Source organism: Suncus etruscus, chromosome 9, assembly GCF_024139225.1.
Source record: "Suncus etruscus isolate mSunEtr1 chromosome 9, mSunEtr1.pri.cur, whole genome shotgun sequence".
Lineage (NCBI taxonomy): Eukaryota > Metazoa > Chordata > Mammalia > Eulipotyphla > Soricidae > Suncus > Suncus etruscus.
The window spans coordinates 79,482,607-79,626,785 of record NC_064856.1 but is presented as its reverse complement, the minus strand read 5'-3'; the positions used below and the strand labels follow the sequence as shown (position 1 = coordinate 79,626,785).

The 144,179-nt window shown below is 34.8% G+C and overlaps 1 non-coding gene across 1 annotated transcript; it reads left to right on the top strand.

Annotated features, from left to right (window-relative positions):
* Positions 1-42,044: 42,044 nt before the first annotated feature.
* On the top strand, positions 42,045-42,151 carry LOC126019759 (U6 spliceosomal RNA). The gene has a single exon (XR_007499383.1). It is a non-coding gene; the product is annotated as a U6 spliceosomal RNA (small nuclear RNA).
* The last annotated feature ends 102,028 nt before the right edge of the window (positions 42,152-144,179 follow it).

Genomic DNA, 144,179 nt, shown 5'->3' with positions numbered 1-144,179 from the left:
TACATTAAACATAAATAAGCAGTTCTGTCAACAGTTTTTCTTATTAATTTTTGTATTATAGTTCTAATTATATTAAATTTTTTCATGCATTTCTCAATTATTTTCATGTATAATTTGCCCTAATTTAATTGCAAATTTATCCATTCTTTGTCTTCTTAACATTTGCACATGATCTAATACATTTTTAATAATTTTAAAATATTTTTCTCCTAATGATTACATTTTGCTATTACTTATATAATGTAAAGAATAACACATATTCCAAAGTTTATGTTTTCTATTAATATTATAATTATTGGGGGGTGACATTATTTTTAGCCAAACTTAATTATGTTTGCTTTGTATAAAAAATCTGGATCCTAAAACAAAAATTTAAGGTAGAAATTTTTATCTTTACTTCTTCATTACTTGAGAAAATAGTCTGAGTATTTAAAAATACACCTGGCTCTCTGTAGGTTCTCAGAAAAGAGTTGTCAGAAGATTCAGGGCAATCTTCTGACAATAAAGTAGAAAATAAGTTATCTTTGGGTCCACAAACTATAAAAATTAAAAAAATAGAAAGTAGCTAAATATCCAGTTACTAGGGCCTGATAGTACAATGAGTGAAATGCTTGCCTTGTATGAAGCAACCTTTATTCAGGAAAGCCCTGAAAATTGACCAGAGTGTCTGTCCCCTTTACTTACCTCACTTCTACTCCCAACCTTAGCCCATATCTCACACTTACACATAAAGTTGCCTCTCCAGGCTAAGTATTTAAAAGATCGGTTTATTCAGCTAAAGGTCTAAATATCTAAATTTGTTGCTTGCTGTGTGCTTCATTTTACCATAACTTTGTCTTCTTGGAAAGAAGAGGAAATGTGAGACTATAGGTGAGTACACACTTAAGTCCTACAAATCATTGTACTGTGAATTAAAAAAAAAATCAGAACCAAACTCTCTGGAATAGAATATAAACAACCGGAAAATTTTACTTCTCTTTAAGGAAATTCCAAGAAAACCTATCTAATTTTTGTCTTAATGAAGTGGAATATATGAGCTAAAATCAGTGGTGCATATATTTGAAACAAAAAGAGTATTTTCTTTTTATATATATAAAAAAAAGACAGCCACAAACAAAAGCAACATATTTACTGTATAGTTAATCAATTTAGTAAATGAATATAATTTTAAATATTAAATAGTAAGCACTAAAATGGATAGGAAGCGTATAACAAATGTGCAAAAATTAAGAGGTCTCTAATTTAGAAGATATGTTAGTAGAAATACGATATTAGGATACATAAAGAAGTAAAGGTACTTAAATATTCTGTTTTCTTTAGGTAGATAAATTTCTTCCTCAGATCTCAAATGATTCCCTTTAAAATCTATTTTGTTCATCATATCTTTATATTTAAATAATTTTCTAATGACTTACTTTTTGCATCATAATAAATGGTGCTTCCCAAATAGGAGCCCAAGGATATTTAATAGTTGTTCTGTGTTCAAATACTTCAAGATTTGCAATTGAGCGAAAACACTTAATCCAGTTTCATTTGTTTGGGGACCACACCTCGTGATGCTGTATTTACATCTATTCTGTTCACAGAAATCTTTCCTGGTGATACTTAGGGGACCTATGGGATGCCGGAGATTGAACCTGAGACAGCTGTGTGCAAGATAAGTGCCTTAGTCACTGTACTATCTCTCCAACCTCTCCATTAATTTCTTTAAGTATCTCTTGCATGATTCCTTTAATATGCTAATATCATCGTGAATCTAAACTGAGGAATGAGGTATAAAACAGTACTGGTAGGGAGGCAGAGCAATAGCACAAGAAGTAGAGCATTTGCTTTGCAAGCTGCCAACTCAGGTTTGAACCTGAGCATCTTATAAGGTCCCCTGAACCTACCAGAAATGATTTCTGAGCTCAGAGTCAGGAGTAACCTCCTGAGCGCTGATGGGTGTGACCCTAAAACAAATAAACAAAAAGAGAGAGTAACCAAACAAACAAAAAACAGTACTCAGAACTCGATCAAGACAAGCATATATCTGCTTCCGTTTTTATCCACTATGTCACAGGGAAGTCTTGTTCCTAAATTAAACTGCTAGGAGTGCTTATTTAAGGTACTATACATCTGCAAATTTTATACAGAGATACCGGCATACAGACCTATGAGATTTTACCAGGAAGTGTTTCTTTACTATGTATTTTTTATCTAAATGGATATTGGACTACTCCCTGTTGCACATATCTCCTTGTCCCAGTTCTAATTTCCCGCTCTAAATTGCAGCACCCCTTCAATACCTTGGGCTTTAGTAAAGAACATCCTTACATGAATGCTGTGACTAAAGGATGTCACTAATAAAATATTCAAGAAGTAGCTTCTTATTTGAATGTTACAAGATTAGGTGTCTCGTACATTACTCTTTAGAGCTTATAACAACCATGAAAAAGAGTTACTATTATGTTCATTTCTGTAGGTGAGTAGATTTTGACTCAGAATCATATGTGATGGAGGAATTGAATTTCAAATCCAAACCTCTTGATACTCTTATGTGATAGTGATGGTGTTAAGTGATATTATTACTAATGATAAATCTGATAAAGATGAAAACATTTTTATAATTTCTGTTTATCAGGCTGTGATCTAAGTAAAGTATGCATATTATTTACTCGTAATGATTTTATATATACTTTATATTCAGCTTTCTGTTGTTATCATCTATAGTAAATAAAAATGAATCTTTTATTTATTTACTTATATTACATATTTTTGTTTTTGTTTCTGTTTTGGGGGCCATACCAGGCAGCATTCAGGGGATACTTTGCTCTGTGCTCAGAAATCACTCCTTGCAGGCTGGGGGCCACTTGGATTGCTGCAGAATTGAACCAGAATTAGTCAGTTCTGCTGCATTCAAGGCAAATACCCTACTGCTGCTATTGCTTTTACCCCTAATGTTTGTTTGTTTTTTTCTTCCTGGTTCTACTTTTTTTCCCCTTTCTACACATACTTTTAATTTTATATAATATTTATTCTTTAAATGAAAATGTTAAGGATTATTTAAATTGCTTTATCTTTTTAAGACTGTTTTCTAAAACGTATGGACAAGGTATATGAATTGGATTGTTAGTAATTCTGAACTTCAAACTGGACAAACTAGTTTGGAAATGTAACTTCAAAAGTTGCATAGAACAAACATTTCCCAAAATCTAGAAAAGTAGTTTCAGTTTAATATGACATCTTTTTCAGCAACATTGCCAAAGAGAAAATTTTACAAATTTCACCATTCTTAGAAAGTCCAATCTTGGTAAAAAAAAAAAAATCATTTTTTAAATTTGAGAGTCTGGGAATGGCCCTGGGTGATGGGCCTGAAACAAGAGCCCCACAATTAAGAAAATAAGATAGACATGAGGAATAAAGAATGGAGTCAGGGGCTCACAATCTCCCATACTAAGAGCTCTGAAAGTCCTTCATGCTCAATATTTATTTAGAGCCAGTAATCATAGGTAGAGGACAGGCAAACAGTTACCGACATTTGACTATCTATGTTAACCTAAACAGACTAGGCTTTAACATATCAAAAAGTCTTCAGCTGATGCAGAAGACTCTGAGATATACTTTTGTCATTGGATTCTCCTCTCTGAGAGGTAGCTAGAGCAGAGTGGCTTCAGAACCCTCAGGTGATTAAAATGACAATAAGTTACCCAATTAGTCCCTTTCCTTAAACTATTGTCTTTTTTAACTAAGAATTTCTGTTTTGTAAATGTTTGCATAGTGAACACTTGGGAAAGGTTTTGAGGCAAGATAAACAGCATATCAGAATTGATAATATGAAAACTGGTTTCTTAACTGTGTTTTGTCATTTTTTTCCTCTATATCTTTTTCTTTAATGAGGCACTTATTTATACCTGTTCTGCATATTTATTGAAAAACTATTAAGTGCCAAGCTACACAATAAAAATAAAAGAACAAAAATTGAATCAGCCTGTAACCTCAGGAGCAAGCAAAAGACATACCTATTGTATGTCTCAAATGTATGTCTCATATGTCTCAAACAGTAGAAGTTCTATATACTATATTTGGTTTATCTTCCTTCCTTGGTCTAGTAAATCCACCTTTTCCATTATTCATTGTCATTTTCTTTATCTGTGAAGTTGAAGTGAGATCATGCGAAAGCACTATGACACAGAGAGAGTAATTTCCTATATTTTTGTCTGGTTCTAAACATCAAAGATTAATTTCAGAAAACAACCAGCTGAAATCTAATAGCTAATGTGTTTGTAATGGATGTTGTTTGGCAACAAGAAAACAAGAATTCGCTCCTTTTTTATTTAATTTTCGCTTCAATGGCACAGCTTAACATTACAAATTATAAATTAAACCAATATAAAATTCAGTTTACTAGCTAACCTCAGAGGAATCTACAGTATAAAACATGAATGCAAAATGAAAAGGCCCTGAAAAAAATTAGCATAACTAATCTACCTTGCCTTGACACTTTGCAATAGTTCTGCACACAAGCTGTCCCCAGCCTTTATTTGTGGTATGAATTAACTTTCATTTTCTGTTAATAAGCAATCCTATTTAGATTGTTCTATTTCTCAGTGATAAACTTTTTACATATGAACTTTAAGAAGTTTTCTCTATCAGGCTGCACTGGAACCCAGAGTCACAATTATCCTTCCCTTGAATATGATCAGTAGCAAGCACATTCTATTAAATGCCACTTTAATCAGTTTGTAGTTGATTGCATATGTACATATATACCTAAATGAGTATTTATATATACATAGATTTTTTTTGTTTCGCTGGACATATCTTAAAGGGCTGTCATTATTTCTCTGAAAAATTAATCGCTGAAAAACTGAGGCATATTTAAATTCTGGAAACAACCTTTTTAACCTTAAAGTCATCACTTAATTTCTATAATTGAAGAGAAACATGAATTTTAATCAATGAGTGCTAAATATTTTAGTTCATAGATCTGAGAGATTTGCTAATAGACTATTACAATATCAATGAAACGATGCTAGTTGTGTAATAAAAGTATTTAAAAGTATATTAAATAAAAGTATTTTTTCTCAAATTTCCAACAATTTTGGAACTATTCAAACATTACTGCTGTTTTTCTGATTAAAGAGTTAAATTTTAAAATCTTAAATAGAAATAAATTCTTATATCTTACAGAGATCTCATTGCCACCTGAGAAAAATGCTTGTTTTTTTTGTAACTATTACACTTAAAATCATTTGATAAACTATCTTCCTAAATTGTAAGTTTATCAACACTGTTCCTTATACATCTTAGGTTGGCACTTGCTACACATTAATTGAGGGAGGGGGCTTTGAAGTAAATCCTAACTTACTCCTATCACTGTTATCGGAAATCACTCCAGGCAGTGCTTGGGGCCATATGTAGTGCTAGGAATTAAACTTGTGTTAGCCACCTGTAAGACACATGTAAGGCCTTAAGCCCTCTAACACCTTGCCAGCAGCTCTCTTTTTGAAGGACATAAACATAAAAGATTGAAGAGCCATTTCTTTAAAGTATAGAACTTAGTTCCTATAGCTCATTTGTCCTTTGACTACAGGATGTGTTCTTTCCATAATTCAGTCTCTTTCTAATTTTTATTTAATTCAGCTATAATAGTGAAATTATTAGATTTCTATTATTTGTGTTATATTTTACACCATCCTAAGTAAGCCAATAGATTTTGTTTTGTGCTTTTTTCTTTTATCCCCACCAGCATCACAGGTTATAATCTTCACTTTACCTGAACTTTTAATGATAAGTAAATTTTAGAACTTCTCATGGTTCTTGCTGTAAAATAGGAATTATGATTCATGTACTTGTTCTGAAGGGTGAGAGATGACTAAGGTGCAATTATTTTGAGATAAATGTTTTGATGAAAGACAAGGAAAAATCAGAACAAGTTCATAATAGATAACCTCATTTCCAAGAGAAGACAAAGAAATTGTGGAGCTAAGTGATCCAGAGCATCACTCTCCCAAGATATATTTCCTCATCCTCCTCTTACTTTACTGCAGAAAACATTATTTGTTTCTTCTTCCCAGTAGACAGTAACTCATCTCTCAGCATTTTCTTTCTTTCTCTCTAATAATCATTTGCTGTTCTCCCACTTTGTCATCATGTTCTTCTTCTGCATAATAAAATAATATCTCACATGTAGTCATGAAAAGAAACTTACCTGTACACAGTTATTTAAATAGGCAGAATCCATACCTATTATTCACAAATTCAGCACATTCTAATTTTCTGCCATTCTTATAGATTGCCCTTGGCTTTCATTACAAGTGTCTCTTGAGTTAAACTGACCACTTGCTTTTCCAAGTTCTATATTTCCTAAGTATCTGTCTTGTTAATCCTTTAAAGTCAGTACTATCCTTTTTTTTTATCTTTCCAGACTCAATCTATTTATTTTCAAAATAACTGATCACCTTCACTTCAGTTTCTACATAAATTACTTAGATTTCTCAAAGTAAGTTATTTTTTTCTTTTTGAATTCTAAACTCTAAAGCAATTTATCTGCAACTGTCTTATGGTAAAAAAAATACATAAAAGTATAGCTAATGTAGGTTATAATAAAATTCTAAAGAGTTTGTAATTCTGATAAAATACATAGGTGATTTGCATCTTGAACTAAATGGTCCTTTAATGGGTGCAAAAACTGAATTGTTATTATGTTTGCCTTAAAGATTGGGTCAGTACCTGCTGAATAATTAGTTTATAATTGAATGAATGATTGGATGAATGACTTGATTAGGTATTTCTAGAGTAATATGTTGGTGTCTCATTTCCTTTAATTACATAGTCAATATCATTTTATTAAAGAAGATTACTGGCATACTTAACTCTCCCAAAATAGCAAAGAATTTGAAATTAAAAAAAAATTCTTTGAGCAATAAAGAAAGTAACTTTCACAAAGTTGATTCATGATATTAAGTACCCTCAATATAGTTAATGCTTATTCCTTATTTGGTAAATAACAGATTTTTCACACGGGTTACTTATTTAATGATCTTAGTTATTTGGTTGCTATAGAAACTATTAGACATATGGTGGAGCAGTGTTATCATTAAGATGAAGGAAGAGAGAAAGCATAGCATCTCACTGAACTTAAGATAGTGGTTATTGAAATTCAGACGTTCAAATGATCAAGTACCCTTTATTTTTTTTTGTTTCATTCTTTAAATTTTTCATCAAGAATGAGAAGTTTGTTGGGCCTTGAGTTATAGTATAGTGGATAAACAATCTATGTTAAATTCCTGGCACCACATTAAGTTCTCCGAACCCCACTAGAAGTGATCCTTGACTGCAGAAAGATGAGTAAACTCTAGCATGTAGCCAATTTACCACCACAAAAGAGAATTGGAAGTTAATTATTTAAGGGGGGTCTGTCTTGATATGATGGTTCTTAAAACGTTAAGGCATTGTAGCTTTAATGCATTTTGAAATTTTTAAATGACATATACAAAAATATTCAAAGAAGCAACAAACTTGGTTAAAAATCATAAATCAATAAATGATGTAGTCAAGGCTCAACTACATATATAGGTCCAAATGATTTCTACTTCCTTCTATTATCATGTCATTTATAATGAACACTTCACCCCTTTTTATTTTGGCATGGATGGAGTGATATAAGTATCTTTTGGTTGATAAATACACAGAATAAAAATTTACTTGAAAGTACTCAGTTTTGTTATTTCAAAGGCCAATTCATTCCTTTTTAATAAGAAGTCATTTAATTAGAACTGTCTTTTGAATGTTCTTTTTAATCCCTGTTAATGTTATTAATTTCATGTGCCCATTTAATGCTCAGACATCACCGAATTAAAGTATTTTCAAAGCTTTGCTTTAGCAATTTTACCAGGATGCAACTAAGCACATTGACAAGGCCCTCAGTAAAGGTGAGAAATTAATACCTTTAACTGCTGACTAAAACATGTATAAACAACTGCTCTCTTAGTTTTCAGGAAAGAATTCCTGAATATTCCATTCAGCATTAAACTTCCTTCACAAAGGTGTGATTGCTGATGTAAATTGTAATGTCTGCCTTTCCCCCCATTTCATAAATCTATTTATCTGTAGGTAATCCTCTTGTATTTTCTAGATATACTTCTTGTGCTTAAACCTTGACTTCAGTTCACTTTGGAGGAATACACAAGAAGAAACATGTAAATGGAAAAATCATCATACTGAAACGACATTAATGCTTCTACTAACATGAAATTATAGCAAACAAAACTAGATGATGCTTTGAAGCATATAATATTTCAGTCATAATTTTAAGTGTTTTAATTTTTCCCCATTTAATAATGACAGTAAACTGAGGGCTTAGAAACATATTATTCCCATTTAACAAATAGGAAGCAAAGATTTGAAGAAGGTAAAAAGCTGCTCAAAATTTTGCAGCTTTTTGATGTAAGAATCAATGATTGAACCTAGACTTTAGGATGCCAGAGTCTATAAAATTAAATTAATTCACGTTCACATGGACTTAAATAGTATATACTCAATATGTAAATTTATTAAATCCTCTTGAATATATTTATTACACGTTTGTTTTATTGCTCTAATTGTGGATAATATTCCTCTAATTGTGGCTATATATGCAGTAGATGGAGGATTAAAACACAAATTTTTGAAATACAGTAATGTAATATTCAGGAATGATTTCACAAGAGTTGAGAACCAATTAAAAGCATTTGCTGATGGAACAGATAAATACTGATTGATCAGTGGTTTATAATCTTGTGGCATATGAAGACCGACACCTGTCTGAGTATCAGCCCAACAGAACTACAACCAGCAGTTAATAACTACTGCAGTATAGTAGTTTGTAATATATTTTTACACCAGTGGACAATTGTTTAGAGTGGTATTTGAAAACTACTAAAATAGAAGGAAGTAACTTTTTGACAACCTGGCTAGGTAGGCACACAAAGATAGGTTTCTTTTCTAAAGTTCTCATCTATACCCACTTAAACTCTCCAATACCCCAAACCCTTTTCTCTTAGAGCCCAAGACATGGCAACTGCTTTTAGTATCAATAAATGTATAAATATTTAACTGAATTGAAGAATCCTGGAAAAGCATGATTTATCCTCAGTTCTCTTTGCTGTAAGGGGATTGGTGATTAGAATAAATAATTGCTCTGAAAATAGCTCCATCCCATTTGTTCAAACAATTAAGCCTACTGAAACAGTTAATTTATAAGGGAAATGACACACACATTGGCAAATTGTTCTGTTCATTTTGGCAGCCTTCATATTTCTTGTTCTCTCGTTTTATTCCCTTTCCTTTCTGCTTCTATGGTTGTTTATGCTGTCACTTCTCAATGTTTTTGAGTGCTGTTGCTTTCTACATCTTATTTTTTTTCCATCTCTAAATTCATGCAACATTCATCTTACTTGCTTACAAGGGCATGCTTGCTATCTCCAATATAATTTTTCATAATCAACATTTGATTTATTTTAGTTTGGTTGTTTGCACTAACTATTATTAAGCCATATTCCTATATTTTTGCAATTTGCTGTAGTTATGACATGATCAGATACTGATATAGAATCAAGTAAAATAAAATAAACTTAAATATTATTGTCAACATGTAAACCACTTTGATCAAAATAAAAAAATTATATAAAAATTCAGTTGAATAAAATATATACACTATGAAAAAAAATAAAATATCTCTTGCACATGTGAAGGGAAGGAAATTGCTACTCTAAAAGGACACCAATCTTGGCTAGGTTGAAAAATTCTTTTAGGACAAGATTTATCTCTTTGTTTAAGAACAACTCCTCCCTGGTGTTGCTTGTTTATAAGAAGCAAAATCTTCCATCCTTCATCCTATCTCCTCTTTCCTTCCCCATTCCATGATAAGGGGCTTGGGGAAAACAGAGGTTTTAAGTCTGAATAAAGGACAGACTGTTAAGGAATTTGGGAAGTCTTGAGAGTTGGAATAAAAGACCCCCCCCCAAAAAAAAAGTCAGAGATGATATAGCAAAAACAAGTGGCTTTTTAGCTAAAGAGACAAACCAGTAAGAATCCTTGAAGAAATTACCTATATCACTTTCAAAGTATTAAGTCTAATGTTGAATATTCAGTTTTGCCTCTGCTCTGCTTTGCTAAAATCCCTTTGAAATCACAAAATAAGAAAATAAACTAAAAGCTTCCTGTGTTGATAGGGTTTAGAGGACTAAGGAAAGCAGGTTAATGTCTGTTATAGGGATCAAGGGATAAAAGAAAATTGTAGTCACAGGGTGGGTGGTAAAGAGTGGAATGCAAGAAGTTCACTGTGAACAAACATTTCAGACTAGAAGGTGAGCAAAATAGCTTATTTGCACTCTTCTCTACAAATGCTGTCCAGAGAATCAATTCTTCACATTTAAGTCACAATGAAGTTTTAAAAACACAAACTCCAGTATTGTCATTTCCTATTTAGAGGACGTCTGAGGCTTTCATGAAACTCTTTCATGAATTTCCATGTAAATTTATTAAACTCTTGTTCATCTCTCCACCTTCATCATGTCAAATGTGTCCTTTCTTTCATCTACATACTGTTTTAGCTGAAATTGATTCCTACTATCCTTTAGAAACTCATTATTTTTATTTTTATTTTTTGGTTTTTAGACCACACTGATGACATTTAGAGATTACTCCTGACTCTGCAATGAGAAACTTCTCCTGATAGGCTCTAGGAACCATGTGAGATACCAGTAATTGAAGCCAGGTCAATCACAAGCAAGGCAAACACCCTAGCTTCTATGCTATCACTTTGGCTCCTAGATACTCATTTTTAAGATGAGAATTCAAGTTATCCTTTTTCAGGAAAATTACCTTGCCCTTACTGATCAATCTACTCTCAAAGTCCCATGACCCTCCTTTCTGATACATATATCAAGATTGGAAGCATAAATTTAAAGATTTTATGGGGTTGCTTGATCAATGTCTATCCTCCATTAGTTCCAAAGCCCTATTCCACTGATATATGTGACTCTGAGGAGTTTTATTCATAGATATTTGTCTGGGTGTTCCCCATCATGGGTTCCCAGTAAGACTTTCTGAGGAAAAGAGGAGGAAAAAATTAGGGAAGGTACAATTTGAAAGCCAAACAATTGGAAATTTCCACTTTGCAACTCAGAAAATTTGGCAGTGTTGTTTAAGCTAAATATTTTAGCATGACTTTCTCACTTAAGGGCTATATGACCTTGGATGAGGTATTGAACCTGCTTACATCTTAGTATTTCTATCTCTAAAATAAATATACTATGCCTACATCAATAAATATATTGATTCCTAAATAAAATGATATATGAAAATCCAGCTTTTCTATAGATATTTGAATGCTCAGTCTGTTTATCCTGAGTCCTATTTTGTTTTATTAACAATTATTTTTATTTATTGATAAATATTTATTTATTTATTGGAGTCTCCCAAGCAGTACTCAGCGTATCTGTTAGCCATTTTCCTAAAAACTTTATTTTCTGGTTTTCTTCAGCACACCTCATAGTGCTCAGGACTTACTTCTGGCTCTTCACTAAGGGATAATTCCATACACTAACTCGAGAAACTATTGGGGGGATATAGATAATGAAAGGGATTCAACCTGGTACAGTCACATATAAGACATGTTCCCAGCCTATTGGCTGCCTATCTCTCAGCCCAACATTCAGAAATTCCTCACAGTCTCAACCAGGTTTTCTTTTCTTATTTTTTCTTTTTTTTTCTTTTTTTTTGTTTAGCTTTTTGGGCCACACCCTGTGATGCTCAGGGGTTACACCTGGCTATGTGCTCAGAAATCGCTCCTGGCTTGAGGGACCTCCTGGGATGCCCGGGATCAAATCTATGTCCATCCTGAATAAGCTGAGTGCAAGGAAAATGCCCTACTGCTGTGCTATTGCTCTGGCTCCTGAACCAGTTTTTCAATGAAAATGCCTGGATATAATGTGTTTCTTAGGATCTAAGTATTGGGGATCAGGCATTTATCTTAGTAGTGTTGGGGGCCACCAAGATTGTACCTATTGATAATAGACAAACCATGGGGTGCTGTAAATGTAATGAGTCAGTTGTATGTAAGGCATATACCTTAATCCACATAATATCTTTTACTTATGGAGCAATTATTAATATATTTTGGAGTAGCTTTGGGGGTGAACTGAGGGTTTCATAGATGTAAGCATGGGCTATACCAATAAATTCTATCCTTAGTGCATTGAATTCTAGTTTCTAAGCATGTTTCTATAATCTTTGCTTCAACCATAAGTGAGTTGATGTAATAATTTTGACTCCACAGAGCAGGTGGATTGCCTTTCTGTACCCACAAAAACTAGAAATAGGATAAACAAAACAAAACAAAACAAAAACAAAGCATTTGCGATTTTCAAATTTTACTCCTGATATGTATCAATTGTTAGGGATGTTTTTAATTTGAGGGGATACAGTTAGATATTAAAGTTCATATTAATATAAGAATGACAGATTGTGTCTCCTGTGCTGGTCAGAATTTTTCAAGAGAGAGCTGCATTTCTGCTGTCCCCAATTTGTTTTCCTTCTAAAGTTATTACTAGAAGATACCTATGAGCAAATTATTCTATTTGCTGTGATTTGAAATTTGCAACAGACAAAACCCACTTTGTGGTGATTTCACATATGTTTCCCTTCCTCTCATTCAGGAGCATTATAATTCCCCAAATTGAATTTTAAATGAGACACTGTTCATTGACCATGGGGACAGAGAATATAGGTCTAAATGAAATCAAATCTCTTTTTCAAGTAATTTGTCTTCACTCTAGCCTGAAATTGTCTTTTAAAGTTAGGGAATGGCCTTGATTCAGACTCCAACTAGATAGTAAATGCCTGGGGATTAAATCTCTTAATGAGCAACTAGAAGAGACAATTGTCTTGTAAAAATAAAGCTGTGAAGGAAGATGATGTCATTCTTTTACTGTCCATTAGTGGTCAGAAGAGCAATTGCCAAGGTCAGACTTGGAGTAAATAGGCAACCTTGGAGTAGATATGAGGTCTCAGAGAATTACTATCATATTTACTTTTCTTCACCAAGAATCTGCTACATTAATAGCTATTATTACAGCCATCCATTTTATAGGTGAATTGTGAATAGAATTTAGAATCTGTTTAGACTCTTAGTTACTACATCAAGTGTTACAATAAGGCAGGAATTATATACATAAAGTGAGAGCCCAAGATGCTCACCAACCTCTACCCTAGACAGTATACAAAAGACGCACCTAAAATGAAAGCTAACAAAACACAACTATTTAGTATATAAAAATGAAATAGAGAAATCTAAAATCATGGACAGTGAAGCACCTAGGGCTAGAATCTCAGCTTCAGGAGAGAAGACCTAAAGCCTGTCTTTTATTTCAATATGACAGTCTGGTGAAGGATGATGGCTTGGCAGGTTGGATCAACATTTATCCCACTAAGGATTTTATACCAGTGTCAACAGAGTTCTACTCTTATTTTTTATGCATGTATCCTTCATAGGAAAATTGCTAGGATTTTTCTTTGTGAAGAATTTTGTCTTTATTAAAGATTTTAGATGAGATATTTAAACATCAGGAAGATCAGTTGATTCTTGTTTCATTGTAATTTTTTCATTCTCTCATTCACTATTAATTCATCCAGCATCTCATTATTGATATTTTTTTAATTCTCAGGAACTGTTTAGGTGTTCACATTGTCTCATTATTATTAATACCATCTATTTTGCAATTTTATAAACATAAATTCCTGCATTATACTTAAAAAAGCAAATACTGGGGCAGGAGAGATAGCACAGTGGTAGGGCATTTGCCTTACATGCAGCTGATCCAGGAGAGATGGTGGTTCAAATCCCAGCATTCCATATAGTGCCTCAAGCCTGCCAGGAGTGATTTCTGAGAGCAGAGCCAGGAGTGGCCCCTGAATGTTGCATGTGTGACCCCCCCCACCACCACCCACAAAAAGCAGATATTATGATTTATCAATAGATCCAGGCAGGGAATAGAAGACATCTCATGGCAACAAGTATTTGGGATGTAATAAAAGTTCTTGGGACATAATAAAACTATAACATGGAATTTGAAGAAATTGAATTTTCAAGATTTTGAAGAAGTTACTCTTTTCACTAGCCCTAAGGCTACCAGGACACACTTTATGGCTACTGAAACTAAAACCAGATAATAGTAGCTCCAGTGGGATATAAAACCAGGAAAGGAACATCAAAGAAGAAAAACTGATTCAATCTCTATTCCCTGGTAAACACCCTCAACGCTGGACTCTCACCTAAGTAGAAAGGCCCAAGTGGGTAGGTCAGGAGAAACACTATTTTATCCAATAAGTACAAGGAAGTGAGCACATGTGTCCCCGGGGCCATACACATAGTGCCCCCATACACATGTCAACACATCTCTCTTCTTGAAATGCGCTCTTTCATACCTTCCTACTTTAACTCTGGGATATATACCAAGCTCTCTCCACCTTTGGAGAAGCTGGCATTTCTGCTTGCATACTTTACTGTCTCCCTTTCTTATCCTCTTTCTTATCTTTCTCAGTATCTTTGAATAAAACCTGTTTTACTTCACTGCTCTTCTCAGCCTCAATTTTTTTTAAATAATTTTTATTGTGACCAAAATTGAATAACAAATCTTTCACAGTAAGTGACAATGAATCAGGGCCATTCCCATCACCAAGGTTGTCCTCCCTCCACCTTTTTTTCCAAGCATGTGTCCCATATATCCCTCCTTTGTCCTTAGGAGTGCTAGTGTAACTGTTTCCCTTTGTGTATAGCTTTTTGTAAATAGGGTATTGATTCTGTTGTTGTTGACTTTAGGTTTGGTGTTTAAGCCTGATAATTTTTTATTTTCACTCAATGTTCATAAGGCTGTTTGGTCCTGGTACCGTTCATTTTTATTTCCCCCCTCAAATTATTTTCTGTGAGGGAGGGTAACAGACCTAAAAGACCTAGGCAAGGTTTAGGACTGAATTTTCTTTTCTGCAAAGAGCAATTTCTCACTCCAGCATAAATCCACAGTGCCTAGAGTAATCAGGTGGCAGGGATCAGCTCCCACACCAGACAGAACAAGTGGCTATCAGGTAAAGTTCTTTAGTGGGCTGGGAGGATTTGAGGCTTATGGCAGATTTTATCATTCCTTGATCTTCATTCTGTTCCCAGGTGTGGTGGTGGAGAAAAACAGAAGTCAACAGATTCCTTTTGGGGGGCTACATTCTCTCCTCCCCATTTAAAATGTCACCTAAGGATTCTACCAGCATCAATATTTATAAAGAGAAAGTCAATGTGGTTGATACTAAATAGCTTGACAGTGATCATATATTTTTATAGGCCTTAGTCTTCAATGTAATAGATTTGGTCTTAGTAATTATTTGAAAAATTTCAGAGTTTTCAATATGAGGACATCCCCCACAAGTACTAAAATGTTTGAATGCCTTTGAATATTGAACTTATTTTGTTTTATCAAACTTCTGTTTTATTTTACTTTAGTGCAATTCTTTGGAGAGAAATGAGTATCTAAGAAATTCCTACTAATTTTGATGTACGTTTTGCATGGAAGAATATAGTAACTTAAAGAAAGGACAGCTTTCAGAGTCTTCAAGTTTCTGTCTAGTCCCTGTCTTCATTGGAGAAAGAATTGAGGAAATTTAGGTGCTTGAGTTCTGGCTGCAGACAGACTAGGTTTGAATTATGACTTCTTCTCTCTGGCAAGTTTTTTAATCTCAACTTCTTTGTCATAAAATTGAGCTGATAGTAAATTGTGCTTTCTGTAAATACAGGAAGGTAGTGACAACAAAATGATATTTTAAAGTACATGAAATGAAACACAGGTCATTGTGAGCTGTATATTGCTAAGAACTATTTATTAACATCTTTTCTTTTTTGTTCTTTTTTTTCTCAGATAAAAATTACAATTTTGCATGGGGCAAACCTGGGCAGTGTGATAAATGGTTTTGGGAATAGCAGGAGGAGCGCAAAACACAGGAGAGAGATATGTTGACCTCTTTCTTTATTTCTCCTCTTTTTGCCTTCAAGCCCTTATTTTTCAAGACTGAAGAAAGGCCAAATAGGCCTGTGACTTATTGATCAGACTAGAAGAAAAATCAAGTTGGCAGAAGGCAGACTGTACCCGATCCAAATAAGCTTAAGTCTGATGTGGGAGGCCTGGAAGGGAGATGTTAATGATGAGTGCAAGCTGTAAAATAGACTTAAAATTTGGAACCAAGCTTGGGAAGGGAGATGGGTTATGCAGTAGGGCCATAATCACAGAGAAATTTTAAAATCCCAGAAAATAGATAGGGCATCTTGTTGAGGTCAGATAAATGGTGGTTTTTCTAGTCCCAAACTGAGATCCACATCTAGAGATTTCTCAGAGGTTCTCCAGTCAACAAATGCACTGGGATTTGAGGTTACTGTCTCTGCCTTTAGCTATTTGCACAGAAAAAAACACAAATCGTAGTCTCACCAACTAATCTCAAGCACTTCTTGGAATCAATACATAGCTCTGACTGTCATTAGGTGAAGCACTGCCATTGTGAATTGGGAGAAGCTATGTGACAGGGTAGTTGTAACTGCTGACAGAAACAGAAATAGGGAGAAAGCTATGATTGAACATGCCAGGCAGTATGCACATTATGTTCCTTTCTTCCTGTTTTATCCTGTTATTATCCATTCTATCTTTGATTCTGATATATCTTATATATCTGGTTATATCTGATATAACTTGACCTTCTAAGAAATAGACTCCACAGTTTGACAATTATTAGGTATATCCATGGGCGTGGTTCTGTAATTTTTCAGTTAAAGCAGGACATTTTCCAAGTAATCTCACTGCTATTTGTGCCAGTTGATGGTTTTCAGAGTACTCACCCATGCCTCTGAGCTCCTGTTTCTCTCTGTGACAGCCATAAAGGTTGTGAAAAGAACAATCCCTGATCAGCAAGATTCTGCATTTTCTTTCTTTTCTGCAGTGTTGTCATCATAAACACTATTATCTCCAACTCTGCATCGTGGGACTAGTTCTAGAATATGGCTACAATGCAAGTATTTCTGGGTTTTTTTTTCATAGATAACTATTTTGGATACCTTATCAGTTATTTTCAAGATAATTTGAGGTATTTTTTTTTCTGTAATCATTCTTCATGCCACGAGGAATCATTTGATCTATCTGCTTTGCAATCTCTATAGGCTTGGAGCTAGAGAAACACACAGCAGGCATGGCTTTTGCCTTGCACATGGCTGACCTGGGTTCTATCCCTAGCATCGCATATGGTCTCCAGAGCCTGCCAGGAGTAATTCCTCAAGGCAGAGCCAAGAGCAAGCCCTGAGCACTGCTGGGTGTAGACAAAAATAAAAAAATAAATAAATAAAAAGGAAGAAATTTCAATAGGCACATCTGGGGATATAATAGCTCAGCATTTGAACACTTACATTGGATGTCTAAGGTTTTAGATTTAATTTCTACTACTGTCTCATAAATGCACACAAAAACAAACACATTCATACAATAAAAGATCTTGCAGGAAATTATACCTGTTCCCAAGAAAAGAATGAATATCTTGTGGTGAGGAAGCATCTTAATGTTTTATCAGTTTCCTTTATGTATACTTAAGTCCTGAGATTAACAGTCCTCAATCACCCTAGCAAGAGAACTTCCCCAGTATGTTTATTTATTCCTTAATTTTTTGAATGAACTGATTCTACTTTATGCAAACAGAAGAAACTAAAATGATAACTGTGCTAGCACATTAGTGCAATGTTTTTCACATTCCCTTATTTGACATTTTATATTTCCCCCATTTCTTTAGTTAGCTGAGAAATCACTTCTGGTGAGGCTTGGGTGATAGTAGATGCTGCTGATCAAACCCCAATCAATTGTATGTGAGTCAAGTATTCTACTGAATGTACTATCCTTTTTGTCCATGAGTCACATAGTTTTATACCAAGCAGAGTTGTAGATAAATTCTTTTTCTTGAACTCTATGTTTGAGGATGTTGGTGTCCAGACCAACCCTTCTTGCTCTTTTCCCAGGAAATAATAATGTACTAAAAGCTTGATCGATTGCCCACAGAACCCTTCATTATTTTTATTCTGTAAATTAAAACATATATGAAGCCCCAGGTAGACTTGTTCCATGATTAAAAAACAGGAACTATCTTATGAATTCTAGATAAGCAAACCACATTCCATCTATTAATTTGGCAAGAGAATAGAACAATTTCAGCCAACCATGGCAATTTCTATTTTCCTTGCTGTGCTAGTTAGTATGATTTTATCAGGGTATTGTTCACTATAGGCCTTCAGTAGAATTTAAGATGATATGAAAAATCCTTTGGTGGTTTTGCATTATATAAAGCACTAATTCTACAATACTAATTGTTAGTAACAACTCTGGTAGAAACATTTACATCTTGATAAATTTCCACCCATCCTTACCCTCTCCCACCCCACTGTCATGATAAGGAGATAAAAGGTGACTGGTAATCCAAGTATGGTGGTGGAATATATGTTTAAATAATGCACATCACTATTGTTCCAAAATCTCTCTAGGATCAAGCATGTGTTGAAGAATCCTGATAACTGAGTTATTGTTGGAGTACAGCCTCTCTAAGACACAGTAACTCGGATAAGAGTTTTTAGAGAAAAACAAAAACAAAAAACATAAGATAAACTTTTGCCAATCATATGTCTGAGAGTTTAGGTCGAGTATAAAGTCTCAGTATCGCCTGGCTCACCATGATCGATGTCAAAATTTTGTCATAATACAAAATATATATACAGTTAAGTGGCTTGTGTAATTATGATGAGTTTTTCAAAGGTCTTTAGTATCCTGGCTGGAGTTTTTGTCATAATTTTGTCATAATACAAATATATATATATATATATATATATATATATATATATATATATATACATACATACATACATACAGCTAAGTGGCTTGTGTAATTAAGATGAGTTTTCCAAAGACCTTTAGTATCCTGGCTGGCATAATAGTACATCAGGTAGGATTCATGTCTTACACGTGGCCAACATGAGTTTTATTCATAGCACTTCTGAGCTATGCTAGGAGCAGAGCCTTGTATGCCCTAAGCACCCCTGTGTGTAAACCCAAAACAAGCAAATAATAATGTAGAACTGTAAACCTCTAGGCTCTCTAGAAAAAGATATAAGGGAATAATATATGGACATCTTGTGGATAATATAAAACTATTGCGTTCTCCTAGACCTCATGGCAGGAGTTTCCTTTTTGTACACTGACCTTGCCACATTCTCTGGTTCCTTTCTGTATAGTTGAAACAAAATGCAAACTTAGGAGAGATTCTTTCTGTTGATAATTCCAAACTAACTGAGTAGATGTCATGGAAAATAATGAGAATTTACAAATCTGAAATGGAAATGGAAAAATTAACAGACATATTTATTCTGAATTCTTTTTATATAGTCAATTTCAGGTCTCAAGGCCTAATTGGATACACATCAGAAACATTTCTGAGAGCTAGATATAGGCTCTATATATCCTTAGAGTTGATTAATCTGATTAATTCTAATTTTGATAAGATTTTTTTCCTTTTTTTTGTTTTAGTTTTCTTGGGGGCCACACCTGGTAATGCTCAGGGGTTACTCCTGTCTATGCACTCAGAAATCACTACTGACTTGGGGGACCATATGAGATACTGGGGGATTGAACCACAGTCCTTCCTAAGCTAGCTCCAGGCAAGGCAGACAACTTACCACTCCGTACCACTGCTCTATCCCTTGATAAGATACTTTACCCTTTTTATCTGTCCATTAGAATAATTTATCAGGTTATCTTTCTAGAACGGTTATTTACATGTTTTGAGTAGCCATTTTAGGAAGAAAAAGTGAACATTCATTTTTATTTATTAATTTTGGTTTGGGAGCCATAATGTTCAGAAATTACTCCTGCTCTGTACTTAGCAATCTCATGGCAACCTAATGGGAATCAAATAAGATGTGAAGGATTTATACTGTGTTGGGGATCATCCCCATACACATAAAGAAATCATACTTTCTGCATTCTCTCTTCTACCCACTCATGAGGTTTGGTGAGTCAAATATGTCAGCTCTTCAACATGATTCTAAAATGTGTAATAGTTTTAATCCCCTTTCACCTGGATTGATTTGTTAGAAGTGAAGTTGGTATTTACTACCAACATCTGGTCACAAAATATGCTAGTCACTTTTATTTTTATCTTATTTTTATATGTTCTCTCAGGCATAACACTAAGTAGAGTGAGAAACACTTATGGAAGGTAAAAATGAAAAAGAACTCTGGAATCTTAGGAACTTTGGTTCATAAATCCAACTCCATTATGTTCACAATGTAACTAAGAGATAATCTGTGAAAAGATGGCTGTGACTCCTAAGGCATTCCTAATGCTTTTACTTTGCACAATCAGATGAGAAATGTGTAACTGTGTATTATTGTTTATGGATTAGCGACTGAATAATCTTAAGAAGCCTAAAAGAAAGACATACATTCTGTTACATTACACAGAAGAAGTATTGCTTACAGATGTAAGTATTAATATAATAAGCAATCTCTAAACATAATAAGAGATCTAGACTTCAAACTCAGGTTTATTTGTTTCCACTTAAATTACCGTATATACTAGAGTATAAGCCAACCCCCACGCTAATTTGACCCTAAAAACTGGGAAAACTTAGTGACTTGAGTACAAGTCAAGGTGGAAAATGCCACTAGTAAAATTCAAAAATAAAATATATGTCCAAAACAATTATAATAATTGAGGAATCATAGGTTAAATGTTTTCAATATTTATTGCTAAAGAAAAATGATAAACTAGCAACAATAACTTTAAAACTTTAAAAAAATGCAGAAAATCGAAGCTTAACAGGTAATCAAGCTAAATCACAAAGGTTAAAATCCTTCAAAACTGGATTCCTCCTCCTCCTTCTCCTCCTCCTCATCTGTATGTCCAAACAGAGCTTCAGCTGTATCTGATGTGATGGTATCAGCATAGACATTGTCATCATCACTGAGTTCACAGATATCATTATCACTGCTGTTGGTATCATATAAAGCACAGAATATTGTGGGTTAAATAATTCAATGGCATACAGTTCAGTTCAGCCGCCTAACTCTTCAGCTCAGCTGTGACGTGTGAACTGAGCTGAACCACCCAAAGCACTGTCCCCTCCAGCAGACAGCAGAAACGACTGGAGACTATGTGTTTTTGATTCACTGCACGTGCACTGACCCAAATATAAGCCGAGTTCGGGTTTTCCAGCACAAATTTTGTGCCCCCAAAACTCGGCTTATTCTCAAGTATATACATTATGTTTTAATAGCAGAGTTAAATACAGACCACATAGTCTGGAAAACTACTAAAATTCCTTACAGAAAACAATCCTGGAATTACATGCATCACATGTAAAAGAGTTGGATTTCATCACCAAAGTCACGTGTTTGAGCAGCACCAGAAAAGACTGCTGAGCGGTGAGCCAGAAGTAGGCCATGAGCATCATCAATGTATCCCACTAAACACAAACGTTAGTATTCCATATTTTGACTTTAAATACAGGATATAGAGTCTTTGCATTTGGAGAAAGGACTCTGTGCTTATAAAATAAACTAGTTTATAACAGAGATATTACATTCAGTTTATGAAAGAAAAAATACTATTTTAATGGTCTCAGTTTCTACTTAGAATAAAAATAATAAAGCTATTGAAGAAGTGTTGGAGTTAATAAAGATGTTGTTTAAATGCTTATCATTTTTCTTTAAGCTATCAAGAAAGGGAACTTTATCTTAGCTTTTGATTTTATTTGTGAAAAACAGGGTGGGAATATTCCTTTACCATCTAATAAACTATGGTTGTTCTATTGTAATGCACAGGGAATAAAAACCCCATCAACTTTCAGGAAGCCTGAAAAACTCCCTTTACTTGATTGTGAAAAACTGGAACTTTCTGAGAGGATGCACTGTACTTTACACAATCTTAAAGGAGGAAAGAATCCAAGATTCCTCGTATTCATTTTAGGTAAATATAAATAAATTGATGTTATATTATAATGAGCAGTGCATTCTATATTGATTAAACAAGGTACTTTATCCGCAGCATACCACAAAGGCTTATACTTTCTCTATTCTTAATGTGTACTTAATAAAATCACACATTCAATTATTTAAAAGAGCCTAGAACCAATGGGGAATTTGTTGACCCAGTACTTAAAGCTTAGAAATTCAATTTGGCTTTTCTTCACTTCTAGCAAATCAACCCAGGTGGAAGGGGATTAAAAACAATTAGACATTTTAAAATCATGTTGAAGAGCTGAAAGTTTTGACTCACTGAACCCCATCTATACCTGAATACAATGAATTTCATTATTGATGTTATCACAATTGACATTTCTCCAGGTTTTCATCTATTCTTACTCTAGATTCATTACTTTTACTCCAATTTTTTATTCTCTAATGTATTGAGTCTGGCAATTTCCAATGTGATTTTTGCCTACAGAAAAATTCTCAGAAATGCTTTGGATTAACCTGTCATTGACTGTTAAACTAAAATGGAAGGAGAGATAGTGAAACTAGACAGAGAATTTGAAACTTATTTGAAACTTATTTAAATTTTTTTGACAAAACAACCCACTAAACTAAACTACTTTCCTGAATAAATAAAATAAATTAAATGTTTCAAGAAAAGACTAAAGAAACACTTTTTTCCAAAATAAAATTTTATTCATTATATTAAAAAGTTTAGTTTAATTTTACCACAAATTAACATTATCCTTCGTTTTTCCAGTAACAAATATAATGTGTTGCAAAATATAAGATGCTTCCAAGTTGACATTTTTATTAAGTAATTTTCCTTGGTGCCAAGGAGATAGATCAATGGATTGGAAAATAAATTTTCTATGAGAAAATTCTCATAGAAAATATTTGATCTCTGGAAATGGTCCTTAGAGTCTTGTGCAATAGAGGACCAGCTCACAATTTAAAATTTCCACAAAGAGTGGTGAACGCTTTTAGGAAAATAACTACACTAACAACTAACATGACAATGTCAAAGAATGAGAGAGGTAGAATGCCTATTGTGAATATAGGCAGGGGTGGGGGAAGACTGGGGGGGGCATTGGTGGTGGGAATGTTGTACTGGTGAAGGGGGGTATTCTGTTTATGACTGAAACCCAACTACAAACATGTTTTTAATCATGGTGCTTAAATAAAGATTTATATATATACACAACACACACACACACACACACACACACACACACACACATATATATAAAATAAACACTGAGCAAAGATTAGGCCCTAAGATCCTGCTGAATGCTGAATGTGGCCTCTATATTAAAAAGCAACAACAGTAATGGTATATTAATTTCCATGTTATGCAAGAAAATTTGTTTCATTGAGATACATTCTATAATACAAGATGGTTAAAATTACTTTATTCAAGAAAGTGATAGTGAAATGATTTGTAATTAAAGCTGAGTTCTCTATAGTTATTTTGTTTCTCACAATTATTAATATGCACAATTAAAATAAAGTGCTACGAACAGTTCTTAATCTTACCAGGCTAAATTTTAGAAGGAATATTGGATGGGAAAATTGAATTATTTACAAAGTTAGAGAAATAACAGTATGCTGGCTTTGGAGAAATGATTTATAAAGCAATTAAAATCCTTACTAGATACATGCCCATAGCATTTCTTAGTAAAATAAAATGTTTCTTTTTTTCATAATCCTGGGTTCAGGTTATTTATAAATCATTTTATTTGCAGGGCCACAACATTAATGTTCTATGCTTAATCCAAATAGAAAACATTTCAATAATTTGAAGAAAACATTTAAAAATATACTATTCAACTTGGCCTCTTTTTTTTCTTGTAATATTCTGTATATATATTTTTTAAATATAATCTTTATTTTGATCATAGTGGTTTACATGTTGTTGACAATAATATTTTAGTTAAATATTTACATAACATTAGGTGGGATTCCCATCACCAAATTGTCCTCCCTACACCTCCGTTTTTGTCCTATCTCCCGTATCCTCTTCCCTCACCCACAGGGCTGCTAGAATGTGTGGTCCCCTATGTACCTATCCTACTACATAGTAGTCTTGCATCTGATTGGTCTAGGTGACTCCCTAATTTCCCCCCTCTAACTGGGAGGCAGGCCTAGCTAGTTAAATTTACGTGGTTTGGTTTGAAGAGAAAAGTAGTAAACTGGGGTAAAAGTCTAATACTCCATAAGTGGGCAGAGTCCTTCTAGAGGCTTTTATCATCGATTTGAGGGGTGAAGGAGAAAAAAGAAAATGAAACATTCCATCAGTACAAAAAGAAAAAAAAAAGTGTCCAATATCCAGTGAGGACTTCAACAATAATGGTAAGCACCACACATGCACCAAAAAAAAAAAAAAAAAAAAAACCGCCATGGTCTTGAGATAAGAAACATAGCCCATAAAGAAAGAAAAGAAAAGAAGAGAAAAAAATAGGTATATCTGGGGACAACAGCTTCAATAACCACACCCAAACAGAGAAATCGACCAAAAATAGTTAGGTAAGTAAAAATAATAATAATAATAAATGAAAGTAAAAAATAATATATAAAAAGTAAACAATGTTTTGTGCTTTTTTTTTTTCCCTCCTGCCCTGGCACAGTAAATATTGGGGTCATTCGAAAAGGAATTCACTTGGCCTGAGAGTTATGGGTTTCTCCGTCCTTGGCGTATATTGTCATGGGGTCAGTGTTCAGGATCATTTACTCTCCCGGTGGTCTTTTGTCGTGTTTGGGAGACTTCTGTTCTGTTCTGGGTGGTACAATCAGACCTCTGTGTCTAGAGATCTCGGTGTCTGTACAGATTCAGGGTTGGGACTTATGATGACGTCAGTCTTTGTGGTACAGGAGTTCTGTTCCCTCAGTGTCATTTTAATCCATCTTCTGTGGTTGGTGGTCTTGGTCTTTGCACTGTACCTAGGATGGCACTTAGGATAGCATCTTTCTTTGTGCTTCCAGAAGCCAGATTCCATTACAATTGTCTCTGCTAGACCTTTGGAAGTGGGGTTCATTGTTGTTGTGCAGGTCGTATTGCAAACCCTAGACTAGGGCTTTTTTATTGGTCCCACGGTGTATACCGTCTGGTTGGTCTAGCAGCCAGTCATCTGTAAATTGCAATCTTGGCTTTTGGATCTACCATAGGGTGACAAGTCTTCTGATTTTGTCTTATTGTTAGCTGGTAAAGTAGGTCAAGTGGTTCCCATTTTCCTCATTTTCAGGATATCATATTGGAGCTGGGACTTGTTGGTGACCCTGCCCTATTAAGGCTGTCCTGTCTGGGATCTGTTTCTTGTAGTTGTCGTGGAGAACTGTGCCTCAACTTGGCCTTTTTACTGATTGCTATTTACACATTTCTTTATGATTATTTTGGTGGTAGTGCTAAATATTTCTGAGTGATGACAAGAATATTGGTCAAATTTTATAGAGCCTGTGCATTTCAATATTATAGATTTTGTTTTTTTTTAACCACTTTTTACATATGCTATATGTCTTTTTAAAATGATACCTACTTTTATCTTAGAAGCATGAATATCTTTAGGGACTAATTGTTTTATCAAATATGTAATGAACATATACAACAGTGAGTTCATCCCAGTTTTTATAGGCATGGATAAAGAATGATACTTACCTTGTTGGAGAATATATAGCCTTGTCCATTTATAGTACTCTTTTGCCCCTCTGTTTATTCTAGATAAACAAAATTCACTATAGAGTGGAAGACATTGTTCCCCTTTATCTACAATTCTACATTTTATGGTTTCAGTTAGCAAAAATATTTTGTATAAACAATATTTAAGAGAGGAATCAGATTTACTACTTTTATTTCAGTTTATAGCTATAATTATTTTTATTTTATTAATGTCAATGAATGCTAAGGTTCTACAGTTATAAATTATACATTAAATTTTTGACCATATATATATTTGCCTATATATGAATGAAAAGAATATGTGGTGATTTCATATTTTCACTTTGTTGTATCTTTTAGAGATTTTAGAACATATGCTCACAGGTAAAGATAGAAGCCTTTAATAAGTAAATATAGTCTACTCATCTTTGGTAATGATGGTATACATAATAAGAACAAGCATAACATAATCTAAAATAGCTAATTCTGCTTTGAGCTGTGTATCGTCCATCTGCCCACCAAAACAGCAGTTTGCATAGTCAACATCAGGTGTCAGAAAAAAATTAGTTTGATTATGTAAAGGATGTTTTATTGGAAAACTTTTCACTCATAATTTATGTACAGTGTCTATGTTATTTTTTTCAGAATATTCTGGGAGTTTTTTGTAAAGATAAAAACTTGAAAAGACTACTTTTGGGGGCCAGAACAACACCACAGCAAGTAGGGTGTTTGCCTTGCTGATCTGGGTGCTCCCCCAGCATCCCTTATGTTCCTCTGGATCTACTAGGAGAATTCTTGGCCCAGAACCATGAGTGACACCTAAGAACAGCCAGGTGTGCTTCCCCAAAAGTCCTCCAAAACAAACAAGCTAAAAAAACACTAAAAAAACCCCTACTATTTGATAAATTAAAGAAATCATATAGAGAGTATAGGGTGCTTGCTTTGACTGACCCATATTTGATGTACTGCACTCCATATGATCCTCTAAGCCCATAGAAAGGATCACTGAGCAGAACCAGAAGTGAGCCCTGAGTACTACTTTATGCACACTAATTCTACAAAATTAACAAAAAAAATATAGAGAGAGATATTCAAAGGGTAGAAGAAATGTTTTACATAAAGGTGGCTAGCTATGCTGCATGGACCCACAGTACCATGGGAAACCACCCAAAAGCACAAAGTGAAGAGTGAAGAACAACCCTTAAACTGTTGGAGATAGCCCCTGGGCAAATAAATAAGCAAAAAATGCTATTGATCTCAAAAGAAAAGCAAAAATTCAGAAGTCTCTATTACATTAATGAATTTCTTTGCCTTCCAAGTTCCAAATGAGTTGGTTATAAAGTACAAGACAGAAAAAAAGAAAGAGAAAAGACTGAGTTTTTTGCAAAACCAAGTCAAATATAAAATTCCGATGGAGGAGGCTCTTAGTTCTTATCAATGCAGCTATTTGTTTCTTACTCTATTCTTTGTCAGATAAGTCCATGCTTCATTGCTCCCTGTACAATGGTGGTAATAGTCCTGTACCCTCTCTTGTGGTTTCCCAGAGTCTCCTGCACATCTTTGCAAATTGTTCCATTATTAAGTTCTCCTCAAATTAGTCTAAACTGTGTGAGCCATATTTTTCCCGAGGGGACTTGGATGATTATTTATCAACCACTTCTTTCCCAGATCCTTGTTAAGGGCTTCATATTCATTATGTAATTTAAACATGACAAAATGACTCTGTGAGGGATATATTACTATTTTCTCTCCCTTTGCAAATGAAGGAGCCCATGTTCAATTTTCAAGGCTAGAACAAAGTTTACTGAGCTAATAAGCACCACAGACTTGAGACTTGAATTCAATACAATGGATTACACGAATTACAGGCAAATAAGCTAAACCAACATCATTTTCCTTCATCTTCTAATTTTTCTGAGAATGTATTTTTAATTGGTGCCTAATATTAAAAAAAAAGATTTATTTGTGGTTTTACATAGTCATTCTATAAGAGTGGTTCTAAATTTTCTGTCAGATTAGGTAGATAATTGGAACTCAATGTAAATTAAGTGACTTTTTAAAAGAATTTTCATGATAAAAATGTAAGAAAGTCGAGCTCTTTTTGTTTTTTATTTTGTTCCTGGGTCTATATATTAGATAATCAAGTTTTATTATATACACATCCATTTTGAATGTCTGCTATAAATAATTGTCTGCTATAAATAATTATGTATAGTATGTATTATATACATATATGTATAAGTACATGTACATATTAATGCATATCATTACTGACAAATTGTTAATAGACAGACGCCATGTGAAAATGTGACGTAGACATATATGGAAGGGGCGATGGGGTTGTGAGAGTAAATTAAGAGGGTGAAACAAAGTAATTTTCCATATGATTTGGTATGTGTTACCTTTTTCTCTGATGCTATAGAATTAGAAATTAATTGAATCATGCAAATTTTAAAAATTGGGAATCAAAGCTTTCACATCTGCTGGGTCTGGTGAGAAACAACGTTTCAGCCCAGTTGCCAACCTGTTTCTGTCTAACCTTTGGCTTCCTGCAGTTCAATTACTATCCAGCCAAGAATCTGGCCATGAGAGCTGCTCCAGATACACAGATCCTGCATTCCTTGTTAATTGGCTCTTTGAGAAAATGAACTGGTGGCAAGCCTCTCATACCCTAGCTACTTCCTTCAGTACTAAAGCAGGGTGTATCATGAATTTCAACAAGTAAAAGCTGTTCCACTTTGCATATGGAACACATTCTTCAGTTTCCTGTTGTGGGCACACATATTCCTCCTTGCCACTCTCCAAATCAAGAGAATGTGTATTTTAGGAAAGTATAATGAAAAAAATATATATACAAATTTGATCCTATTTGTTTTGTGAAGCCAAAAGAGAAGGCTATGTTTTTAAGATACGAGTTTCTCATTGAAGACCTCAGCACGGTGGTGTGTGTGTGTGTGTGTGTGTGTGTGTGTGTGTGTGTGTGTGTGTGTGTGCACGCACGACATGAACTTGCTTAAATCTCCTTTTTGATAATATTCTCCTATTAAATCTTTTTCTGGGTTTTGAGTAGTGAGGAAAACATCTTATTTGAGCTGTATTTTCAGGGACGACAGAATCTTATCCAGAAGCAGGACAATTAGTCCTTTGTCAAATGTTCCTACCTCAATCTAAAAGGAAAGGTGAATTTCTGTTTTAGTTTAATTTCTGCACTGCATCTTTTCATCACCATAGCTAGTTATAATACAGTGCCATATCTCACACATATCCCAGAATCAAGTGAATAGCTGCTGTGTCTTCTAAGAAGGCCAATAAAATTCTGTTCTAATTCCTTCCTAGAACTAACTAGATGTCTTTTATTTATTTATATTTCAATTAGACACATATTTTTTAGTTGAGCTTGCCAGGTGATTTTTGAAACATTAAGTTGCTAAACTACAAGTAGTTCAGGTTCCAGTTTCATACAGGAGGTTCAATCCCTGTCTGGAAGAAGCAGACTAAATATGTTGGACAGAACAGAACACAGATTATTTAAGAACCTGGGTTACTGTGCCTAAGTATATTTAGAATACAAATTGGCATTCTATGGATTATAATGAGATATTGGAAAATTCAAATATGGTCATGGTTGCTTTGTTTAAAAATTCCAAAGAAATAATGAAAATGACATAAATAATCATTAGTCAAAATTATATTTCCATATTTTTTCCCAAAAAAATTGATGTTTATGTATCTTACCTTCTATTCAGTGTTCACTGAAAACTATGTAAACTGATCCCATAGACAAGGGTTAATTTAAGTCTCTTGCTTTGTACAAAATTAACTCAGATCCAATCTCTGGTTCTACATGTGGTCCACTCTCAACATCATTAGGATTGATCCTATGAGAACAGCTTCAGGAGAAAGCCTGAGCATCGTTGGGTGTGAAATGCAATTTTGATCCTACCTTTCTCTGTCATTAACTATATGGTGTGAGATTTCCTTTTTAAACCCATCAAATGAACTTAGGAGAAATATGGTGGAAAGTGATTAATCCATTCTGGGATAGAGTAATCTGGAACCTTTAATTTTAATTTTGTTTTTGTTATTAGGAACACAGTTAACTATGCTCAGGGCTTATTCTTGACGGTTCGCAGAAGACTATGTATTATGAGGGATCAAAGCCAGGTTTACTATATGAAGCACAATTGCTTTAACCATTGTACTGTTACTCTAGATTTTCCAGCTCCTTTCTATGGGGAGAAACTTCTAGAAATATATCTTTAAAGATCAATAAGGTAAGGGATTGGAGAGGAAATACAGAGGATTTGGAAAGCACTTTTACTTGGATGAACCAGCTTCAAAGTCTGGTACCCTGAGCCTACCAGGAGTGATCCCTGGGTGCAAAGTCAGAAGTTAGTCCTAAGCACAGTAGTTTTGGGCCAAAATTTAACAACAAAAATATTGATAGGATCTTGATAAATAGAGGAAATGGATAATTAGCAGGAGTCAGTTATGGAATATGACTGTATATCACATATAGAAAAGATACCAAATGAGTGGAATATTTAAAGAATGGTAGTAAAGAATACATGTTTGCTTAAATTGCTATGTATAGTCTATTTGAATAATTTGGAATCTGTTCTTGTTATGGCATCTGGCTATCTGCTTTTAGACATCCATATACCAAATTAGGCCCTTTAATAGTTTTTGGTGAGTGGCTCTGGCTTAGAAACCAAAATTTAAATTTTCTTGATTAGTGCAAGCAGCAGATGTCATCTGTATGATGGCCCTAACAGTCTTCTGGGATCACACTAAGTGGTGTTGAGCCTGGAATATATTTTCCAGTCAATAATGGCAACATAGTTGACTAACTGTGCTTTCTAGAATGACAGAAGTCTGGAGGAAAAGTATGAAGACAGTACCTTCTGTCCTTCAGTATTTTCAGGACTCTCAGAAATTCTTTTTTTTTTTTTCCTTTTTTTTTTTCTTTTTTTTTTTGTGGGTCACACCCGGCAGTGCTCAGGGGTTTTTCCTGGCTCCAGGCTCAGAAATTGCTCCTGGCAGGCACGGGGGACCATATGGGAAGCCGGGATTCGAACCAATGACCTTCTGCATGAAAGGTAAATGCCTTACCTCCATGCTATCTCTCCGGCCCCTCTCAGAAATTCTTTAAATATAACAATGATCTTCAAAGGACTATCAGAGGACCCAAGTAAGTAATTGGCTTTAATTTCTTATTTGAGGATGTAGTTACTCTATCATTTTCTAATATTTGCCCATCTGACATTTAAATTTTCTTCCAAATTATCATGATGTAAGTGTTAACAAAACTCTATAACTTTCAAAAGAATAAAGTTATTGGCAACAGATGTGTTGATGAGCAAGTTAGAGAAATTAACATTGAAAACCATACATGTTTTCATGGCAAGTGCATAATTTAAATTTCTGTTATTTTCCACTATCTTTGAATTACATAACCAGTATTGTATGCAATAATAGTCATAAGAATGAAAATACCTTCTGAAAGATGTGAGTCAAAACTAGACCTCTTTCTTTCTTTCTTTCTTTCTATTTATGGAAATGTGACTGTGCAAACTTAGCTATTTTTTAAGAGCAGAAGAGTTGCAGGTTTCATAGTGTTTCCTTCACTTTGCTAGAAAAACCCTGCTCTAATTTCTGCCACAATTATTAAAGTGTACTGGCAGATATGTTGGTCTACTTATCCCATTAAGCAAGGAACATAGATTATGGATCATTTGGTTACAAAGTGAAATGTTTTTATAGATAGTAAAAAAATCTTATAATCAACAATCACATCCAGTTTTTACTTGTTTGGTACATTAGTACCAAACAAACATTAGTACATTGGTACGAGTCAATATCTTTGATTGTCTTAGTTACTTCATTATTTTCCCTCTGGATATTCTATTTACCAAAATTCTATACTCTGAAACTCTACCCTGCTAAGTATAAGATACATATAAAATGATGACAACTTGATGATAATATTTATTGGGCTCTGATTTTGTAATAGTAATTGTAGTAGATATTTTATTATACCCCCTTATTTCTTTTTAAATAAGCATTGTAATATGGGTACTAAAATATTATTTTACTTAACTTATAAATAGGGTAACTGAAGCATAAGGAAGAAAAATCAGAGGCTGTGGGACAAGTACTTTTAAAGATATGCATCAAATTAAGACGTCTACTCCTAGAGACTTTGTTAAGTTATTGTCATATGTGGCTACTTTTACAAATGAATTCCAGAAAGCAATAAATACAATAAAACAAAAAGACAAACAAAAGCACCTATATACCTATGGTCCCAATTTCATTATTAAACTATATTGCTCTTAGTGAAGATCTTTGACTTCCATGAAATACAATATAGATAATAAATAGAAAATATTTTTCTCAATATATCCTGGGTAAATCATCTAAGACTGGATGTTGAGCTTAAACTTAAAATTTATACCAAGAAGTCCTTTTTCTATGTACAAGACTGCACAAATAATCTCAGCCTTTCTTGATTCTTCCAAGTATAAGAAGTTGATCTGTTTTATTGACAGAATTTATTTCACCTTTAATTTGAACTCAAATCTTGTCTCTGTAGTCACTAATTTTCATGGACACACTTTCTACTTTGATGGTTTTTTTTTTCCCGAGAACTTTCTGGTTCTTAAGGTACAGACTAATAATCTCCCATCATCAAAGAGCAAATATATTAATTTAATCCTGGCACCTGAAATCCTCATCTAAGTCTGTGTTTCCAAGTCATTGATTGCTCACAAGGAAAATGCAGATATTATTAACAACTGCATATATTTATCATTTTCAATAATGTTGTCCATGCAAGTTTTAGAGCTCATTCACATTTGAATTTTAATATAAGTAAAATTAAAATTGATGATTTTCTTCTAGTTTCTTCTATTGCAATGCTTTAGTGTTGACATTTATCATATCTCTCCATTTACAAAAGATTGGAGTTGAATAAAGATGGAAAGCACAAGCTTCCTTCACAAGTAGTCAACCAGAATTTGAACCCTGGCACCACATATAAGCCCCTGCACTACCAGGAATAATCTCTGAACATAGAGCTAGGATGATCTCTGAAAACCACCAGGTATGTTCACTCAGATCAAAATTACACTAATTTTAAAAAGCATATGCAGGTAGCCTGAGCAGTAGCACAGTGGATAGGGCACTTGCCTTGCACATGGTCAAGTCATGCTTGACACCTGGAATGACCAAGAACTTCCAAGAATAATTTCTGAATGTAGAGCCAGGAATAACCACTGAGCTTTGATGGGTGTGGCCTAATAATAATAATAATAATAATAATAATGGAAAAATATTTGTTTTAGTATACATTTGAATTTATAACCATATTATGCCAATGAAACCTTTTTTTTTGTTTAGCAACCTAATGTCACTAAATCTAAATTTTCCTAACTAATAAAATTAAAATAATTATAAAGATAGGGGCCAGCAGGACAGTCCATGGCAGGGAATACAGTTAGGGGTAGAGAAGGGTTTACTGTAACAATGATAGTTAGACTAATCACTCTGGACAAAAGCAGGGTATTGAAAGGGAATGAAGTGATATACATGGTATTCCTTCAATAGCAATAATGCAAAGCACAGTATCAAAATGAGGGAAAAAAAAGAAGAGTAAAAGAAATGTCTGCCTAGAGGTAGGCCAGGGGGAGGATGGGAGGGAAATTAGGGATACTGGTGACAGGAATTGTGAACTAGTGAAGGGTGTTATACATTGTTTGAAAATCAATCATGAACAATTTTATAGCCACAGTGCTTAAATAAAGTAATTAAAATTTAAAAATTGAAATAATATAGTATCAACCTCAGAATTATAAAGTTAAATAAAATAATGTATATTTTATTAATCTAATGCAATGATTAAGGGGTAGTAGGTATTAGATTTGTCCCTAAAAGCTAATATTGCCATTTGACTTTTCTATTTTGACCTATTTTTAATTAGAGCAATATTTGTATAACCTAGTTGTCAGTTTGAAATAATAATTCATCAGGTGAAGGAGGTGTTTATTTTAAAAGAGCACTTGAGATTGCAATACACTGCCTACAGGACTACCTTGAGGCAATTTTGTCAACTTTGTAGGTTTAGAATATAATTTTATTAGTTTATTCCTAGGTGATCAAATATATTCATCAATTTATTTCAGGAAAATGACATGCCATAAACTTGCAAGGTAGAAATTAATGTGAATTTTTTTTATAAAATGCAAATATTATATCATTCACTTTTGGCATCTTCCATATCTATTGGTCTCAATTTTTCAGACATTGAAACTGTCTTGTAAATTTCTTTTATACAACTGTGTTGTCTATTTCTTTTTTAACTTTTTTTTTTTTTGTTTGGTTTTTGGGCCACACCCGTTTGATGCTCAGGGGTTACTCCTGGCTATGTGCTCAGAAATCGCCCCTGGCTTGGGGGGACCATATGGGACGCCGGGGGATCGAACCGCGGTCCTTCCTTGGCTAGCGCTTGCAAGGCAGACACCTTACCTCCAGCGCCACCTACCCGGCCCCTTCTTTTTTAACTTTAATCCAGTTTATCTTTTCAGATATATTGTATTAGGATTATTCAATATCTTTAAAAAAACAGTGATGAAAACACAATCCTTTTGTTCTGATGCTGAATCACTCCAAAATTCTACTAGAGGAACTCACTTATAGACTTTTTGATATTACTAAATATTTCAGAAATTTTTCTTCACTAGATTTGTTCACTCAGTGCATATAAATGGCCTTACATTGGTCCTAAAGCGGTGCTTCTGAGATTGGATTTAAAACTAGGTCACTGATCTATTCTCATTTGCTCTTTGGTGTTGCCATGTTGGTACACAAAGTACATTTATTTTTATTAATATCTTTATTTAAACACCTGTTTACAAATATGATTGTAGTTTGGTTTCAGTCATGTAAAGAACACCCCCCCTTCACCACTGCAACGTTCCTACCACCAATGTCTCAAATCTCCCTCCTCCCCTCTCCACCCCAACCTGTATTCTAGACAGGCTTTCCACTTCCCATATTCATTCACATGGTTATGATAGTTCTCAGTGTAGTTATTTCTCTAACTGCACTCACCACCCTTTGTGGTGAGCTTCATGTCATGAGCTGGAATTTCCAGCCCTCCTTTCTTTGTCTCAGAATTATTGCAAAAATGTCTTTTATTTTTCTTAAAACCCATAGATGAGGGAGACTATTCTGCATCTCTCTCTCTCTCTCTCTCTCTCTCTCTCTCTCTCGCTCGCTCGCTCTCTCTCACTCTCTCTCTTTCTCTCTCTCACTCTGACTTATTCCACTCAGCATAATAGACTCTACATACATCAACGTATAGGAATATTTCGTGACTTCATCTCTCCTGACTGCTACATAATATGCCATTGTGGATACGTACCACAGTTTCTTTAGCCATTCATATATTGAAGGGCATCTTAGTTGTTTCCAGAGTCTGGATATTGTAAATAGAGCTGCAATGAATATAGGTGTGAGGAAGGAATTTTTGTATTGTGTTTTTGTGTTCCTAGGGTATATCCCTAGGAGTGTTCTATAGCTGGATCTTTTGGGAGCTCAATTTTCAGTTTTTGGAGAAATCTCCATATCGTTTTCATTAAAGTTTGAACTAGACAGCTTCCCACCAGCAGTGGATAAGAGTTCCTTTCTCTCCACATCCCCACCAACACTGCTTGTTCTCATTCTTTGTGATGTGTGCCAGTCTCTTAAGATGGTACCTCATAGTTGTTTTGATTTGCATCTCTCTGATGATTAGTGATGTGGAGCATTTTTTCATGTGCCCTTTGGCCATTTGTATTTCTTCTTTGACAAAGTGTCTGTTCATTTCTTCTCACCATTTTTGATGAGATTAGATGTTTTTTTCTCATAAAGTTCTGTCAGTGCCTTGTATATTTTGGATATTAGCCCATTATCTGATGGGTATTGGGTGAATAGTTTCTCCTACGAAGTGGGTGGCTCTTGTGGCATGGCATTATTTCTTTAGAGGTGCAAAAGCTTCTCAGCTTAATATATTCCCATCTGTTTATCTCTGCTTCCACTTTTTTGGAGAGTGCTGTTTTCTCCTTAAAGATGCCTGTAGTCTTAATGTCATGGAGTGATTTACCTATATATTGTTCGATGTACCTTATGGTTTCAGGTCTGAGATCAAGGTCTTTAATCCATTTGTATTTTACCTTCAGAAATATTGTTAGCTGGGGGTCTGAGTTCACTTTTTTACAAGTGTCTAACCAGTTGTGCCAACACCACCAGTTGAAGAGGCTTTCCTTGCTCCATTTAAGATCTCTTGTTCTTTTATCAAATATTAAGTGATTGTGTGTCTGGGGAACATTCTCTGAGTACTCAAGCCTATTCCACTGATCTGAGTGTCTGTCTTTATTCCAATATCATGCTGTTTTGATAACTATTGATTTGTAATACAGTTTAAAGTTTGGGAAAATAATGCCTCTCATATTTTTTTTCTGAAGGAGTGCTTTAGCTATTCAAGGGTGTTTATTGTTCCAAATGAATTTCAGAAGTGTTTGATCCACTTCTTTGAATAATGTCATAGGTATCTTTAGAGGGATCACATTAAATCTGTACAGTGTCTTGGGCAGTATTGTCATTTTAATGATGTTAATCCTGCCAATCTATGAGCACAGTATTTGTTTCCATTTCCTACTGTCCTCTCTTATTACTTGGAACAGTGTTTTATAGATTTCTTTGTATAGGTCCTTCACATCTTTAGTCAAGCTGACTCCAAGATATTTGAGTTTGTGTGGCACTAATGTGAATGGAGTTGTTTTCTTTTTTTTTTTTTTGTGGTTTTTGGGTCACACCCGGCAGTGCTCAGGGGTTATTCCTGGCTCCAGGCTCAGAAATTGCTCCTGGCAGGCACGGGAGGACCATATGGGACGCCGGGATTCAAACCGATGACCTCCTGCATGAGAGGCAAACGCCTTACCTCCATGCTATCTCTCCGGCCCCGAGTTGTTTTCTTAATATCCATTTCTTCCTTATCATTATTGGTGTATAAAAAGGCCATTGATTTCTGTGTGTTAATTTTGTAGCCTGTCACCTTGCAATATGAATCTATTTTTTCTAGAAGCTCTTTGATAGAGTCTTTAGGCTTTTCTAAGTAGAGTATCATGTCATCTGCAAATACTGAGAGTTTGACTTCTTCCTATTTTATCTGGATTCCCTTGATATATTTTTCTTGTCCAATCACTATAGCAAGTACTTCCCATACTATGTTGAATAGGAGTGGTGAGAGGGACAGCCTTGTCTTGTGCCAGAATTTAGAGGAAAGGCTTTTAGTTTTTCTCCATTGAGGATATTTGCAATTGGCTCGTTGTAGACGTCCTTAACTATATTGAAAAAGGTTCCTTTTATTCCCATCTTGATGAGAGGTTTAATCAAGAATGGCTGTTGGACCTTATCAAATACTTTCTCTGCATCTATTGATAGTATCATGTGATTTTAATTTTTTCTTTTGTTGATGTTGTATATTACATTGATAGATTTACAGATGTTAAACCTTGCATTCCTGGAATGAAGCCAACTCGATTGTATTGAATGTTCTTCTTGATGAGGCATTGGATACTATGCCAGGATTTTGTTGAAGGTCTTTGTATCTTTGTTCATCAGGGATATTGTTCTGCAATTTTCTTATATGGTAGCATCTCTGTCTGGTTTTGGTATCAAGGTGATGTTGGCTTCATAAAAGCTACTTGGAAGTGTTCCCATTTTTTCAATTTTATGAAAGAGTCTGGCCAGGATTGGTATAGTTCCTCTTGAAGGGCTTGAAAAAATTTATTAGTTAAACCATCTGGGCCTGGGCTCTTGTTTTTTTGCAGACATTTGATTACCGTTTTAATTTTGTCAATAGTCATAGGGTGTTTAGATATGCTACATCTACCTTATTCAACTGTGGAAGTTTATAAGAGTCTCAGAATTTATCCATTTCTTCCAGATTCTCATATTTGGTGGCATAGAGTTTCATAAAGTAGTCTCTGATTACCCTTTGAATCTGCAATATCTGTAGTGATCTCCCCCTTTTCATTTCTAATACGGGTTATCAAGTTTCTCTGTCTCTCTTTGTGACTTTTGCCCATGATCTATCAATCTTGTTTATTTTTTTCAAAGAGACAACTTGTGCTTTTGTTAATCTTTTGGATTGTTTTTTTTTTTTTTTTTGGTTTCCACTTTATTGATTTCTGGTCTAAGCTTTTTTATTTCCTTCTGTCTCCCTATTTTTTGTTCCTTTTGTTGATCATTTTCTAATTTTATGAGCTGTATCATTAGGCTACTGAGGTATGCCCCTTCATTATTTCTGATGTGTGCTTCCAAAGCTATAAATTTTCCTCTCAGTACTGCTTTTATTGTATCCCATAGATTCTGATAGTTTGTGTCTTTATTGTCATTTTTCTCCAGGAAAGTTTTGATTTCCTCTTTAATTTCATCTCAGACCCACTGGTTGTTTAGTAGTAGGCTGTTTAATTTACAGTTGTTAATGTTCTTCTTTGTGTCCCTTTGTAGTTCACATCTAATTTCAGAGCCTTGTGGTCATCAAAGGTTGGCTGCAAAATTTCAATCCTCTTGATTTTTTGGAGATATGTTTCTGTGCCAGCATGTGATCTATCCTGGAGAATGACCCATGTGCATTGGAGAAGAATGTGTATCCAGATTGTGTTTCTGAGGATGGAGTGTCATATATATATATATATATATATATATATATATATATATATATATATATATATATATATATATATATATATATATATATATATATATATATATATATATATATATATATATTAGGCCTCTTTCTTTCATTTCTCTTTTCAGGGCTAGGATATTTTTGTTGGGTTTCAGTCTGGATGACCTATCAAGTGTTGATAGGGTCGTGTTGAAGTCTCCCACAATTATTGTGTTTTTATTGGTGTCCTATTTCAAATTAGTCAGTAATTGTATTAGGTAATTTTCTGGTGTCTCATTGGATGCATATATTTTTAGTAGTGTTATTTCTCCCTGTTGCACATATCCCTTGATTAGTACGGTGTCCATCTTTGTCCCTTTCAATTTTTCTGAGTCTAAAGTTTGTGTAGTCTGGGGCTGGCGATGTGGCACTAGAGATAAGATGTCTGCCTTGAAAGTGCTAGCCAAAGAAGGATGGTGGTTTGATCCCATGGAGTCCCATATGGTCCCCCTCAAGCCAGGGGCAATTTCTAAGTGCTTAGCCAGGAGTAACTTTACCCTTGAGCATCAAACAGGTGTGGCCAGAAGAACCAAAAAAAAAAAAAGTTTGTGTAGTCTGTTATTAAAATGGCCACTCCAGCTTTTTTAAGGGTGTTGTTTACTTGGATGATTTTTCTCCAGCCTTTGATTTTCAGTCTATGCTTGTTCTGACTATTCAGGTGTGTTTTTTGTAGGCAGCAGAAGTTTGGCTTCATCTTTTTGATCCATTTAGTCACTCTGTGTCTCCTAACTGGTGCATTTAGTCCATTGACATTGAGGGAGATGATTTCATGGAATTTAATGTCATCTTTGTGTATAAGTTTGATGTGTCTGTTGGTCTGCCTTGTCTTAAAGTAGACCTTTTAGTTTTTCCTTTAAGGCTGGTTTTGCGTCTGTAAATTTTCTGAGCTGTTGCTTATCCATGAAGCTATGTATACTTCCTTCACACCTAAACGTGAGTCAGGCTGTGTTCTGTATTCTAGGTGAATCCTTCACTTTATTCATTCTTGTCACAATATCCCACCATTGTCTTCTGGCCTTGAGAGTTTCTTGTGACATGTTGGCTGTAAATCTTATGGATGCTCCTTTGAATGTAATTTCTCTTTTTGAAATTGATGCTTTCAGTATTCTAACTCTATCTGTGGGATTCTTCAGAGTGACTAGGTTGTGTCTTGGGGTGTTTTTCTTCGGGTCTCTTTTAGCTGGTACTATTTGAGCATGCAGGATTTGATTGCATGCAGTCTTTAGCTCTAAGAGTTTCTCTGTGATGATGTTTTTGACTTTTGATTCTTCCTAGGAATCCGCTTCCTGGGCCTCTGGGACTTGAATGATTCTTATGTTGTTTCTGTTGAGTTTATTAAAGACTTCTATTTTCATCTCTTCACATTCTTTGAGTACTTTTTCCATTGTATGATCATTTGCCTTAAGGTTCTTTTCCAATCTCTTCTGCTGTATGGAGTTTTTCTGCATTTGAACTTCCAGTTCACTGATTCTGTCCTTGACTGCTGTTACCTGATGGAAAGGTTTTCCGTTGTGGGTTTTTTTTTGTTTTTTTTGTTTGTTTGTTTTTGTTTTTTGTTTTTTTGTTTTTTTTTTTTTTTCAGTTCAGCTACCATGTTTTTCAGATCTGTTATTTTAGTTTGGAGTTTTCTGATTTCTATCTTTGTGTTCTGTTCAGCTAGAGCTATGTTTTCTTTGATTTCCATGAGGATCCTCCTTATTTCTATTCTAAACTCCCTATCTGAGAGGTTATCAGATGGTTGGTATTTTGGGGATCATCAGAGCTATCATCTTCATCCTCTATGCATGGTGTTTGCCTGCGAGGTTTCCCCATTGTCGTGCTTTTAGTATGATTTTTTTTTATCTGTGTTATAGTTGGGTTCATTTGTTAGAAAGAGCGCACCTGTGAAGTGAAGTGGAGCAGCCATGCTCTTCTGCAGTCTTTAGGAGAGTGATTTGATGGACTCTTCTTGGCCCACTCAGGAGAGGGTCAAGAGACAGAACAGTAGAGAAAAACACACAGGCAACAGGCACAGTCTCTCCCAAGTGGTAATCACACAGCAGGAGCAGATTTCTTCCACCTGAATTCACAGACAAAGGATTTGCCTTTCTGCCAAGTAAATTTTTGTAGATCCACGTAGGTTTCCCATTCTTAAAACAGTCTAATAGAAGAACCTTATTTTATTTTATATACATATTTGTAGACTAAATATTTGGTGCTTGGGATTACATGGTTAGTTTTGTACGAGGTAAGCATCTTATGTTCTATTTTGTTCAACCCAGCAGAGGAATTTTTTATATGTAGTTTAATTTTTAATTATTTACTCAATAATAATGAAAATGTAAAATAGTCCTTAAAATTAGATAGTTGTATAATTATTTTTTGAGTAAAATTTACTTTCCTATCCAAGTCTCAGTTTGTCTACATATAAGATAGAGATGAGAATAACAGTATTTGTTTTAAAAGGTAAAAATGCTTTAAAAGAGTGATAATAGGGGCCAGAGAGATCAAACAGCAATAGGGTATTTGCCTTGCAAGCAACCAATCCAGGCTGAAAGGTACTTCGAATCCTGGCATCCCACATGGTCTCTTGTGCCTGCGAGGACTGACTTCTCAGAGCAGAGCCAGGAGTAACCCTGAGCGCCGCCAAGTGTGACCCCCCAAAAAAGTGATAGTACTTATAGATTTCTTATCCCAATGCTCAGTGGTATAGGAAAAATTAGTCAGTTCTATAGGAACTTACTATTTTTATTACTAATAATGTAATGGCAAATTATTTTGATATTTGTAGTCTAAAAATGAATAGTGAAAAATAATTTGAGAAATAAAAATAGTAGTAACATTAGAGCTGATACAATAGCCATAATGAAAACAAAACAAGTTTGTTGGTATTAATTGTAGCTTAAGGCCTCATAATAAGGGATTGTGCAGTGAGACCTAGAATCTAGCATTCAATAATAGTGATGTCCTTCATCATATTTGAATTCAAGTCAGCCTCGTGGTATTCTTTGCCTTTATGTGAAGATTTTGAGAAAATTATAATACATTGGCATCTCTATTTCAAAGTCAAAAAAACAAATGTAAAGTAGCTTGTCAGTGTGTGTGTGTGTGTGTGTGTGTGTGTGTGTGTGTGTCCCTGTCCTTGAATACAGAATATGTACTATTGATTTCAACCTGAAGTTACAAACCACTTATGAATCATGACCTTGGTATATGTGGACTGCACATTTAAATGTTTCCTGGACTTTTAATAAGAACATGGCTCTACTAAGGCATTAAAAGGAGGGTTTTGGGAGAATGTGAGGACAGTTTTAAAACTCTGGATTGTTAATAGCTTTTTATGTATTTCCTTCCTAATAAGGTGGATCAGAATGAGAGATAATTAGAGAGCTGAAGCTGTGGTATGGCATAGCTGTAGAGGACCTTACCTCTCAGTTGAGCTAACCCCTCGTTATACATAGAAGAAATTTCAGGCCTACGAAAATAGATCACTGACATAAATTCAAACAAAAAGACAAGCCAGATTAAAAACAAAACAAACAAAAAACACAATTCTTCAGACTTAAGGTTTTGCAGTACTGTGCTCGCTTTGGCAGCACATATACTAAAATTGGAATGATACAGAGAAGATTAGCATGGCCCCTGCACAAGGATGACACGCAAATTTGCGAAGGTTTTGCAGTATTAATTTAAATTCTCACAATTGCTAAAGTATTAAGGTATTTTCCACTGGTACATAAAACTTTAAAAGCATCAATTAATAAGTTTTCTAAGACAATATTAGAACTAAGGTACTGGATTTAAACTAATTTGTGTAGCATATTTATGGTGTATGTGTGTGTGTGTGTGTGTGTGTGTGTGTGTGTGTGTGTGTGTGTATTAAATGGGCCCAAACCAGGTAGTACTGAAGTCATTCTGGATTGTGTTTGAGGAACTATATAGCTCCTGAGATTAAACTAAGGGTTCTTGTCTGCAAGGCATACTTGCCCTTTGATATATCTCCTTGGTGAGACTGCAGTCTTGATTTTACCATTTGCTAGTGATATGGCATCGGATATGTTACATATTTTATCTTAGTTGTCTTTATCTTTAGGAAAATAATCATAGTTTATCTTAATTTTGGCAGTTACATATTAAATAAATATTAGATAATTTAGTACAGTACTTAGTGCATGCCAAATACTAATAAGTAACACTTCAAATTAATGTTCATTTCAATCAAGGATCATTGTTTTAACTATTCAATTTTGTTTAAATATTAAGTTTATTAACTAAGTATTTTGGTGTTCTAGGTTTCTAGAAGGGCAAGGAAACTATATTTTAAAACCATCATGTATGACTAATATCCCAAATCATAGATCAGAATTGGTGTCATAGTGGCATGACATCTTGGAACTGTCGCTACAATTGACAAAGTTAAATCTGCATAGTAGATTCTCTGTGCCATTTACGATAAATATAGATGTATATATGGTTTCTGCAACAAAATTATTCTTGCATAATACAATATATTTTCAACTAAAATATTTTAAGTATTCTATCATTTTGGAAAAAAAGTATAGAGCAGATGTTTTACCATTCACAGTTAGGCAGTATATAAATTAAAGCTAAAGCAGAAACCAGAGGTTTCTCTAGTTGTAGCTGAATAAGCCTGTAGTGCAAGTATCTGTCCTCTGGCTCATGACTCTTGGGATCTGATGAATATAATGCTATTTAATATATCTTTGGAAAAATCTAGCTGCCCCATTGAGTCTAATCAACATTTGATCAGGCTCCTCTAGTATTGTGCTTAATAATGAGTATCAGGAATCAGAACTTTCTAGAAATAAAGCTTTAGTTTTATTATAATCTATCATTTTTATCTTGGACAATTCACTATTCTCATTGTTTCCTTGGGTTTATGAATGTGTAAATATATATTTACTTGAAAGACTAATAAATGTAATGTGGGTTAAGTATTTGGAAAATGACGTGGCATATAATAATCTCTAAAATAAGGGGACGGAGCAATAGTAGGGTATTTACCTTACATGCGGCTGACCCAGGATGGATCAAGGTTCAATCTCCAGTGTCTCATATGGACCCCCAAGCCAGGAACAATTTCTGAGCTCACAGCCAGGAGTAACCCCTGAGTGTCATTGGGTGTAATCCCCCCAAAATCTCTAAGATATGTATACTTGTTGATTAATTTCTTTATTCATACTGTATCTAATTATTTGCCAGTCTCTATGTTACAAATTACAGTTTTAACCACAAATAGTATATTTGACAAAAATAAAGGGTGAAAGAGGAGTAGAACATAGATATACTTCAAGAAAATAATATGTAGTCAAGAAAAGAAGTGTATATAGAGTGCTCCTTATTTTCCTTTTTTGATCCAAAGTCATGGCTCTTATTATTTCGTTATATCAACCATTAAGTTTTTTCCTTTATCATGTGTGTGTGTTTTATTTTATTTTTGGTTTTATATCTGAAAGTTATTATGCAGAGTCCTGTATATGTGCTTAGGGGTCACTAGGGTGACTATGAAAATTGAAAGTTTTTGGGTGACCTATTGAGACTAAGACTGGGTCAGCTATATACAATGCAAATACCTTAATCCTCATACTGTTTCTGTATTCTATCTCTCCAAAATTCATCCCTCATACTCTCTCTTCAAAAGATTATTTTCTTTCAATCAGATTATTGAGTATCTAAGTCCCGTAACATCCCCAAAGAAAATGTTGAATTTCTACCAGGTCATAGTAGCAAATTAAAAATAATGTTAGGGCTAGAGTGATAGCACAGCAGGTAGGATAATTGCCTTGCTCGCTGCCGATACTGACTAGGGTCCAAAATATGCATCTCATATGATCCCCTGAGCCTGCCAGGAGCAATTTCTGAGTGCAGAGCCAGGAATAACCCGAGTGCCTCCTGGTATGGCGCAAAAACAAAAATAAAAATAAAATAAAATTAATTTTGTATAGTAGGAAATTCTCAAAACCTAAAATATAAGCATGGGAATTTAGGAATGACTTAGTTTTAGTGTGAAATATTTGTGTTATATAAGCCAGTGGCATGGTGTGCTCTGTAAAACTGATGAAACCATAACATTTACATCAACATTAATGGATGGAACAGTTTTAAATGACCTCACTTACCTATGGAAAAGAAACTAAACTGTTATAGACCGATTAGTCTTGACACTAAAGAATTTTCTGGGGTCCCTTAAAAGGTGTGTGTGCTCAGGGTCAGCGATGGGAGACAGAGGCCAAGGAATCAAGTTGGGTTCAAGCTCTATTCCATTTATTCAAAGCAAAAGGTGAAATATTTATACTCAATTTCTTGACAAGTCATAATTTTTCAGACAAAACTTATTTACAAAAAAAAGTCACAGGGGCAAATTATTCAAGACATATTTCTGATGCAGAACAGTTTCACTTTTGAAGCAGCTTTTTGCTATCAGAAGTTTCTCAGTAGCAAGGTCAGTTCAGAATTGTTTTGGTTTTATGCATGCTAAACTGAAGCCTGAAACGTTAACCCTAATATGACTTTATGTAGCCTAAGATCAAAGCTAGATTTGAGGGTAAATATTCTGTAAGACTAAATAGAAAACAAATCTACACAAATCTTCCTTATAAAGTGTATATATATATATATATGTATATATATATATATATCTTTTAGTAATCTTTGAGAAGCTCTAAAATATAGTAATAATTATTCAATAAAGAATATTTGAATCCAGGTAAATGTTAAATCTGTATAATCTTTAGAATGTCAGCTAAAATTATGTCTCAATAATATTTATGCTACATTTCCTTTTCCCAAATGCCTCGTGGACAGGCAACCAAGATTTTTCATGGCCCTAATGCCTGTGAGTACAGGTTATTTTTTTCAAGCATCTTTTCTTAGCAATTTCAAAAGAGTACATACATGGTGACTTTAAAAAGTTACTGTAGAAGCAGACAGCTTAAAAAAATAAAACCCTCCCTCAGGTAGTTAACAGCCTTTTTAAACTGGATTCCTTCCTAAGTCTCAGTATAGGGGAAGTAGCATAAACAATAATAAACTCTTGGTCTTGGTTTATAAAGTTTTTTTTATCAAACTGGTGATGGGTAAGGGTGATTAGAGAAAGAAAGTACTATTAGAGGTGACAGTAGATTACTGGGTTCATGGGCACATTGGTGCTGGTGAGATACACTCATTTTGTACATTAATAATATAAACTAAACATGATTGAAAGAACCCAAAATTTAATAAAATATTAAAAATGCACAAAATAAAATATGTAATGTCTCCTTCAAGATTTCATAGGTTATTATTGGAGCACATCCTGATTTGTTCATTTATGTACTGCTGAAAATTCAACTTCAACTTTTCATTTTTAGCCCCAGTGGACAAACACAACATTAAAATACTAAAACAAAAAGTTTTGAAGGGTTATCCTGAAGATCTAAAATATAATTATAAAATAGTGGGAATTTCTACAATATTTTTTCACTGAGTGATACATCTACCTTGTCTAAATCAATGCCTTTAACATAGCAGTTACTCAATAATGTTTCAAATTTAAACCAAAAGCTATAAATGGAGCTATATAAAAATTACTAAAAATATTAGAAAACACACCATTTCTACAGAAATATATGAATACAAGTAAATCCAGGAATATATTAAATGTTCAATTTATTCTAATTAAAAATACTAATCATTATATACTGTAATATAATTTGGATAATGTTTTTTACAATGGTAATATTTTCAGAATGTAATTAATACCTATATTAGGGATGGCGAACACGGGGCTCTCAAGCCACGTGCAGCTCCCGGCCAAAATGAATGCGGCTCTTTGCCTCTTATCATGATTTTGTATACTGTGGCTCTTTGCCAAGTTTGGATTTTGTTCTGCTGCTTCTGAGGAGGGATCTCTGAGGAGAGATCTCCGAGCCATAGTCTGGCCCCCAGGCTGCGTCCTCCCGTCTCCCATCCCTGGGAAACAACTGCAGGGCCAGCGAGCTGGGGACCCGTATGTCACCTTTGGGTCACATCTTTTGCCGTTAGTTCTTAGTGTGGAGGATGCAGCACACCCTCCCCATCACTGCAGGATTTTTACCCTCACTCAAAATGGAAAAATGCAATATGTGTTGAATAGATTATTGCTAAATTAGATGCTTTTGTGTGAGTGTTTGTCTGTTTTGGCAGGTCACTGCATGGTGTGGCTGTCTGACTCTCACAGTTTAAAATTTTGGCTCTTTGTGTCGAACTTGTTCATCACCCCTGAGCTATATCATAAATTCTGTAGGTGACCTTATAGTCATTCAATGGTGAGAAGTCAAATTATTTAATACTGTGCACAAATTGGGGGAAATGAGGCCCTGATGTAATTTACTGTCTATTTCTTTTTTTTTAATATAATTTTTATTTTGATCATATTGGTTTACATGTTGTTGACAATAATATTTTAGTTAAATATTTACATAACATCAGGGGGGATTCCCATCACCAAATTGTCCTCCCTACACCTCCGTTTTTGTCCTATCTCCCGTATTCTCTTCCCTCACCCCCAGGGCTGCTAGAATATGTGGTCCCCTATGTACCTATCCTACTACATAGTAGTCTTGCATCTGATTGGTCTAGGTGTCTCCCTAATTTCCCCCTCTAACTGGGAGGCAGGCCTAGCTAGTTAAATTTGTGTGGTTTGGTTTGAAGAAGAGAAAAGTAGTAAACTGGGGTAGAAGTCTAATACTCCAAAAGTGGGCAGAGTCCTTCTAGAGGCTTTTATCATCGATTTGAGGGGTGAAGGAGAAAAAAGAAAATGAAACATTCCATCAGTACAAAAAAAAAAGTGTCCAATATCCAGTGAGGACTCCAACAATAATGGTAAGCACCACACACGCACAAAAAAACAAAACAAAACAAAAAAAAACCTGCCATGGTCTTGAGATAAGAAACATGACATAGCCCATAAGAAAGAAAAGAAAAGAAGAGAAAAAATATAGGTATATCTGGGGACAACAGCTTCAATAACCACACCCAAACAGAGAAATAGACCAAAAATAGTTAGGTAAGTAAAAATAATAATAATAATAATAATAATAATAATAATAATAATAATAAATGAAAGTAAAAATAATATATAAAAAGTAAACAATCTTTTGTGCTTTTTTTTCCCTCCTGCCCTGGCACAGTAAATATTGGGGTCATTCGAAAAGGAATTCACTTGGCCTGAGAGTTATGGGTTTCTCCGTCCTTGGCGTATATTGTCATGTGGTCAGTGTTCAGGATCATTTACTCTCCCGGTGGTCTTTTGTCGTTTTTGGGAGACTTCTGTTCTGTTCTGGGTGGTACAATCAGACCTCTGTGTCTAGAGATCTCGGTGTCTGTACAGATTCAGGGTTGGGACTTATGATGACGTCAGTCTTTGTGGTACAGGAGTTCTGTTCCCTCAGTGTCATTTTAATCCATCTTCTGTGGTTGGTGGTCTTGGTCTTTGCACTGTACCTAGGATGGCACTTAGGATAGCATCTTTCTTTGTGCTTCCAGAAGCCAGATTCCATTACAATTGTCTCTGCTAGACCTTTGGAAGTGGGGTTCATTGTTGTTGTGCAGGTCGTATTTCAAACCCTAGACTAGGGCTTTTTTATTGGTCCCATGGTGTATATTGTCTGGTTGGTTCTAGCAGCCAGTCATCTGTAAATCGCGATCTTGGCTTTTGGATCTACCATAGGGTGACAAGTCTTCTGATTTTGTCTTATTGTTAGCTGGTAAGGTAGGGTAACCTGCTCTTAGGTCAAGTTGTTCCCATTTTCCTCGTTTTCAGGATATCATATTGGAGCTGGGACTTGTTGGTGACCCTGCCTTATTAAGGCTGTCCTGGTTGGGATCTGTTTCTTGTAGTTGTCGTGGAGAACTCTGCCATTTCTATGTCTGGGATCCAGGGTACCAGGCTGGACGGATGGTATCTAATCACCTGAGGTCAAAGTTGATTCCACATGACATTTTTTCAAGGAAGGAGATATCCCTATATTGTAAACAACTATGAGTTCCCATCTCTAATAGATAGGAGCTCTTTTTTGTATGTAAGATTTCCCCTTTTTTTACTGTGCCTTTGCAGGGGGAAATGGCGCTACATTATATTGTCGGTGCATTTGGGGGTGGACAAAGGGGAAAACAAAAACAAGTCACATACTCAGAGAAGGTAAAAAAAAAATATATATATATATGTATATATATATATAGGAATAAAAATATATGTGTTCACATATGTATATGTAGAACAGACACATTTAAAAATATATAGTAAAAAAACAAACAAACAAACAACAACAACAAAAACAACGAAATAAAGAAGTATTTAAAGGACCAAAGTGATGCAATAGACTACTTTACATTTGGGGAAAAGCAAGTAAAGAGGTGATGTAATACAGGTCTTATGCTTATGTTGGAAGTACACCTCCTCTCCTACAAGAAAAGGCAGCCAACTCCCCTGCGGACGCATGCTGCCCGGCCCTCTCTATCAACTCCCCCTAACGTGGACTGTTAATTGAAACTGGTCTTACTCCCAAAAGTAGCCCCAATGCAAGATCTCTTCCAGGACCTCCCTGCCGCAAAACTTTTGCCAATCTGAAGAAGGTCAGGGGGCGTGATGGAAAGGTGCCTGGGAACCCACACACCACAAGAAAAACCCAAAAGACAATGGGAAAAACTGTACTTACTGTCTATTTCAAAGATTTAATATAAGGTCTAATTATTCTATGAAGGACTTTTCTAGTTTAATCAGCTCCTTTTTTTGTTGCAAATCTTAGATAATCCCATTTAAATGACTCAAATAAAATATAATTTATAATTTAATATAAAATAAAATCTTTATCCCTTTTCCAAGAAAACTTTTGTCAAAGTTTATCTATAAAAAATTTAAAAAACAGGGGCGAAGAGATAGCATAGAGGTAAGGCGTTTGCCTTTTATGCAGAAGGTCAGGGGTTCAAATCCCAGCATCCCTGTGCCTACCAGGGGCGATATCTGAACATAGAGCCAGAAGTAACCCCTGAGTGCTGTGGGGTGTGACTCCAAATCAAATAAAAAAAAAAAAGAAAAGAAAATTTAACATTTTTAAATAGTAAACTTTGCATATAGAAGACACAAAACAAGTTTTAAGTTCCATTTAGGAGCACTAAAACCAAGTTTTGATTTATTTGGAATTTGAAAAGTTATAGAAGCATTTATATAATTTTAAAAGTAGGGCCATATAGACTAAGATAAATAATTGAGGAGATATATCAAATGTATTCATTATATATTGTTCTTGTTTACATAGTAGCTGTATTTGCCAAAATATTAGAGGCATTTAAATGAGATATCCTAAATTTTGTCAGATTACTATTTATAGTCTTATTCAAATTATATTTGGCCAAAAATGTTCTTTACTTTACATTCAAAAATTTAAATTGTTCAGAACTTGTATTATCAGCAACAAAATTCTAATAAAACAAGAAACACGATCCGTCATTTTCCTTTGTTTCCCAGTGCTTATTAGCACTGAGCTGACACCTAGAATAGTTAAGGAGAAGATATACATGCATAGATTCTATAAAATAGACCCTCAGTGCATACTCGATATAAATTTTTTCTCTCATTTTCTATCTTTTCTCTTCCCTTTTGAAAAGAACACTAGAAGCACTTCTCTTTGAAAATACAAATATTATGTTTCCTATGTGCCTTTCAACTTCATATTCCACATATATATTTTCTGCCTACCTTCCTGTCATTCATTTTATATAGCACTTTTACTTTCACTTTTTTTTGCAATAAAAATATATTCTGTAGATTCTTGGGGATTTACACAGGATTGGTGTTTCTTCTAAGGTAAGATGACAGAAATTCCCCCACCTTAGATATTCAGAAAGATTTTTAAAGAACATGTACACAATTCAGTTAAGACCTTGGCTTATGTTCTATCTTTTTCATGAACTGTTGCTTTGTTCCTGAGAAGACCGGCAAAGTCAAATGGCAAGGCAATTTTACAAGAAAATAAAGGCAACAGGCTTACATAGGTATTGAACCCATGACCAAGTTCTTAGTATACTCTAACATCTGAACTGAATCTAATATTGTAGAATATCTTTTACTAAATTCTGCTGTTTTTAGCTTCAAGGTCCTGTGGCTGACTCAATACAGTTAACATGAAAGAAGTCTTTATGCCATTTTTAGTATACCTGGGCAGGGTGACCTTGGCTAGCCAGTGTTTGTGAAGATCATTCGGTTTGCAAGAAAATGAACACATTGACATTCCAGGGGACCTACAAAACAATCTCATGTATTTCTTTTATTTTTTTTTTAATCTTGTAAGGTGGTTTTACAGTCAGTATTGAACTATAGAGTCAGTCCCTTAGCCCCATATGTAGTTAAAATAAGGCAGAGTACTGACAAATAGATTGAGAATTCAGGGCTATTCACACAGGAGAAGTGAGCTATTTTAAGAAAAAAAGATGTTTCTAACCAAGTGCTTATTATATGCCAGCCAGTCAACTACATATTTTGCTACAGAACCATTGCTCCTTTATAAAAAGCTATTTTTCCCATTTTAAGTTTTTGATTGAAGTAGCATTGCATGTTAATATAAGTTTACAGAAATGAATGTTTCTATATCTATTATTATCTACTACATTAAGTTCTCCTCTAGAAGTATGTCTTTTATCACACAGCTTGTTAAGTATTTAGAGGCTTTTATAATATTTCTCTTTGGTATATATTTCCCTGCCTGCTTTCCCACCACGGCCTTTCAGGTAGGGGGCGCTGTTTATGTCTGAATAAATAGGAGTAATATAAACTAGTAATAAACTAGTAATAAACTAGGAGGTTGGGGTCCCTTTGAAGCTGGCTAGGGAGCTCTAGAGTCTTGGAGCAGCTGGCGGGTTGGTAAAGGATTTTGTGTCCGACCTCCTTGTTTCTTTTTACCCTCTTGTTTTTGTGGATTATTTTCTGCGGATCTATACAACCAGAACTGGTTCCCCTGTCCTGATTGGACTGATGAATGGAAATTGCTTTCCCTTTCTGGGAGCTCTATGGGAATAAAACCTCAACCAATCTCCTAGAAAACGGGACCCTACAACAGTTGACTTTTTTTTTTTTCACATTTATCCATCTCTACCTTTCCCTTTTCCTTCTGCTAATCACTGATTTTATCTCATAGTATAAAAGTTTTTCCTCCATAAATTTCATTCTCTAGATACCACAGATAAGTGAAATTATTTCACTAATCATAATACCCTAAAGGTCCATCCATGTTCTATATGAGCAGACTGGGTCTTAAATAGATTTAATAAGACTGGAAAAACAGTGGGTACTTATTCAATTCCTGACACTGCCTATGGCCCACCAAGAGCTCATAGCATTGACCCCTGAGACAGGAGTAAGTCCTGAGCATAGTAAAGTGAATCTCAACAGCCCCAATCGTTCAAAGAGAGGTTTGAATGACATGCTGAATATCATCTAGTTGCACATTAAGGTGGGCTTTTACTTGGATCTTAAGGATTCTTTTCATTGATTTAAGAATACTGAACTTTCTATTAAACTTGTCTCTAAACAAATTTCATCATTAGAATTATTGATATTCTTCAAACTTAGTTTTAGTCAAAGATATATCTTATATATTTGATCTGAGTTGTAAGTAATATTTAATCAAGATTTTAAGTTTCATTTTAATTCTTTTGAATTGTTATCAATGAGCAACTTTTCAATTTACTCTGCAGGATCATTCTGTGAGTCTAGATTTTGGCTTCAATGTGTCTGGGTAGAGCTTATGAATCTGTTTTTTGTTTTATTTACTTATTTTTTTTTATTTTTTGCATGTCACACCCAGCAGCACTTAAGGAATACTCCTTGTTCTGTGCTCAGAAAAAAATTTATGGCCAGCTCAGGGGCCCATATTAGATGGCAGAGATTGAACTCAGATGGCCACGGGGAAGGCAAATACCCTACTTCCAGTGCTATCCCTCTGACCAAAATCTGCTTTTTAAATAAAATTTCTTCAAGTCTGTATTTTGCTCCTAATATAAATGTTAAGAAAAAGGAAAAAATCACTATGCCAAAGAAATGGGGTTCTATGTTCTCTCACTGAATATAACTTGAAAGCTGGCATTCAAAAAAGTTGATATTTTGAATACAATATTTTTGTTGAAATTCTGGGATTCCACTTTTTAAATCCATAGACAATTTACTTAATTGCTCAAACCATCTCTGTTCTCATCTATGAAATAGGCATTCTCCAATACCACCTCTAAAAATAAGATTATTATAGGCTAAAAATGAGAGAATGTGCTCTACATATATAAAACATTCAATATATTTTACTTAAATTTTCTTACAAACATGGCTTTACATTTATTATATAGGATAATTTCATTATATAGGATAATTTTATTTGAAGCAATGCTTGAATGAATTATTCATATAAATGTGAATTTTAGGTTGGAATGTTGCACTGGTGAAGGGGGGGTGTTCTTTTTGTAACTGAAACCCAACTTAAATAAACATATTAAAAAAAAGAAATTTAGGGGATGAAACAATGGTGCAAGAGGCAAGGCATATCTTCCTTGCCTATGCTAGCCTAGGACAGACTGTGGTTCGATCCCCCAGCATCCCATATGGTCCCCAAGCCAGAGTGATTTTTGAGCACATACCCAGGAGTAACCCCTGAGCATCACCGGGTGTGGCCCCAAAACCAAAAAAATAAAAAAAATTGAAATTTAGGTGCATGCACAGGCCACACTCTCTTCACACACAGGAGTGGCCTATATTCTGGCCTAGACTTCACTCATATAATCTTTATGAAATGGATGCCAAAATGGAAATGCTTAAGATGTCAGGATTGAAAAATCCTGGTAAATAAAATGAGAAACACACTGAGTGCCTCTCCAGCAGACTTATAGCTGCTGAGGACAGAATGAGTGAGCTTGAAGATAAGGTCCAGAGAGCCTCATGAATTTAAGATGAATAACACTAGAATAATTTTGGTTTTAGAGAGCAAAGAAAAAAATCCCTTTGAAAAATATCAGTAAACAACATCACTAATGGGATGTTTCCATCAACAGATAATTCATACAACTACATCCTGGAGGCCAAATGGTAACAGTTGAAAGAGATCTAAATAAAAATACTGTAAGACACATATCAATTAAGATAATAAAAGCCATACATAGAATACTGAATGCAGCATGATGAAAGAAGGAAATTTTATACTGCATCCTTTAGATTTACAGCAGATATACCAAGTAAGACCCTCTGAGCCCCTAAATAATGGTTGGTTGTAGTAAAAAAGAAGCTCAATGAAATGAGGGCCTCACCAAAAGTTCTTCTCTTAGCTATAATCTCATTCAGATTTGAAGGGATGATACATAGCTTCACAGATAAACAACTCAGGAACATCATAAACTAAAAACTATCTTTACAAGAAGCTCTTCATTAAGAAGGGGCTAAGACAAAATGAATCCCACAAACACATAAAACTTTTACAGAAATATAGCACAAATCGCCATGACAATAAGCTCTCTCAATATCAAGGACTAGATGTACCAATTAAGAGATACAAAATGGCAAGAAGGTTTAGAAAACTGAACCCAACATTCTATTGCCTGCAGGAAAAACATTTGAAATGTTTGAATAAACAAAGGTTCAAAGTCAAAGGTTGGAAGTAATCATCCTCTTGAAAAGAACCTATATGAATATTCTCACTGGAGGACAGACACCATAAACTTCAAATTCAAAGAAGATTTTTTGAGACAAAGATACTATTTTCATGTCATATTTCAAAGTCAATGTAATTTTTTTTGCTATTACCTCTTGATAGGTTGATTAGAATAAAATTTAGCAAAAATATACTGGTTATATGGCAAATATGAAAGAGAGGGGTTAAGTAGACATACACAGTGCTTTTATATTCATTCAAAATATAATTATATATTCTTCTCCAAATTACATATGATATTCTCCAAGATAGATTGCACTTTGGGCCAAAAAACTTACCTCCATAAAATTAAGAGCATATAAATTTATTAGATATACTGTCAGAGCAGTATGAACAGAAATTTGTATTTAATCATAAACAAAAGGAGAAATAATATTTGGAAATTAAATAGCTCACTAGTGCACAACCAGTGGTCAGAAAGGAAATTAAATAGGAATTAAAATATTCCTGGAAACAAATGAGAATGAGGACCAAGCTACCAGAACTTAAGGGACATAGGAAAAGTAATATTAAGAGGAAAGTTTATACTTCCTCAAACATTCATTAGGGGGGAGAAAGGAACTACACAAATAATCTGATCACACATCCTGAGAAACTAAAGAAGGACCAACAAAAGTAGGTGAAAGTAAGTAGGAGTAAGAAAGTAATAAAAGAGCATGAATTAATTAATGAAACAGAATTTGAAGAAACAGTACCAAAGGGGGGGGCACAAAAAGACCTGGCTCCTTGAAAAATAAACAAGATCAAAAAACTACTAGCAAGACTCATAAGTAAAGAGAGAACTTAAATAAACCAAATAAGAAAGAAGAGGGAGATGTAATACCAGACACCACAGAAATTTAAATAATTCATTAGAGATTATTTTGAGAATCTCTATGGCACAGAATGAGAGTACCTAGAATACATGAATAAATTCTTGGGATTCTAAAGTTTTTTAAGGCTAAATCAATTTAAATTGGAATACCTGAATAAAAATTTCTCTGTCGAAAAAATTGAAATAGAAATCAAAAGTCTTTTCTCAGATGTAAAAACCCAGGCCCAAATGGATTGACTAGAGAATATTTTTAAGCCTTTAAAGAGGACCTACTCTGAAGGCTTTTCAGGCTCTTCTGGGAAATTGAAAGAATAATACTCCCAAACAGTTTCTATAAAGCATACATCACCCTGATATCAAAAGTAGACAAAGACACTGCAGAAAAAAGAGAATTATGGGCTAATATCCCTGATGAACATATGAAAATGTCATCAACAAAATCCTAGCAAATAAAATCCAATAAGTTATCAAAACGTATATCCCATGTCCATGTAGGATTTAACCTAGTGATGCAATTATGGTTTGTGCAGAAAATCTCTCTGTATTACATTCATCGCAGCACTACTTACAATAACCAGAATTTGGATACAACCCTAAACCCAACAACCAATAAGTGGCTAAAGAAACTGTTATACATCTACACAATGTAATACTATGCTGCTGGTAGGAAAAAGTAAGTCACCACACTTGCTTATACATGGATGGATATGGAGGAAAAAGAATAGATATAGAATGATCTCACTAATTTGTGGGATATAAGGGGAAAAAAGATACTATGGAAATAATATCTAAAGTCCATGGAAATGAGAATCAGGAGAACAAATCATTGATAGGAAGCTTGCCACAAATAGTGGATCAGTACATTTAGGTAAAGCAGTAACCACTTTGACAATGACAGTAATAATTGAAACTTATACTGAATAAATACTGGTTGTTGAAAGATGATAAAGTGATATGCATAGTACCCTTTCATTATTGTAGGGCAAACCACAGTTTAAAAAGGGTAAGAGAGAAAAATGTCTGTCTCAGAGCAGGTTAAGAGGGCAGGAAAAAAAAAGAGGGCAGGAGAGAAACTGGGGATATAGGTAGTAGGAAATGGGAACTAGTGAAGAGGGTGTATAAAGTATGGCTGAAACTCAATCATGAACAACTTTAGAACCACAGTGTTTAAATAAATTATTTAATATGTAAAAAGAAATAAACAAATATTGTTTTACATATGCAAGTTAATAAACATCAACAAATAACATAGAATATAATATCTATAAAATTGAAAAATAAAAATCATATGGCTTTAGCAATAGATGCAGAGAAAGCATTTGACAAGATCCAGAATGCATTCATGATAAAAAGTTATAACAGAAACGATTAAATGAACTTTTCTCAATATAGTCAAAGCCATTTAACATATACCTATGGCAAACATTATACTAAATGGTGAAAAACAAACATCTTTTCTTCTAAGATCAGTTACACACAAGTTTTTTATATTTTGCCCATTCTATGCACCATTGTACTGGAAGTACTTGCCATAGCAAATAAGAAAAAGATATCAAGGTCATCCAGATATGAAAGGAATAATTCATGTTTTCACTAGTTGCAGAAGACATAATATTATATTCAGAACAACCTAAAGAATGTACAAAAAGGATTATAGAAGCAATAGACTTGTATCATAAAGAGGCACTCTGCAAAGTTAATGCATAAAATCCATGTACACAGTTTCTTATATACAAATAATGAAAGAAAAGAGATATTAAAAATCCTGTTTAAGACTACCTCAGAAAATCAATTACCTAGAAATAAACTTAATAAAGATGTTAGGGACTTATGCAAACAAAACAAAACAAAATAAAATCCTACAAAACTTCAATAAATTGCTTATGGATAGAAGGATTAACATAATTAAAATGGCAATAATCCCCCAAACATTGTACAAATTCAATATAGTCTCTATAAGGATGCCCATTGCAATTTTTAAAAGAAATAGATCAAACACCTCTGAAACTCATATGGAACAATAGATCTTCACAAATAACTAAAGCAATCTGTGGGGGAAATTTGAAAGGCATCACTTTCCCCAACTTCAAACTGTACTATAAAGCCATAGATGATGCTGAAAAGAAGATAGACCTACATATCACTAGAATAGACTTGAATATTCTAAGATGGAGCCACAGGTATATGATAGCAGAGGCAATTAAAACAGCATAAAGTTAGAATAAAGACAGACCCTCAGATCAGTGGAATATACTTGACTCTTCTGAGAGAGACTCTCTGTATATGAACAATTTTTATAAAGAAATAAAAATATGAAGTTGGGTAATAAAATCTTCAACAATTGATTTTGAGAAAATGAACCATCTCTATACAGAACTAATAAACTTATCCCTCTTTAATATCATGCACAGAATTCAAAACAAATGAATTAAAAACCTTCAACAGACCAATATTTATAAAGAGCACTGGGGAACATTTAGGCAAAACTTTCCAGGACACTGAAACCAAAGGCAACATCAAGCATGAAATACGACTGACCAAGCTAGTGGAAGCAATGATAAACAAAGAGGACAACATTAAGTTAAGAAACTTTTGCATCTTAAAGAAAATGATGACAAGAATACCAAGGCTTCCTATGGTACATCTACACCACTAAACACTACACAAGCTTTTAGGAAAAAGGAAATAATGAAATTTTCTGAGATAGACATAAAAAGAATCAGGATGAGTGAAAAGAGTCTGAGTGAAGGAGAGAAAGAATGATGGCATTCTTTGTGAAATATAAAGAGAGATAAAAGAGAGATGTGTTTGTCATAGAGACAGGATGAAGGAAAAGGTGGAGGGGAAGAAGGGATACTGGAGAAATTGGTGGCAGAAAATAACTAAAAAACAAAAAACAAAATAAAAAGAAAATGATAACTGATGAAGGCAGGGGTTTTGCATATTGTGTGATTGAAACATCCATTAACAATATGTTAACTGTATCTCACAGTGATTCAATAATAAAATGTTTACAAAGAAATTAGAGTTTTAATCATTCTATCAAAATTTTATTACATATATATTCTTGTATTTTGTTTGAGGCAGACATTTATTTTATAGACCTATATAAACCTGAGGCTGATTTGCCAATGGGCAAAATACTCCACTTGTTTCTTTAATTAAAGGTAATATTTTTGAGAAATTCATATCTCTGCCATTATATAGACAAAATAAAGGATGTCTGTTTTAAGTTTTCAAGACTTTAATATCTAAATGTACTGTTGCTAAAATAAATTACCCCTTATTTTATCCAAGCAGAGAAATGCTGGTACTATAACATGTAAGTTTGCTCAGATTGCTCAGGTGAATAGAGCATTTATTAGAATTTTTTCACTTTATATTTTTAGCGTGACTTTGGTTCTTTGATTTTAATGAAGGCAATTTATTTTTGTGAGGATTTTAATATCACATTAATTATTGTCAGATTGAAATTTAATAACTAGTTCCCCAAACTGACATACATTGAACTATTTATATGAACTCTCCACCCTTTCAATCTGACTTACCTTAAGAGTTCAAGGAAACCAATTGACTTTTGAAGTTTGTTTATGAAATGACTGGGGAATGCTGACTATTTGGGGTGTTTGACATTTGTACAATACACCACTTAACAGGTTCCCTCAGTGTAATTCTAGAGATCAGGAAAATGTCACTGTGTTGCTTTCTCAGCAAATTATATTTGAACCACAAATGGAGAATTGGGTCAATGAGTCCACACGTGTTTGTTCACTTGGAATCTGTACTTAATATTAACACATATAATTCATCTATATATATATTCAAAAGTGTTCTTGGTGCCTGTACTTGATAATTTTCATTATATAGTATTCATTATAATTTGAGTAGTTAAATTGTTTAAAAACCTTATCATCAAATATTTATTTATCCATATATTTAAAATTATGTATCTCAGATTCTTTCTTAGATGCCATAATAGATTATAAAAATAGATAGCTAAAACAAAATAGATGCAATTATTTTGCTAAAACAGACTGACATTAAACAAATCATCCTATGAATAAATTGCTAGATACAATAGCTATACATGCCATAAAAAAGTATCACATATATCTTCCTTTAATAAAAAATTGTGTAATATAAGAACAAGAAAATATTATTAGATGTTTCTTGCAGATAAAATATTTACCTTTTGGTTTTGGTTTTGGGGACACACCAGCAATGCTCAGGGGTTACACTCTGCTCTGAGTTAACAAATCTCTCCTGGTAGTCTCAGGGAAACATCTGGGATGCCGGGTTTTGAACCCAGGTCTGTACCAGGTTGTCCTCATGCAAGGCAAACACACTACCACTCTGATAAAGCTCAGCCCTAAATTCTTTGCTTATTAATGTTTCCTATTTTTTATTACAACGATATCCCCCAATTTTCTGTGTTTTGAGCCATAGCTTTCTTAGTAATACATCTAAATATTAAAATAATGATTTTCAAACATTTTAGAAATTTCAGATCCAAATGCATAATGCATGTATGAAACATTATTTTCCAGAACAGATATAGGTAAATATCTTATTTGCCTTTTAACTGTGAGCTGAGAAATATTTCTACATTTAATCTATCTTTGATATCTCTGATATAGTGATCGTATGTTCTCATTTTATTTATTTTTTTCTAAGAAGATTCAAAGGGCTTGATTTACACTTGATGTATAAAAAATAATCTATACTGGGTCCTGTTTTGTACTTCTAAAAATGATTGGCTCTAATTTTTTGAGAAAAAATATCATATACCATGACCAAGTGGGTTTTATCCCAGGAATGCAAGATTGGTTCAACATACGCAGATCAATCAACATCATACATCACATCAACAACAAGAAAGACAAAAACCATATGATCATATCAATCGATGCAGAGAAGGCCTTTGACAAAATCCAACACCCTTTCATGTTGAAGACACTCAGTAAAATAGGGTTGGAAGGAACCTTCCTCAAGATAGTTACAGCTGTCTATGAAAAGCCCACAGCCAACATTATCCTTAATGGCGAAAAACTAGAAGCATTTCCATTAAGGTCAGGAACTAGACAAGGCTTTCCAATCTCTCCACTCTTATTCAATATAATCTTAGAAGTCCTAGCAATAGCAATTCGGCAAGAGAAAGGAATCAAAGGAATCTAAATTGGGAAAGAGGAACAATATGATGATATACATTGGAAACCCTAAAGAATCCACAGTAAAACTCCTAGAAACAATTAACTAATACAGCAAAGTGGCTGGCTACAAAGTCAACACACAAACGACAGTAGCATTTCTCTATACAAATAACGAAGCTGAAGAGAGAGAGATTAAAAATACAATTCCATTTAAAATAGTATCAAAAAATATTAGGTACCTAGGAATCAACCTTACAAGGGAAGTGAAGGACCTATACCAGGGAAACTTTAAAACACTTCAGAAAGAAATTGAAGAGGATCTAAGGAAATGGAAGAACATTCCATGCTCATGGGTTAGTAAAATTAACATAGTCACAATGACTATCCTACCCAAACTACTATATAGATTTAATGCAATCCCTATCCAAATTCAGACATCATTCTTTAAAGAATTAGACCAATCAATCACAAAATTCATCTGGAACCACAAAAGACCCAAGATATCCAAACACATATTGAAAAACAAGAAGCTGGGTGGCATCTCTTTACCTAACCTGCAACTATATTATAAAGCCGTAGTGATCAAAACAGCATGATACTGGAACAAAGACAGGACCTCAGACCAATGGGTAAGAACAGAATTCCCAGACATAAACCCCCAGATATACAGCCAACTAATATTTGACAAAAGAACTCACACATTTTATAATACAGGGGAACCTCCTATCTTGAGCATATGTCATCTGATCCCAACGTAGACTCCTTCCAAGTAGTCAGTGACCATCTAACCCAGTGATAGAACAACAGTGATAGAACAGAACTTCTGGACCTTAAAGAAAGACTCCATCCTAGGCCCATCCTATGACATGTGCAAATACTAAATCACTAGCTACAGAGGCCTGATTTTATCATCCATGACAGAGCAGAAAACTTCCAGACATTACAAAAGGACATAGGGGAGAGTAAAAGAGCATGAACAGAACCTGTACTGATACCCATGACAATATACTTCAAGGATGGAGAAACTCTGTATCTCTTAGGCCAGGGGAATTCCCTTTCTAATCTCCCCAGTTTTTACTGTGCCTATGCAAAAAAAAATAGTACAAATTAATTTTTTTGTAATAGTTGTGCTTGTTTATTTTCTTTTCTTTGCCTTTTCTCCCCTGTGCTTTGATTTGTCTTTATTTTGGGACCGTGGTTAGTGTTTGGTTGTTGACTTTATTGCTATGGTGCTTTTCAGGGTTTTTTTTTTGTTTGTTTGTTTTTTATGTTTTTCTTTGGGGTTTTGATTTTTTGTATTATTTTTATGTTTTCCTTCCCCCCCCCTTTTTTTGGTTTTTGGGTCACACCTGGCAGTGCTTAGGGGTTACTCCTGGCTCTAGGCTCAGAAATCACTCCTGGCAGGCTCAAGTGACCATATGGGATGCCAGGATTCAAAACACTGTCCTTCTGCATGCAAGGCAAATACCCTACCTCCATGCTATCTCTTCGGCCCCTCCCTTTTTTTTCTTAAACTGATTTTTATAGTCTCTAGAAGGACTCCTCTCATGTTTTGTTTGTTTGATTTTTTTCTCCCCCGTTTTTTCTTATTCTTTTTTTCTCTTACCTTCAAACAGAACCACATAACTTGAACCATCTTATTCTGCCTCAAAATTGAGGGGGGAATAATGGAGGGCACCAAGATCAAACAGTCATATGAACATTGAGTAGAAATAAAAAAATGATCAGACTTAAACATCAAATCTAAAGCCAACCTCAACAGAATCAATTCCCAATCTACAACAAGCTAGACACAGAAGGGACCACTTTTACTGCAGGCTGGAGAGCAAAGGAGGGATGATATGGGATGCATGCTGGGAACAGGGGTGGTGGGAAGACAATATTGGTGGTGGGAATGCCCCTGATTCAATGTCACTATGTACCTAAAATACTACTGTAAATGATTTGTAATACACTTGGTCAAAATAAAAATTAAAAAAAGAACACCTCCCTTCACCAGTGAACCATTCCCACAACCAATGCTCTCCTGCACACTTCCTAAACACTGCCTGTATTTTAGACAACATTCTATTTCTCTCGATCATTAAGATTGTCATGACAGTTGTTAGTGTAGTTATTTCCCTAACTACATCTTTGTGGTGAGCTTCATATTGTGAGTCAGTTCCTTCAGCCCTCATCTCTATTTTCTTTGGGGATTATTATGATAATGTCATTAAATTTTTTAAAATCCCATAGATCAGTGAGACCATTCTGTGTCTATCTCTCTCCTCTGACTTATTTCACTCAGCATAATAGATTCCATGTACATCCATGTATAGGAAAATTTCATGTCTTCATCTCTCCTGACAACTGCATAATATTCCATTGTGTATCTGTGACACCATTTCTTTAGCCATTTATCTGTTTAAGGGCATCTTGGTTGTTTCCAGAGTATGGCTATTGTAAATAGTGCTTCAATGAATATAGGTGTGAGGAAGGGATTTTTGAATTATATATATATATATATATATTTTTTTTTTGTTTTTGTTTTTGGGCCACACCCGGCGGTGCTCAGGGGTTACTCCTGGCTGTCTGCTCAGAAATAGCTCCTGGCAGGCACGGGGGACCATATGGGACACCGGGATTCGAACCAACCACCTTTGGTCCTGGATCGGCTGCTTGCAAGGCAAACACCGCTGTGCTATCTCTCTGGGCCCCTGAATTATATTTTTATGTTCCTAGGGTATATCCCTAGGAGTCATAGAGCTGAATCATAGAAGAGCTCAATTTCCAGTTTTTTGATGAATCTCCATATTGTTTTCTATAAAGGCTAAATTACATAACATTCCCACCAGCAGTGAATGATAATTCCTTTCTTTCCACACCCCCAACCAACACTGATTGTTCTTGGTCTTTGTGATGTGTGCCAGTATCTGTGGTGTGAGATGATACCTCATTGTTGTTTTAGTTTGCATCTCTCTAATAATTAGTGATGTGGAGCATTTTCCATGTGCCTTTTGGCCATTTGTATTTCTTCTTTGAATAATTGTTTGTTCATTTCTTCTCCCCTTTTTTTGATGGGCTTAGATGTTTTTTCTTGTTAACCTCTGTTAATAACTTGTATATTTTGGATATTATATATTTGTATACTTTGGATATAAGCTGTGAATATATAATCTAGTCCCATTTGTAGTCCCAAACACTTCTGAAATTCATTTGGAACAATAAACACCCATGAATAGATAAAGCAATTCTTGGAAAAAGGAATATGGGAGGCATTACTCTCCCCAATTTTAAATTGTATTATGAATCAATAGTTATTAAAACATCATCATATTGGAATAAAGACAGATCCTCAGATCAGTGGAATAGACTTAAGTATTCACAGAATTTTCCCCAGGCATACAATCAACTATCTTTGATAAAGGGGCAAGAAATCCAAAATGGAGCAAGGAAAGCCTCTTCAAAAAGTGGTGTCATAACTGGTTAGCCATTTGCAAAAAAAAGGGAACTCAGACCGCCATCTAACACCATGCACAAAGGTTAAATCCAAATGAATTAAAGACATTAATATTAGGCCTGAAACCATAAGGTATATAGAACAACACCTAGGTAAAACATACCATGACATTGAGAATAAAGGCATCTTCAAGGAAGAAAGAGCACTCTCCAAACAAGTGGAAGATGGATGGTAATATTTAGATTAGTGTAAAATTGTTTATAGTGCAGTGAATTGTGATTTCTTCCTTCTTACTATGAAATAAGAGAACCTCAAACTCAGTTAAAAAATAAACTACTACAAACTTCATTAGGCTTTTATTTCTGTACATCTACCTGTTTGTTTTTATTTTTATTTAATTTGGAGAGGGCTAAGCTGGTAGGAAGTAACCTATGCTACTCAGGAATAGTAGTGGAAATACTAAAACAGATCAATCTCAGCATTCACCCTTTATAAGAACCCTTAAGGGTTAATCTTTCAACTATGGATATAAATTTTCTTTTGCTAACCCAACTTTTCTGAGGTTGTATCACAACTTTTCTATTTATTAGATGATCTATCAGCTGGTTGAAGTGATTAGCTTACTCATGACATGCTTATCTTATTTGTGCCTTAATTCTACCTAGTTAATTAATTCCTGAGTATTAAAATATACATGATTAAATAAATATTTGAGTATCTACTTGTGGATTTCCTGAGCTAGTTCAGGTAAAATATTTAGAAAATTGTGTGAGGAGTAGGATAAATATTAAATGCTTGTGTTATTACTAGTGTTGTAAATATTGTGCACTATATATAAGGTGTTGGACTTTTATGATGTTATGTCCATGAACAAATATAAAGCAAGATACCATTCTGCATTTATTTTATTTCTCAACTGAATTGCGTAATAAATATATATATAGTAAATTCAAGACAAGTGAATATTGTGGGTAAATTCTTTAAAACACTCCCCAGAACAGGATTTTTGGTTAAAGATTTGTTGTAAAATGTATTTTATATATTTACATAGCTCTTCATCTTGGAGAAAGGGAGTAAAGGTAGTCAAATATTGGAAGTAGGACTTTATCATGACTTCAAAGAAAGGAAGAATGGGTAGAATGGAGAGTGATGCTAGTTACAAGAAAAAAATAGGTTCTTCTTATCAACAGAATAGTAATCAGTGACAAATCAGTGACAAAATTTAAAATGTTGCTTATTGAGGCAGGAACAATTGTACAGTGGAAAGGGTTTTTACTTGGCATGTAGTCAATCAGAGTTTAATATATAGCACCCTATATGGTCCCTCAAACATCACCAGCAATAACTGCTGAGAGTAAGCTAGGAATAACCCCCTGAGCATTGCTGTAATGTGAACATTTTTAAAAAGTGCTGTATTTTTAGCTGGAGTGGTGGCACAAGTGGTAAGTTGTCTGCCTTGCCTGTGCTCGCCTAGAATGGATCATGGTTCGATCTCCTGACATCTCATATACTCCTTCAAGCCAAGAAAGATTTCTGAGTGCAAAGCCAGGAGTAACCAGGCTAAATATTTATCTGAGCATCACCAGGAGTGGCCCAAACATCACCCCCAAAAGTGCTGTATTTTAAAAATTAGTTCAGTATCAGATATCATCAAATAATGTAGCTGTTTATTTCATGTCTCTAACTTATATTAGTAAATTATATTAATAATCTTAAAATTATCCAACATTTCTAAAACTTTTCTTATATGCATGAAAAATTGAAGCAGTTGATAAGATGGAAATGTGGCTCTATAAGTAGAAAATATGCTTCACCTGAATGAGGCCCTAGGTCCCATATTTGATATAACAAAAATTTAGCTTACTTATATTAAGGATTCAGTAATACATTTTTTCATAGGGAAAAATCAAAATTGCATAGGCATTCTGGGAATAATTATAGTTTGGGAAACTTAAATGGATACTTGGAAGAACTGATGATCAACACAAATCAAATTTTTCCAAGTACTTGTACTGTCTTAAGAATTAGATACAGGGGGGCCGGGAAGGTGGCGCTACAGGTTAGGTGTCTGCCTTGCAAGCGGATGGACCGCGGTTCGATCCCCCGGTGTCCCATATGGTCCCCCAAGCCAGGGGTGATTTCTGAGCGCATAGCCAGGAGTAACCCCTGAGCATCAAATGGGTGTGGCCCAAAAACCAAAAAAAAAAAAAAAACAAAACAAATCAAGAATTAGATACAGGGGATGGAGAGACAGCATGGAGGTAGGGTGATGGCCTTGCATGCAGAAAGACAGTGGTTTAAATCCCGGCATCCCATATGGTCCTCTGAGCCTGCCAAGAGTTATTTCTGAGTGTAAAGTCAGGAGTAACCCCTGAGCTTGGTATGACCACACACAAAAAAATACATACATATATATATATATATATATATAAATCATATTTTATTCACACAACTCTCTAATGAGACAATTTTATTTTTGTCTGCTTAATAAATGACTGAGAAGCCTAGAGAGTTATTTTCTTTGAGTTTACAAGTTGTAATTTCTAACTGGCTCAAAGCCAGGTTGCTAGACCACAGAATGATAGTGCCTAATCTCTCTGTTCTACTCCTTTATTTCCATTTATTAAGTATAGTTTTTCATTTTAATTTTTCATAATTTAGTAGGTAAGATAAATACATATAAATTGACATAAGCGTTTCCTAGGGAAGGATAGAAGAATTAGAAAAGCAGGACTATTCACTCCCTGTGGACCTCATTATATGGTATCACACTAATATTCAGAGACTACACTTATTTAGCTCCTTTGTCTACACCACAACCCAGTAAAAGTATAGATCTGAGCCAATTTTATGTATCAGGACACTAGGGCATATCTAGGTTGTTAATCTTAACAACAAGAATAGAGCAAGCCACATTTTTATCAAAACTGTTCTATAGAGGTCATATTTAACACTTGATGAAACATAAAAGAGAAACAAAAGATAGAAAAGTTGGGGAACCAATCTCTAGACAGTGCCCAGGTGTATTCATTTTCATTAATCAGATTGTGTTTGGACTTCTTCTACATCAGCTTTTTGTGACTGGCCTGTGTGACCAAAGGCATATGACACCAGTGGTACTAAGTGATTCCTTTTAGGTTATCAGACCTCTTTTAGCAGCTACTATGCTTTCTTATAAATGTCCCTCCTGTGGAGGGACCTTGAGTTTACAAGTAAGTGGCCTACTTAGTACAATACAATTCTATATAGATACAGATATAAAGGCTAATTTATGATAAGATTACTTGAAAAGAAAGAACTATCTAATGATCCTTCTTTTATAGGCATTCGAGTTAAAGAGATGGTTCAAGTGAAAGAGCATAAGCCTAGTGTATATGAATTTCCATAGCTCTATCTTTGTAGTTCCTTATCATCTCAGTATTTTAACACTTTATTAATGTGTCTTACTACTACAACATGACAGCTAAATAGTCAGGTATCACTAAGTATGACCCCTAACTTAGTGACCCTTGCTCTATATGGGAAAAGTAAAAGACATGATCACAAAAGTTAGACTATTAATTGGATACTTTTATTATTTCAATTTCTCTATAAATTATGAATTTATTCTGGTTTTTTTTCTGGGTATCTGGGTGCTTGATTGCCAAGTTTCTCATTAGATTGTTATCAAGAAATTGGCTAGAGACATAGTCTTGCAGGGATTCGATAGAAAGATTCTTTTTCCTAGAATCTCATGCATATGGTTGTTAGAAAAATTCACCTCCTCATAAAGAGGAGCCAAGGTGTCAGTTATTCACAAGCAAATAAATTGGGAATGCTTTTGGTATTTTACTACATGGTCCTCTTCATATGGTATTTCAAATTAAATTGAACTAGCCAAACAGCAAAAAAGATTCTGAGCATAAGAACAGTATTGAAGTCACAAACTTTTATCCTCATCACAAAGTGACATAGCATTACATCTTCTGTGTTCATTGTAGTAAGTCTCAAGATCTTGTTGTCACTTACCCAGCAACATAAATACTATGGACCACTTCAGAATTTTTTAAGTCATGGAAAATAAATGTTTTGTTATTGAAGCATCTCATCATTTTATTTTGCAAATAAAATATTAATAAAGGGGGGCAGAGAGATAGCACAGCGGTATGGCATTTGCCTTGCTGACCCAGGACGAAAATGAGTTTGATCCCCGACATCCCACATGGCTCCCTGAGCTTGCCAGGAGTGATTTATGAGTGAAGAGCCAGGAATAACCCCTGAGCACTGCTGAGTGTGGCCTAAAAATGAGAAAAAAAATTAACGAAGGGAACTATTTTTTTTAAGAACTAGAATTTGTGTTAGATTTAGGTTATTATTTGAAAATATAGTGGATGACAAAACTAGGAAATATTAATTATTTTAGAATAGCAATTTGCCAACTTAAAAGTCAGTAATATGTTTTATACTCATAACTACAAATATTAAATAACTAATATATAGAAAATATCTGTAAGAATAAATGATATATATGAAAGTCTAAGGAAAAAATAGATGATATTTAGATTATTTGTTGGAAAGCTTGATTAAGGAAGAAATACTAACTAAAAGTTGAAAATCAAATATGATCAAAATCTTTACCCCACTTTCTCTGTTACCTATAGTTTATGAAATGATTTGTCTAAATATGCAAAACATTAATAAATTAGTTCTGTAATTTAGTTTTCTAAAGCCCTCTACTTTCTATAATTTCTTTGTGTTTTATGAAAAATATATTGTTAAAGGCTAATTTCTTGTGATTCATTGATCTCAAAATTTACAATTCACTGGTTGGTAATAATGCTTTAGAGGAAGCACTGAGATATTAAAAGAAAAATGAAATGGAAGAAACAATAAGCTTTATTAGTTTTTAGATTTTGAGCATCCAATGATCTCCTAGAACATAAACTTACAGTCTGTATACAGTATTTTTTTAATTTTATTTTATTAAAACCTGAAATTAAACCAACTGTGTAAAATAAAACAAGTCTCCTGTGGACCTCTGGCTTAAGATAAGCCATGTATATAGAATAAGGGAGTCTCTTGGGTGTTGCTGAACCAAGAAAGAAAAAATGTTAAGAGGCAAGATAAGAAATGGGCATTGGAGCATCAACTATTTGCTGGGTACAAAAATATTATAGAATAAAAAACAAAGCAAATTGATCATAAAAAACAGAAACAAGCAAACAATATAATGGAAAATGGGTCTAAATAAAGTGATGTGAAGCATATATATATATTCCAAACATGGAATAAATACATTTAATGTAATTATTATGTAGAAGATTGCTGAGTTTGGATTTGGTAACTAACTTGTTTAGTGTAAACCAAAGTTGCATTAAATATTTTATCTGCCCATCTCTCTACTGATCTGCCTTTTTGTATGTCCTTTGTATGATAAAAATTATAGAGGCGTTGAGTCTCTTGGCAATAGGATAATTAAGCTCACACTTTATAGTGGTCTGTTGGTATGATTAAAGGAGGATAAAAATACAGATATACTTTTTAAAAACTGTGTAGTTTCTGAAAAAGAAAAATAATATATTAGTTAATACTAAAATACTTGAAATATCTAGGTACTCATTATAAATAACTGGTATCCTGAAAGTAGTCAGAATAAAAAGATATAGGTTAAAAAGGTAAGCATATGAAAGTTGAGAATCAGTTGCACCAAAATTGGTTGTGACAGTGGTGCTAACACTAGAAAGGAAAAAATATTGGAGTGCTGAGAGTAGTCACTCAATTTATTTTAGAAGAACTCAAACATGAAAAAAAAATATGAAGGACTTAGATGTAGCACTGAAAGGAGGGTGACCACCATAACAGTTTGTAATTTGGCTGAGACGTTTTAGAATGGAAAACTTTCTTTATGAAATAGGGATATTTCTGTGGAAACTTTGATCAACTGGTTATCAAAATCAAAGAGATTTATAAATATAGAATGCAAAATACTGTGAACCTAATGTTTTAAAGAATAATACTGACTGCAATTAATGAGGACTAAGACTTTGATGAGAAACATCCATTCCCCAGATGGAAAATATCAAACCAATGAAGGCCAAATATAGATAAAATTTGACCTCAGTTTCTTATTGAATCATGAATCAGGGTCATTAAGATTCAAAATCCTTCAAGCTCTTCATTAAAAGAATACCTGAGTATAAAGATTGCAATAAGTATGTACCTGGACTGTGGGGACTCGAAGTGACAAATTATATTCTTATGTTAAACAGTAAGATATGCTGACCCCAAAACCATGACAAAAAGTATTGGTCAGAAATAAACAGAAGCCCAAATGTTATGGTAGGGATAAAATGTTTAATTTAAAGCTTTGAAATACAAATTTAAAATATGTGTCAGAAAACAGAGTGAATAGTAAATAGGTAAAGATCTATTGTCATAGAAATCTTTTTTATAGAAAGAGTGTGAATAAATTTTAAAAACAAACATGCTAAGATTTAGGGTTTTTTTTAGGTAGATGATAGATGAATGGCAGCCTTGACTTAAAGAGCCAGTGGTAGTTTAGGCCTGAGATAGGGCTGGAGCACATGCTTTCATGAAAGTTGACTGCACTGAATCCCATATAGTTCCTCATATACCACCAAAAGGAATTTCTGAGCACTGTATTGGAAGTAGCTCCTTAAACTTGGCTTTAAAATGGAAATAGAAATTGAATATGATCCAGAAGTATGGCCAGAAAAATTGTTTAATGTATGGCATATACAGGGGCCAGATTGATACCTGAAACAGGATGACCAATGAGCAAGGCTGACTGTAATGTTGTGGCCTATGAACACTGCCTGGAGTAGACAAAAACATTTAAAACTCTTGTTTCCATATTAAACTTATTCCATTTTCAATAAGCAACAAAAAAACATGAATGAATAATCTTGATAAATATAAGCAAGGTCTATTTGAAAAATGCAAAATATGGTTAGAAGACTCAAAATACAAATGAATGAAAAGAAATTATGTATTTAAGAACAGAATAATTATATGTTATTCTTCCTAAAAACAATATTAACTCAATTCCTTTTCTACCTATTATGTCCCTCCCTTCATTATTGTTTGTTTTTGGGACACACCTGTATGTAATTAGCGTTTATTCTTGGCTCAATGCTCAGGAATTATTCATTTGTGTTGGGATAGAGAGACAACATAACATACTGAGGCTGGAATTTTTGTCAGCAGAGTGAAAGGCAAAGCATATTACTCACATTGTTTTATCTCTCCCTCTCTACTCATTGTTTGATTTATTACTGGACAAATTTCATGTGAAAAGATAAAAATGCCTAGTACACTGATTAGAAGAGGGGATAGTAGAAATCAAATAATATATATGTTTATGATATAAACAATATATAATAGGCATAATGTATGGTATATTATAAAGTAGCTATATATGTAAATATATAATAGGCATAATATAAAGTAGTTGGTATCATTACAAAAGTAGTACTATTATGTATATATATATATATATATATATATATATATATATATATAAAGTATCAACATTCTAGAGCTGGGGTAATAGCACAGCTGGTAGGGTGTTTGTCTTGCACATGGCTGACCCAGGACTGACCTGAGTTCTATTCCAGGCATCCTATATGGTCACCTAACACTGCCAGGAGTGATTTCTGAGCACAGAGCCAGGGGAAATATAAAAATATAATATATAAATGAGAATTTGGGTATTTATAGTATATGTCATTTTCACACTGATACAAAACTTATAGATTATTAATCATTATGCTTAAATAAATTATAAAAATTAAAAAATTAAAAAATCCCACCTTATAGATCTTTATATATCTGTTATATTAAGCACCAATGTATAAAATAATAAATTGATTCAATATTTCATAGTAAAGTTTATACTGCAGATGTAAATGTAAAATACTAACTGCTTACATTTTAGTGAAACACATGAAGCAGTTTTAAAATTATTTTTCTTACTATATCAAATGACCATGGGTAATAAAAAAAGAAAGAAAAAACTTAAAAGTATGCTAAAAAGAATTCTGATTTTTATTGAAATAACACAATAAAATCATATAACATGAAACTATGGAGATCTTTTGCCAATCATTTTATAGATAAATGACTATGAGTTCTAAAAACCAATGAAGGAGGTTAGCAATATAATAAGAACAGGAATTGAATAAATTACCCACAGAAAAGGAAATACAAATGACTCTTAAATATAAAAATCTGTTAAATCTCACACATCCCAAGAATATATAAATTAGAACTACATGAATTTTAATTTTTCTCTCAATATCATTCTTTGATTCACAAATATCAAACACTTTGCTCACAAATTGTGGGTATACCAGACTTCAGGGAAATAATATTTTTCAGAATTTATAAATAGAACTTTAGCTTTGTATAGCATATGTAAATAAAATACGGCAATCTATTGAATTCAATTCTCTACTGTATATCTCCAACTTTGCTTAAAGTTCATAAAATTTTCATTAAATTTCTACAGATTCCCCTTGAGATCATATACATGATTAATTGTGTTGGTTGAATAAAACACAAATCAAATTATTTCATAAAATTTAGAAGTTGTTGTTATCTTATACATGAAGAATTGCACTGTAACTTCAGCCCTCCTAATGAAGTATGTTCTGAGTATTTTAACTGCACATTTTAAATTTTTCTTTCTTAAACTGGTGGCCTTTACTTAGTCCATTGACATCACATATTTGTAATTCTACCAATTCACAGTAGCCGGAGCTACATTTGAGGACATAACTTATCTGATTTGTTAAACAGCCTTTTATTTTATTTTCATTTTTTAATTTCCCGTTTTCTCTCTGGACATCCTTGTCATGAGTAATCTTTGTTGGGGATGGTGGTGGAGAGGTTAGATTCCCATCAATCTTGATTAAACAGAGATTTGTATTCTCTGGAAACTTCTGCCTAGTATATGCCAAACTTATTTTCCTTTTAAAGTTCCTTTATGCCTAACACAGAATGAAAGCTCCAAGAAGCAGGAAATTCACGTTTCACCTGAGGCTGGATAAGAGACTTGCCTTGGGCAGTGCCTTAATCAGAGCTTTTGAGAGTTAGCAAGGGAAATGTTAGCTATGGCACTACTGCAGAAAGAAGCAAATAATGAGCAAGTACATGAATATCCTTTATGGCAACTGTTAACTAGAGCCTTTGATGATGAGTACAAAGAGATGCAAATGAAAACTAGGGACAACCTTCTGTCTATAAATGTTTTTGGCATCTGGGATCTTTTTATTCAGCTATAATATCAAACAGATACATTGACTAAGAGGTCCACAATCAGTGTTCCCACATGTCTTTGGTTACATGCTGAAGTGGCCAGACCAAAGCTTAAGGGAAAGTTACAAAATGTAAGACATTGATTTTCCTGAGCAACTTTGGAGATAAGAGGAAAAAGTCCTTCACAGAAATTTTGCATTTTATATACCCCGTGTTAGACAATCAAATATCAATAATATCACAGATAAAAAAAGGTCTTTGAGCAAGAGGTGAAGTCCTCTGGTGCACATTTTTATTCATCGGTAATTTATTTGCAGACTTCCATTAAATAAATAACTGTCTAATCTTGTTTATAGGAAAGTCTCAGGTGCCATTGAAACAAGAGTACTTTCCCTGGAATATTGGATCTTAAGTCTCAATAAGATGCCTCAGTCTTTATAAGAGAGTAAATGTTTTACCCAAATTGCACCAGATAGGGGAAAATAGATTGTTGCATTAGGAGAGAAATTTATCTTAATTCAAGGAAAACAAGTGTGTGTGTGTGTGGGGGGGTGGTCACGCACTGGGGTGAGTTAGTGGAATTGAAAGTACCAGAGCACTTTCATGGGGAAGTTTGCAGATGTGCTTAGACCATCTGTGCCTGCTAATTGGTTATTATCCAAGTTAGGCTCCTAAACTCCCATTGCGACTGGAAAGAAAGGATGGTACTTTCTCCCTTGATGACTGATTTTAAAGGCACCGCTTCCATGTCCTGACAAAGATATTCCTGGGTTATCCAACAGGGAAGAGGCTGAGAAGATATGCATCTCAAAGGAACAGAGAAAGAAATTGTAAGTTTCTTTAGTAAAACCTTGAATGAAAAGGTCACCGTGGACCTTTGTCAGGGAACCAACTCTCTAAAATTAAGTTATACAGAAGGATATCTTGGTTTGATAAGGCATAAATAATGTTAGGAAAAGTGAAAGAATCTACATTGCAGCAAAAGTAAAAGAAAGATGTTTAATCACATGGAACAAAATATCAGGTAGCCCTGGAAGCTCTCAGACCTGAACAAAAGGTCTACTTTGTTTTTATGTCTTCAAAAGCAGAAGTAAACAGGCAAGTAAGCAAAGAGGTTTACAAGCAAAATGGAAGTTAAGGCTCATGTGCTTTGAAGAACAAAGGGTTTTACACTTAACTGTTTTGCTTCAGTTTCTACACTCAAGTGATTTGTGTGCCTCTATACCCATAAATAATCTCTACCTTGTTTCATCCTTCTTGTGACCATAAATCTTCACCACCTTGTTTTCTCTTCAATGCTCATAAGTCCTTGTTAAGCTGTTTTTACTCTCCAGTTTCTCTCTATTTCCCTCACAAGAACTCTCTTCACATGATTGGAAAAGAAGAAAAAATAATAACTTGTATTTGGTTCAGTTTTTACACTCTTATTTATGTAGTTTACAAGTTTTCCAGGTTTAGACTGACTAGCCTCATGTTCACTCTCACCACCTACATGCTGCTCCCATCTTTCTGCCAATGATCCAGTTTTCCTTAGGCTTCCAATCCTGACTCCTTGACAGCTACATTTTTTAAGTTTGCTAATTGAAATTTGATCTCTATACTTATAGTATTGCTTATTCGAGTAGTTTAGATACATAATATAAAGATATTCTGTAACTGTACACCATAGAAGGGTCTAAGACACTTGACCTTTGCTCCTATGTTACTTACAAGCCTCCTTCTATTGCTTTACCCTTCATTTCTCTCCTTCCTTGGAAAAAAGAACAATTTAAGGAACCCATAAAATTCAATCTTCTTAGGTTTGAGGTTTGAGTAGAGAGCATATATTTTGTATACTGCAAATACAGGTTTAATCCCCAGCCTACATATAAGCATAAACCAGAAGTAACCACTGAGTACTGCTGCCAAATTTAGTCCCAAAAAAGCCAAAAAAAAAAGCATAAAAAACAAATTCAGTCTTCCTATTCAAATTAAAAATATATATTTTTTTCTTTGTCCCTTACTACTTTTCTGAGTATAAAGTTGCTGTCATCAGCTATTAATATGTCCATCCAGCTTTTTTTTAATGCATAATTTTTTTTATTTAAACACCTTGATTACATACATGATTGGGTTTGGTTTCAGTCATAAAAGGAACACCACCCATCACCAGTGCAAAATTCCCATCACCCAAGTCCCAAATCTCCCTCCTCCCCACCCAACCCCCGCCTGTACCCTAAACAGGCTCTACATTTCCCTCATACATTCTCAATATTAGGACAGTTCAAAATGTAGTTATTTCTCTAACTAAACTCATCACTCTTTGTGGTGAGCTTCCTGAGGTGAGCTGGAACTTCCAGCTCTTTTCTCTTTTGTGTCTGAAAATTATTATTACAAGGGTGTCTTTCATTTTTCTTAAAACCCATAGATGAGTGAGACCATTCTGCGTTTTTCTCTCTCTCTCTGACTTATTTCACTCAGCATAATAGATTCCATGTACATCCATGTATAGGAAAATTTCATGACTTCATCTCTCCTGACAGCTGCATAATATTCCATTGTGTATATGTACCACAGTTTCTTTAGCCATTCGTCTGTTGAAGGGCATCTTGGTTGTTTCCAGAGTCTTGCTATGGTAAATAGAGCTGCAATGAATATAGGTGTAAGGAAGGGGTTTTTGTATTGTATTTTTGTGTTCCTAGGGTATATTCCTAGGAGTGGTATAGCTGGATCGTATGGGAGCTCGATTTCCAGTTTTTGGAGGAATCTCCATATCGCTTTCCATAAAGGTTGAACTAGACAGCATTCCCACCAGCAGTGGATAAGAGTTCCTTTCTCTCCACATCCCCGCCAACACTGTTTATTCTCATTCTTTGTGATGTGTGCCATTCTCTGGGGTGTGAGGTGGTATCTCATCGTTGTTTTGATTTGCATCTCCCTGATGATTAGTGATGTGGAACATTTTTTCATGTGTCTTTTGGCCATGTGTATTTCTTCTTTGTCAAAGTGTCTGTTCATTTCTTCTCCCCATTTTTTGATGGGGTTAGATGTTTTTTTCTTGTAAAGTTCTGTCAGTGACTTGTATATTTTGGAGATTAGCCCCATATCTGATGGGTATTGGGTGAATAGTTTCTCCCACTCAGTGGGTGGCTCTTATATCCTGGGCACTATTTCCTTTGAGGTGCAGAAGCTTCTCAGCTTAATATATTCCCATCTGTTAATCTCTGCTTTCACTTGCTTGGAGAGTGCAGTTTCCTCCTTGAAGATGCCTGTAATGTCCTGGAGTGTTTTGCCTATGTGCTGTTCTATATATCTTATGGTTTTGGGGCTGATATCGAGGTCTTTAATCCATTTGGATTTTACCTTTGTACATGATGTTAGCTGGGGGTCTAAGTTTAATTTTTTGCAAGTGGCTATCCAATTGTGCCAACACCACTTGTTGAAGAGGCTTTCCCTGCTCCATTTAGGATTTCCTGCTCCTTTATCAAAAATTAGATGGTTGTATCTCTGGGGAACATTTTCTGAGTATTCAAGCCTATTCCACTGATCTGAGGACCTATCCTTATTCCAATACCATGCTGTTTTGATAACTGTTGCTTTGTAGTACAGTTTAAAGCTGGGAAAAGTAATTCCTCCCATATTCTTTTTCCCAATGATTGCTTTAGCTATTCGAGGGTGTTTATTGTTCCAAATGAATTTCAAAAGTGTCTGATCCACTTCTTTGAAGAATGTCATGGGTATCTTTAGAGGGATGGCCTTAAATCTGTATAATGCCTTGGGGAGTATTGACATTTTGATGATGTTAATCCTGCCAATCCATGAGCAGGGTATGCGTTTCCATTTCCGTGTGTCCTCTCTTATTTCTTGGAGCAGAGTTTTATAGTTTTCTTTGTATAGGTCCTTCACATATTTAGTCAAGTTGATTCCAAGATATTTGAGTTTGTGTGGCACTATTGTGAATGGGGTTGTTTTCTTAATGTCCATTTCATCCTTATTACTATTGGTATATAGAAAGGCCATTAATTTTTGTGTGTTAATTTTGTAGCCTGCCACCTTGCTATATGAGTCTATTGTTTCTAGAAGCTTTTTGATAGAGTCTTTAGGGTTTTCTAAGTAGAGTATCATGTCATCTGCAAACAGTGAGAGCTTGACTTCTTCCTTTCCTATCTGGATTCCCTTGATATCCTTTTCTTGCCTAATCGCTATAGCAAGTACTTCCAGTGCTATGTTGAATAGGAGTGGTGAGAGAGGACAGCCTTGTCTTGTGCCAGAATTTAGAGGAAAGGCTTTCAGTTTTTCTCCATTGAGGATAATATTTGCCACTGGCTTGTGGTAGATGGCCTTCACTATATTGAGAAAGGTTCCCTCCATTCCCATCTTGCTGAGAGTTTTGATCAAGAATGGGTGTTGGACCTTATCAAATGCTTTCTCTGCATCTATTGATATGGTCATGTGGTTTTTATTTTTCTTGTTATTGATGTTGTGTATTATGTTGATAGATTTACGGATGTTAAACCAGCCTTGCATTCCTGGGATGAAACCTACTTGATCGTAGTGGATGATCTTCTTAACGAGGCATTGATTCCTATTTGCCAGGATTTTGTTGAGGATCTTTGCATCTACATTCATCAGTGATATTGGTCTGTAATTTTCTTTTTTGGTAGCGTCTCTGTCTGGTTTAGGTATCAAGGTGATGTTGGCTTCATAAAAGCTATTTGGAAGTGTTTCTGTTTGTTCAATTTCATGAAAGAGTCTTGCCAAGATTGGCAGTAGTTCCTCTTGGAAAGTTTGATAGAATTCATTAGTGAATCCATCTGGACCTGGGCTTTTGTTTTTCGGCAGACATTTGATTACTGTTTTAATTTCATCAATGGTGATGGGGGTGTTTAGATATGCTACATCCTCTTCCTTCAACCGTGGAAGATTATAAGAGTCCAAGAATTTATCCATTTCTTCCAGGTTCTCATTTTTAGTGGCGTAGAGTTTTTCAAAGTAGTTTCTGATTACCCTTTGAATCTCTGTCATATCAGTAGTGATCTCTCCTTTTTCATTCCTGATACGAGTTATCAAGTTTCTCTCTCTCTCTTTCTTTGTTAGGTTTGCCAGTGGTCTATCAATCTTGTTTATTTTTTCAAAGAACCAACTTCTGCTTTCGTTGATCTTTCGGATTGTTTTTTGAGTTTCCACTTCGTTGATTTCTGCTCTCAGCTTTGTTATTTCCTTCTGTCTTCCTATTCTTGGGTCTTTTTGTTGAGCATTTTCTAGTTCTATTAGCTGTGTCATTAAGCTACTCAGGTAAGCTCCTTCTTCCTTCCAGATGTGTGCTTGCAAAGCTATAAATTTTCCTCTCAGTACTGCTTCTGCTGTGTCCCATAAGTTCTGAGAGTTTGTGTCTTTATTGTCATTTGTTTCCAGGAACCTTTTTATTTCCTCCTTGATTTCATCTCGGACCCACTGGTTATTGAGCATGAGGCTGTTTAACTTCCAGATGTTAACGTGTTTCTTCTGAGTCCCTTTGGAATTCACAAATAATTTCAGAGCCTTGTGGTCAGCGAAGGTAGTCTGCAAAATTTCTATCCTCTTGATCTTATGGAGGTATGTTTTATGTGACAGCATGTAGTCTATCCTGGAGAATGTCCCATGTACATTGGAGAAGAATGTGTATCCAGGTTTCTGGGGATGGAGTGTCCTATATATATCCACTAGGCCTCTTTCTTCCATTTCTCTCCTCAGGTCTAGTATATTCTTGTTGGGTTTCAGTCTGGTTGACCTGTCCAGTGTTGACAAAGCCGTGTTAAGGTCCCCCACAATTATTGTGTTGTTGTTGATATTATTTTTCAGATTTGTCAAAAGTTGTATTAAATATTTTGCTGGCCCCTCATTCGGTGCATATATGTTTAGGAGAGTGAATTCTTCCTGCTCTACGTACCCCTTGATTAATATAAAATGTCCGTCTTTGTCCCTTACAACCTTCCTGAGTATAAAGTTTGCAATATCTGATATTAGTATGGCCACTCCAGCTTTTTTATGGGTGTTGTTTGCTTGGATAACTTTTCTCCAGCCTTTTATTTTGAGTCTATGTTTGTTCTGACTATTCAGGTGCGTTTCTTGTAGACAGCAGAAGGTTGGATTGAGTTTTTTGATCCATTTAGCCACTCTGTGTCTCTTAACTGGTGCATTTAGTCCATTGACGTTGAGAGAAAGAATTGTCCTGGGATTTAACGCCATCTTTATTTCAAAATTTGGTGTGTCCTTTGGGTAGTCTTGTCTTAGATTAGGTCTTTCAATTTTTCTCTTAAGACTGGTTTTGTGTCTGTGAAGTTTCTGAGCTGTTTTTTGTCTGTGAAACCATGTATTCTTCCATCAAACCGGAAAGTGAGTTTTGCTGGGTATAGTATTCTGGGTGAAGCATTCATTTCATTCAGTCTTGTCACAATATCCCACCACTGCTTTCTGGCATTGAGTGTTTCTGGTGACAGGTCTGCTGTAAATCTCAGGGAAGCTTGCTTGAACATGATTTCCCCTTTTGATCTTGCTGTTTTCAGAATTCTGTCTCTATCTGTGGGATTTGTCATTGTGACTAGGATGTGTCTTGGGGTGGTTTTTCTGGGGTCTCTTTTGGTTGGTACTCTTCGGGCATGCAGGATTTGATCACATATATTCTTTAGCTCTGGAAGTTTCTCTTTAATGATGTTCTTGACCATTTATTCTTCCTGGAAATTTTCTTCCTGGGTCTCTGTGACTCCAATGATTCTTAAGTTGTTTCTGTTGATCTTATCATAGACTTCTATTTTCGTCTGTTCCCATTCTTTGACTAATTTTTCCATTGTCTGCTCATTTGCTTTAAGTTTTTTGTCCAATCTCTCCTGCTGTATGGAATTGTTATGTATCTCATCTTCCACAGCACCAAGTCTATTCTCAGCTTCTGATACCCTGTCCCAGAGCTTATTCATTTTGTCATTCACTTCGTTTACTGACTTTTTCAGTCCTGTTAGTTGACATTTTATTTCAGTTTGGAGTTTTGTCATTTCTGCCTTCATATTTTCTTGGTTCTTATTAGTGTTCTGTTCAACTCGATCCATGGTTTCTTGGAGTCTGTTGAGCACCTTCCACATTGCTAGTCTAAAGTCCTTATCTGAGAGGTTGATTAGTTGTTCAGTCATTATCTGGTCCTCAGAATTGTCATCTTCATTCTCTATGTCTGATGCTGGCCTGCGTTGTTTCCCCATTGTCACACTTGTATTGTGGGTTTTTCTACGTGTTGTGGTGGTATTCATTGTCTATATGATGTAGGCAGCACACTCCTCTGGCTCCTCCCTTTCTGGATGGGCTGACTTGCCTCTAAGGGAGGGGAGTCCTCCGTGGATGAAGCCTCACACTGGGTCAAATCTTAGGCCCGAGCATGCAACAGAGAAGACAGTCCAGAGAGAAATGTTTGCTTCTGTGATATAGCGCCGTTCTTAGTGTGATTTTTCCTTCTTGTTGCAATGGAGTTCTTTCCTTAGAAAGAGTGCAAGGCCGCGTAGCGAAGCGGAGCGGCCGTGCTCCTCTGAGCCTCTTTTTGCCCCACTCGCAAGAGTTTCACGCAAGAGGACAGTAGACAGACATAGACAGGTCACACTCACAGTCTTTCACAGTTGAGCCCCACTGGGCCGGTGTACTTTAGCCTAAAAATATATTTTAATTTAAACTTCAACTATGTGAAGATTTTGAGAAAATGAGCTTTTCTCCTCTTCCAAAAAAACTTCTTACTATGCTTCTTTCCTTTGACTATGATCTTACCTAAATCAATGTACAATCAGTGATGCTCAGGGGTTACTCCTGGCTATGCTCTCAGAAATCGATCCTGACTTGGGGGACTGAATAGGATGCCGGGGGATGGAACCTCGGTCAGTCCTAGGTTAGTGCATGACAGCCAAACACCCTACCGCTTGTGCCACCACTCTAGCCCAATATCTCTAGTTTTTTGAGGAAATACCATATTGTTTTACAATAAGGGTAGAACAGAAAACACTCACACAGCAATAAATGAGAGACCCTCTTTCTCTAAGTGTCCTCAACCTCTCTGGTTCTTATTCTTCTTGATGTGGGCCAGTTTCTATTATGTGAATGTTCCAATCTCCAGAGTATGAGGTAATATTTCTTTGTTGTTTTGATTTTCATCTTCATGATAATATGGAGCACTTTTTCATATGCCTTTGGACCATCTGAGTTTCATTTTGAGGACATTTATATTTATTTATTTATTTTAATTGGGTTGATTTTTTTTCTTGTGAAGCTCAATTAGTGCTTTATATATCTTTAGATGCTTACATATTATCAGATGAGTATTATAAATAATTTATTCCATTCTGTGAGAGGTCTTAGTATCCTGGTCATCATTTCTTTTGAGGTGCAAAAGCTTCTTAGTTTTATGTAGTTTCATTTATTGATCATTGCTGACAGTTCCTTGGTTAGCAGCTTTTCAACCTTGGAGTTACCTTTAGCTTCAATGTCACAGAAAGTTTTGCTTATGTTTTACTGTGTGTTCCTTATGGTTTTAGGTATGATATCAAGGTCTTTAAAACATTTTGATTTGAACTTTGTATATGGTATTCAATTAGTTTCTTGCAGATAGATGAGAAATTTTCCCAATGCCACTTGTTAAAGAGGCATTCCCATCTCCACTTCATATTTGTTCTCCTTTATCAAAAATTAAGTTATCTGTATCAGAGCACAGCAGGTAGGTCATTTGTAGCTTGTTTGTAGCTGGCCCAGGTTTGATTCTTAGCATCACATATGGTTTTTTGAGCTTGCCAGTTATGACCCCTGAGCAGTGAACCAGGAGTAACCCTGATCACTGCCAGGTTTAGCCTAAAACATACAAAAAGCAAACAAACAAAAAAAATTTATAAAATACTTTGGGATCTGTTGCTAGATATTTTTATTTCAGTGATCTATGAGTCTGTCTTTATTCTAATACCAAGCTGTCATTTATCACTTTGTAAAGCAGTTTAAAATAGGTGAAAGTGAGTCCCTATTTTCTTTCCCCCAGAGATAGCTTTATCTATTTGTGCAGGCCTATTGTTCCCAAAGATTCTTAGAAATGTTTGATCTATTTATGTGAAAAACTTCCTAGGTATCCTTTTAGGGACTGCATTATATTTGTACAATACTTTCGGGATATTATTGCCATTTTTATGGTGCTAATTCTCCTAAAACATGAGCAGAGGATTTGTTTTCATTTCCATGTGTCCTCTTTTATTTCTTTAAGTAGTGTTTTTAAATATTTCTTTAAAAAGGGCTTTTACCTCTTTAGTTTAAGTTGATCTTGAGGTACTTGATTTTTTGAGATAGAATTGTGAATTAAATAATATTTTCTGCTTAATTTTTATATATAATTTCATAAAATTTACTGTAAAATATTTTTCTAGATGCTTTTGTGTAGGATTTTTGATATTTTCTAAATTTATTATCATGTCATATGCAAATAGTAAGAGCTTGACTTTTATCCTTTCTATCTGAACATCTGTGATATATTTTTCTTACCTAATTGCGATAGCAAGTATTTGCCATACTATATTCAACAGATGTCATGAGAGTGTGCAACCTTGTTTGTGCCTGATCTTAGAAAGAAGGCTATATGTTTATCTTATACTCACATAGATGAGTATAATGTTTTCTGTGCACTTCTGATAAAGAGCTTTGACTGTATTAAGAAAAGTTCCATCAATTCCCAATTTTTTACCTAGCATTACTAGGTGAGGCCACAATCCAATAATAAAATGAAGGAAACAATTTATTAACTAGTCCCTAATTACTTTTCCACTTGGTTACTTTGTTTGATTGTGTGAAGTCAACACAATATTTTCTTCTTTACGTTCAAATTACTCTGATTCTTGCTGTTCTTGACATTTCCTCTGCCTAGAACTCTTCTGAAAATACTAAAATTGCCTATTTGTTCAGAATTTTATTATATTTCAATTTCAAACTTCCTTTCTTCCTTCAGAGGCACCTGATATTTTATTTATTTAAAATTGGGGTTTTGTTTGTTTTCTATTTTATTTTAGGAGTACTTGAAATATAAAAAAGTTAACACATTTTGACTGTTAAATTGGTTTTGCTAACCAAAATTAAGGCAGTAGAATGAAACATCCTTTGTCCTTTTTTTTTTCTGGCTTCTGTTTCACAGCTAGAAGTTCTTAGAATTTACTCCTGGCTCTGAATTCAGAGATTTTTTCCTCCTTCCTCCTGGTGCTTGGTTACCATATGTAGGGTTAGGGATAAAACCTGGATAAACTGCACACAAACTAAGCTGCTTATCCACTCAACACTGAATCCTGAATGTATATTTCTTATGACTACTTCTAGATCAAATTATAGCAGCATTTTTTAATCTGGAGATAAAAATAGGTATACCTTTATTTTTTACACTCAGATTTCTGATGAGTTTGCATATACACTGTAAGTATCGGATACAATGCAGACCACTATTTTATTTAAATATGCAAAATATTATTTGTACTAATAAAGTTGTAAAATTTTTCTTTTTCTCTCCGAATATGAGATGCTACATTTATAATATCTAACCATCATATATGCTTTGCTTTATCTTTGTATTTTTTATTGTGTTTCAGGGCTTTCTCTTCCTGGTTAAATAACTAATGCATATTTAAGGTATTTGCCTGCATCTGCTAAACAGAGAAGAAGTCAGCAGCATCTGTTCTAAATTAGTCTGGAATCCCTGGAGGAGTATGCCTCAGTGTATAGCATACATCTACATTACATGAGTATCTGCTAAAACTATATTCCTGTGCCCCAATTCCTAAGAAATTCTACATTAGATTCTTTGAGAATGAGGCCTTAGGAACCATTAAAATATGTCTAGTAGTTAATTTCCCAGTAAATTTTACATATTAAAGGAAGCAAACAAAATACAACACATTTGTCCTAATGAGTATAGTACATAATATTTCAGATGAAGTGCACAAAAAAGGCATTCTATTTTTTCATGCATAGATCAAAATAGGATAAGACCATAAAAATTCAGAATGCAACACTTTATGATCCCTCCCCAAATAAAAGGGTATAATTTTTTTTGACATGACTTAATGACTTACCAACTGAAAGGAATATTCCAGACAGTTAGCTGAGTGGTAAAACCCAAGTGATTTAAGTGATTACTTGATTTTTTTTAATCTTGATTTAGGCATTATATTAGCACCAACACATGAGTAGTGCTTAATTTGCATATTCAAACATCATTTCCATATGGGTAGGAGCCATTGTACTAACATATTCACTAACTACATACAGAGTTAACAAATTGAAATTACTTCACATATAAACTCAAGGCAAGTATGAAAAATATCAAAAGAATGAACTCCTTTAGTAAAGTATTTAAAAATCCTGTGCTTTCCTCTTGTAAAAGTTTGACAACTGTCATTTTTTAATGAAAGATATATAACATCCTTCTAATTTCACAATTCTGGGTAAAGGCTTTGTATATTGTTTAATACATGAGTTTTTCTGAAGTGACTGTGTAGTTGGTGGGGATGAAAATGGGTATTTCTTCCTATACAATATTCAATAATCAATTCAGAAATATAACTTAAGATCATGATTGTGTTGCTTTTGCCATAATGCAGAAAAATTTATAAAGATGGAAAAATATATAAAAAGTGTTAGGATGAACTGCGGTTTAAATCTGGGCATCCCATATCGTCCCCTGAGCCTGCCAGGAGCAACTTCTGAGCTCAGAGCTAGGAGTAACCTCTGAGAACTGGGTGTGACCCAAACATCAAATAATAATAATAATAAATTTTAAAAAAGGACAGAATTAGATATATAAGCCAAAGTCAATGATAGAATTAAGGGACACAAACTTTAACTATCTAAACTTAAAATGGACCTGTTATACTGGCATGCTGTGACACAAGGGGATAGTATGGAATGAACTTGGGAACATTAGTGGAGAAAGGTGGACATTGGTAGTGGAACTGGCCTTGATTCATTGTATGTTTGAAACACAACTATGAAGGATATTGTAAATCACAATGGTTTACCTAAAATAAAATAAAATTTTAAAAATTCATTGATAAAATTAGAGTGAATTAAACTGAATCTAGAAACTCTGAATTGATATGAATTTATTTAAGAAAAGTGGAAACTTTCAGGAATCTCTAAAGCTTCAGGGAAACTTCTGAACACCTTAGAGTTGTTTTTGCTAATTATAAACTATTCTATTATCCTCAGGCATTACACTTAATAGATCATCTCTTTGTTGGTAAACTGAGAAGGAATATGATAATAGCTGTCAATAATTTGTTTATTCACATTGCTTATTAATCTCTTACAGATATAATTGGGTTAAAGTTGAGAAAGAAAAGAAGAGAGATTTATTGAGAGATATTACTAGTGGATTTACAATGGAGTGATAGTCCAGCAAAAAATGGCATTTTCCTAACAAGTGGCTGCTAGGGCTGCAACCCTCCTTCAAATTTTCAGCACCAAATATGGTCTATTGAGCACTTCTAGGGGGGTAATTCTGATCACAGACCTGGAAATAGCCATGGTCATGCTGAGTGTGGCCAAAACTCGTTCCAAACTCGTTCCAACCCCCTAACACGGGTAAGTATATCAGTAAACATTTATTTTTTTTCCCTAATTTGAAATAGTTCTATAAAAAAGAGACTAAACGTTTAATTCCTTTGTGATATTATTGAATTTGGCACTTGACATGATATGGGCTAATATGCATTCATGTAAAACAGTTCTGGTTCTGCTGATTGCATTGTGTCTAGCACTGTTTGTACATTTTGCACCATTTAACATGTCACTAACATTTGCATTCCAGAGACCTATCCAAAGAACATTGACTTGCCACTACCTATTTACAGACAGCAATCAGTATTTTTCTTTAGTGTAAAAGTGGGGATTGAATATATTCAAGCAAATTTCTCCTCCAAAAAAAATCTTTGACCTATATCTAAATCTTTTTTTATCTATGTCCTTATACTTAAACACACATACACACACACACACACACACACACACACACACACACACACACACACACACAACGAGGACCCCTCCACCTGATTCTGCAAAAGGACTTTGGGTTCCCTATAATCTCCTTATTGCTGGATCATTTCACAAAAAGTTGCAAATGATGGTCCAGGTAATATCATTCTTGCCACATCTTATTGCCCTGCTCACATTTGAAGCCATACTTTTCAAACATCATTACTTCCCATAGAAACAAATTCATCACAAGCCTTTTACAATATACCTCAAGTTCAGGACACTTTTGGACTGACATCTATTCATAGATCAACTATAAATAGACAGCAATTTATACCCAATTAGAGGTGGAAGGAAATTTGGGCTTGCAGAAAAATTTCCACTCACTCAGTATGCAGGGTCTGTGTGATGGCTGTGCAACTGATGTAACTGCCATTTGTTAAGATTTCACCTTCTTTAATTTCCACTCAGACACTCTTAATTTGTGCAGCATCTAGGGAATGACTTAAGACAGGGTAATTAATTGGAGCTTTGGTGGGGAGGAGGTAAAACTATTTACTTCTCTCTTTTTCTTTATCCCCAAAAATGTTTGAATAATGAGGCCATAGTCTCCTTTAATTGCCTCCCAAATTGCCATATCCTGATTAAATTAAAATTACCAAGGATATTCATTCCTTAAATAAGTGAATGGAATTCAAATAATAATCTGCATGTCTTGTCACTCCTAGAATTAAAAAAATATTTTAACTTTTATTGGGTAAAAATATGTTTCTGATTTTTGATAATGCAGGAAATGACATTTTTTTATAATTTTTTTTTATTTTGAATTATGAGAACAAAAGATGCAAAGAAAGAGGATAAGGTAAAATTACAGTGGAAGGACAATCACCCATAACATAATTATCAGAAGAAGTCCTCTTGCTGATATCTTAACTTTGAACTTTCAGCCAAAGAAAGTTAAGATAAATAAAACAGAATCCATGTGCAATTACTTTGTCCCTCAAGTTCCCAGATTGTAGCACATTATGATATTTCTTAACAGCACACAAGGCAATCTAAAGCCATCAAACTTACGTAACTCCTTAAACATTAGAGGCATAGTATTTTTTACATTTCCATGTACATGCATATTAGCTTAAGTTAACCTCAAATTTTAAGTGGGTGCGTTTTAGAGTCAAAGGAGCACAGTAAAAACGGTGTTAGAGTGGCAATTGTTGTTTGCATAGGCCCACCAAAATATGAGAGGCATGGAAAGGAATAACCTTGGCCTAAATACAAAGAGATCCTACCCCTGAAGTTTCCTGGCATAAGACCAGCTCTAGGCTTCAGGCAAGTTATCGTTCGATCCAAGACATTGTCCGTAGCGCCAACACACTTATCACACAGTCTCTGTTGTTGGTATCATGTTTCTGTATTAAAGATTCTGGAATCTGCATGTCCTACATTGAAGTCATGATGTGGAGTGCCTTCTCGTTTCACCTCACCATGAAAGGGCAATGCAGGAAGCCCTGTCCTGTAAGCAGGTTGTTGTTGTTAAGTCTTCTCAGTGTTAAGGGAAGTCTCTTTTGAGCAGGACGATGTCTGAGCAGTGGTAGGGTCTTCCGTGGTAGAGGATTGCTTCCAGGTGATGTTATAGACAAACCTCACCATTAAGGGGCAATACAGCAAGCCCTGTCCAGTAAGCAGGTCATTGTTCTTGTTGTCTTCTCAGTGTTAAGGGGTATCTCTTTTGAGTAGATCGATGTCAGAGCAGCTGTAGGGTCTTCCCTGGTACAGGAATGCCTCCGGGTGATGTTATATACAACCTTGGAAGTTTTGTAATGTCTTCTGTAGATCAAGGGGTAAATGGAGAATGCCCGTTCTTCTGAGGCCTGTGTCAGGTCTTTATGTCAATGTTCAGGGTGTAAGTCTCATTGCACTACAAGATTTGTGTGTTCCCATTTCTATTAGATAAGAACTTATTGGTATGTATAGTATTTTCCCATGTTAGTGTGCCTACGCAAACAAGATATAAAGCCACGTGGTGCTATCAGATATATGGAGGCGTAAGAACATTTCCAACAAGACCCATGACTTGGTTCAAACATAAGTATTAAACTGAGGGATTCTTTCACACCAAATTCCATATTGAGCAGTTCACAAAGAGAAGATAAAAAACATGGGGGGGGATCATCACTGTATAAGAAAGTATTCAGCAAAAGTTATAGCCGTCAAAGAAAACACCCATAAAATGTTGAAAAAATATGTGTCCTTTTTATGCCTTTTAAAATAGTTGGGTGGGTGTTAACTCTAGGGTACCACTTTGGTCTGTGACTTAGGACTCAACAGTACTTAAGTTAGAAAGGGTAAAAAAGGAGTAATGATGATAGGAGTTAAAGAAGTCAAAGAGAAATATGAAATTATGAAGGGGTATGCAAAAGGGAAGAGTACAAAATGGACATTCTGCATACATAAAAACATAATTCAATGATAGTGAGTACTATTAATGTTTCTTGTGAGAGTACTACTAATGTTTCTTTTTTGATTTTGAAAATGTAGACTGGACAGAGATTACCAGTGCCAGCCAAACCTCCTCCTGCTAGACTCCCGGCTCCCAGGAAGGAGAGCTCCTTCAAGAAGCTGGGAGACCAGAAGTTCAGAGCCCCACCCAGACCCTCCCTAAGGAGCTGCATGGATGATGGGGGAAGGCCTAGGGTACCTTCAAGCTCCACCAAGGGACCCAACTCACCGGCTTGCCCAGGCATGTGGCCCGGGGAAGCCCTGGAGATCTGGAGCAAGGCGGTAGAGGGGTGCTGGGGTTACCCAAGTCCCGCACCCCCACTAGGCCTGGTCAAGCAGGCCTCCGGCATGGCGGGGGCCTGCCAAACCTCCTCCTGCTAGACTCCAGGAAATGACATTTTATAGACAATAGGGACTTAGGTCCTACATAAATAGTTGATCACTTCTGTTCAAGTCAGTCATCTAAAAGGAGAATATTGAAAACTTAAGTATCCATACTTAATCACAATTACTATTAAGAACTGATTATTATTAGGAGAAATCTAAAGGAAGTTTGATTAAATTAATGCAAGGAATACTATTATTCAGCTCAACAGAAAATGGAGGTACTGGGGCCGGGTAGGTGGCGCTGGAGGTAAGGTGTCTGCCTTGCAAGCGCTAGCCAAGGAAGGACCGCGGTTCGATACCCCGGCGTCCCATATGGTCCCCCCAAGCCAGGGACGATTTCTGAGCACATAGCCAGAAGTAACCCCTGAGCGTCAAACGGGTGTGGCCCAAAAAAAAACAAAAAAAAAAAAAAAGAAAATGGAGGTACTTACTTAACCCTTTCATTTGAGATAAAATCAGTTTTGTGTAATATATGTATGAACTTGTATTATTATGTATTTAATGTGCATAACTGACGTTTGTGCACCACATGCATTTCTGGAATTACAATGAAAAGAAAATTGCTCAATGCCACCGAAGCTACTTTTATCATACCAAAGACATTTTGTGAGCTTGTAGAGCAGCACTTTTCACATTTTAATGTGCATGGAATCATCCTGGGATCTTGTTAAACTGCAGATTCTGTTTCAGTAGATCCAAGGGGATTTATGAGATTCACATTTCTAGTAAGTTCCCTAGTGATGCCAATGCAGCTAATCCTCATACTCACCGTTCTTTAACTAGTAGAGCATCTAAATCAGGATCATAAAGATGAATTTCCACAGTATAGCGATAATATTTTTAACACAATATAATTCCTAATAACTGATATTGAAATATGATCCCTGGTATAAAAATAAAATGACATTTCTTAAAAAGGTAAAATAAAACTAAGAATAGTAGGGACTTTTGTGCATCTACTATGAACAATTCCTAATATGTTTTTAGTACTTCTCCTTTTACAAGCATAATATAACCTAATATATTTTGCAAACCTAATATAACCTAATAAAACTTATCACAGGGTTCCATTGTTGTTTCTCTGAATACCAGTTGTTTTATTTTTATTTTCCTTGTGAAAGTCCTAAAGCTTAAAATTGGTATGATTAGTAAAAATCACATAATTTAGCAAGAGAGTAAAAACAGAGCCATGTCTTAGATGCACACATAATGTTCCCTTTGCTTATAGTAAATTTGTGTGGATCATAGAAGATCTCACGATGAGATGGGTTGAATCTGGTTAAACTAGACCAGTGGGTACCAGACTCATAAAACATAAAAAAAAAATACAGTAACTTACATCACTCTAGAGCAGATGAGCTTCTAAGAACAGAGACAGAATAACATTTATTGTAACCTTCTAAGTGTGTTTTGCTGAATAACAAAGATTGTGCATCAATAGCTACAGAGATATACTAAAGTACCTTAAACTGCAGGAATTCTACTTGACTGTAATGATAGGTTTTGTCACTATCTTCTTCAAGAAAATCCTCAGTGGCAGAGGAATAAATAAGTAAGCATAAAAAGACTCTTACAGTTGGGATTGGAGCATTAGCAAAGCGGGTAGGCATTTGCCTTGCACAGGTTTGAACCCCAGAATCTCATATGGTCCCCAAAGCCTGCCAGGAGCAATTTCTGAACACAGCGCAGTGAATAACCCCTGAGAACTGCCAGGTATAGTCCCAAAACAAAACAAACAAAAAAAGAAAGAAAAAATCTGACACTGACTTAAAAAAAAGTATAATATTAGAACTAGGGAGACTGCAATGTTCATATTTGCACACATTGAACGTGTAAGACCCTGTTTCAATCTCTGGCATGAAAGGTCACCCAAGACCTCAATGAATTCTTGGAAGGCTTGATGGTAGTTGCCACAAAGAGTAGCAGAACTTCCTCACACTTTTGATTTGAATTGTTTGGCTCAGTTGGCCAAGTATCATCAGAAGTAGCCCTGCGCTCCAAAAGCAAAGCTTGGGACAAGTATCTCCACCAAGTTAATTTACTATTCGGCAAACTTTTATAACTTGTCTTATTACACAACCCATAACAATTTAGGGAAGTTTCAGCTGAAATTTTAAAAAAAAATCCATATTCACTTAAATAACAATAGAGTGGATTTTTGTTTGGTCTCCAATCCTCATTCATTATAGTATTGGTATTTCTGAGTGTGTAGTTGTAATTTCATTGGACTAAATGCCAAAGGCTTTTGATATCCTTCATGAGCTCAGCTATTTTCTCTTGTAGCTTCTGTAAGGTTTGGCAGATTAATGGTGCTTTTTAAAGTTAATTTTTTTGATTAATTTAAAGGACATTCATTATATAGTTGACATAGTTGACCATAATACATTTGTTTCCATATAAATGAGAGCAAAATAAGTTTTAAAAGAATAGAAAAAAAGAAAAAGGATAAGATGAGAAAAATGAAAATAAAAAATAAGTACAGAGACAAGCAAATTTCTGAAAACTTTATCTCCAAAGGGGTCATTAATTCATTGGCAAAAGATTTAATAAGCTCTTATTGCTAGATGACCATTTTGTTATTTCTTTTGTTTTTAAATATTAAGTGATTTAAGCTACACATTGGCATTTAAATTGGTTTGTTCCTCTATGAGTTACAAACAGATGGAATTGTTCACAGCCTCACAGTTCAGGATTTCAAAGCACTATTATTGATACTGTGGTTTTTGGGTTGCCAAGTCTCCTGGAAATATGAAGATATGGGGAAGGATGCCTGCACTCACTCAAAAAAAAGTCCTTCTGATATCAACCCAAATATTGGCATACTTGGAATTTGATCATATTAGTGTATCTGCAGAGAATCATAGAGGAATGGTGAAGCAGGGCTAGAAACAATGCAGCAATTATGGGTGATGGATGCAACAGGTTTGGCATGATTAGGGTAGAAGTATGGCCCACCTTCTCCTCTCAATATTGCCTGTTTTCAGCTTCTTGGTTGGTGTAGGCATAATTTGTCAGGGCTTGGTTTACATCTCTTTCAAGCGGTATGAAGTTAGTCTATGGAGCTGGCCCAGGAATGATGCCTTTATTGTTAACAGATTATCTGAGGTGATTCCAATACAGAAATTTTAAGTGGTTTAGAAACACTACCTTCTTAGTTTTAAATTATCAGGGCTGTGTTATCCTGATGTAAATTTTGGAAAAGTTAAGTATGTTTGGAAGAAGATGGTTCTTAATATTTTATTTTTTTGGTATTAATTTTTTGATTTTTGTTTGTGATGATACATGGAGGTGTTAAGGGGTTATTTTCCCCCTGTATTTAGGGTGTTAGTGATCCAAGAACCATGCAGTTGTGAGTACTGCACTTCAAAGTATGTTTTAATTTGTTAAGCCATAGCTATGCTTGTGTTGTTTATACAGAATTTTTTTTTTATTTTTGGTCCACACAAGGCAGCACTCAAGGGTTACTCCTCGCTCTGTGCCCAGAAGCTACTCCTATAAGGCAAAAAGTACCATATGGAATGCCAAGGATCAAACCCAGGTTGGCCACATACAAGCAAATGATTTGCTGGCTATGCTATAGATATACCCCTAGAATTATTTTTTATAATTGTCATGCAATCGAGAGGTTACTATTAGTCAGTGAATTACTCAGTAATTTTTATTCTGAGCACCATGTTTCAAAGGTGAACAGAATTAAAGATAATTAGCCTTTTGGAGGACACCAATAAGATTTTGGCCTTCCTGATTGTAATCACCAAACACTTACTTGACCATCTGTAGTTAGAAGTGCCATAAGAAAGCAATCTCTTCTGAAAATTTTCTAACTTTTAAGATGTCACTGAGTCAGGGATGAGTTGCAGGTGTTCTCAGAAATTTCAGGTTGAAACATTTTATATTACTGCTCATTAAATTTTTGTGGATAAAATTTCATCCGAAAATATACTTAAATGGCTATTATACAAACAATCAAGCCTAGATTTTGATATTTTCCACTTGAATTTTTTATAACAAGGCATTTTACCCAATAAGGAAACAAAAGATACAGCACTTTAAAACCATTATATTGGTTAATTTGAGTAGCAGGGAGAAGAATAATCTTTTTAAGAGCAGGTCAATACTGCTATGCCTTAGCCTGACCATATAATCTTTCTTATACATTTTTTAGGTTATCTATACTTTTTCATTTAGTTAAGTGTGGAGAATCATCTGGTTGTCATGGTAATGTATACTGTTAGTAATCATATGCAGAATAGTCTGTTAACATTTCATTATCTTTGCTAATTTCTGGATTTTCCTATGCATTGTTGTAATTTCTTGATTAGCATTACTAGTGAGCCCCTTGGGATTCACAGAACACATTTTTTCTGTTAGAAGAATCAAGATATACTTCCTTCATCTTTCGTGTTTGGTTTTTTTTTTTTTAGGGGGGCACATCCAGCGGCGCTCAGGGGGGTTACCCATGACTGTGCTTAGTCAGTGATTAGTATTTTTGTGGATAAAAATTTTGTGCTTAGTCAGTGATTAGTATTTTTGTGGATAAAAATTTTGTTTGTTGGGGCTGGAGAGATAGCATGGAGGTAGTGAGTTTGCCTTGCATGCAGAAGGACGGGTTTTCAAATTCCAGCATCCCATATGGTCCCCCAAGGCTGCCAGGAGCGATTTCTGAGCGTAGAGCCAGGAGTAACCCCTGAGTGCTGCCAGGTGTGACCCAAACCCCCCGCCCCCAAATTGTTTGTTTTTGAATCATAACTGTATGTGCTCAGGGTTTACTCCAGTTTGGTGCTTGGGTTTCTTCCTGCAATACTTGGGGTCCTTGCAGTTCTGAGACTTAAACTTGGTCTCTTAATATGCTAAGTATATACTTGAGGCATTGAATTATCTTTCTGATCTATATCCATATAAAAATTAAACCATCATATAGTCAGTTGCTCTGGAAAAGCTGCATATGCAACTTGAATAAAAGTATTTACCCATAAAACAATGACTAGAAAATGCCATACACATTCCACATCTAAAATTCCCATCTACCCTTTTCATTGTTTCACTGTTTTATAATAAGAGACACATAAAACCTGGCCTCATCAAACATGTCAGTAAATAATACAGTATTGTAGCTATAGTAACTAATTGTAAATGTCTAGGATGAGTTGATCATTATAGCTAAAACTTGGTATTCTGTAATTAATATTTCCTTATTTTCTCTATCTTCATATAATGGAAACCACCATTATAGTTTCTGAATCTGTAAATTTGACTGTTTCTAGCTTTTGATTTTATAAATGGTATAAAGCATAAATGGTATAATTCTTTCCCTGAATATTTTTTACTTAATGGCTGCATTAATATTTTTTCTCCTGAAAGTATTTTTTAAGTATGCATAATGGTCAATTGTATGTTTTCCATGTTTTCTTTATAAAGTAAACTAAAATGTTTAAGTTTTTAATTGTTTTCACATAACCATTATAAATAGCATATATGAATTTATTTCCCTGCACTATTTTAGTAATACAGATTTTTGAAACTATTATATATAACTTTATATAACAAATGTTTGTTAAAAATGGTGAGTTTAAAATAAAAAATAGAAACTTGAGAAGCTAGACATAGTTTAATTAGTAGAACAATTGTCTAGCATGTCGAAGTTCCGAATTAGAAATATAGTATAGCATGGATCAAAGAACACCATTGGATATAACCTCAGTGGCCCTCTGTGCATCACCAGAAAAATTAGTACTGCATTCCTATTCTTTAATAAGTATAACAAAAAGACCTGCATGATACCTCCATGCTATAATATCTGCACTGTCTGGCCAAATGTCACTGGCAGTGTCCATAGATGCCCTGAGCTCCACTGGTATTATACCCTATATGAAAGAAAGAAAGAAAGAAAGAAAGAAAGAAAGAAAGAAAGAAAGAAAGAAAGAAAGAAAGAAAGAAAGAAGGAAGGAAGGAAGGAAGGAAGGAAGGAAGGAAGGAAGGAAGGAAGGAAGGAAGGAAGGAAGGAAGGAGAGAGAGAGAGAGAGAGAGAAAGAAAGAAAGAAAGAAAGAAAGAAAGAGAAAGAAAAAAGAAAGAGAAAGAAAGAAAGAAGAAAGAAAGAAAGAAAGAAAGAAAGAAAGAAAGAAAGAAAGAAAGAAAGAAAGAAAGAAAGAAAGAGAAAGAAAGAAAAAAATAGAAAAAATGAAACTAAATAATTTTAAGTTCTAGAAAACCAATCATAGTTTTTCAAAATTATCAATGTAAAGCAACATCTATTTGCATTTATCTTTTTATTTTTATTTTTTAACAAATATACTTTGGGCCCGGAGAGATAGCACAGCAGCGTTTGCCTTGCAAGCAGCCTATCCAGGACCAAAGGTGGTTGGTTCGAATCCCGGTGTCCCATATGGTCCCCCGTGCCTACCAGGAGCTATTTCTGAGCAGACAGCCAGGAGTAACCCCTGAGCACCGCCGGGTGTGGGTGTGACCCAAAAACCAAAAAAAAAAACAAAAAAACAAAAAAACAAAAAAAAAAACAAAAACAAAAAAACCAAATATACTTTAATTCTATTTTTGATTTTAAACATATACTGATCATAATTTTAAGACTTTATTATGAACACTGATAATGCTGAGCTTTAATTCTTTGTATTTGCTTAATTTTATAGCAAGAACATTAATGCACATGTTATTACTAGTAAGATTTAATTGCAACTGCTATTGTTCTCTCTTTGGTTGCTAGAAAAAAAATATTAAGATCATTATGATATTAGATTTTTCTCGACTCTGCTGTCCTGCATTTTCGGCCTGATTTCACCCTTGGTGCGGCTCATCAGCCAGCCTGCTTTCCTGTGAGCTTTCCAGGGAGTCTGCCTTCCCGTGAGCCTTCCATGGAGGTGAGTCGACACGCCCAGAAAGGGAGGAGCCACTGAACTTCGCTGGATCTCAGATGCCAGCACCCTTCTGCCTCTCTACTCTGTTGTCCTGCATTTTCGGTCTGATTTCACCCTTGGTGTGGCTCATCAGCCAGCCTGCTTTCCTGTGAGCTTTCCGGGGAGTCTGCCTTCCCGTGAGCCTTCCTTGGAGGTGAGCCAACACGCCCAGAAAGGGAGGAGCCACCGAACTCTGCTGGATCTCAGATGCCAGCACCCTTCTGCCTCTCTACTCTGCTGTCCTGCATTTTCGGCCTGATTTCACCCTTGGTGCGGCTCATCAGCCAGCCTGCCTTCCTGTGAACTTTCCGGGGAGTCTGCCTTCCCGTGAGCCTTCCTTGGAGGTGAGCCAACACGCCCAGAAAGGGAGGAGCCACCGAACTCTGCTGGATCTCAGATGCCAGCACCCTTCTGCCTCTCTACTCTGCTGTCCTGCATTTTCGGCCTGATTTCACCCTTGGTGCAGCTCATCAGCCAGCCTGCCTTTCTGTGAACTTTCCGGGGAGTCTGCCTTCCCGTGAGCCTTCCGTGGAGGTGAGTCGACACGCCCAGAAAGGGAGGAGCCACTGAACTTCGCTGGATTTCAGATGCCAGCACCCTTCTGCCTCTCTACTCTGCTGTCCTGCATTTTTGGCCTGATTTCATCCTGGGTGCGGCCCATCTGCCAGCCTGCCTTCCTGTGAGCCTTCCGTGGAGGTGAGTCGACACGCCCAGAAAGGGAGAAGCCAGAGGAGCACGGTTGCTCCGCTCCCCTTCGCGACGGTGCACAGCATTTAGCCAATGAGTACAATCACAACACGTAGAAAAACACGCAGTACTAGTGTGACAATGGGGGAACAACATGGGCCAGTGCCAGACATAGAGAATGAAGATGGCAACTCTGATGACTTGAACATGATCAACCACCTAGTCAGTCTCTCAGATAAGGAGTTTAGAGTTGCAATATGGAACATGTTCAAAGAACTCAAACAAAGTATAGAAGAGAAAACTAAAAAGAATCAGGAGAATATGAAGATAGAAATGAGAAAACTCCAAACGGAAATTTCAGATCAAATAACAGGTCTGAGAAACTCAGTAGATGAATTGAAGAAAAACATGTTTGAGATTTCCCACAGGTTAACAGCAGCTGAGGATAGAATCAGTACACTGGAAGATGAGATACATAACAATTACATACAGCAGAAGAAATTGGAAAAAAGCCTCAAAGCAAATGATCAAACAATGGAAAAATTACTCAAAGAATGGGAACAGATGAAAATAGAAGTCTATGATAAGCTCAACAGAAACAACTTAAGAATCATTGGAGTCCCAGAGACTCAGGAAGAAAATCTCCGGGAAGAATCAACAGTCAAGAACATCATTAAAGAGAAACTACCAGAGCTAATGAATACATGTGATCAAATCCTGCATGCCCGAAGAGTGCCAACTAAAAGAGACCCCAGAAAAAACACCCCAAGACACATCCTAGTCACAATGACGAATCCCATAGATAGAGACAGAATTTTGAAAGCAGCAAGATCGAAAAGAGAAATTACATTTAAGGGAACATCCTTGAGATTTACTGCAGACCTGTCACCAGAAACACTCAAGGCCAGAAGGCAGTGGTGGGACATAGTGACAAAACTCAATGAAATAAATGCTTCGCCTAGAATACTGCACCCAGCAAAACTCACTTTTAGGTTTGAAGGAACAATACATAGTTTCACAGACAAACAACAGCTCAAAAACTTCACAGACTCAAAAACATTCTTAAAAGAAAAACTGAACGGCATACTTTAAGACAAGGCTTACAAACAGACACACCAAACTTTAATATAAAGATGGCACTAACTCCCAGGACAATTCTTTCTCTCAATGTCAATGGACTAAATGCACCAGTTAATAGACACAGAGTGGCTAAATGGATCAAAAAACTCAATCCAACCTTCTGCTGCCTACAAGAAACGCACCTGAATAGTCAGAACAAACATAGACTCAAAATAAAAGGCTGGAGGAAAATCATCCAAGCAAACAACACCCAAAAAAAAGCAGGAGTGGCCATATTAATATCAGATGATGCGAACTTTATACTTAGGAAAGTAGTAAGGGACAAAGATGGACATTTTGTATTAATCAAGGGATATGTACAGCAGGAAAAAATCACCCTCCTAAACATATATGCACCGAATGAGGGGCCAGCAAAATATTTAATACAACTGTTGACAGATCTGAAAAATAATATCAATAACAACACAATAATTGTGGGAGACCTCAACACGGCATTGTCAACACTAGACAGGTCAACCAGACTGAAACCCAACAAGAATATACTAGACCTGAGGAGAGAAATGGAAGTAAGAGGCCTAGTAGATATATACAGGACACTCCACCCCCAGAAGCCTGGATACACATTTTTCTCTAAAGTACATGGGACATTCTCTAGGATAGAATACATGTTAGCACACAAAACATATCTCCATAATATCAAGAGGATAGAAATTTTGCAGGCTGCCTTTGCTGACCACAAAGCCCTGAAATTATATATAAACTACAAAGGGACACAGAAGAAAAATTTTAACACCTGGAAGTTAAATAGCCTCATACTGAATAATCAGTGGGTCCGAGAAAAAATCAAAGAGGAAATCAAAACCTTCCTGAAAACAAATGACAATGGAGACACTAATTATCAGAACCTATGGGACACAGCAAAAGCAGTACTGAGAGGAAAATTTATAGCTTTGCAAGCACACATCAGGAAAGAAGAAGGGGCATACCTGAATAGCTTAATGACACAGCTCATAGAATTAGAAAGTGCTCAACAAAAGGATCCAAAAATAGGGAGGCAGAAGGAAATAACAAAGCTGAGAGCAGAAATCAATGAAGTGGAAACCAGAAAAACCATCCAAAAGATCAACGAAAGCAGAAGTTGGTTCTTTGAAAAAATAAACAAGATTGATAGACCACTGGCAAAACTAACAAAGAAAGAAAGAGAGAGAAACTTGATAACTCATATTAGGAATGAAAAAGGAGAGATCACTACTGATATGGTAGAGATTCAAAGGGTAATCAGAAACTACTTTGAGAAACTCTATGCCACTAAAAATGAAAACCTGGAAGAAATGGATAAATTTTTGGAATCTTATAATCTTCCACGATTGAATGAAGAGGATGTAGCATATCTAAACACACCCATTACTATTGAGGAAATTAAGAAAGTAATCAAATGTCTGCCCAAAAACAAAAGCCCAGGCCCAGATGGATTTACTAATGAATTCTTTCAAACCTTTCAAGAGGAACTACTACCAATCCTGGCAAGACTCTTTCATGAAATTGAAAAAACAGGAAAACTTCCAAATAGCTTTTATGAAGCCAACATTACCTTGATACCTAAACCAGACAGAGATGCTACGAAAAAAGAAAATTACAGACCAATATCGCTGATGAATGCAGATGCAAAGATCTTCAACAAAATCCTGGCAAATAGAATTCAATGCCTCATTAAGAAGATCATCCACTACGATCAAGTAGGTTTCATCCCAGGAATGCAAGGCTGGTTTAACATCCGTAAATCTATCAACATAATACACAACATCAACAGCAAGAAAAATAAAAATCACATGATCATATCAATCGACGCAGAGAAAGCATTTGACAAGGTCCAACACCCATTCTTGATCAAAACTCTCAGCAAGATGGGAATGGAGGGAACCTTTCTCAATATAGTTAAGGCCATCTACCACAAGCCAGAGGCAAATATTGTCCTCAATGGAGAAAAACTGAAAGCCTTTCCTCTAAATTCTGGCACAAGACAAGGCTGTCCTCTCTCACCACTCCTATTCAACATAGCACTGGAAGTACTCGCTATAGCGATTAGGCAAGAAAAGGATATCAAGGGAATCCAGATAGGAAAGGAAGAAGTCAAGCTCTCACTGTTTGCAGATGACATGATACTCTACTTAGAAAACCCCAAAGACTCTATCAAAAAGCTTCTAGAAAAAATAGACTCATATAGCAAGGTGGCAGGCTACAAAATTAACACACAAAAATCAATGGCCTTCCTATACACCAATACTAATAAGGAAGAAATGGACATTAAGAAAACAACTCCATTCACTATAGTGTCACACAAACTCAAATATCTTGGAATCAACTTGACTAAAAATGTGAAGGACCTATACAAGGAAAACTATAAAACTCTGCTCCAAGAAATAAGAGAGGACACGCGTAAATGGAAGCATATACCCTGCTCATGGATTGGCAGGATTAACATCATTAAAATGGCAATACTCCCCAAAGCACTGTACAGATTTAATGCGATCCCCCTAAAGATACCCATGACATTCTTCAAAGAAGTGGACCAGGCACTTTTGAAATTTATTTGGAACAATAAACACCCTCGAATAGCTAAAGCAATCATTGGGAAAAAGAATATGGGAGGAATTACTTTCCCCAACTTTAAACTTTACTACAAAGCAATAGTTATCAAAACAGCATGGTATTGGAATAAAGACAGGCCCTCAGATCAGTGGAATAAGCTTGAATACTCAGAGAATGTTCCCCAGACATACAATCATCTAATTTTTGATAAAGGAGCAAAAAATCCTAAATGGAACAAAGAAAGCCTCTTCAACAAGTGGTGTTGGCAAAACTGGGTAGCCACTTGCAAAAAATTGAACTTAGACCCCCAGCTAACATCATGTACGAAGGTAAAATCCAAATGGATTAAAGACCTCGATATCAGCCCCAAAACCATAAGATATATAGAACAATACGTAGGTAAAACACTCCAGGACATTGAGGCTAAAGGCATCTTCAAGGAAGAAACTGCACTCTCCAAGCAAGTGAAAGCAGAAATTAACAGATGGGAATATATTAAGCTGAGAAGCTTCTGCACCTCAAAGGAAATAGTGCCCAAGATACAAGAGCCACCCACTGAGTGGGAGAAACTATTCACCCAATACCCATCAGATAAGGGGCTAATCTCCAAAATATACAAGGCACTGACAGAACTTTACAAGAAAAAAACATCTAACCCCATCAAAAAATGGGGAGAAGAAATGAACAGACACTTTGACAAAGAAGAAATACAGATGGCCGAAAGACACATGAAAAAGTGCTCCACATCACTAATCATCAGGGAGATGCAAATCAAAACAACGATGAGATACCACCTCACACCACAGAGAATGGCACACATCACAAAGAATGAGAATAAACAGTGTTGGCGGGGATGTGGGGAGAAAGGAACTCTTATCCACTGCTGGTGGGAATGCCGTCTAGTTCAATCTTTATGGAAAGCGATATGGAGATTCCTCCAAAAACTGGAAATCGAGCTCCCATACGATCCAGCTATACCACTCCTAGGAATATACCCTAGGAACACAAAAATACAATACAAAAACCCCTTCCTTACACCTATATTCATTGCAGCACTATTTACCATAGCAAGACTCTGGAAACAACCAAGATGCCCTTCAACAGACGAATGGCTAAAGAAACTGTGGTACATATACACAATGGAATATTATGCAGCTGTCAGGAGAGATGAAGTCATGAAATTTTCCTATACATGGATGTACACGGAATCTATTATGCTGAGTGAAATAAGTCAGAGAGAGAGAGAAAAACGCAGAATGGTCTCACACATTTATGGGTTTTAAGAAAAATGAAAGACATTCTTGCAATAATAACTTTCAGACACAAAAGAGAAAAGAGCTGGAAGTTCCAGCTCACCTCAGGAAGCTCATCACAAAGAGTGATGAGTTTAGTTGGATAAATAACTACATTTTGAACTGTCCTAATAATGAGAATGTATGAGGGAAATTGAGAACCTGTTTAGAGTACAGGCGGGGGTCGGGTGGGGAGGAGGGAGACTTGGGACATTGGTGATGGGAATGTTGCACTGGTGATGGGTGGTGTAAAAAAAAAAAGATTTTCTCATAGTCTATAAAATTCAAAATGCTCAATAATAAGCTGTGTTTAAAATCTTTTGGTTTGGGTAGTAAAAGTTGTTTGTAACATAAAATTGACATTCAAGGAATATTTTTCTCATGAAAACAGCATAACTGGGACTCTCAGCATTTTGTGATTGATAGTCTTATTTATTAATATACAATCAGTAGACCTGGCCAAAAGAAGGTTCATTTCATTTCTATGACAAAACATTCTTCCAGCTCATATTGCCTTCACAAAACTTGTTTCATATTCTGAGCAGTGGCTGGTAAATATAGGGAAGCTAGAAGATAGCAGTTTTTTTAGAGGTATGCCCTTCAGAGGGACTCAGTTATGCATTTTGACTTTGGCAAATGAATATTGCATCCATTTTCTAGTCACATTATCATAAAAAAGAGAACCTAAGGAAATATAGTCTAACAGTTAAATTTGTATTAAATAACATTGCTAACTTTTAAATCATCTCATACCAAGAAAGAAAAGGACCAAAAATTAAAAAAGCCATTTTTGTTCTCCATCTTATTTTATTTTTTAAATACAAATACCTGCTTTTGTAACTCTGAACAAACTATTATTAGTAGACATTGCATATATGAACCTAGATTTTTCTTAGAAACTTAAAAAGTATTTGCTCTGCAATTAAGGAAAAAATGCTGATAGGCATTCTTTACCTCTTTCCAGGATATTCTTAAAACCTGTTTCCCTAAGGAAATAATTTACATTCTATTTTTAACAGAGTCATTTGGGAAAATAAAGGATGTTCACTGAAAAATAAGTAGACCAATAACGGTCTAGCAGGGTGTGGGCATTTTATAACTCATTCTTTTCTGTTAGGTATTATAATTTATAAAAATAGATAATGGGATATGTTTTACTGTAATAAATTTACTTTTCAATATACCCCATATCTCATAAATTTATGAAAAAATAAGAGGTATTAGATGAAGTCTAGGCATGTGATTTGTAGAACTATGTCAGCATTCAGGTCAGTGAAATGTTTTAAATTTCTTGCAATTCTACTTTTCAATGTATCCCCAAATTTAGATATCAAAATAACAAAGCAGTGGGAACATGCATAAAAAGTTAGGTACAAAATATCCCCATAATCCTGAATATGAAAGTGAATGGTAAGGAAAAGTCAAGTACAAAATTAATTTGATTTGTAGAAAATTCAGGTTATTTTGCAACTAAAAAACAATAGAGTACTGATGCCTTAAAAGAGTAAGAAGTTTACTGTAAAACTTAGTGTGTTGAGCATGGTGACTAAAATTAAGATGTTTTGTTCGTTGTGATAGTAATACATAAGAAAATCAAGACTTGAAGAGGCTGGGCTATAGTCTTTAATTGCTTCAACAGTTTAAAGAGGGCTCCTTTATAGCACAGAGACAAACTGAGAGAAAACTGCTAGAAACAATATAAAAACTGAACATGATCAAGTCTAATAGAAATGGAGAATTAAGAAAGGTATAGATGGAGAGAGAACAAATGCAGAAAAGTCTAGAGAGCAAGAGTGCATAGGTGGGAGCCGGAGAGATAGCATGGAGGTAAGGCGTTTGCCTTTCATGCAGAAGGTCATCAGTTTGAGTCCCGACGTCCCATATGGTCCCCCGTGCCTGCCAGGAGCAATTTCTGAGCATGGAGCCAAGAGTATCCCCTGGGCACTGCCGGGTGTGACCCAAAAAAAAACCTACAAAAAAAGTGCATACATGGACACACCACACACACAAACACACACACACACACACAGACACACACACACACTTTTATTTCTACATGAAAATGGAAAAAATGTGAAGGTCATAATATATTTTCAAATATGCTTTCCAAAAGTTCAAGGAACTGAACAGATTGTCAATGATAAATTCAATATGAGTTATTTCATTCCTTAGAGGTAAGTCCCTAGTGGCTGGAGTGATAGCAAAGCGGTAGGGCATTTGCCTTGCATACTGTGGACCTGGGAAGATCCGGTTTCCATCTCCTGCATCTCATCTAGTCCTCTGAACCTGCCAGAAATAATTTCTGAGTGCAGAGCCAGAAGTAACAGCTGAGCGTTCCTGGCTGTGGCCAATAAATAAATAAATAAATAAATAAATAAATAAATAAATAAATAATAATAAAAGGAGTACTTAGGTTTAAACCACACTCCAGGGAAGAATATGAATATTCAGAGGTGGGAAACAAAGTGAGTTTTCATAAAAATTATTATCTGTGGTTTACAGAAATTAGAAGACAAAAAAGTTAAGACAAAGTTGAAATGAAAGAAGAATTAAAAAGATAAAATGACAAGCATTAAATAAAGATAATAAAGATTTAAGATATGGTTAAAGGATTCTATGAAGAAAAATCAAAGAAACAAACCACAGCAAAAAAATAAATAAAAATTGAGAAAGAAAACGTTTTGATTCAATAATGTAGACATTAAGATTTTTGCTTTTTATTCTAGTTAAAGGCATAACATTCATTTAATTCCTCCTGTGGAAAAACTTTAGCATGGAGTTCTGACTAAATACCTGTCACTTATACTGTTCTCTATTAGAATCAATTTAGCCTGGATTTTTAAATTTTATCATGGAATTAAATTCCAAATTTAAAGACCTAGTTATAATTCAAAAAATACTTTAAATTATTCATTAATGTTATAACTGTGTACATGTTTCATTGTCTAAGACCAAATTGAGTACTCACCAAGATAAGAGAATCACTCTTTATAAAGACTTATTTAGTGCATTTTAGAGATTTAATAAGAATAAATTATTTTAATAAAAATTAAGGGTATTTTTTACCCTGAGTTTTATGGGAATAACTTCTCAGGGTACCCTTATGTGATGCAAAGTTTCAAAATGGGTTGATCACTTAGCTCTTATACTATCTCTGGATCCTATACTGCATATCTTTAGAATTATCTTTGACATTATAAAATAAATTTCAGAGTTAGTATCAAAGCTAAGACATTTATGAAGTATAAAAGTTAACTTGAAAATGGTGAGATTCTTGTGATATTCTCTTAATGCAGTGTTAAGAACAGCAGAGAACCTCCAAGTAGTCTTTGGTGTAGTTTCGTGAGGATATATGGTTGTGCTGAAGTCTAGCACATCATCTTCTCTCATTTTATGTCAATTTATTTTCAGTGTGCCCAACAGATATATTCTATTCAATATTCACTCATGAATTATTTCAGAGTATTTTCCTATTTTAGAAAAAGTCCATTAGCAGAACATGGTAATGATAAGGCTAAGGATGTGCTGTTAATAGGTGTCAGCAGATGCCTACCTGTCAGCTAATTAGTAGGTGACTATGTAATCATCCGTCAAGAAGTATACTTTGCTGAGCTTACATGTGCATCACAAACAATTTGAATAATTAATTATAAATAGTATTTCAGTGGAGTCAGTCAGTGAGTAAAGTTTAAAATAAACTCAATGCATAAGCATCATTTTTATTAAAATTAATTCTACCATAAGGAAGACAACTGGTTAGAAATAGATGAGATATGTTATTCTTGGAAGAAAACTCTGTATTTCTAGAATTCCTAGTAGTAAAGAAATGAAAGATAGACATAGAGAGAGACTTGAGACCAGAGTTTCAATAAGGAGTAATTTGTTTAAATTCAAATTATTCTTGTCCTTGAATTAGAGGAAATAAATAGGAAGAGATACATAATAGCTCAAGATGATGGTTTGACCATAAGACTAAATGGGGTAGAGTTTATTTCCTCTTAACTAAAGGAAATAATATTGCGAGGACATGTATTAAAGTGAATTATTTAAATGCATATTATTTTTCTTAATGCCTTTGTTCTGTAACTTTATTTTTTTAATTTAAAATCTCTTTTATCTAAAAATATATAGGGTATCAAGTCTTTATATAGGATTTCAAGATTTTTTTTTTTTTGGGCCACACCCGGTGACGCTCAGGGGTTACTCCTGGCTATGCGCTCAGAAGTCGCTCCTGGCTTGGGGGACCATATGGGACGCCGGGGAATCGAACCGCGGTCCATCTCCTAGGCTAGCGCAGGTAAGGCAGGCACCTTACCTCCAGCGCCACCGCCCGGCCCCAGGATTTCAAGATTCTTAAACTAGTTATTTGTTTTCTTTTCTCCATCTTCAAGTAACACAGTAGACATCCATAAAAACTGCAATTACAAGATGTAAATTATAGCTAAAGCTTAAATTGACTCTCTGTAGCAAGAGAAAACAGCTCTAACAAGTAATCGATTCTTACAGATCCTTAATATCACAGTATTCCATTGTGTAGATATACCATAGTTATTTTAACCACTCAACTGGTCATGCTGGATAAGAACTGAATGCTAAAAAGAAGTATTGTAATATGTATGATATCCCTTCAGTAACAATATTGCAATTCACAATGCCTAAAAAGAAGAAGAAAGAGAAGAGAAATCTTTATCACAGGGAGAGGCAGACAAAGGAGAGGGCAGATTGGAGGCCGGGAGAGATCAGGAACATTGATGGTAGTGGTGGGGAATGTGCACTGGTGAAGAGATGGGTGTTGGACATTGTAAGACTGAGACTCAGTTATGAACAACTTTGTACCTGGATATCTCATGGTGAATCTATTAAAAATATTTTATTAGGGGTTGGAACAGTGGTGCAAGATGTGGGGCATTTTCCTTGCACATGCTAGTCTAGGACGGACTGTGGTTTGATCTTCCCCAATGTCTCATATGATCCCCCAAGCCAGGAGCAATTTCTGAGCACATAGCCAGGAGTAACTCCTGAAGTGTCACCAGGTGTGGCCCAAAAACAAACAAAAATTTTTTTTATTAAACAATAAACAATTAAAAAACATTTTACACTTCAGAAGTGTAATATGGAGTGGAAATTTCCTTCATCTCTAAAATTGACTTGGGCTCTTACAATGGTCTTCCAAATAACATTTGACTTTATTTTTATTAGAGTCTGGAGTTGAAGGACAAGACCACACAATTAAAGTAAAGCAAAGCTTTATTCCAACTACCAATAAGCTACACATTTACCAATCATGGCCACCTTCCACAGGAGGCGACCCCTCCCAGAAGTCAAAAGCCAGGTTCTATCAGGCTATAAGCAGGAAGTTTTGATTTGTAAGTTGATTGGCTGTTGTCTATGTCTGGAGTGTTTTATCACGTCCTTTTATATATAGGGTCGTATCTGTGTCATTATTATTGGGGTAGTATATTACGATTTTATAGGGCCTTGGAGTATGTGCCATTATTTTTGGGATAGAAACTTAGCCTTTACATGGAACTGAGCCTTGTTAGCCTTAATTGGAAATTTAACTTTAGGTTGACAAAATGGAGTTCCTTCTGCTCCAGATCTCCTCTTATTATAGTGTTTTTAGGTTCTTGTCCTTAGGCATTTAAGATCAAAAGCAGAGAACTAGAAATTTAGATTGCTGAATTCATTGGAAACCTTGAGAAAAAAGAGTAAAGTAGAGGAGGTGGGAATGGTGTATCCTTAGGGAAAGCCCCTGGAAACTTGGAACAATCTCTTTTTGTATTATTTTTGTTGGGAAAGGTAGAGTCTAGGAGATTCTGAACACTCTTACTTAGGCTTAAGGGCAAGCAAAATGGCTAGATAAAGCTGCTTTGGAAAAGATATATGACTGAAGGATTATCTTCTAAAATTATGCATATATTGGATGATTATTTTGGGCCCAATCCTCAAGAATTTTCCTCTCTGGCCTTTCATTCTAATATCATCCTACCTATTTTCCTCTTTGTATCTTTTCCTTATATTCCTCTAATGATAGATTCATTTTTCTTCTAAAGAATATTCAGCCAATCTCTGGTTTTATGGATTTTGTCTGAAATAACAAAATGCCATAGACTGTTTACTGAGAGGCTTCTAAGGAACAGAGATTTCTTTCTCATAGTTTTGACAGTTAGAACCTGTAAGATTCGATGCCAACAGATTCTGTGTTGTTTTTTGTTGTGGTGGTAGTTGTTTTTGGGCCACACCCATTTGATGCTCAGGGCTTACTCCTGGCTATGTGCTCAGAAATTGCTCTGGCTTGGGGGGACCATATGGGATGGCTCTGGGGGATAAACACAGTCCTTCCTAGGCTAGTACTTGCAAGTCAGATGCCTTACCTCTAGTGTCACCATACCAGCCCCAGATTCTGTGTCTTTTGAAAAAGTTGTTGCTGGTTTATATATGGTTATCTTCATGCTGTATATATATATATATATATATATATATATATATATACATATATATATATGTATATATATCTGGTAGAGTTTGGAGGTTTCTTTTATGTGGACATAAATTCTGTATTTAGCATCTACCAGTAACTCAACCTTCTCAGACAATTCAATGGTAGATAAATTAAACATTTGGATGTGAGTCACACTTGCTTTTCTTCACATTACCAATATTCCATATGAAGATTTGTCATTAGGGTCTTAATATTCCTTGAGGAGTTTCATCATCCTGCATGAATAATTTTCCTTTTTTCATACATTCATCTAACCTACAGTTTTACTTCAATTTACCATAATTATAGCAAGTAGTTGTTTTTCTAATTTTTAATTTTATGTTTTTGCCCCAGCCAGAATTTAAGTATCATTAGGGCAAACACCATATTGATCATATTTAACACCTGACCTGCAGTTGGATACTCATCAAATATTTTTGAATAAGCACATAATTAATTAAATGATACTCATTGGCAGGCTATAACCTTCCTCCTTGGCAGATGGTACAACAAATGGAAATATGAAGTAACAGAACATGAATCTGATTTAAATTCAGAACTTTTGGTTTTAGTGCTGATTCTGTCCATTTTAGGTGTGTGCTGAAAATAGAAATCATGGGCTAGATCCATCAACTATAATGAGGAGATAATTTCCAAAAAGTCAATTTCCATTTTCTGATATCTAATTTTGGTACTTTAAAATGTATATTGGAATAGTGTACAGTGGAAAAAGTTGTGTTACACAGGAAATATTATCCATATATTGTAACAGGCAGTGCCAGAATTTTTCATGAATGTTTCTTAGCATATCCAAAAGCACTGACTAAACGTCAAGAAAAAAATAGCAATTTCTGTCATCTTAAAATGTCATCAAAATGTGTTTCAAGGTGATGATAGTGATGTCAGCAGTCAGGGAGTGATACCTTTGACAATATATTTGAAAAAAATAGTGAAACCCCCCCCAAAAAAAAACAAACCCGAAAACATATTGAAACCAAGGTAAGTTCTGATGAAAGTAGTTTTTACCACAATCTCTCACTCCAGCTTTAAATATAGCAGCCCACATGTGAGAGGGAATTCCTTGAGGAGAGGGCTTAGTCAGACAAAAGGCTCATAAGACTGAGAGCAGATGACCTGTCCTACCTTGACAAAACACTAACAAGTAATTTTTGTGGTGGGTCTTACTATGTACTTCAAGTCTACATCTGACTATGCTGGGACATCTTCAGGTCGTACTCAGGGGGACCATAAAGCGCCATGTTAGTAAGCTTGTGCTTTAGTCTGTTGAATTCTGGCTCCTGACACTTACCTAGATTGGACAGTTTAGAGAAGGTCTATTCATCAACAGCAAAAGCAGCCTCAGGATACTCATTCTTAAGCTAAAACTGGAACCTTTTCCATGCCAAAAGGTCAAGTGAGTCTCTGGAACAGTTTGAACTGCAGGACTTATATCCTCAGCAGGCAAGAGATAATGAAGACTGTACCATAACCCTGGGACACTTACTTCAACGTCAAATTCATGGTGAACCAAGCAAAATGGGAATAGAATTCTCTATTGTGGCTATCTTTCTCTTTTTATAGTGGCAGGAATAAAATTTAAAATTTTCTAAGCTCACAATGATTTTATATTGCACTGCACCACTTGGAAAGACTATTACTGATATTTAGCTTTTTATGCCTCTTGTCTTTCTGTGCAGTTTTACTATGCATACCACTTATGTTAAAGGTGAGAGATTAAATTTACATTTCATTTAAATATAAATGGCTTATTCACTTCATTTAAAGAAGCAATTCTTCTAAATTGTATACATGGGTCCTTAGGAATGGGATCAAATGGTAGTAAAAATTTTCAATTGCCACACTTTGGGAAATTTTTTTATAATAATGGATACAGAAACAAACTTGGAGTGCATAGTAATTCCATTTCCCCATAAGATAATGAGTTCAAGCTTCTGCAGTACAATGAACTATAGATATCTCAGAAATTGTTATCATGCAGTCTTTCTAGAAAACAGTAGGAATAAAATGTAAAAAAAAATGTCATATGATCCAGCAATTCCACTCCTTGGTATTTTTTCTAAATATAATCTTCTATGCAATGCCAGGATAACCTCTGAGCTAAGAGTCAGGAGTTGGCTATTGAGTTCTGCCGGACAAGTACCCCTCCTCAATTAAATGAAAAAAAAAAAAAAACACTGAAATGTCTTTGACTTTTTTTTTTTTTTTTTTTTTTTGGTTTTTGGGCCACACCCGGCGGTGCTCAGGGATTACTCCTGGCTGTCTGCTCAGAAATAGCTCCTGGCAGGCACGGGGGACCATATGGGACACCGGGATTCGAACCAACCACCTTTTGGTCCTGGATCGGCTGCTTGCAAGGCAAACACCGCTGTGCTATCTCTCCGGGCCCATCTTTGACTTTTTAATTCAAAATATATCAATAAAATCTTTGGAAAGGTGGTAGAATGAAGATCTGACTGGAGGTGACATAGGGTTAGTGATAAAGGGACTTTGGTAAAGAAGGGTTTCAGAAACTTTATATATCTAAACATTGGTTTAACCACATTATCTAGTAAAATAAAATTTTTAAATAAAAATTACTTTAATAATAAAAGTAAAGAATTTGACACAAATAGGTAGGAACTAGATGATTTGGGGCTCCAACCTCTAGAGAATAGCCTTAACTTTTCTTTGTACTATGTTCTCCATAAATGTTTATTTGAACAAACTTGTCCCCATATAGAAAGAATAAAAGTCTAACTGATTCCTGGAAGTTATTATAATAATTATTGTACTGAAGCTTTCCCCCAAGCATTGCTGGGTATAACACCAAAAGTTCCCAAACAATAGTGGAGTGACTTGGGGGCAGTTCTGGGCCTGGGCAGCACTTTTCCATAGACCTTTGTTTTGAACCACCAATTGAGTTGGAATAGAATAACAGGAAAGGTATTTACAGGCCTCCTGAAAACTGCCTCAGAGGAACTTGCCTTTCCCCAAATAAATGAAAATAATTATGATACATAGCATAGAAATCTTAGTGATAAGTTAGGAACCAGGAACTGAGTTAGGTCAGCTAAGATTTGCTGAGTGTAGTGTTACAGATGACAAAGAAATCTATATGACAGAAAAACTAGTTCTCAGTGCATGAAACCTGGGAAAGGTGCAGGGATCTCTAACCAAGCATATATGGTTGAAAGCAAGTTATGACTATTGCCTGGAACTATGGCTTAGGTAAACATGTAACCTTTATTTTAGGAAGAGGCAAACAAAATCTTATGAATAAGATAAAATAAATGAATAAGATAAAAAAGTCTACTTTTTGTTCCTGATTTTGATATAATTCAGCACTCATGATATTGCTTTTAAATTGTCTAACTCCTGAATGGTCAGTTTGTTTTTTGTATGTAAAATTAGTAGATAAATTCTCATTCTTTATGAAGTTATAGCTATTTATTTAAGAACTTTGAAAAATGGTTTTGGATCCTGGAAATTCTAAATCCAGGCCTCATTCTGTTCCTCACTGTTTCTCCTGTATGTCATTTTTTTCCTACCCTCTCTACTACCATTCCAACCTTAGGTGAATTATTTTTCCCATGTTTTCTTTTTTTAAATGTTTAGGGCTTTATTATTTTTTAAATAATATATTTATTTAAGCTTACAATTACAAACATGTTTGCAGTTGGGTTTCAGTCTTAAAAAGAACACTCTTCCTTAATCAGTACAACATTCCCATCACCAATGTCCCCCCATATCCCTCTTTCCTCACCCCCTGTCTATATTTCATACAGGTATTCTACATCTCTCACTCATTAACATTGACATGATAGCTGTTTGTGTAGTTATTTCTCTAAATGAGCTCACCACTCTTTGTGGTGAGCTTTAGATCATGATCCAGTCCTTCCAGCCCTCATCTATTGTCTCTGGGCATTATTACAATAATGTCTTTATTTTTCTTAAAACCTATAGATAAATGAGACTATTCTGTGTCTATCTCTTTCCCTCTGACTTATTTCACTCAGCATAATAATTTCCATGGTCATCCATGTATAGGAAAATTTTATGACTTATCTGCCCTGAAGGCTGCTTTATATTCCATAGTGTATATGTACCGCAGTTTCTTTAACCATTCCTCTGATGAACAACTTGTTTGTTTCCAGATTCTGGCTATTGCAAATAGCGCTGCTCTGAATATAGGTGTACAGAAGGTTTTTTTTTTTTTGTTTGTTTGTTTGTTTTTGTATCCCTAGGGTATATCCCTAGGAGTGGTATAGCTGGATCATAGCTATATCATTATTTATAAACCATTATACAATTATATAAATTGATCATAGCTCAATTTCCAGGTTTTTGAGAAATCTCCATATTTTTTCCATTAAGACTAGAATAAACAGCATTCCCACCAGCAGTGAATGAGAGTTTCTTTCTCCCCACATACCTGCCAGCACTGATTGTTCTTGTACTTTGTGATGTGTGCCAGTCTCTGTGGCATGAGATGGTACCTCATTGTTGTTTTGATTTATATCTCCCTGATAATTACTGATGTGGAGAAAGTTTTCATGTGCCTTAAGAATTTGTATTTCTTCCTTGAAACCCCATTTTTTGATGGAGTTAGTTCTTCTTAAGTTCTGTCAGTATCTTGGATAACTTAGATATTAGCCCCTTATCTGATGGGTATTGGGTGAATAGTTTCTCCCTTTCTGTGGTGGCCTTTGTATCCTAGTCACTATTTTCTTTGAGGTGCAGAAAATTCTCAGCTGAATATAGTTTCATCTGTATATCTCTGTTTCTTTTTTTTTGAGCATTTTTTTTACCACATGATTAAAAATCTTTCACAGTAATATTTTATGTACATAGTGACATTGAATCAGGGGTATTCTCACCACCAATGTTGTCCTCCTTCCACCCCTGTTCCCAGCATGCATCCCATATCCCCCTCCTTTGCCCCACGGGCTGCTAGTATAAGTGGTCCCCTCTGTATCTGATGCTTCTCTTTTGGTGAGTGCTGTTTCCTCCTTGAAGATGCATTTAGTCTCAATATCATGGAGTGTTCTTACCTATGTTTTGTTCTATATACCTTATGGTTTTGGGTCTGATATCATGGTATCTGTTTACTGGCTGTTTTCCTGAGAATTTTTTAAAAATAATTTTTATTGTGACCAACGTGAATTATAAATCTTTCACAGTAATATTTGTGGTACAGTAGCATTGAATCAGGGGTATTCTCACCACCAGTGTTGTCTTCCCTCCACCCCAATTCCCAGAATTCCCCTCTTTTGCCCCTTGCACTGCTAGGATAACTGGTCCCCTCTGTGTATAGCTTGTTGAATATTGGGTATAGATTCTGTTGTCGTTGACTTCGGGTTCGGTGTTTAAGTCTGATCCTTTTTTATTTCAACTCAATGTTCATATAACTGTTTGGTCTGGTACCACCCAATTCCCCCTTCAATTTATGAGACAGAACAATATGAAGTTATGTGGTTCTGTTTGAAAAAAAAAAGAAAAACAAAAAACGAACAAACAAAAACCGGGAGGAGTCTGTCTAGAGGTTATAAATATCAATTTAAAAATAGATAGGTAATAAAAGAAAAAAATAACAAAAAATAAAACAGAAAACAAAAAAATTCAAAAACATAAAACCTACCCAAAAAAACAAAATAAACAAAAAAGAAGAAATAAAGTCAAACAAAAGACCAAAACCAGCAACTACAGAAAAACACTACAGCAACAAATACAATAGCCAAACAATAACAACCATAAGTATGAAAAAAGGAAAGGGGAGAGAAGGGAAGGGAAGGAAAAAGAAAAGGAAGGAAAAAGGGAAGGAAAGGGAAGGGAAGGGAAGGACAAAGAAAAGGAAAGAAAAAAGAAAAGGACAGGAAGGGGAGGGAAGGGTAGGGGAAAGAAAAAAGGATGGAGGGCTGGTGTGGCAAGGTTTTTTTGTTTTCATTTTTTTGTTTTTTGTTTGTTTGTTTGTTTTTTGCATAGGCACTGTAAGTATTGAGGAAATTAAAATTAGAAAGGGAATTGCCTGATATCATGGTATTTTTTTTATTCATTTAGATTTGACCTTTGTGCATAAAAGGCCTGAGTTTGCTTTTTTGCATGTTCCTGAACAGTTGTCCCAACACCGCTTGCTGTTCATGCACTGGTTCTATCTTTTGCAGTCCTCTATTGGATTATCCCTTATTGTCCTTGGGTGCATTATCCTTTGTCTCTTTGATTTTCTTTTATTTTCCACCTACATGGATGTGCTTGAAACCCACTATTTTTATTGCTTTCTACCTTGACACAGATGAATGGGCAAAGATTGTTGACCATCTATCTGTATATGGGTAGGATCAAAAAAGAATTTGCTTAGTCTGAGTTCCCCTTTATAGTGTTACATTCCTGACACATAGAGACTTCCTTTATCTGTCTGAGTGCCCTTCATCTTGGAGAGGCTTGAAAGGGCCAATTACATTTGCTAGATTACATGACACCTCTCCACTCAACCCTCTACTTCTAGCATAACATTGAGATAACAAGGAAATAGAATCTTTGTAAAAAATGGTCTGGAGTTGTCACTTCTTTGGGAACCAGGTTTATTGATGCAAGAAGAGGGAATTTTTATCTACCAGATTGAAGTAAAAGAGATACAAAGTGCCTAGATCCAGAATTTGATACACTGAAAATTTTCCAAGAGAGGTCAAAACACCCCATTTATCTGTTAAAGCTATGAGCTATTGGATTAATTACAGGTACTTACAAGTCTTCAACTCTGTTATAAACTTAGCAGGGAATATTATCCAGACCTATGGAGGCCAGAAAATGAACACAATCTCAGGGTCAATGACAGATGATCTTTTTTGTTTGTTTGTTTGGTTTGGTTTATTTTGGCCACACTTGACACTCAGGGGTTACTCCTAGATATATGCTAGGAAGTCGCTCCGGGCTTGAGGGACCATAAGGGACTCTGGGGGATCGAGCTGTGGTCCTAAGCTAGCACCGGCAAGTCAGATGACTTACAATTCTATGCCAGCCCTGACAAATGATCTTTTAACATGATGAGCATCTCAAGGGATACCCAGGAGCTGTTCTTTTTATAATTCATACAGCTTGCCTTTGAGCTAGTCCAATGTAATAGAGCAAATAGTCTAATATAATAGACCAAATGTAATAGATAAAAAGGTGCATAGTCAAATATAAGTGAAAAGCTGCAATTTGATGGAAATTTTCTACTCCCATGATAAATTGTGCATACAAGAGAGAATGGTGGGGCAAGAGCAATGGTACCATAAGTAGAGTACTTGCCTCACATACTGCCAACCCAGTTTCTATTCCACACACACCATATAATTCCCTAAATACTACAAGGTGTGATCCCTGAGCACAGAGCTGCAGTAAGCCCTGGGTAGAGCAGGATGTGGCCCCAAAAAAACAAACAAACAAACAAAATTGAAATGAGCATGGGTTACAAAAAAAAATCCACAAAATATCATAATAGATTCCTATTCAAATATCAGACAAGAAAATATGAGTTGGTTTTACTTTGAGATTAATGAACAGAGAAGCCTGATAAGCTAGCCAGATAGCAGTGCCAAGGTTCTAGTTTTGATATTAAAACTCATTTCCATTCTTACTGGTGTTTGGCACCATTTATTTATAGTTGTTGCCCAGTTTTTACTTTGATGATAGTGTCTCTGGCCTGTGAATTGACTGAGATTTCCAGAGTGGCAGCAATGATAGCAATTTCAATTACATTTTCCTTCTTTCACAAAATCACTATTTTTATTTTTTTTGTCTTATTTTCCAAGAAATCAAAAGATTTTTGAGGTTAACCTTCTTCATTTTCTGATATTATGACAAGAATATTAATTTATATATAATTTGTGGAACTTTTTTACCATCATGCTAATTTTACTTGCTACAAAAACAACAGTTTATCCTTAAAAGATGGGAACTATCTGAGACCTTTATATTTTACCTATTTTTTTATCATCCTAGAGTATTCCTTTTATTATTTTCCCTGAAATATATTACCCAAGTAACTTTAGTAAGGTAAACTGATAGTTATGATTTTATTGGTCCTTTTACAGTTTAAGCTTTTGTTAGACTAGCATCACAAAATCTTCTTCCTCTTTATTTTTTCCTTGAAGAAAAGTAAGTTTGACCTTCTGAGGAACTGTAGTAATATTTTGGCACTTTTTGACAATCATAATTTAATAAAGTAAAATTTAAAAATGGGAATGAAAATAGTTAAGATTCCAAAAATCCTGAATCATCTTATATTTCCATTTTCCATAGCCTGATGCTCAAATTATTCATGAAGATAAACTATTAGAATGTGTCTGAAGCTGAATTCCTAAAGAACAAAATAACATGCTCTTGCTTTTTATTATGCTGTCACCTGGAATTTATAATCTGGTGTTAACCCCATATTTTTGGAATGAACAGTGGTATATTTTTTAAATCATAAAAATATGTACCCATGGAAAAAGAGATAAAAAAACATTCTGTTTTATGTACAATCAAAGATATAAACTCAGTTGGTCAGATGAAGACTGCTACTTAGAGCTGAGGCTATGGTAATTGCTAGTAGATTTTATGATGGCCTCAGAGGATTCTGGGAATCAAGTATTTAAATGGTTCCTGTGAGGCTAGAATTGCCAGAGGTGGCTTGATTAACTATAGGTAGAGTTCTACTTTTAAATGTTCTGATAATCTAAACCCCAGGATGCTTGGACTATCCCAGAAATGGAGATGTATATTTGCCAAGAAGAACTGGTATGAATGACTTGCCAGAGATGGAAAACAGGAGCTAAAGCTAGGCTTAGAAAATGAGATTAAAATTTAGAGAATTAATTAACAAAGTATATTTGCACATTCATGACTAAGATCATCAAAAATCAGCATGGCAAGAAAGAAAGTTCTGAGAATCTAGTGACAAATTGTTTTCAAAAACATATTTTATAGCTATAATTTTCATTTTAATTAAAGATTACTTTCTCAGCTTCCAGTTTCCTAGAAAACTTGGAACTTTTCTTTAAACTTAACATTTTTTTCTCCTACTTTACTCCTTCATAATACTTCATTTAAGTTGTTGTTTATTTAAACACATTGTAATCCTCAACTTTTGATTGTTTTGGGACCTCATAGGCATGGTTAGGGGTTACTTTTGGCTCTGGATTGAAAAATTTACTCTGGCTGGGCACAGGGGTTCATATGGGATGTGGAGGGTCAAACCTGGTTGGTGTATGCAAGGCAATCACCCCTGCAGTGCTTTTGCTCTGTCCCCTTTCCTCAACTTTTATACAAAGGTTTTAAAATTGAAAAATCAGTCACCAAGGATATATGTATGCTCAGGAAGCCTTCTGTACAGAATTCTCTGAATGTTCTTGTTTAGTAATAGCTACCGTGACCTAAAACTATCAAATTTCATTAAGAAAATGTGAGAAGAGAGTTTCCTTATATTGGATTTGGCAATGATTTCTTGAATATGACATTAAAAGTACAAACAATAAAATAGGTGAGACTGTGTCCAACTAAATAGCTTTTTCACGGTGAAGGAAACAATCCACAAAAGGGGAGAAAATATTGCAAACCATAAATCTGAAGTAGATTCAATATTAAAAATAGAGGCAGGAGAAATATTGAACCAGGTAGGGTGAGAGTGCTTGCCTTGCATACAATTTATCTGCATTCAATTTCTTGTACTTCATATGGTCCACTGTACAATACCATGATTAATCCTTGTACATAGAGCCAGGACTATGCCCTTAGGCACCATAAAGTGTGGCCCCCAAACAAACAAACAAAAAAAATAATCAAAGGTATGAGGAAATCCAAAAGACAGAAGATTACAGAGTTTAAGATGGTCAACATAACTTTTTTCTAAAGATTACCATTAAATTATTTGACTAGTATATAAAAATAAAATAAAAGCCACAATTAGACAATACCTCACAATTATTAGGACAGTTGTCTATAGCAGCAACAACAAAATGCTAATGAGAGTTGGCAAGGATATGGGGAAATTACAATAATTCTACAAGTCTTGCTTTTGTTACTTTTGCTTAATAAGTGGTACTTTTGCTTAACATGTTGAAACCAGGCTCTTGAAAAAAAATATTTCAAATTTCATATTCATTATAGCATTATCTAATGAACTTAGATAATGATGAACTAGACATATATTTTAAGTGACATATGATAAAAATAAACTTTCACATTTAAGGGAAAAAGAGATTTAGTCACACTCAACATTTATGGATCTTGAGATGTTTAAATAAATAAAATCTGTAAATCATAGGAATTAATTTTTTTTTGTTTTATTTTGGGGTTACACACACCTGTGGTCAGGGCTTATTCTTTATGTTATTCTGGGTCCCTCTTGAAGTGGTTTAGAAAACTGACCATATGCAATCTGGGGATCAAACCCAGGTGGACTTTGTGTAAGGCAAATGCTCTATCTGATGTATTAAATCTCTAAACCCAGGACAGATTCTTCCTGATTGGAGTCAAATTATGTCTAAAATTGACTCAGAGAGTAGAATAGTAATTGCCTGGGTTTGGCAGCTGAAAGGAATGGAGCTTTGCTATTCAATAGGAAAAATGTTTTAATTAAACAATATAATGCCTATTGCTTATATGATGCACTCAAAAATTTATTGAAGATAAACATTAAGTTAAATGTTCTTAATATAAGAAAATAAATAAAAATAATTATATTAGTAAATGACAACTATCCTGGAGTAAGCAATCTGGATTTTTTGTTTCTATATCAGCTACATAGATTTTTATTCACTTATAAATTTGTAAAAAAATGTGAAGGTTAAATTGTACCTCCCAACACATAAGGATTTTCCCTTACATTTAAGTCCTTTTACCCTCAATATCTGCATCATTCATTGTATACCATAGCTTCTATGTTTTTGGTAACTTATGCCTACATAATTTTAAAACTGTGTGAGGGGTTAAGTAGCAAGAATCTTGCTTTCTTTTTTCTTTCCCTTTTAGAAAGTTGTATATATATATATATATATATATATATATATGTATGTAGAAACTGATAGATTTATTGATTATAAGTGGTTGTTATTTCATATCTCTTCATATCATATTCTGCTTGATAACATAGCTTAGGCCATAGAAAAATAGTGATAATTATGACTGATTATTGAGTATCTAAATTAAAGTTCACTTATTTATAACAACGTTCTAACTAAAGGAAGATGTATATATTGTTATTTTCATTAGGAAGTCAAGAGTACAGCTGAGTACAGAATATTATATTTAGGAAGCTTTGACTTCAATACCTAGAATACTTCAGTCCCTTGAACACTACACAACTTAGGCCTATAAAGGCAGACTGGGTGTTGCTAGGTGTTTGTGGACCACTAGGACATTATTTGAGAAGCAACATACACACTTAGACATACATCTACATATAAAAACACAAATAATTAATATGCTTATAAAATATATATGTAAACACATTAAAATTTACATGTCACAAATACTTTAGTACATACAAAGCAAACACGATACTACTGAGAAACCCCTTCAGCCCCCATATTAATAACTTTATTATTGAAATTAGTGTGATTTATCTTTAGATTTCTGATCCCATAATTTATATAATGAGATACAATTTATAGTTAGCCTTATATATAGTTGTAATATTACAACTTGATAATATATATCTATTATATATGTTGTAATATATAGTTAGCGTTATATATAGTTATAATATTACAACTTGATAAAGATAAAGATAAATATACTTTATTAAAGAATTTTTAAGCCACTTTATTTTACAAACTCTTTAGATGCTCAGGGATTACTCCTGGCTATATGCTTTGAGGTAAGGTGCAACTGTTCTATCTCATATGGAAATTTGTTAATATATTTCAAATTTAGTAACTATTTTTGTTTATATGTTTTATATCTTTATTATTAGTTATAGAGTCACTACAGGAGGAAGATATACATAAATTAGTCATCTTGTATTTAAGATTTATCTTTAAGATTTGTAACATGAAATGAATAATTATAAATTTTACTTAATCAGATTCTACAAATATATAATACATTATCACAGCTTTCATATGTTCTTCACATTTTTCAGCTACATTTTTTCATCATAAACATAGACATACTTGTTTATATATTCATGATCTATATAGTCTTTATGCATCCATAGGTATAAAATATATAAATTGTTATCTTGCACCATTTCCTACAATGCTAAATACAAGTAGGAGATACTGTATATTATAAATTGTGCATTTTATATAATATCTATATATAGTGTCATATATGTTATATGTATAATATCATTAATTTTATGGAGTGGGATTATTTTATTGGATATATTCTATAATATTAATTTGATCACAAATAGCCACAAATAGTTTAGGAAAATATTTTATCAATTCTTATTCCCAACATTGATGTGCAAGAGACATTAATTGATCATTGCCATTTGAGGTTAGTATGGTCCTATATAATTATTGTTAACTTTATAAAGTATATTTAAATTTTCTTTATTTTAAATGTGCTGCAATTGAATTTGAGAACATATACATATATATTTTTGAGTTACCTATTTTATTCAACTGAAGGGAATTTTTCAGAAAATAAGTATAAATAATTTGGGTTTTATTATTTGCTTTTCAGTGCTATCATTTTTCTTGGAACTTTTGTTTGTAATGGAGTTAGATAATTTAACATGTGTTAAAAAACACAGATAAAAAAACAGGAAGTAGGGGCCAGCGAGGTGGCACTAGAGGTAAGGTGTCTGCCTTGCAAGCACTAGCCAAGGAAGGACCTCGGTTCGATCCCCCAGCGTCCCATATGGTCCCTCCAAGCCAGGGGCAATTTCTGAGTGCTTTGCCAGGAGTAACCCCTGAGCATCAAAAGGGTGTGGCCCGAAAAACAAAAACAAAAACAAAAACAGGATGTAGAGATGGTCTGAATATAGCATGATTAAGGATAGACCAGATAATATATTTTTAAAATAGTAGAACTGAGTGTGGGATAAGAACTGTATAAAGAATTTGAATTTCTAAACTTCATAACTTATTTATTATGTCCTGTGCATAGATATAATAAAATGTTTATAGTGATATAATATAGTCTAGCCACAGACTTCAGAATACTATATAAATATTTTTATGACATTAAGTTCAAAAATTAGTAAGCATAACTTAAAAATGAATAGAGTTATATAACCAAAATATTCTAGAATGTGATCATTACGAAAATATATCTAAAGCTAGAAGAAAATTTATTTTGGAGGATATTTGCTTCTCACCAGCAGATGCTCAGAGCTTACTGGTGGCTCTCTGATAAATAACATTCCTGGCAGGGTTTAGAGGAATATTTGTGGTGTCAAGAATTATACTAGGGTCAGCATTGTGCAAGACAAGTGATCTACCAAATGTATTATTGATCTTTCCCCCAAATAGAAAAATTTAATGATATGCCTAGTTAATTGTATTACAGAAAAACATGTAATGACAACAAAAAGTTTTCTTTTTTACTATTGTTTATGATTATATTTAAAATACTTCTTGAGCAATCATTATATGACTGGTATTACCAACATTATTTCATTTGCTCCTCAAATGAAAACCTTTTAAGTGGGGCCAGAGAGATAGCATGGAGATAGCATTTACCTTGCATGCAGAAGGACAGTGGTTTGTATCCTTGCATCCCATATGGTCCCCTGTGCTTGCTAGGTGCGATTTCTGAGCGTAGAGCCAGGAGTAACCCCTGAATGCTGCCAGGTATGACCCAAAAAAACCAAAAAAACAAACAACAAAAAAAACCTTTTAAGTAAAATTGCTCTTACTATCATATTTTATTATTTTTTAACATTTGAGAAAGCTACTGTTTATAATATTAATTCCTCACCGAAAGATATTTGCTCACGAGTATGCACTTCCATGTTTTGAATATCTTATTTATTTAATAAATTTGGAAATATGAATAGCTTGTGTTACTTTTTCTTGTATCCTTCTCAGTACATCTCAGTGAAGCTTACCACAAAGAGTGGTGAGTGCAGTTAGAAAAATGACTACACTAACAACAGTCATGATAATGGTAATGAGTGAGAGAAGTAGAATGACTGCCTTTATACAGACAGGTGGTGGGGAGGAGGGAGATGGGGATATTGGTGGTGAGAATGTTGCACTGGTGAATGGGGGTGTTCTTTTTATGACTGAAACCCAGCTACAAACATGTTTGTAATCATGGTGCTTAAATAAAGATATTAAAAAATTATTGTCAATAATACAATTATTTTTTAATTCCTCAGAAGAGAGATAGCAATTCTGGAAGTGTATATAGAAGGGAAAACATAAATCAAGCATATACCATATCAAAATAAAACATATTTCACAACCATAAAAAATAAAAATCTAGCATTAACAAGAACATACACATTAAAAATTCTCAGTGACTACATTAGCAAAAACATTAACAGCTGCCGAAGGTTCAAGATGATTTTAAAGTAATTATAAAAATCTCTGAACGTATACTAGTTATCATATTCTAGCACAAAGACATAAAGACAATATTCATTTCTGTCATAACATTTTAAATATATATGAGTATCTTCATCTTCAGTCCCAACCCCATATCTGTATATTTAGAGAAATTTGTATCATGTGAGAATTTTGAAAAAAAAAATCTTTTCTTTCATTCATGATTTTTTGAATAATCTTGAGCTGGTTTCTGCAGAATGTTTTTTATTATAAGTAAACTTTCAAAAATCTATTCTAATCTTTCGATAAATATGGATGAAATAAATTTCCAGGCAGCTGAGTTATTCAGGGAAGCAAATGTGTTAAATATAGCAAAGATGATAAGTCTGAGAAATATAAGACAATCATCAAATTTATGCAAATTTATATAAAATGCTGCTCTATCATCCATCCTTCTGTTAGAATGAGCTGCAAGTCAAGGCTGTGCTGAGAGCTGTCAGTACAATTAGCATTAATATTTTAAATACTAGTCCAGGGCCCATGAAGAGTGCCAGTATCAGTTAAGATAAACCTGCTAGTCAGTTAATCCATGCTAAAGATAGCTAACTAAAGAAGAGCAATTTCATTTCTCTCTTTGACATGCAGTCAAATACCTTCTAATCCAGGGTGATGATGGATTTTTGGCAGTAAGACAGGTAAGAAGAGCAAAATTCTTCATAGTGGGAATCCATTCAATTGAAATCAGTAGGGGGAAATTTTTTTTAAAAGATTATTGCAATGAAGAAGAATCCAGACTTTGTGGCAGAAGGATTTTGGACTCCATAGAAACGTCCTAAATTTCAGTTTCAGATATTCTTGTTAGCTGGGCTGAATAGTTTGAAATAAGCATTTTAGACTTAGTTTCTCCAACAGATGGTAGAGTTAAAAGCAACTACCTCAAAAAACTACTGTGAAAAAAAAATGGAGACATGTTACCTCCACGTATTATCAAATCAAATTGCTTCTTGGGATTTCTGTCTTCATCTTTTCTGCATTATGGCACTATCATTTTCTCTCCAATTCGTTTTATCCCTGAAGAAACAAAAACTATATCCAATTTATATGAAATGTTAGTGAGTAAGGTTACTCTTCTTCCTGCGCCATGAACAAAATTCTAGTTCTCTCTCTGTTACATGCTACCCATATATTCCCCCCACCCTGAAAAAATAGATTCTGAAAATCTGGCCTCAATCTCTACTACTCTTTTTCAGATAAGTTTTTTGATTAGTGTTTTAATCAAACATATATAGTAAACAGTTGCCAATTTAACCAGGGCCTATTGAAAATTCAAGCTCTGAGAACCGATGCTCTCCTTTGGGACATGCTTTGGAAACCCAAGAAGCTTCTTGGAACTCAGTTTGCTTTGGACTTACTTTAACTTGTAAATTCATTTTGGTTTCCAAACCATGGAAACAACCAGCCTAAAGAAAATAATGAGAAGATAAAAGTTATATTATCTCTACTAACAAATATTAAGGATGCTACATGGATTAGAAAAATAATCTAGGGGGCCCGCGAGGTGGCGCAAGAGGTAAGGTGTCTGCCTTGCAAGCCCTAGCGTAGGATGGACCGCGGTTCGATCCCCCGGCGTCCCATATGGTCCCCCCAAGCCAGGGGCAATTTCTGAGCGCTTAGCCAGGAGTAATCCCTGAGCATTAAATGGGTGTGGCCCCCCCAAAAAAACAAACAAAAAAAATCTAGAAAAACTGTTATGAGCTGTAAATTGTAAACCTACTGGTATTTCACTGTGTACTCTCGGCAAGACATTTTTTTTTTTAATGTTGGGCCACAACCAGTGGTGCTCAGGGGTTACTCCTGGCTGGGGAGCCATATGGGATAACAGGAGCCAAACCTTTCTCTGTTCCTGGTCAGCTATGTGCAAGGTAAACGCCCTGCCACTGTGCTATTGCTACTGCCCCAGCAAGACTTTTTTTTAATAATACATAAATCATATATCTGGAATTCAAGTATTCCTAAGAAAACAATTTATATTTTTATGATCCTCATAAATAATGTTGTTAGAATTACTTGTGTACATAAAACCACAATATAGTACTTATAGTCACTACTCTAACTACCTTATAAATATGAACTGGTTTGATCTCTTAAAGCTAGATAAAGCAATTTTGATCGTCTTCAAAAGATGAAAGAAGAAAAGACTTAGAGAAGTGTCATAACCTAAGTCGCACAGCTTACAAGAAGTAGAGAAAAATTTAAAAGACATATTAATTTTTGAATTTCTGTTTTCCCAATAGCATTTATAAGTAAGACATTTGCAAAAGATTAATTTACATTGTGACTCAGGTAGTAGAACACATACCATGCCTGTGTGAGGCCCAAGTTGATCTGTGGCTTTGCATGTCCTCCCAAAGTAACAGCTTCTGAAGGCCCCTGCAACAATAAAATGAAGACATTCAAATTTCTCTATATAAAGTTTTTTTAATAATATCTTTATTTAAACACCTTGATTACAACATGATTGTGATTAGGTTTCAGTCATGTAAAGAACACCCTCCCTTCACCAGTGCAACTTTCCCACCACCAATGTCCCAAATTTCCCTCTACTCAACCCCACCCCCACCTGTACTCTAGACAGGCTTTCCACTTCCCTCATTCATTCACATGGTTATGATAGTTCTCAGTGTAGTTATTTCTCTAACTGCACTCACCACTCTTTATGGTGAGTTTCATGAAGTGAGCTGGAAGTTCCAGCCCTCTCTCTTTGCTTCTGAGAATTTTTGCAAAAATGTCTTTCATTTTTCTCAAAACCCATAGATGAGTGAGACTATTCTGCATCTATCTCTCTCCCTCTGACTTATTTCACTCAGCATGATAGATTCCATGTACATCCATGTATAGGAAAATTTCATGACTTCATCTCTCCTGACGGCTGCATAATATTCCATTGTGTATATGTACCACAGTTTCTTTAGCCATTCATCTGCTGAAGTGCATCTTGATTGTTTCCAGAGTCCAGCTATTGTGAATAGTGCTGCAGTAAATATACAAGGGATTTTTGTATTGTATTCTTGTGTTCCTAGGTATATCCTTAGGAGTGGTATAGCTGGATCTTATGGGAGCTCAATTTCCAGTTTTTGGAGGAGGGGAATCTCCATTTCGCTTTCCATAAAGGTTGGACTAGACAGCATTCTCACCAACAGTGAAAAAGAGTTCCTTTCTCTCCACATCCCGCCAGCACTGATTGTTCTCATTCATTGTGATGTGTGCCAATCTCTGTGGTGTGAGATGGTACCTCATGGTTGTTTTGATTTGCATCTCCCTGATGATTAGTGATGTGGAGCATTTTTTCATGTGCCTTTTGGCCATTTGTATTTCTTTTTTAAAATCAAAGTGTCTGTCCATTTCTTCTCCCCATTTTTTGATGGGATTAGATGTTTTCTTTCTCGTAAAGTTCTGTCAGTACCCTGTATATTTTGGATATTAGTCCCTTATCTGATGGGTATTGGGTGAATAGTTTCTCCCACATGGTGGGTGGCTCTTGTATTCTGGGCACTATTTTCTTTGAGGTGCAGAAGCTTCTGAGCTTAATGTATTCCCATCTGTTTATCTCTGCTTCCACTTGTTTGGAAAGTGCAGTTTCCTCCTTGAAGATGCCTTTCGTCTCAATGTCGGGGAGTGTTTTAGCTATGTGTTGTTCTATATACCTTATGGTATCAGGTCTGATATCAAGATCTTAAATCCACTTGGATTTTACCTTCATGCATGATGTTAACTGGGGACTATGTTCGCTTTTTTTGCAAGTGGCTAACCAGTTCTACCAACACCACTTGTTGAGAGGCTTTCCCATCTCCACTTAGGATTTCTTGCTCCTTTGTCAAAAATTAGGTGATTGTATGTCTGGAGAACATTATCTGAGTACTCAAGCCTATTTCACTGATCTGAGAGACAGTCTTTATTCCAATACCATGTAATTTTAACCACAATGTTATTTCTTGTGTAAAGAAATATATTTTCGATTATTTTTCATCTCCCTTCTATGCTCCTTTCTGGATGAAACTTCGACCATAATTAATCAACTCTGAAGAGGAATAATGCTCACATGACTTTTTGTTTTGTCCTTTCTACATGGTTGAGTCTCCACTCCTCTTTTTCTGAAAAAGGGGAGAAAGTAAAACATTTTAAAATAATTAAATCCTCTGTTCAATGTCGTAGGGATCAGTTTGCTAAATATTAAGGTTTTTTCCCAGAGACTAATGCACATTTTAAAAATATTTTAAAATGACTTTAATATCAGATTATTTTTCCTTCATAAAAGATATATTTTATTATTGTGTTTGATTTTGTTTTGAGACCTTAGAGGTGTTTTGGAGTTGATCCTGGAGATGCTAATTCAGTAGGTGCTTGGTCTCCTTCATGCAAATCATGCATAAAGTCTGTAAAGTTAACTTATATGCTTCATTTTTTTCTGAAAGAGTTCAAAAACCTTGTGAGTAGATTGCTGCACAATGTCAAGATGTCAGGAACAAGCATTATCTTATCAGAGATATATTTAGTCATTGTCAGTTGATAATTTACTATTAATGTAAAATGTAATCCACATGTGGAATTCCAAGTCGGTTTTTCACTCTGCTCCTCAAAATGTTTTTAAAATATGCTTCTGAAAAAGAAGATAACATAGAAACATAATAGCCCTTTAAATAATATATTTTTTGTTTCTTTTTGGGCCACATCCAGTGGTGTTCAGAGCTACTCCTGGCTCTTTATTCAGAAATTTCTTTTTGTGGTGTGGGGGAAAAGTCTATGGTATCCTTGGGATGAAATCTAGGTAGGCTGCTTGCAAAACACATGCCCTACTATTGCTGTGGACCCTCAATATTGTTTCTTTAAGAAACTTTTAGACCCTTATTTCCAGTTTTTTTTAATTACAAATAATGTCCCAGAAAAAATGAGTTGCTGATAGGATTGAATATGTTTATGAATTCCTTGGTGTAATTTACATTTTGAAACATAATATAGTGGGTCAATGAACATTAATTTGTCTCAACTTTCTGCCATAACCTGAAACCAGTTTATATACTTATGTGTATATATATTCTCTAGAATTATTGAATCTTATAATTGATTCATATGCTATATTCTATAGATAAAATTTAGTTCCATTACTTTTACCTACAGAAGTATTAGATACCTTGTTGTCTGATCAAGCCTGTATTGACTAACGTCAAAATAGTAAAGTCCAAGTCATGTGCACCTATCTTAAAGTTGGGGATAATACTATTAAAAGATAAGTAAGTATAGTATCTTCTCTATTCCCTAATTTTCACCTTTTTTCACTCCATACCAAAACATGTATATCAATATATCATAAGTACATACACACAGTACATACATAATAGCTTTAGCTAAGTATATGAAGAAATTTAGAAATAAGATTTGTATAGTATGAACATATGGATTAGTTTAGAGTTTTATGAATAAAGGGACTATAACTTGAGTCTTGGATATTTTTAGATGGAAAGAAATAGACACACTTTATTGATTTGAGAACTGTCAGTTACACTATAAAAATTGGTAGTATATTATATGTTCATGCAGCACATTATATAATCAAGAGAATGAAAATTGAAGGCAATAAAGGGACAAAGATTTATGACTGTGTTTCACGGTTTAAATGATCAGAGAGGTTAGAGGGTTTATGTTGAGACAGTTTAAGGAGATCCATTGACACAATTGGTGGAGCCCTATTATATTCTGTTTCTAAGTTCAATGTCTTTATTAAATCCTCAATTCCAAAAATCAAAATTATTTTATAGTAAACAATAGTTATTTTAATAGTATTTTCTTTATATTTCTATGTATTTCTACAATCTTTGCTCATACTTAATAAATCCATTTACTCAATCATCCATGATCTATTTGTTTGCATAAACTTTGTCATGAACAACTTAAGCTATATTATTCTATGCTCATATATTTTAAGTAGAATAAAGTTCAACAACATCTGAAAAAGTGGAGTCAACTGGGCTTATTCTTGTTTGTGTTTCCAAGTTTAAGAATTTCCAGGATCTACAACTTAAGTTCTTAATATATAAATTAACAGGAAATTTAACAGGAATTCTTAGAAAAATCTTAGCAAAAGATTAGTCAATACATGCTGGATCAGACAACAAGGTATTATATAATCCAGTAGGTAAAAATAATGGAACTAAATTTTATCTATAAAATATAGCATCTGAGCCAATTATAAGATTCAATAATTCTAGAGAATATTTATACACATAAGTATATAAACTGATTTCACGTAATGGTAGAAAGTTGAGAGAAATTAATGTTCATTGACCTATGTCAACATATACTATGTTTCAGAATGTAAATTACACCAAGGACTTTACAAACACATTAAATCCTATAAGCAACTCCTTTTGTCTGTGACATTATTCCTAATTAGAAAATATGGAGGGGCCAGAGAGATAGAATAAAGGTAGGGCATTTGCTTTGCATGCAGAAGGACGTTGGTTCATATCCTGGTATCCCATATGGTTCCCCGAGCCTGCTGGGAGCGATTTCTGAGCATAGAGCAGGAGTAACCCTTGAGCACTGCTGGGTGTGACCCAAAATATAACAGGAAAACCAATGTGTTGGGTTTTCTTTGACAGGCTATAGGAATGACTTTGTAGTTTTCTAGACTTTAGCTTATCATAGATTTTATAACAAAGTATACAATTGTGTACTTTGGGGTTGAGGGTTGGGCCACCCAATCGATGGTGCTCAGGGATTACTCCTGAGAAGGGTAAGTAGGAACCTGTATTAATTTATGGTAATTGAGATTAAAAAAAACACCTGAGTTTTTGGAAACTCTGCAAGATCTATTCCTTTATTCTCTCTAGGGAGAGCAAGCATAGGCCAGTGATAGGTGACCAACTGAGTGAATTATAATTTTCTTATAATCGTTATCTGACTATATCATATTAAAAAACCTATCTGTGGGCACCATGGCAATTTACAGTTACCCAGACTGTGACCACAAATGGTCAAAAATTCAGATGCCAGGTATTTACATCTGTTTAGAGATAAGAAGAAGTGACTGAGAAAGGCAGAAAGTCTGCAACCATTAGCAGAGACACAGTCAGGTGCTATTTTTTTTTTTTCTGTTTGCCTCATCTGCTGCTTCAAATAAATTCTTCTTTGTTATTGCTTGTTTGTTTTTTACCACACTTGGTGGTGCTCAAGGGTCACTTATGGTACTATACTCAGAAGCCGCTCCTGGCAAGGTCAGGATGTCCGGGATCAAATTCAGGTCGGCTGTCCTACTCAATGTGCTACCACTTGGCCGCAAATAAATTCTTTCTTTAAGTGGTTTGTGCTCCCCATGAATTTTTCTTGTGAGATACGTGAGAAAGGATCTGCCAATGCCCCTGCTTTACTTACTCATTGTGTTGACAAGGTCATGATTTTTCTGACAGCCTTAGGAGAGAATTCGCATTTTTTTAAATATTGGCACTATATTATGATATTTCTTGTCTCTTGACTTGTGAGGGCATCCCTACAATCTCTTTCTTCAAAACCACAAGTTTGTCTTCTACAAATACATAACTGTGTTGCTGCTCAAGGTCTAGGGTGATTTATGTGAAATGGGTAGGAAAGAAGCAGTGAGCCCAAGAAGGCAATCTACCACTTTCTATCTCCCTAACTCTTGACACCTCTAGGACTGATAAAGTTTGAGTCGACCCCTTTCAGAGCATGGACATCAAGTCCTGCCAGACCCACTATATAGCCATCAAGTTGTACCTGACTACCACTTGTTCTGCTGATCAGTAGTCAATTGCCACTACCTAATTTCCCCAGGAGCCATTTATTCTAGCTTAGATGATAAATTGCTTTTTGCAGAAAGGAAAGTCAATCCTAGACCTAGACCAGGTCTTCCAAGTCCATTTTTTCCCTCATAGAAAAGAATTTCAGGCAGAGATGAGCAATAAAATAAAAACATGTTTTACTTGGAGTACTAAAAAGGGGAGGGAAAAGATAAGAAAGAGGTAATAAAAAGCTCGTGGTACAACACAGGCTTTTCCAAAGGCATGTAGACCCAGTACACATCCCAGGCTAAAAATTAAAAATGCACATATTGATACCAAAGAAAGAGGCAATATGTACCATATTTTCTGGTGTATAAGATGACCCTTAATTTTACAGTTAAAACATAGGTTTAGGCCTATATTCTCTGTATACGACAGAATGTTCCTGTGATACAACTGTATGTACCACAGTGAGCCAATCACAACAAGCAAAGGTTCAAAGGTTATACTGTAATAGACTTCCTCTCTGACTCTGGCCAATCTGAGTAGGCTTTTACAGTGTAGATTTGGGTACAGAACATTGTATAATTTGCATGCATAAAAAGCCTGCTTGGATTGGCTGAGTTAGAGAGGCAGTCCGAGCAGTCTTGCAGTGATTGGTGCAGCATTGATTTGAAAAATTCATTTCGTGGCAAAATCCAGATGATTTTCATATAGCAGCATATAAAAATGTTTTTCGGGATATACTCAGTGTATAAGATGACCCCGAATTTTAGGTTGACTTTTCTTCATTTCAAAAGTTGTCTTATACACCGGGAAAAAAAGTACATGCAGATACCATGTGCAGTGCCTACCAATACACATGTGCCCCTTCCTTTGTTCTAAATTTGTTTCTCCTAACCTGACTGGGATTTTCTACCTAGATGGTATTTCAACACTATAGTGATGTTAGGTTGGTTGCAGGGTAATTGATGGTCTTCTATGACATTTTATTCCTGGCCTTTGTTTTTGCTGGATCTTCTATCAGAGCAGACCCGGCCTTTTCTGGGCTGTAGCTGTATATGGTGAATTATTTAACTGTGATAAAGTGGCTCTTTTAAATACCTTCTCTCGGTTTTATGACATCTCCAAAACTTACACTACTTCTCAGAAGTCATTTCTGAAGGCCAAATGATAGTACAGAGTAGGATGTTTGCTTTGCAAAGTCCCACCCACTTTTGAACCCTGACATTTTATATGGTTTCCTGTGTGTGGCCAGGAGTAATTTCTAAGGGCAGAGCCAGGACTAACTTCTGAGCACTGCTGCTGAATGTGGGCCCCAAACAAAACAAAACAAAAGAATTGATTACAGGGCCATTCACTGCTTGCCTGCCTGCTTGAGTTGTCTTTATATTGTTTTTTCTTTCTTAGAAGATTTCCATTCATTTTAGGATTAAGAATCTATCCTAGACAAGTATGGCTTCATCCTTGACTTGAAAATATCTACAAAAATGCCATTTTTAAAATATAACCCATACTCACATACTTCGGAGTTTAGAAGTGCAGTGTTCAGTTGTGGGAGATCTTCATAGCAGACAGGGTTACTAAAGTGACGAGAATGAGCCTTTTATTAATCAGTAGAAAAGTAATATGATTCACTTGAGGTCCAAGTATTTGGGGAATGTACTAGTTAGTGTTGGTTGAAAAATTCTGACCCTCAATACTTTAATTCCACTATCATTTCTCATTTTGAAGACTTGTGTTTCTTTGAAAGGCAGTGAAGCACACTGCATACACTGATGGCACACACAGTCCTGTGTTCAAAATTAACTACCAAAGGTGATTGAAATCATACTGTGCTAGATTTGAGTGGTGTGGGCTGTATGCAAGGCATGTTTCTTAACATGTTTCTTAACAAAACTGTGGTTTTGACCTTAAGATAGAATTAATAAAATTCTACAATAGATAAAATTCACAATATAAGAAAATTTAAATATATGCATAAATTCTATAATAACCATCATATTTTAATCTTAAAATATATTTAAATCAAACATTACAAAGGAAACAGGAAAATGGAGACACATACTCTGCCATGAACTGGTAGGATTGACATCATTAAAGTGGCAATACTCCCCAAAGCATTGTACAGATTTAATGCAATCCCTCTAAAGATACCCATGACATTTTTCAAAGAAGTGAATCAAAGACTTCTGAAATTCATTTTGAACAATAATTACCTGAAAATAGCTAGATCAACCCTTGTGAAAAGGAATATGGTAGGCATCACTTTCTCAGCTGTAGATTGTATTACTAAACTATAGTCATTAAAACAGCATGCTACTGGAATAAAGACAGACCCTCAGATCAGTGGATTAAACTTGAGTATCAGAGAATGTTCCCCAGACATACAATCAATGAATTTTTGATAAAGGGTCAAAAATGCAAAATGGAGTAAGGAAGGCTTTTCAACAAGTGGTGTTGGCACAAATGATCAGCCACTTGCAAAACAGTGCACATGCACAAAGGTCAAATTCAAACAGGTTAAAGACCTATATATAAAGTCCTTATATACCATAAGGCATATAGAACAACACATAGGTAAAACAATCCATGACATTGAGACAAAAGACATCTTCAAGAAGAAAACAGACCTCTCCAAACAAGTGGAGACAGAGATAAATTGACGAGACTATATTAAGCTGAGAAGCTTCTTCACCTCAAAGGAAATAGTGCCTAAAATACAAAGGCTATCCATAGAATGGGAGAAGCTATTTACCTAAAACCCATCAGATAAGGGGCTAGTGTTCAAAATATACAAGGTACTGACAGAACTTAACAAGAAATAAAACATCTAACCCCATCAAAAAGTGGGAAGAAACGAACAGACAATTTTTCAAAGATGAAATATAAATGGCCAAAAAACACATGAAAAAATGCTCCACATCACTAGTCATCAGGGAGATGCAAATCGAAACAATGATGAGGTACCATTTCACACCACAGAGACTGGCACACATCACAAAGAACAAGAATAATCAGTGCTGGACAGGTATGTGGAGAGAAAGGAACTTTCATTCACTGCTGGTAGGAATGTCATCTAGTCCAGCCTTTATGGAAAACATGGAGACTCCTCAAAAGACTGGAAATTGAGCTCCCATATGATCCAGCTACATCACTCCTAGAAATATACCTTAGGAACACAAAATATATACAAAAATTCTTTCCTCATGCCTATATTTATTGCAGCGCTACTTATAATAGCCAGACTCTGGAAATATCCAAGATGTCCTTAAACAGATGAATGGCTAAAGAAACTGTAAACCTTATACACAATGACATATTATGCAGCCATCAGGAGAGATGAAGTCATGAAATGTTCCTATACTTGGATGTACATGGAATCTACTATGTTGATGAAATAAGTCAGAGGGAGAAAGAGAGAATAGTTTCACTCATCTATGGGTTTTAAGAAAAACAAAAGACCAGAGACAACAGAGATGAAGGCTGGATGAACTGGCTCTTGATGAGAAGCTCACCACATCAAGTGGTGAGTTTAATTAGAGAAGTGACTACACTATTAAGATAATGTTAATTAATGAGAAAAGTAGAATACCTGTCTCAAATACAGGCAGGTGAGGAATGAGGAAGATGGGGGGCATTGATGGTGGGAAGGTTGCATTGGTGAAGGGGTGTTCTTTTTATAACTGAAACCAAATACTATCATGTATGTAATTATGGTATTTAAATAAATAAATTAAAAAATAAAATTATTATAGAGAATAAAATATAAAATGTGATACAATGAAATAAATCTATTTAAGAATTTTTCTCTAATTTTAATTTCTTTATTATTTAGATTTTCCATAGTTATCTTCTCTCTGTATAAGTGTACATATTTTTTTTGTTTGTTTTTGGTCCACACCTGATGATGATCATGGGTTACTCATGCTATGTGCTCAGAAATCGCTCCTGGTTTGGGGGAACATATGGGCTGCCAGGGGACTGAGCCACTGTCCGTCCTATGTTAGCATGTGCAAGGCAAACTCCTTACCGCTTGCACCACCACTCTGGCCCGTGTATAAGTGTACATATTAAACATATACATTTTATACCATAAAAAACATTGTCATTTATTTTAGATAATATAATTAATTCTTGGAAATTATGTTTTACAATACTTTCCAAGACAAAATGTACCAGGTTGGCATTTTGAACTGCATTTGAACTTTTTTGTACTAAAAATAACTGACTCTTGGGAAAATAAATCCTATTATCTTAAGAACAAAAGTTGAACTTTCTCACAGAAAGTTAAAAATGTTGAGTTTTCCCTGGTAGCAGGAATCTAAATGTGACTGATAATTCATAATTATCTTATTAATACTTTACCCACTAGTTTTAAGAAAGGATCCCATAGATATTCTCTATAAAAATTTTGCCCCAATTTTCTATTTACTTTATAGTACTTTATAGTACAAGCAGTAGTAATAGTATGTGCTTTCTAAAATTTCTGTCTTTTGTTGGAATGTATGTTCTGTTAGGACAGGAGTCATATCTATGATTGTCTATCACTGTTTTTAACACAATAAAATAATTTTTAAGGGACGAAGAGATAGCATGGAGTTAGGGCTTTTGCCTAGCATGCAGAAGAATGTGGTTTGAATCTAGGCATCCTATATGGTCCCTTGAGCTTGCCAGGAGCAATTTCTGAGCATAGAGCCAGAAGTAACCCCTGAACACTGCCAGGTGTGACCCAAACAGCAAAAAAAAAAAAAGTAATGCTTTTTTAAGAGACATCTGAACAACAGAGTAATCATTTGTACTTTTACAGTGGAACACATTTATTTCTATTTGACACTTGTCATTTAATTCTCCATGTCCTTATAATTTTATTGAAGTAAACTTTATTATTCTAAGACTGTTTTAGAATCAGAATCACATTCCTCTTTAAACTGTTGGTTATTGTACCACTCACAACATTCAAATCTTAATATCATTGTTAATATTTAGAGGTAGAAAGATTTTGAAAGTTTTAATATTCTTCATTATTTGTATCCAAATTTACTGTCATTAATGGTGATTTTGGAATATTTGTGCCCTGTTTCCAGTATTTTTTCTTTTATTGTATTTTTTTATGAAATGGAATTCTGTATCTCCTCCATACCAATTTATATCACAAGCTAGTTGATTAAATTATTAGCAAAGGTTTTTTTCAATTTCACAATGTTTCTAGAATTATAAATAAATTGCTCTCCTCTTATATTCATATATTGTTAAAAATAAAGTGGAACATTTCTATTTTTGCTTTTTTTATTAAATGTTATCATGAACTAAGGCTTTAGTAATTCAATTATAAAAATTAAAGGAAATGAATTTTTCAAAATCTTTAAGATGTTTAAGATTTCTACTGTGGAGACCAAGAAATTTAACTTATACACTAACTGCCATCAATAAATTAGTAACTATAATTTTTCTTAATAATAGTTTAGATAAGATAACTATTCTTTAATAATATTAATAATAATATTTATTAAATATTAATATTAACAATAGCCTTTTGAGGTGATTTTTCAAAAAGTAACATCATACTTGTTTCTTTTTATTTCTTTTTCTTTTGTTTTTGTGTCACACCCAGTGGTGCTCAGCGGTTACTTACTCCTGGTTCTGCATTCAGAAATTACTCCTGTCAGGCTTTAGGGACCAATGACGGGGATCAAGCCCAGATTAGCAGCATGCCAGGCAATTACCCTACCACCTGTGCTATCATTCCTACCCAACATCATACATTTCTTAGTGAAGGGAAGTACCTGCAAGTATTTAGTTTCATAAAGTTTATACTAACAGTGTGAGAATTGTTAATACTATGTAATAATCATGGGCATGGGCTATCATAGAAATTTCTAAGAGTTTGAGATCAGAGCAATAGCACAGCATGTAGGGTGTTTTCCTTACATGCTGTTGACCCAGGTTTGATACTCGGAATACTATATGGTCCCCTGGATCTGCCAGGAAAAATTTCTGAGAGCAGAGCAGGAGTAATCCCAGAGCACTTCAGGTTTATCCCCCAAACCCAAACCACACACATACACACAAGCAATTTTCTAGTTTACTCTTTATTTAGGCTTCTTATGAATTTAATACATACTATTAGGAATCTTTCTGCAACAAACATCAACTTTAAATTTTTTTCCAACCAGAAATCTCTGTATATTTATATGATTTCATTCTTTATTCAGTGGCCATCTACAAGTATTTTTGTTTTATCACTTTTTACATTTTAAGCAGATACAACTTACTTTATTACCTTTGTGCTTCTTTCCTTGGCAATATATAAAATCCAGTGTCAGCTTATAATGTATTTTTTATGTAATTCCTTCATCCCAGTATGCTTGACACAGTATATTACAAAATATCTTGAGGTGAAGAGGTAATATTTTATAACCAAATCATTAACAAGAGCTTTCTAAATCTTAACTACAATACAAAAATCCCTTCCTTACACCTATATTCATTGCAGCACTATTTACCATAGCAAGACTCTGGAAACAGCCAAGATACCCTTCAACAGATGAATGGCTAAAGAAACTGTGGTACATATTATGTGGAATATGTGGAATATTATGGAATATTATGCAGCTGTCAGGAGAGATGAAGTCATGAAATTTTCCTATACATGGATGTACATGGAAACTATTATGCTGAGTGAAATAAGTCAGAGAGAGAGAGAAAGACGCAGAATGGTCTCACTCATTTGTGGGTTTTAAGAAAAATGAAAGACATTCTTGCAATAATAACTTTCAGACAAAAAAAAAGAAAAGAGCTGGAAGTTACATCTCACCTCATGAAGCTCACCACAAACAGGGAGGAGTTTAGTTAGAGAAATAACTAAGTTTCGAACTATCCTAATAATGAGAATGTAGGAGGGAAATAGAAAGCCTGTCTAGAGTACAGGTGGGGGCTGGGTTGGGAGGAGGGAGATTTGGGACATTGGTGATGGGAATGTTGCACTGGTGATGGGTGGTGTTCTTTACATGACTGAAATCCAAACACAATCATGTATGTAATAAATTTGTTTAGATAAAAAAATAAAAGATAAGAAGTAAAAAGAAAAATAAAGAAATTTCTAGTTATATTACTTAGTTCTTAAACTGAGATTGATAAATACCATCTCAGAAAAGTCAATAGACATATAATACATATCTCACTAGGAAAAGGAAAATTATAAATTTTCTTAATATGGGAGTCAAATTTTTTTAATTAAAGTGATTATTAGTTCTTAACAAAAGTTTAGATAAGAACACCAGTGAAAATGGCCATGCGAAAGAATGGAAACAACAACTGTTGGTAAGGCTACAGAGAAAATAGATCTCTTTTACTGCTGATGGAACTTTTGTATTGCCCAGCAGTTATAAAAAATGATTTGTAAACTCCTCAGAAAATTAAGAATAGAACGTCCATGTAATCCAGCTATCCTCCTCATAGACAAATGTACAAAGTACAAAAAGTACAAATCTGCAAGGATATTATCACACCCATGTTCATCACATTATTCACAATAAAGTTTGGAAACAACCAAAGTGACCAACAGTAATTTAGTGGATAATATAATCACACATGGTAAATAATACTTAGATATAAAAATGGTGAAATGATTTAGTTTTTTATAACCTATATGTAAACAGAAGGTCTCATGCTGTGAAGTGAATCAGAAAGAAAAGACAAATGGCAGATGATATTGTTCATTTTTAAAATGTAAAGAAACAAATTAAGGGATTAGAAAGACCCCAGTGGAAATAATTTTCCAGTTATCACCACAGAATGATGAAGTGAGACTACAAGTGAGGAAATGAAACACTGGGTCAGTGGTGAAAGGTTATTGACACGTTATAATTAGGTTGGTGAAGTGGTATCTTTTATTTTTTTTTTTTTTTGGATTTTGGTTTTTAGGCCACACACGGTGGTGCTCAGGGGATACTCCTGGCTATCTACTCAGAAATAGTTCCTGGCAGTCACGGGGGACCATATGGGACACCGGGATTCGAACCAACCACCTTAGGTCCTGGATCGGCTGCTTGCAAGGCAAATGCTGCTGTGCTATCTCTCTGGCCCTGTGAAGTGGTATCTTAATTATAAATTGGATGTGGGTGACCTGAGTTAGATGACCAGTATCCCATCTAGATCCCTGAGCCCACAAGGAGTGATCCCTGAGTGGAGAGCCAGGAATAATTCCTGAGCACATCTAAGTGTGGCCTTATTCTAAAATAACATATAAAACAATATTATTGAAACTTGTAAATCAGGATAGCTAAAAATATAATGGATAAAGTCAGGGTGGCTTAAGTTTTGAATGCAAAACTCCTTTGATCTCTCTTTCATTTAAAAGAATGATTTACTATTCACCACTTTTCCTCTAGCTAGAAAAGATTATAGGCACTAATATGATAGAACATTAGGTTACAAAAATTAATTCAGGTCTCCAATTGCTGAATCAGAATAGCACAAAAGCCAAGGGATGTGATTAGTAGAGGAAGTATTAAAGAGAAAATTTTACAGACTGTGGCCTTATCTGTCTCTTTTTTTTTCTTCCCCTACTAGATCTCCATTGACTAGGTTTACAAAATTATACTTCTTAACACTATTAGGAAAAATAGTATCATATGTCTCTGAAAGTATAACTCTTGTTTCTTTTTAAAGAATATTGCATTTGTTTTATCCAACTTGTTTTTAGGTGGGTTATCCTATTTGACCTTCATATGATTTTTTACAGTTGGTAGGCCTAGAATTTAATTCAAATTTTCTAAATGAGAGTTGGAGAAATTAAGTGACTGGGAAACAATAGGAGCTAATAAGTGCCAAGGATACTTCTTACTTCAGTTCCAGCACCTTAAGGTCTAAGAATAATACAGAGAATTTCCCTTGAGGCTTTATAGAGAGAGAAGTGAAATATCTTATCAGAGTCAGGCAGAGGGGAAGGTGAAAGGGATATTGGGGACACTGGTGACTAGAAACTTGCCCTGGTGAACGGACGGAGTCGGACATAGTTTAATTGAAACTCAACTATGAACAATTTTGTAACCAAGGAGTTCAAATAAAGTAAATATTATTTTAAAAATATTTTGTCATATTAAAATGTTGGAATAGTATTTTGCTTGATTTTGTGATTGATAATCAAGGAAGTCACTATAATTTTTCTTTTTTTAAAATTGAAAATTGTATATAATTGAGTTTTGGTCATATAATGTTCCATCCCTCACCAGTGTTTATTTTACAGCACCAATTTCCCTACAGCACCAATTTTCCTAGTCATCTTCTTGTCCCTCATCTAACCCTCAGTCTGACTGTATATTGGACACTTTACTTCTCTTCTCTACCTCTTTTTCCTTTTCTCCTCTTTGCATTTTAAATACAGTGCAGTTATTGAAAGAATATCATGCATATAACTTTCCTTTCTTTCAGTTCCCAGATCATGTGGAGAGTGATAGTGATAAACTATTACTGTCCTACTAATTCTTTTTCTGTCTTAAGTGCACTTAAGTACATTCCTTCATTTCTATTGTCTTTGAGTAATTGTCTCATACTGTGGTGATGTATCATTTTATGTCCCACAGATTGAGATCATTCTATGTTTGCCTCTCTCTCACTGACTCATTTTATTCCACATAAAACTTTCCATTTCCATCCATGTATAAGAAAATTTTATCACTTCATTTTTTCCTAACAGCTGTGTCATATTCCATGGTATAGATGTATAATTTATTTATCTACTATTTTGATCCCACACACATACTTTGCTTCCAGATACTGGTCATTGTAAAGAGAGCTGCAATGACATTGAAGTACAGATGTCTTTTCTGGGCCTTTGGACTATTTTTTCCAGGGGAAGTATGTCTGGGTCATATGAAAGCTCACTTTCTTGTTTCCTTAGGAATGTATATATTATTTTCCCAAAAAGCTGTACTGGTCCATAGTCCCTCAGGAGTGAATGAGAGCCCTTTCATCCTGTATCCTCACCAGCACTAGTTGTTCTCATTCTTGATATGTACCAGTCACTGTAATGTGGGGTGACATCACATTGCTTTGAGTTCATTCCCCTGAAGATTAATGATGTAGAACATTTTTTACTTTAAATAATTTTTATTTTGACCAAAGTGAATTACATCTTTCACAGTAATATTTTAGGTACATAGTGACATTGAATCAGGGACATTCCCACCACCAGTGTTGTCCTTCTTCCACCCCTGTTCCCAGCATGTATCCCATATCTCCCTCCTTTGTGCCCCAGGCTGCTAGAATAAATGGTCCCCTCTGTGTCTAGCTTGTTGTAGATTGGGTATTGATTCTGTTGATGTTTAAGTCCGATCATTTTTTTATTTCTCTTCAATGTTCATACGCCTGTTTTGTCTTGGTACTATTCATTATTTTTCCCTCAAACTATGAGGCAAAACAAGACGATTCAAGTTATGTAGTTCTGTTTGAAAGAAAAAAATATATATAAAGAAGGTAAAAATCCAACAAACAAGAAACCAGGAGGAGTCCATCTAGAGGTTATAAATATCAATTTAAGAGAAGAGAGGAAAAAACGAAGAAAAACATAACAAAAAAAGCAAAGCAAACAAACAAAAAAGAGAAAAGACAAACAAGAAAACAAAAATAAACAAAAACAAAAACTGAAAAGCACCACAGCTATAAAGACAACCACCAAACATTAACCACGATCTCAAAATAAAACTAAAACTAAAACAAACAAACAAACAAACAAAACAAAACGCGATTAGAAAGGGAATTCCCTTGACCTAAGAGATACATTTTTTTTATGTGCCTGTTGGCCATCTTTATTTCTTCTTTAAAGAAATTTCTGTTCATCTCTTCTCCCCATTTTTGATAGGGTGAAATAACTTTTCTTCTTTTGCTCTATTGGTGTCTTTTATATCTTAGAAATTAACCCCATATTAGATGAATATTGGGGTGTTTTGTTTTTTCCCACTTCTGTTGTTGTTTGCCTGGTACATATTCTATAAGCTCACTAGTAAAGACTAGTAAGGCCTTCCAGTGATTTTATTTAATTTCACCTACTAAGTGTTTCATTTCTGATATTTCTGTATATTTTTCTCATTTTTGCTCTGATATCTTTTTGTGTTTTCTTGGCAGTGAATTCCAATTTTTCTTGATTTTGTTAGCCTCTGCATTTTTCACTCAGAACTTAATTTCACGGAGGTTATATAGAGGGTTACTACTGATTGGGTCTGCAGGATTGCATACCATAAGGCATGATGAAATTTTGCAAGTTTTTCCATGGTTCCTTTTGTAGTTTCAGATATTTCTTTCCTATGTCACTGTCTGTCTTCTCCACTACAATGGATGTCTTAGAGCTTATGTGTATGAGTGTGAATATATCATTACCCACTTGCTGAAAATAAAAAATTACATATTAAAAAAGTTTACAACTGATAAAATATCCATAGTCTATCCTTTATTTGGCACCACAAAACACACATAAATATAAATGATAATCAAAATTAATAGACAAATAGTTTTGTTTCACTTTTCAATATAATTGCATTTAGATTAATAAGAGCACTTGAACTTTAGAGGAATCCTGTGACTTTAACTCCATGTCTCTTTAAGAGAGAAGAACTTTAAAAAGAAAAATCAGGTCTAAATAGTAAAAATCTGTTGTATTTTCTTGACTGATATTTTCTTAACTCTGCTTTAGGTCTATCACACTCAAATGGTATTTTAGTGAACCCAAGTTTATTTTCAAATACATGAGGCAGGGGTTATTTTACAGGCTAGTGGTCTTAAGGATCAATTGCAGAAAAAAATAGAAAACAGGCAACTTTTTCTGGAAATAGTGAGGTATAAGTGAATATAAAGCTTATTTATAAACAACCATGTGTGTTTCCTCACACAGCAAGAGAAGAACAAAAGTTCTCATATAACTTGACTTCATTATATTACAATCAAGAATAATAGAGAATATGCAAACTATAAATTCTAGTTGACTTGTATAACATTTTACTTTTTTAGGGATAAAGGGACTTTGGTTTCTGCAGGCGATGTGATGTTCAAGAGGTCATGCAGTGCTGTGAATCAAACACAGGGTTCTATGAATGCTATTGAAAACAGTGTAATTTATTTTACCATTCCTATAGTTTTCCTGTGGGACTAAAATCATTTGAAAGCAAAATATCCCGAGAATAGCAAGCAGTCTACAATATGATGAAAACCCCCTTCCTCCAAAATCTTATATTTCAGTTCACTGAAACTTGATTTTTAGCCTCACTGAGCATCTGCAAGTACTGAAATATGGTACCCAGAAGTTAAAGAAGGGAAAAAAATACAAATATGTGGTGGGATGAGAAGGATGAGATCATTAACCAGCCCCCTTAATAACTGCCTTTCTTTAAATGCTATTTTTATAGACAGCCAGAGTGAATCTACTCTCAGAAAAACGGTCTATTAAAAGTGCTTGGATCTAAAATTGACTGATTTTTCGCCCACAGTTTCATGGTGACCTGTGGCTCATGACAAAGCTGGAAGGTATAGCACCTGAGGGTCAATGCAGGACTGGTCAATCAATTTAAATGATATTTTACCACAAAATTCTTTTTTGTGTTGTCTTTCAGGACCCTTCCTTTTATAATTACACAGTGCAAACTGGGAAAGGTTGAGTCATGACTTTCTATTTGAAATTTTGGTATCCTTGTGTGTCGAGGGACCTGTCTGCTTTTGAAGGAGCACTAGAATTAACACAGTTCTAATAGAGAGCACTAAATAAAATCCAGTGGAAATTTGTTCTAAGTCTCTGACCTCAAACTAGGACAAGATTTAGAATGTGGCTAATGTAAATATAAGCTTATAATAAATAAATAATGTAAATATAGACTTATAATAAAACCATAAACAAAACCTGGCTGAATGATTTTTTGTTTTGTTTTTGTTTTATTTTTTGTTGATTTTTAAGAAGGTAAAATTACAGTGTAAAATAATCATAAGAGGGGCGGGAGCAATAACAGCGCGGTAGGGTGTTTGCCTTGCATGCTGCCTTATCTGGAGGGACACTGGTTCGATTCCCAGCATCCCATGGAGTCCCCCGAGACTGCCAGGAGCGATTTCTGAGTGTAGATCCAGGAGTAATCCCTGAGTACTGTTGGGGTATGACCCAAAAAATAAAAAAAAAAACAACAAAAAAAAAAACAAAAAATAAAAAAGAAAGAAAAGTCAAACAAAATTAAATTCTAAATTATGTTGGCAGTATTTTATTTGAAATGATCAACTATCCAGTATGTCATTGTTTCTCATATGTTTGTATTTATGCCTGTGTTTTTCATTGGTCTAAATTTAAACTTTTTATTGGGAAGCAGCATACACATATGGAAACAAGTAATCTTCAAACAAGGAATGCTTACTAACGTAGCTTAAGGAAGACAGAAATGATGCACACATCTCTAAGATATAATAGAATCCTCTGAAGTGCTGATCTACGCATGCCACACAAGGATATTGATGCACACACATGGAGAAAATGTTTTTGTTTTCTTTCACACTAATAGAAGTATAACTCCTTTGGAACCATTGTAACCAATGGGCTTCAGGCCAGTACTCACTCTTGACTTTTATAAAATTCTAGTATTAAGGAATAATGAAATAAATGACTGAGGCTAGAGAGACAGTACTGGATTTATAACATATTATATGAACCTGACCTGGCACCACATATAGTCCCTTAAACATCTGCAGGGGTCACTCCTTAGAAAAGAGCCAGGAATAAACCAGGATTACCTAGATGTGGCTCACCCCAACACCCTTTTCTACAACAACAAAGAAAAGTAAAGAAAATGAAAATACAGTATGTATCAGACTATATTTCCTTAGTTGTTTCTATTACTATTTAGTGATGTCAAGATAAAACTGATTATTTTCCCCTAAATTTTCAAGTTTATCCTTCTCTATGTTAAAATAAAGAATCACATAGGTTTCCTTTCTAGGAAACAAAAAGTATTGATGGTTACTTCAGTTTTATCTTAGAAAATTGTCTGTTAAATAGATAACCCATATCTATTAAAGACAGTAGATTATAATGATTGACATTAAGTTTCTTTCACAAGTGTCTATCTTCCAAGCTATATATATGTAATTCTATAATATAATAAAATTAAAGTTTAGATAACATGGTTAAAATTTAAA